Source organism: Castanea sativa, chromosome 12, assembly GCF_040712315.1.
Source record: "Castanea sativa cultivar Marrone di Chiusa Pesio chromosome 12, ASM4071231v1".
NCBI lineage: Eukaryota > Viridiplantae > Streptophyta > Magnoliopsida > Fagales > Fagaceae > Castanea > Castanea sativa.
Genome location: NC_134024.1, coordinates 15571689 through 15715443, shown reverse-complemented (window position 1 = coordinate 15715443; position 143755 = coordinate 15571689). Strand labels below are relative to the sequence as shown.

Sequence of the window (143755 nt, the reverse complement as noted above, 5' to 3'; positions counted from 1 at the left end):
GACCCATTATCAAGAGCTATATTAACTAGGAATTAGGAATTAATAAGAAGAATGACATCGATCGAAAGTTATGCTAAGTAGTAATAAAAAAAAATAAAACAAAAATAAAAAAGATGAGCTGCAAATAGCACTGAAAGTGAGGGTAATGCTTCCTATGGGTCTGACCTTATTTAAGTTGGACTTCTTGGTTTATAGTAAGATATCTGGGCTGTGGATATTAAAGAGCCCAATAAAAGCTGCAGTAAAACTGTAAAAGTACTTTCTTTTTTGGGCTAAGGAAAAACTAAGATAAGATTACAGTTTACTACACAAAGCCCATTTTCCTGGAACATGGGTTTGTTCTTTATGTCCTTTATGGGCCTAGTTTTGAGTGAGCTAGGCCTCATGTAAAACAAAACATTGTAAATTGAAAGAACCTTTTATTTTTGAGAAGAAAATTGCAAGAACTTCACCTATATGATCAACGACTTTCATTCCTTGTGCTAATTGAAACAGTTTTATAGTTGACTCCAACTAATTCCCCGTTTAAAGTGATACCGACGTTAATGAAACTTCATTACTCAGAAAAGTTCAATTTAGGATGTCTAAATCACTTTATAACAAATGAAATAATTAGGGCCCTTTTATAAATGAAGTTAAAACATAATCTTGATGATGACATCTTATAGGAACCTAATCAAAATGGGCCCCAAGGCTAAGTATGCACAGGAAAAGTAAGAAATGCCTACAATAGTGACAACATTGCTCAGAAGGTGCCTGACTGAGAATAATATTATTTATGGATGCAATCTTTGCAAATAGAGAAAAGGAAAACTAAAAATTGAAATGAAGAAAGGCTGCCAAAAGAAAAAAAAAAAAAAAAGCAAGGAAATGGAAATCAAGGTCAGACCTATCCCTATTCCCCACTTCTTTTTCTTCGTCTTGTCACCATGCTTGTCTCTTTTCCCGTAATTCTCTCTCTCTCTCTCTCTCTCTCTCTCTCGCGGAAAAAAAGTTTATCATCTTTCTCTTATATGCAAGAATTTTAAAAAATTAATAGTTAGATGCACGTTTTTGTTATATTCTTTGTAATTGTAAAATTTCAATAAACTCAAAATCAATAGCTATATCACTAAAAAGAATATTTAAATTTTAAATTTTTGTAATTTAAAATTATGTATAAAAAATAAGTTTATAGATTGAATAATCAATAACATTTGATTTAAATGAAATTTGATATGCGTGTTAAACATATAAAGAATATACAATCTAACTTGTATATTTTCAAAATTTATATCTAATAAAAAAACATATAAGAATAGTTTAAAAACTATTTTTTTGAGAGTGAAACTTGTCCCCACGTCTAGAGAAAAATAAAGAGAATCTAGTGTAATTTGAATAATTAAAAGGAGTTGGAATTATTATGAATGGAACGGAAAAGCAAGAGAGTACCCATCAGTGAACACGTGTGCCCATGTCTGTCTTTTTTGGGTGGAAAGAGATGAGAGGCTTGGAGGTGTTTGAATGAGAAATGCTGGTGTGTCAGTGTGTGGTGTGTATCTCTTTGTCTCATGGTTAGGTTTTGTTCACTAAAGAAAGACACAACAATTCCTTTATATTTGGACAAAATATACTAAAAGAGTAAAATCCACTCTTTGTTTTTAGATTTTCAAAAATCTTTCCTACATACAGTGTTATTTCTGAAGGTTTGCTAACATGAATACATGTCTTGTGTGATGCTTCTGCAAGTCCTTTATGGGGGACTCAATTTATTTTTGCAGATATATGGCCTTTAAGTAATTAATCTTTTTTGTTTTAGTTCTGCATGGAATGAAAAATGATTGGGATACAAGGATTTTTTTTTTTTTTTTAAATTCAATAGTTGAGGGAGGCGAGATTTAAATCTTAAACTTTTCAGTTAGAAATATCAATAAATGCTACTTGAACTATAATACTCTTGTCAGATAATAATAAAGTATTAAGTTAATTGTGAAGAATTTATATATAATTAAAACATCATTTTTCATTTCTCAAAAAAACAAAAAAACGATCATTTTCACATGATCTCATCACCATTGACAAAATATTAATTAAGTACTAATCATACCATGCCAATATCAATAATTATAAAAAGAAATTATGAAAAATTGTGTCCTTAATTTAACTCTTTCTAGTTTTACTAGTAGTAGATGACCTATTACACAACGCATGCATGAGATAAATGGGTTTTATATATTACTTATTAGCAGTACATGTTCAAAAGCCCGAGGTGTACCCTTTGAAAGTTTGATGTTCAATAAATCTTTTTCTTTTAATATTTTTTTAAAAAGCAAGCTTTTGAAGGAATTCAAATTAACAAGAATGTAGGTAAAGTATCATTACTGTTAACATAATTTGCACCATCTTTGATTTTTATTTTTTTAACTTAAAAATATAAATATCTGAAAGAATCAAAATCATATTAATATGAAGAGGTATCCATCAAAATTTTCAAAAAATTTATGCTTCGTTTGTTTCGATGTAAAATATTTTCAAATATAATATATTTTACACCGAAAATATTTTACGGAAAATATTTTCCTTTTATAGTGTTTAGGTTTGTACTTGAAAATTCATTTGCAAGTGTAAAATGAAAAAAATCTTCAATTAGAAACAACCAAACTCAAAATTCTCATCATCCTAAGTTGAAATTATCAAATTTTAATAAGAAACACACCCATGAATCAAACCACCCAAACTCATATTAGCTATAAAAAGAAAATACAGATTTGCAACCCAAAAAAAAAAAAAAAAAACCCAAATTTGCATGACACAGGTGGAGATCTACAGAATTTTTGTATGACAGGGCCTAGCTGTAGAGATTTGTACAAAACACACCCGGATCTACAGGGCTTAGGAAAAAAAAAAAAACCAGATCAACAAACAACACGAATTGCAATTTCAGTGCTTGACTTGCAGTGGAGAGACGCGTTGCTAGTGGGTGCTCTCCCTGTCAGGCTTGGGAGAGAGTTAGGAGTGGCTAGTCTGTCAATAAGATCTTTACAGGTGAGAGATTTTAAAATGTAAAATATTTTACCAAAATTTCAAGCGTAAAATATTTTACCTGACCAAAAAAAAAAATGTAAAATATTTAAAATATTTTCTTACTTCAAAAAAACCGGAGATATTCAACACATTTAATTTTATAAATATATATATATATATATATATATATATATTATATTTTCAAAAATTCTCAAACCCTGTTTATTTTGGCGTAAATTTTTTTCTTTTTTGGAAAACATCTTTAAAAATTTCAAATGGTTAGGGCAACTGAAAATACTAGTGAACCTGAAAACAATTTCATTGAACAACAAAAACATGCAATGCAGAGCATAAAACAATTTACACCCGTTAAAAAGGAGTAAAACAATTTCCCCCAAAAGAACACAACATAATCAACCTACATGCCCAATCTATCGCACACAACACCCCCATTGAACCATGACATTGCCATCATGCTGTTCATGAACCTATAGCCATTGCCAATATCTCTCTCTTGTGTGATTCCATTTCTCATTCTCTCTCATTTCTTGTCCAATGTGGCAATGCTTATGTTATTGCTAATGCCTCTTCTATCCACCATTGTCGATCTTACTTCTTCTCTTTATGAACTATAGGATTGATTACTCTCTCTCTCTCTCTCAATTCAATGCCTTTTGGTAAAATATATGTGAATCTCATGTGTAATTATGAAATATTTTTGTGAATTTTCTCACTGCATATGTGTTGTCAACTTGTCATAATTTGTGATTTCAAATGACTACTTGAGCTGTGTTATTGATACCAAATTACCAATTTCCAATTAATTTTTGTGGAAAACATATTAATAGAAACAAATATAAGCCTTAATTAGTTGACAATAAAGGACAAGTCCTCTACACAGCCGTACCCAATGTTGCCTACCTCGTTCTTACATGGTAATGGTAGCTTGTGTTTTTATCAATATCGACATTGTTATGGACATGTGGCTACCTCAAAACGAAGGTCGCACTCACTCACACCTAATATATAGTACCATCCTTCTGTTAATTAATGGTCTGTTGGTGTTGGACAACACTACTCTTGAGTCTTGAGAGAGAAAGAGTCCAACAATGTCTATTGCATTATCTTTCGAAGATGGTTTCCCGCCAGCTGACATGAAAATGATAGAGGTACGGGGGGGTGAGGCCATGGCGTCAGAAATGCATTACCTAACCGGCACCAGGCTTTTGTGTGTGTGGGGTTTCAAATTGTGGTTCTGTGGAGTTAAATGACTCTGCGCCTGTGGACCTGGTGTGGTGCTGCCCCTTACCAGAGTACTTATTAGGAATATCATCATTCAAAAAAATATTTTAAAAAAACTCCAACCATAATTTTTTTTCTTATTTATATATGTTATATATTAGATAAATTACCAAAAAAAAAAATTAACAATTATATAGTTCAGAAAGTTGATCTTTGAACTATGAATATTTCTATTAAAAATATTAAAACGTATCAAGAATTAAATAAATTTAAATTGTATTCAATTCAAGAGAACTTCACCTAGAACAGCTGAATAGCAGATTTTTTTTTTTCTTATGGACAAATATAAACAAATGAATGTTGTGGGGAGTAAAAGGACCCAAGTGGGTATTTGGGCCTTTGGGCACTAGCAAGGAGGGTCGATCTGTTCTTGGGCTAAGAATTTGTTAGTACTGCAGATCGGCCCATACGCCGAGGGTCCGAGGACACATCCGAGGGTAAGTTCCTCCTCGGACAGACCCAAGAAAGGTCGTAGATTCAGTATGAAGGTCAAGGCAGAACTCTGGAAAGACCGTTGGTTAAGAGGGGGAAACCCTAAACCTTCTAGATACACCGATGTTAGAAAAGTATCATGAGCCAAGGCTGCCACCTCCACATTAAAGACTCTGCACCTACCTCCCTGGCCGCATTAATAGGGAAGTGACCCCTGAACAGTAGAGCTGAAGCTTTTGGTCACTATTCAAAGGCACTAAGGGAAGAAATATTTAGGGGGGAAGGGGATAGAGCAACACGTGGATAAAGTGTCAGGAAAGGAAGTATTTAAAAGGGATCATTCTGTAACTAAAAGAGGAGAAAGAATTGTAATCTTTAAAAAAAAAGAGAAATAATACAGAAGTAATTCTCGGCTCACATCCGAGGAGGTCCACCTGCATTTATCATTCATTGTTTACAAGTGTTTGCACCCTATAGCCCGTTATCAAGTTCTCAGTATCTTTAATCTAGATTTCAAGCCCACACTCTACAAATTTCATTGTTTAAGGCTCATTGGGCCTGAGCCCATAATAATCTTTGGGTCCAGGTGCAATTGTGCACTTACAATTGGCACCGTCTGTGGGAATCTAGTCTGAAAGGAGCTGGGATACGATGGCAGGCCTAGGTTCTCACCATGCAGAATCACAAGGATCACAACCGGAGGATCATTTCGAGCGTCTTGAGCGTCAAAGGGATCGTGAGGGAAGTATCCATACAGAATACCCTAGGGCTAGCCATACTCATGGTGGGGGCAGCGCCACCCACGAGGATGGTGCTAAAGCCATGCAGAAGGAGATTAATCGTTTGAAAAGAAAACTGCGCCGCGCCAGACGTAAGCCTTCACCGTCCTCGTCTAATCCTTCCTCAGCGAAAGTCCGGGAAGGTAGTTATAGCTCGAGGTCATGCTCACCCCCCAGCGCAATGTCCTCTTGTGAGAAGGACGACCCGCCAGCTCGCAGACACAAGAAACTTCCTTCTAGGGGCTTGGGGAACGATGCTATGAGTCGGGCGTTGCACCAACTCTCCAAATCTCCATTTTCGCGGAGGATTGAGAAAGGGAGGCTTCCCAGGAGGTTTACCCAGCCCACCTTTACCATCTACAATGGCCGGATTGATCCGGTGGAGCACGTGAGTCACCTTAACCAGAGGATGGCGGTGCACTCTCATAACGAGACCCTGATGCGTAAAGTTGTCCCCTCTAGCTTGGGACCTGTTGCTATGAGGTGGTTCAACGGCCCTTAAATCGGGGTCTGTAGGTTCGTTCGAGGAGCTTACTAAAGCGTTCGCTTCGCGGTTTATCACGTGTAGCAGAGTGCCTCGGCCATTGGACTCGCTGTTATCCATGACCATGAGGGAAGGGGAGACGTTGAAAGCATATTTCGACCGGTACTGGGAGATGTTTAACGAGATAGATGGTGATTTTGATGAGGTGGCGCTCAATACCTTTAAGGTAGGTCTCTCTACTGATCACGATTTGAGGAAGTCCTTGACCAAAAAGCCCATCCGCAGCGTACGTCGCCTCATGGATTGAATTGATGAGTACAAAAGAGTAGAGGAAGACCAGCAGCAAGGAAAGGGTAAGGAGAAGGTTATCCCGCAGGAGAGAAGGGATTTCAGGTCGGACAGATACCACAACAACAAGCCGAGGAGAGATTACATTGGGCAGTCCGGCTCGGCAGTACCTCAGGCCGTGAACACTGTGTTCCAAGAACCAGTACACCAATTATTGGAGAAAGTTCGTAAGGAGCCCTTCTTCAGATGGCCTAGTAAGATGGCAAGAGACCCCGCGAAGAGGAATCATAACCTCTTTTGTCAGTACCATCAGGACGTGGGCCACACTACCGAGAACTGTAGGACACTTTGGAACCACTTGGAGCAGCTTGTCAGTGAAGGAAAATTGAAGCAGCACCTGTGTCAACCTAATGGGCAGGGCAGTCAATTTGGCTCAAACAATCAGAAGAATAATCCATCTCGGCCGGCATTGGGAACAATTAACGTTATCTTTGCTGCACCTGCAGACCGGCTCAGTCCCACTAAGGTGTTTGCGGTTTCCCATTCTCGGGCCGAAGAGGCGGGCTCCGAGGCCGAAGAGGTTGAAGGTGGATTTACCCGTCTTAGGATTTTCGGAGGAGGATAAGGTTGGTACCATTCAACCCCATGACGATGCTCTTGTGGTCACCCTCAGGATAGGGAATTATGATGTAAAGAGAGTGATGATTGATCAGGGCAGCGGTGCAGATATCATGTACCCTGATTTATTTAAGGGGCTAAGGTTGAAGCTGGAAGATCTTACTCCTTATGACTCGCCACTCATAAGCTTTGAAGGAAAGGCCGTTGTACCGAATGGACAGATTCGTTTGCCCGTTCAATCCAGCTCAGAAACGGTTGAGGTGGATTTCATTGTGGTTGACGCGTACTCCCCATATACAGCTATCCTCGCCAGGCCATGACTGCACACTCTGGGAGCCGTCTCCTCTACCTTGCATGTTAAGGTTAAGTTCCCCTCTAGGGAATACGTTGAAGAGATCCTCAGCAGCCAATCGGTGGCCAGGCAATGCATATCGGCCGCAGTGCTTCATCAGACAGAAGCCGAGTCGTCGGCTTTGCTCATCCAAGACTCATAGCAATTAACAGCTCCGGATGCACTTGGAGCGGTGACAGGAGAGGAGGCTGTTTGTGAGGACTTAGAGAGGTTTTTGATAGCGGATGACCCAGAGAGGTTCTTCCAAGTCGGCGTACGTTTGCCGCACCACGAGAAGATGGAGTTGTTGGAATTCCTGAAAGGCAATATTGATGTTTTTGCGTGGGATCCTTATGAGGCTCCGGGCGTAGATCCGAGCTTCATTTGTCATCATTTAAATGTCAACCCCGCCATTGTTCCGAGAAGGCAGCCACCTCGGCGTTCTTCCAAGGAACATTCCGAGGCTGTCAAGGAGGAGGTGCTCAAACTCAAGAGGGCTGGGGCCATTAAAGAAGTTTTTTACCCCGAATGGTTGGCGCATACGGTTGTGGTAAAAAAGAAGAATGGAACGTGGAGAGTATGTGTGGACTTCACGGATTTGAACAAGGCTTGCCCCAAGGATTCATTCCCAATGCCGCGTATTGATCAGCTTGTGGACGCCACTGTCGGACATCCTCATATGAGTTTTTTGGATGCCTTCTAGGGTTATCATCAGATTCCATTGGCATTGGAGGATCAAGAGAAGACTGCTTTTATTACTCCAACAGGGAACTACCACTATAAGGTCATGCCGTTTGGGTTGAAGAATGCTGGGGCTACCTACCAAATAATGATGACCAGGATGTTCGAACAGCAGCTAGGGAAGACCATTGAGGTATACGTGGATGATATGGTGGTGAAGAGTAAAACAATACCTTCACACGTTAAAGATTTGGCTGACACTTTCCAGGTGCTAAGAAAGTACAAGTTGCGCCTTAATGCCTCAAAGTGCTCTTTCGGCGTGGGATCCGGAAAGTTCTTGGGATATATGATTACTCATAGAGGGATAGAGGTAAACCCAGCGCAGGTCAAGGCTATTCATAATTTGCAGCCGCCTCAGAACCCAAAAGAAATCCAGAAATTGATCGGGATGATTGCTGCACTGAGCAGATTTATCTCTCGGTCAGCTGACCGGTGCCGTCCTTTCTTCCAGTTGTTGAATAAATGGAAGGGGTTTCAATGGACCGAGGACTGCATGTTAGCCTTCCAACAGCTTAAGCAATATCTTTCTCGGCCACCCATTTTGTCTCGCCCCAAGGCGGACGAGGTCTTGTTTGCTTATCTGGCAGTGGCCGTCCACGCGGTCAGCCTGATCCTCATAAGGGATGAAAGCGGAGTGCAAAGACCGGTCTACTACGTTAGCAAATCTTTGAAATAGGCTGAAGTGCGCTATCTACTCTTGGAGAAAGCACTTCTGGCCATAGTTCATGCTACGCGGAAACTTCCTCATTATTTCCAGTCTCACACTGTGGTGGTTCTGACCCAATTGCCTCTCAAGGCGGTGTTACGCAGCGCCGATTACTTTGGCAGGGTGGCAAAGTGGGAAACCATTTTGGGAGCCTTTGACGTTAAATACAAGCCTCGCACCTCGGTGAAGGGCTAGGTCCTTGCTGACTTGGTGGCAGAATTTACCGAACCATTGCTAGAATAAACTTTGAAAGAAGCACACATGGATGAAAAATTAGTTGGTGTGATCACAGCCGCAGCACCTCCGACTTGGAAAATGTATGTGGATGGGGCAGCTAATCAGAGAGGATTTGGTGTCTGACTTGTCCTAATATCCCCTAAGGGAATTGTCTTCGAAAAATCTCTAAGGCTGTCATTCTCGGCTACTAATAATGAAGCCGAGTACGAAGCAGTCTTGGTGGGCATGAACATGATACATAGGATGGGTGGAAAGGAAGTCCATGCGTTCTCGGACTCCCAGTTAGTGGTCTGCCAGGTCATGGGGACCATGGAGGCTAGGGACCCAAGAATGCAAGAATACTTGGCCCAGGTCAAGTGTCAGCAAGCTAAATTCGATTCCTTTGTCTTAGCTCACATTTCTAGGAGTGGAAACACCCATGCAGATTCTTTGGCCACTTTGGCAACGTCTTCGACTTAGGGTTTACCCAGGATTATCCTTGTGGAGGATTTGCTAGAGCCAACTCTTATCATTGTCAACGCAGCTCGCATCCATCTGATAAGGCCTGGATCTAGTTGGATTGACCCGGTCGTATCCTTTTTTAAGAACGATATCCTTCCTAAAGACAAGTCTGAAGCAGATAAGATACGCCGAAAGGCGCCACGTTTCTGGTTGTCCGAGGACCAGAAACTGTATAAACGATCCTTCTTAGGACCGTACTTGTTGTGTGTGCACCCTGAATCAACGGAAGCACTTCTGGAAGAGCTGCATGAAGGGATTTGTAGGAGCCACACTAGGGGAAGATCCTTAGCCCACAGAGCTCTGACTCAGGATTATTGGTGGCCCAATATGCAGAGGGAGGCTCAGGATTATGCTCAAAAATGTGATCAATGCCAGAGATTTGCCCCTAATATTCATCAACCTGGAGGGGTTCTAAATCCTCTCTCCAGTCCCTGGCCTTTTGCACAATGGGGATTGGACATCGTGGGGCCATTTTCGAGGGCTGCAGGGAACAAAAGATGGCTCCTCGTGGAGACGGACTACTTCACTAAATGGGTCGAGGCCGAGCCCTTAGCAAATATCAGAGACGTTGATTCCAAGAAGTTTGTCTGGAAAAACATCGTCACTAGATTCAGTATACCACACACACTTATCTCAGACAATGGCGTTCAATTCGACAGCAAGGCTTTTAGGAAATATTGTGGTGATATGGGCATCATAAATAGATACTCCACCCCAGCTTATCCTCAGGGAAATGGGCAAGCCGAGGCCGTTAACAAGGTCATAGTCAGTGGGCTCAAGAAAAGGTTGGACGATGCGAAAGGCAGATGGGTAGAAGAACTCCCACATGTTTTGTGGACGTATCGGACTACACCGCGCAAGTCCATGGGATAAACGCCATTTTCTATGACTTATGGAGCCGAGGCGGTGATACCTCTGGAATCTGGTTTTCCCACCCTGAAGACGAGTTCTTTTAGCCCGGAGAATAGCGATGACCTCCTGGAGAAAGGTCTTGATTTAGTTGAGGAACGGCGCGAGACAGCTATGGTCCAAATGGCTTATTATCAGCAGAAACTTAAACGGGGATATGATGCCCACGTGAAGCTAAGGCCACTCGCACCTGGGGATCTTGTGCTAAGAAAAGTTGTGGGCACTTCTAAGAACCCAGCTTGGGGTAAGCTAGGACCAAACTGGGAATGCCCCTATCGCATTGTTTCAGTAGCAGGCATAGGGTCGTATCGCCTAGCTGACCTAGATGAAAGAATTGTACCACGCCCATGGAATGTAAATAACCTTCGAAAGTATTATTATTAATAAAATGTGCTTTTGTTAGTTAGCAGTTCAAAGTTATAAATGCCTCAGGGGCTTGCAGTTACTATTCTTAAGTGTCAAACAGAAACTTGGTTAAGTATGGTCCTCGGACCACAAACCTTGTGGAAATTGATATCTTGTCATTTGTTAAACAGAACCTTAGTTATGCCAGGTCCTCGGACCTCCTACTTTGGGAAAATTAATATTTGCAGTTACTATTCTTAAGTGTCAAACAGAAACTTGGTTAAGTATGGTCCTCGGACCACAAACCTTGTTGAAATTGATATCTTGTCATTTGTTAAACAGAACCTTAGTTATGCCAGGTCCTCGGACCTCCTACTTTGGAAAAATTAATATTTGCAGTTACTATTCTTAAGTGTCAAACAGAAACTTGGTTAAGTATGGTCCTCGGACCACAAACCTTGTTGAAATTGATATCTTGTCATTTGTTAAACAGAACCTTAGTTATGCCGGGTCCTCGGACCTCCTACTTTGGGAAAATTAATATTTGTAGTTACTATTCTTAAGTGTCAAATAGAAACTTGGTTAAGTATGGTCCTCGGACCATAAACCTTGTGGAAATTGATATCTTGTCATTTGTTAAACAGAACCTTAGTTATGCCGGGTCCTCGGACCTCCTACTTTGGAAAAATTAACATTTGCAGTTACTATTCTTAAGTGTCAAACAGAAACTTGGTGAAGTATGGTCCTCGGACCACAAACCTTGTGGAAATTGATATCTTGTCATTTGTTAAACAGAACATTAGTTATGTCGGGTCCTCGGACCTCCTACTTTGGGAAAATTAACATTTGGAGTTACTATTCTTAAGTATCAAACAAAAACTTGGTTAAGTATGGTTCTCGGACCACAAACCTTGTGAAAATTAATATCTTCTCAGTTGTTAAACAGCACCTTAGTCACTGTCCTTATTCTTATCACACGCTTTGTGGAAATCAGTATCTTACGATTCATTAACTTAGATCTTAAGTTCTATATCTTTAAGTGTCAAACGAATTTTTGTAAGGAATGGCCCTCGGACCTTACATCCTACTGAAAGTAATACCTCAGATTACAAAAGTTTAACCATCATATGAGTTTTTTTTAACTAAGACATTGTTTAATATCCAAACTAAGTTAATCTCTGTCAGGTTCTTAAATATTCTACTTTGCAAAGCAAATATGCGCATGGCTATGTGGAGGTTATAATTGTGCAACTCCTGGAGTTAGATTTGTTTATTATGTTCTTCCTTTAACTAGGTATTAGTGAGCACTTTCATGACAAGCACAAAAAGAATAAAGTAAAACAAATACAACATGAGTGAAAGTTGAATAAAATTGTTCTTCATTAATTAAATACATCATCAAAAAAAGGAGTACATGAAAGTCCTATACTAGGCCCTAAGCTTGCGGAGGAGGGTCTTGGAGGGAGCTGCTGCCAGCCTCAATGCTCTTCAGTTCCAGCTCAAAGGTAGACAAAACTTGCTTCCCTTTGTCTGTTGAAGGAACTAAGGGCTCCACGTTCTGAATTTGCTCCTTCTCGGCACCGCCACGCTCGTCCTTCTCTTTATGGGAACCTTCAGGTTCTGTAGGATCAGGAACGAGTTCTTGCACCACAGGAGGAAGGGCAGGGGAGGCAACAACATGAGGGTCTTCTATCTCCTGTATGTCTAGGGGAAGCCAAATGTTCTCGGGCTTCCTCAGCTCGGAAGCTTGAGGAACCCCTGCTGCATTCATGGCCTCTCCCCAGACCTGTTGACAGTACTCTCGGCACAAGGCCGCAAAGGCTTCTGTCAACTGTTCTTGCGTTGCATTTACGCCCTCCTGATAGCTGGCCTTCTTCGCGGCCTCCAGTGCGTGCTTGTGGGCGCGAGCCTCCTCCTTCGCTCCCGTAAGCTCCTTCTCCAAATCAGAGCGTGCCCGTTCGGCTTGAGAGAGCTCGTCGTCTTTTTGGCGAAGAAGCTTACGTTGCCCCTCCACTTGGTTTTCCATCGTCTTTAAGCTGGCCTCGGCACCATCCTTCTCTCTTTTTAAATCGGCCAGCTGCGATGTGATCTTCCCATTCTCTGCTAGGACCTGGCCTAGGGACCTTTCTGCCTCTTGACGTAGCTCTTGCTCTATCCCAGCGCGCTTCCGAGAATCTTCCACGAACTTCTCGGCCGCGAAAACTTCTTGGATGGCCTGCAAAAAATGTCAGGAGGTTAAATATGGTAAAATGTTTACAAATGAATCTAGAGTACAAGTGTGAGGTGGAACTTACCAGAGCTAAATCCCTTTTTAATGAAAGGAACAACTGAGGCTGGCCCATCCTCTCCAAGGTTTCCATGTCCTTGGGCAGCAGAAGAGGATGCTCCAACGCCTCGGCCAGGTGGTGGGCATGGCCTTGTTGGATTGCCCTAATACTGGAGTAGCAGGGGATTGGTGCGTCGTCCAGTCTTAAGTCTAGAGACCAGGTAGCCGGTGCTCGGCGCACTTCGGCCATGTCTCTGATCTCCCCACTCTCGACTGAGCGAGCCCGACCTTTGCCCTTGTCCAGCTTCTGCTACTGAGCTGGTTGTGGTTGTTGTCATGGCTTCTTTTGTTTTTCGCCACCAGTCTCCTCGGCCTCCCCTTTTCTTTTCTTTTTAAGCTCCTCAGCTGGCAGTTTGGGGTCGGCTGGAGGAGGGGGTGGTGGCAAGGCTGGGGGAACTTGGGACCCCCTCGTTCCCTTTTTGGCCACTCTCGCGCCTCTCGCCGTCATAAGGCCCTTAAGCTCGTCCATGTCTTCCTCAATGGAGCTGTCTTCTGGACGTGCTATCACTAGGCCCGCAATCCCAGAGGCCTCAGCTGGCTCCTCTTCCTCGTCTGAAAGAACGACAAACGGGTTTCCACGAGGTCATAGGGCGTCCTCGAGTTGAAACTTATCTATCTCCTCGTCCAACGTGTTCGACGAAGACACTTGCTCCTCTGGGACAACTGTTCCCTGAGAGTGCGTGGCGAGGGGGATTGCCGCGATGGTCTGAGTGTACAATATAGTGTGGGGGTCGTCGGGAAGGTCGTGGTCGGCTAGGAAGTGTGGTCTGGCTACGTGAATCCTCCTACGTCGCTGGTCACCGGCAATGATGGTGTTCTCGATCTCCTAGAAGTCCGAGGAGATAGGGTTGTACCCTAATATCAAATAAGCCGCCCCAAGTTATAAGTCCGTGCTCACGAACACCTCTGAGCGAAGCACTGGTTCAGATCCGCGACGTTACAATGGCTCAAGCGAGGGCGCACATGTTGTTTATCTGCAAAGAAAGACACCAAAACAAACAAACAAACATGGTCAGATTTGTGGGATGTGTAATAAGCTGAAGTTAGACGCCTAAGTAAATGCAAATGCACATTTTTAGATGTTAGGTGGAGTTATGGGGTGGGAAATTAGATCCTAAGGAGTCGCACCTGGATCTCCCCATTCAACTGGCCAGTGGAGGTCGTCGTACCAGTTGCCTGAGACGATGAGGTAGTCGTCCTTCATGCCTTTATTGGACTTGGGCAGACAGGAGATCAATCTAACTACGCTAGAGCGGGACTTGATATAATAGCCTACCCTAGTGAGTTTATGGCATTCGTACATAAAGGCAACGTCATGCCAGGTAAGGTTCAGACCCATCTGCTCATTTAGAGCATCGACGCTTCCTAAGACTCTAAAGACGTTGGGAGCACACTGGTCAGGACACAACCGGTGGTTGCGGAGGTATTCCCTGGTCACGCTTCTCATAGGGAGGGTCATCCCACCTTCTATGAAGGCAATCATGGGGATGATAACCTCTTCCGTCTTCCTAGACCCAGCCACGGCTTCCACCGGGCATTATCTTAAACCTACGTCGCTGGGTATGTGGTATTTGGCTCTGAAACCTTCCATCCCAGCGGCGGTGTCAACTAAACACTTAAATCTACCCATTAGGAAGGAACGAAAGACTAAGTTTTAAGAGGGAGAACGGTTAAAATGGGAGCTGAGGACAAGATCCGAGGAGAATGGAGTAAAGAAAGAGAATAAGAACTTGCAAGTTTGAAGTTGTGCGAGTTTCCACGGATTTCTGCAGAAAAAAGGTGATTACTGATGTTTTGATGGGATTAGCCTCTGAAGAAATAAATGAAGGCGCAGGTTCCCAAAGCGTCACGACGTGCGGGAAGCAGCCTCGAAATTGTATTCGTCCCGCCCAAATTTTCAGGGGGTAACAAGGGCCGTTGGATGCTCATCTCACCGTTGAACGTGGGGGACAAGGTGTAACTTACGGTAATAAATGCGCGCGCTTTTGAAATTAAAACCGCCAAGTGGCATCGTCTGGAACGCGAAACGATCTCCACACGTATGGTTATTTACAAAACATGTGGGGTAAGTTCTCGGTGGATCAAAACCCTATTTTTCTCCTCGGATGCTGAAAAATAGAGTTTTGAGGGGCTATTGTGGGGAGTAAAAGGTCCCAAGCGGGTATTTGGGCCTTTGTGCTTTAGCAAGGAGGGCCGATATGTTCTTGGGCTAAGAATTTGTTAGTACTGAGGATCGGCCCATACGCCGAGGGTCTGAGGACACATCCGAGGGTGAGTTCCTCCTCGGACAGGCCCAAGAAAGGTCGTAGATTTAGTATGAAGGTCAAGGCAGAACTCTGGAAAGGCCGTTGGTTAAGAAGGGGAAACCCTGAACCTTCTAAATACACCGATGTTAGAAAAGTATCATGAGCCAAGGTTGCCACCTCCACATTAAAGACTCTGCACCTACCTCCCTGGCCGCATTAATGGGGAAGTGACCCCTGAACAGTAGAGCTGAAGCTTTTGGTCACTATTCAAAGGCACTAAGGGAAGAAATATCTAGGGGGGAGGGGGATGGAGCAACACGTGGATAAAGTGTCAGGAAATGAAGTATTTAAAAGGGACCATTCTGTAACTAAAAGAGGAGGAAGAATTGTAATCTTTAAGAAAAAAAGAGAAATAATACAGAAGTAATCCTCGGCTCACATCCGAGGAGGTCCACCTGCATTTATCATTCATTGTTTACAAGTGTTTGCACCCTATAACCCGTTATCAAGTTCTCAGTATCTTTAATCTTGATTTCAAGCCCACACTCTACAAATTTCATTGTTTAAGGCTCATTGGGCCTGAGCCCATAATAATCTTTGGGTCCAGGTGCAATTGTGCACTTACAAATGTCAAAATAAAGAACTTTAAAAAAAATTACACATTTTAATTAAAATTTATTTGGAAGGAGTGAGAGGAGAGTAGAATGTAATGAGAGAAGGAGAAGAGATGAGAGAGGAGCGGTATGGTTACCCATTCCTTTCATTTGAGTGGTCTAAAAATTTAGGGGAAGGGGAATATATATCCCTTAATTTATGTTTCAAAAATTAAATAGAGGAGTAAAGAGAAATGTGGTCATATAAATTGATAATTATGATATTTATTTGTTTTAGAAATATATATAAATTAACATTATAAAGACAAAACTAATATAAATTAATATATATTGTTTTTCAAAATAAATAAATAAATAAAAATGAAACCCTTACTATCTCATCATGTCCAAATTCCTTCAATTTTGAAGAATTAAAAGAGAATAAGATATTCCTACAACCCCTTTTCCGTCGCCTTTCTCTTAAAAAATAATTAAGTTTAATTAAAGCTACTCCTCAGTTTCACTCTACTCTCTTCCATTCTCAATTCAAAGAAGGATATTTTTCTCTTTAATTTATATTTCTTTTTTTGGACTGCTGTACAATTCAATTCTTCAAGTTCGAAAGTGAATGCAGACTACCCTTATCGTCCTTTCTTCTTATGCACTGTTTTGCTTAGGAGATTCAGCTAGCAATCGTAGCATTTAAGCTTCCTCCATGTGCTGCGATGGCAAACCACCCTAGAGTGGTCACACATGCACGTTAGTTGATCTCATTAGAGCTAGGTGTATATTTTGTAATTAATGAAAAATTTTCAGTATAAAGTATAGTATATTGGATTTTGTTAACGAAATATTTTAAAAGAAATACTTTTAAAAAATTTATAAGGGAAAAAAACAAATGATTTTTTTAAAATAAAATTTTCTATTTCCCCTAAAAGATGTATAAAAAATTTCTTAAAATAGTTTATTAACAAATGAGCATTAGTATATTTAATACTCTATTAACTACTATTAATTATCTTTATTGATTTATTTTTTTAAAGAAAAATTACAACTTTAAGACAGGATCCTAAAAAAAAATTAATCGAATTCAGTTATTTACTCTTTCTCCATAAGAATTTAGTATGAATTTGAGTTCTAACTCCTAAATTAAAGGATTTCGATTTTGTCTAGTGCTCCATTAACTGCTCTAATGCATTAGATGGGACATAAACTTGGTATTTAGAGGGAAGAAGCTTCGCCCTAATTATTAGTTAATTTTTTTAGATGAACTAATTATTAGTTAATTATGCATGTGATGTGATGGAAAATTATATAATGCCAAATAAGCAACACCCATTTTTTTTTTCGCTTATGTTTTTTATTATGTTTTTGAAATAAATGACAATTTATCATAAATTATTAGAAAAACATGTCATAAAATGTGGATGCTGCCATTTTAGTTTCAATTATTATTATTGTAGAGGCACTGGGCCCAGTAATTTACCAAATATGGCCCAACAAAGTCTTTTGGGCTAAAAACCCAAATCCGAGGACATCAAATGATCTAGGAGTACATGAATGTACTTCATAAAGGAAATGCCAAGTAAAGATATGATAAACGAGTGATCAATTACGTCCGAGAAATAGAGTTGTCCTCGGGTTTTTAAGCCGAGGTCATAAGAAGAGAGGTTTAGTGTCACCGGGCTATGTTATAAGAAATCATATGATTACGAGAAGACACGGTACACGTGGAGGACAACAGGAAGAGCGGTGGAATATCTAAGGTAAAGCTGCTACCACCGCCCATACATTAAAAGCTCTGTAAATTGATATACTGACTGCATAGATGGAAAGATGGGACCTGAGCATGAGATTTGGAACTTGGTCCCTGACCCCAGCGGACTTTGGGGAAGAATTGATGGGACAAGTATCCCAAATCAGCGTTACAACCATGAGGTGGAAGATAATAAAGAGAAGAAGAGGAAGTATAAATAAAGAGAAAGACCTTCGGAAAAAGGGAGCTTCTTTCTGGATAGGAGAAAGACAATAGTATATGATAATCTACAATTGTAACCAACCTTAGGAAGCAATATTATAAACTATCCTCGGATTGTGTCCGAGGAGGAGCTTTTAGTTATACTCTTACAAATAACTCTTGATTTCGTGTCATTGGGCCCGAAGCCCGTTCTTCTCTATGTTATTTAAAACCATCATTGAGAACTAGATTACAAACCCACTCTCTACAAATTTATTGTAAAAGGGCCTTTCAAGCCCATTTCCAACCTTAAATTGGGAGTTTGAATTGTGTTCTTACAATTATTATTATTATTCACTTTTTTTCCCTTGTCAAGAGTTCACGTAGTATTTGTGTCATTCATATGGCACCAATCATCATTTGAAATTTGATTTTTGCTATTTAAAAAATGGATGCCATAAATGGGTATTTGAGAGAGGAGTTTAAGTTATGTTTTTTGGATGTTTTTAACATACGTGTGTGTGAAAAAATATGTGAAAATTTGATTTTTGCTAATTTACCAAACTCTCACTTAATGACTGGAAATTTTAGCTGATGAGCTTCAAAAGGTGCTTGCATCTTGCATCGGTTATATGAATCCTTTATAGTTTCTTTCATATCCTTCTACTTATATTTGGAGCCTAATTTTAACATGAAAAATTATGACTGAATAAGAGGTTTGGTAAGAAAAGATGTGAGAAAGAGAAACATGATACTGTAGGAAAAGACGTCAAGGAGTACTCTTTTATCTTACTCAAGGACTTGGGACTTTTTTTCCCACTCTCGATTATTGGAAAACATATACTCCATAATGTTCTGAGTAGTACTTATTGTTAAATCAAATGTTTTCATCAGGCACTCTCAAACCAGCCGAAGTGCTGCTAGACCAACATTTTGGCTTCAAGATTGGGTCCGCTTTACAGACAGTACAAATAGTCAAAGTCTCAGTTCTTCCTTAAAAAAAAAAAGTTCACTTTTTATTATAATTTAAAATGGTTTATTTCCTCAACAAAAATTAAAAAAAAAAAATCGTTTATTTCAGGAAAAAAAAAAAAAAAACCCAACTCGTCCCGTCATACTTAAATTTGCAAATGACTTGATTTCGTGAAATTGTTAAAAACTCTTACGAATATTTTGCAGTTTCTCTTGTTTTTTTATTAAAAAGTATTTTCTTAAGAATATATGCTATTTAAAATATATATTTAATCAAAAATTTTATTAAAAAAAAAATGAGGATGCCCAGATCTTATAAACACACGGTTAAGGTTATACTTAATCATAATATACTAAGTCCGGACATAAGTTTGTATGTAAATTTCCTCCCAAAAAAAAAAGTACGTAAATAAAGTGAAATATATAGTGTTTGAAATTTGAAGCTTAATTTATGAATTAACTCATCCAATTCCACAGCAGTTAATTATTTATTAACTTTAGTGGTGAGTCAGCCTTTAGAAAGAATAATTTGTAATAATAGATAATGGGTGCATTTGTTAATAGATTATTATAAGAAAATTTTGATATTACTTTTATGGAAAATATAAAATTTGTCCAAAAAATCAGTTGCTTTTTTATTTTTCCATAAAAAAAATTTTAAAAAGTTTTTTTTTTAACAAAATAGAAATTTTACTCTAACCTAATCAATATGCATATGTGTGTGAAACTCCCTTCTGGATACTTGAATTTCAGTTTTTGCCCCTTATTTCATAAGAATTTTGTACTTGTAAAATGATCATTACAGCAAAAATTGAACGGTAATCAAAAAATAGTTTATAAAATAATGCTCTTATTGCATCCGTTAACTTTTTAGTTTTTACTTCTCTTTTTTAAACCTTTTTAAGTATTGGAAGTGCTCTCCTAGATAAGATAACATTAATGGCTTCACAATAAGTGACCATGATAAATTAAAAGACTTCATACTTTGAGGCAAAGAACGTGAAATGTAATATTGTCGGAAATGGAAGGCACGTTGGCAGCTCCCATAAGTGCCAACAATTTAATTATTCCGAGGTAAAATCCGTGTCCTAAAGTGTGTGGTTATCTCATGCATGCCTAGCTTAGCAGCTCTCTCATATTTTTGTCACTAACTGCATCGCCTGGCTCCAAGCCAGGAAGCCTGTCTATTTTTGTTGCAACCAAGGCTCGTAAAGAGTTCACAAACCTCAGAGGTGACTGTTAGGAAGTACTCGTGGCTTATTCCTTTTGCAAGTTCGAAATTGTGGGTTTGAGTATTTGACAAGCTTCACAATTGTAAAAATCATTCCACACCATTTATTAGTGTGGTTTATATGGCTCCAGACGCCCGGACAATGACCACACTTACAAACTCTTTTTATTTTTTTTTTATTTAAAAAAAAAACCACCTACAATTCTAGGTTTCTAGTACTGTTATTCACTCTTATGGCACGTTAAATGGTAATTGCAAGCCTGCTTCATCTGTCTTGAGTTTGTCTCATATAAATAGTAATTGCAAGCCCCACTATTGTGGGGGTCATCCCAAACATCAATCCTTCGCGACCTGCTTTTTTAGCTTTACTTTTTTTTATTTTGGATGAATTTTTTTTTAGCTTTACTTGAGTTTGGTTTGAAGAATGGTTTCAATTTCTATAATTAATTTTTTAATAAGTAATTCATTAAAGAGAGAGACGAATAAAGTGGCATGATCTTGCTATCCAGAAAGTATATAAGAGTTTTACCAACATGGAAAGGATATCCTGAGTCCTGATGGGCTTTTAGTTGATGATATACGTCTTTGTTCTAGCTTCTTCTTCTTCTTCTTCTTCTTCTTCTTCTTCTTCTTCTTTTTTTTTTTTTTTTTCTTCAGAATTACATTACTCTCATACAAGAAGAGAATGTAATAAGGTAGTTCATAGTCTAGCTCGATATGCTTCACATATCTCAGATTTTGTTGTGTGAATGGAGGATGTTCCACCACAAATTTTTTTTTTTTTTTTCTTTCTGTTTTTCAAGCTGATTTGGCCGACTTTCAATAAAATAAACTAAGCATTGTTGCTTCTCAAAAAAAAAAAAAAAAAGAGGTTTAAGCACATTTTAATTTAATAAAATAAATGAAAAGTTAATGAATACTCTAAGGTCATTGATTTAGGAAGTATTTTTTTTAGAAATTTAATTTTTATGGGAAAAGAAAGTAATTGATTTTTTAGCAACTTTTTATATTTCTCATTGTAAAGTTGTAATTTCCAACTAGTCTTTGTTGGCTTTAATTTCATGCTAAATTTTATTGTAATTTCTTCAATCATTTTCCTGTATTTATGTGGGTTTATTTGTAAAGAATGAGTGTGAGAGATTGATGAAGAATCAAGCGTCAAAAGAAGAATCAGTGCAGTTCACGACTAGCTCGCAAGAAGCTCACGAGTAGAGCAACCCACGAAAGGTCACATGTGAAGCACATGACTAGAAGTTAAAGAGTCATGTCAGGTTGTCAAATTCGCGAGTACTTCGCGAGAAAGGCCATCTCGCGAGATACCCGCGAAACTCTATTTGGAAAAAAGAAAATGTATTTTACTAAATTCTTTACTCACATTATATATACCATCATTACCCATGAAATGTAAGGAGTGCTTTTCAGAGAGAAAACCCTAGCAAAAACACTTGAGAGTTAGAGATTGTTATACCCACAATCATCTACACATTTTCTCTTGGTTTTCCTCTACTCCTACCTGTCCATATTTACATCCTTGAGAGGTTCTTAATCCAAACACTTACCGCACCCAATCTGAGTGTTGAGACAAGTTTTGGTGCCTTTGGGAAGCATTAGAAGAAGCCAATGAGTGGCGGATGCAATTGGGTTGAATTGCGGAATCCAGAAAGCTAATGAAGACAAGGATCCAAGAAGTTCGTTGGTAGCAAGAGCTTGGAGGGCTCAAGTACATGGGGTAGACTAGGCTTGGAGGGTCTTTTGTTATTCGTGTACTCCAACTTATTCACTAGTGGATTGATTTTGACTTGGTGGGTCGTAGAGAGGTTTGACATTGAGTTCTTCGTTTCCTCTTTGATAACACGTCGTGGTGTTATCTTGTGTTTGCATCTCTGTTCCCTACTCTTTAAGCTTTTCTTTTATTGTTCATTGTGGTTGAATATGACTTAGAGTAGTGTTACTGATTTATTACACTTATTTACTTTTGTTCCACACTTTGATAAGTTAGAGTTAAAGCTATCTAGCTATAATTTTAAAATTGGAGTCTAAACAAGCTTTAGTATTTTTCACACTAATTGAGCTTTTACTCATAAAAGTAATATTAAACTTTTTAAAAATTGTCTATTGACAAATACTCTAAAGACGCCCATTAACTAGACCTAGTTCTCTAAAATAAATAGGATTCAAATAATAGAAGGTTTACAAATTCCTAGGCGCTTTTATCATTGTTTATTTGAGAGGAGGGGAGGAGAATGAAATATGATTTTTTTGGTGAAGATTTTATATATATTTACTTGTTTGAGTATTTTTGTAAAAATGAAATAAATAGTTGTATAATGGAATGCTAATTTCATTTTATATGCATTATTTCAAAAGTGGGCAAGTTATTCCACCTCACTAATTTAGAGAAAATTATTGTAAGGACACGTTTTGCACCTAAGCCCAAAATAGGAAGGGGATAGGCCTAAAAAGTGTAATACAATGAATTTGTAGAAAGTGGGTTAGAAATCTAGGTTCTAATGAGTTTAGATAACAATGACAATGGGCCAAGATTATAGTATGATGAAGATGGAATAGTTTGTACAGTGTATATTGTCCTCGAACTCAAGCTGAGGAGATTGATTCTTATATTTCCTTATCTTCGGGACAGATTACAAATATTCTCCTTAAATCTACTGTGTTTCCTTTCCTTTTTTCTCCAATCCCATCATTCTGAGTGTTTCCTCTGCCTTTTATATCATCCTTCCTCCTCTCTAACCTCCACGTATGGATCAGCTTGTTCGTTCGGATACTTGTCCCATCAACCCCTTCCTGAAGCCTTTGGAAAATGCTGTAAGGTTGAGCCATGCTACTCAAACATCACTTCTTCATTAATACGGTCAGAGAGTTAGTTGTAGGGCATTTAATGCGGTGGTAGCAGCTTTCCCTTTAGATATTTCATGGTTTTCTTTTGTCCTATACTCTGGTGGTGCATAGCCTTATCAACAGAGTCCCATGGGATGTTGCCTCTAGATGGCAGACAATCCATTCCGACCTCTGCTTAGCTGAGCCGAGGAAGTATTCCTCCTCAGACCACCTTCTCGGATGATCATGATCAGACTTTACCTCCCTATATACCAACACGGACCCTTAATAAGATATTTATCCATCCTCGGACTGCTTAACATCCTCAAATTGGGCCTTCGGCCCAATATGTATATAAATACGTACTCTTGGACCTATCTCCCCCACAATAGCCCCTCAAGATTCTTCTTTCTAGCTCCTTGGTAAGAAAGGAGGATTTCGATGTCACCATAATTACTCTGTGCTCATTATACATCATCTCTGACCACACGAGTTCCTTTTTAAATGCCCGATTCATGCTCCTGACCCTTTCGCTTACGATACGCTCCATCATTAAATTCCTACGGCTTTATGTCCCCCATGTTCTATGGCGTGATACGGATCCAATGGCTATCAATTTTGTTGAAACCTGGGCAGGAATTTTCCCACTTGTAACTCTTATTTGATATAAATACCATCCAAATTAATTCATTATCTCACTTTTTCACTCATACACTGAACCTGCAATCTTACCTACTCCACTTGTGCCTTCACAATTACCGAGAGCTAGTCCAAGGAGAGTTTTCTTTCTTGTGTAAGTTTTTAAAAATTCTTTCGCTTATTTTCTTTTCATCTACTTCTCTTTCTCTTCTGTGTCTTTTACTCATCGGCCCTTCTTTCATCTCTTTATCTTTCAATACCTCTAACCCTCTCTTGAAAATGGGTAGATTCGCCTCTCTAGTAGATTCCAAGGAGAAAATAGAGGAGTTTGAAACTCTGTATAAGATCTCGCCCGGAGTGTCCATTAGATATTGTAAGTTAGGGGAAAGTAGTAATCCCGATGATTGCCTTTATAGAGGGGGGAATGAGAATCCCCATGGGCACAATCACTAGGGATTACCTTAGGGCTCACCGATTAGCTTCCACCCAGCGTGCCCCAAACATGTTTAGAATATTAGGTTGTGTAGATGTACTTAATGAGAGAATGGGTTTGGGGCTTACCCATCATTATGTTAATTGGATCTACAATCTCCATCACCTAACGGGGCAGGGGTACTACCTAAAGTCTAGGTTTCCTGAGGTTAGACTTATCCAATGCCTCCCTGATTCCAACAAAGGCCTAAATAAGGATTTTTTTTATCGTATTTGAAGAGTGGCACGATGGCCTCCACTGCCCAACAAGAGAGGAGAAACCAGGTGGGGCTCTAGGTTTAGGTCAATTATTTCATAATCACCCCCTTGCTCTTTCTTCTTTTGATTCGTGTCTGTCTATAAACACCCCTTTGATTCATGCTAAATTTTTGTTAAAGATTTTGCAGATAAACACTCTGTTATTCTGAACTTTGGTCTTGTCAACCAGTCGAGCTTAGACAAGATACTAAAAGCCAAAGTGTTCGTTCACAGCGACGGTCAGCTTCGAGTAGCGCATTTGATCCTCGGTTACACTCCCATATCCAAAAGCTTCCAGGTGCCGAAGTGCGTCATAAAGGCCAACGACCCCCACCTGCATTGGATAAGCGTCATCGTTCTGGGTTTTCTCCTTCCCGAGGGCATCCCCATCCCAAAAGGCACCCTCACCACACAACCCATCCTAGAAGGCATTCCTACGATAGCCTTTCCACCCAAACATACAATCGGTGAAGCTACCTCCTCCCAACCCATCATCAGGTTGGAGGTCTCGAAGGTATGTCGGCACTACTGCCTCCAGGTGTGGAATAAGGCACTCACCCAAACTGGGGTTGATGCCTCTTTTGCCCTCTAGAAGGTAGAAAATGTTTACTATCCTCCAGCCATCCGGGCGCCTAGCCCATCTGTCCCTAAGGCTGATGCTACCTCTTAGGGAGCAAATGCTGGAAAGAAAAGCTTAGTCAAAGCCCTTCCTTCCTCTGACCATCCGTCCGAGGAAGCTGAGTAGTCTGAGGTTACCTAGAAACCACTTGAAACAACCAAAGAGGTGACCCATGATGCTGCCTAGCCCCCCATTACACTTGAGGAGCCTACCGAGGGGAAGGGAGCTACCCAAACTATGGAGATTGTCTTGGCGACCCTTCGCATCATCACCAAGGAGGACTCAAAGGGTAAAGGGCTTGCTTCCACCAACACAGCTCCTAACCAACCTCCAAAGACTTCCAAGGATAAGCTTGTGATAAAGATGAAGCCCTAAGTTGTCCTTGTATATTCCTTCTTTTGGATTTAGCAGCACCCCCTTCTTCTTTTTTTTTTTTTGTTGAAATGTAATCTGATCTCCTGTAAGTAAATTGCCTTTTCCTAAGGCTTAGATTAATGAAAATGACAAGTCTTTCTTTCATGTTTATGATGTTTGTATCTTTTCCTTGTATAGTTTCTGTTTTACTTAGTATTTAATTAGCAAGACAATGAGATATGCCCCACTTTGTTATCTGCATAAGTGATAATACCTTTCTAATTAATCAACAGAATAAAAAATTACTAAGTCAACAACATTAGTAAAGCGCACTATTAATTTCAAAATCCATACATCACAACAAAGCAATCATCCACATCATTTCCCATAAACCTAACGATCTTGAGGTAGTAATAAGATCTTGACCAGATAACAAATATGTTAGACATACTCACAAATGCTTTAAGTAATGCTCATGAACTTCTATTTGTTTAGATCATTGTTGTAGGAATCTCCAAGGTATATGATCCGAGGAGCCAAGCGTAACCAAGATTCTGTCTTATACTTAGAAAAATGTTTAAAAAGATCAATTTATTCAAGGTATATGGTCCGAGGAGCCAGACATAGCCAAGGTTCTGTTTGATACTTAATAAGATAACTTGGAGTGTTAATTTACCCAAAGTAGATGGTCCGAGGAACCAGACATAACTAAGATTCTTTTTAACACTTAGAAAAATGTTTAAAAATATCAATTTACCCAAAGTATGTGATTCGAGAAGCCAAACATAACCAAAGTTCTGTTTGATACTTAGTAAGATGTTAAAAAATATCAATTTACCCAAGGTATGTGGTCTGAGGAGCCAAACATAGCCAATGTTCTGTTTGATACTTAGTAAGATATTAAAAAATATCAATTTATCCAAGGTATGTGGTCTAAGGAGCCAAACATAGCCAAGGTTCTGTTTGATACTTAGTAAGATAACTTGGAGTGTTAATTTACCCAAAGCAGATGGTCCGAGGAACCAGATATAACTAAAGTTATATTTAACACTTTGAAAAATGTTTAAAAATATCAATTTACTCAAGGTATATGGTCCGAGAAGCCAGGCATAACCAAGGTTTTTGATACTTAACTATAATGAGAAATGTAACACATAAAGTAATAAGTGATATATAAAAGAAAAGACCTTCATTAATAATAATACATTCGCAAGTTATTTACATTCGAGGGATGTGGTACAACATTTTCATTTAGATCTTCCAGATAATAAGTCCCTATCCCAACTACGGAGGTAATACGATATATCCCTTCCCAGTTGGGCCCTAACTTGCCCAAAGCTGGATTCTTTACAGTACCCAAAACTTTTCTTAATACCAAATCCCCTAATGCCAGTGGCCTTGATTTTACGTTCGAGTCATAGCCTTGTTTGAGTAATAATACGCCAACTGAACCATGGCGTTTTCTCTTCAATCTTCAATCAAATCTAAGCTCCTTTCTAACAACCCATTATTGTTTCTCGGAGTAAAAGAGCTCGTCCATAGTGCTGGGAAATCGGTTTCAAGAGGAATTACAGCCTTAGCCCCATAAGTCATTGAAAATTAGGTCTTCCCTGTGGACCTGCAAGGTGTAGTCCGATAGGTCCAAAGGACGTGTGGCAATTCTTCCACCCATTTTCCCTTAGCATCTTCCAACCTCTTCTTGAGCTTGACAACCTCGGCTTGTCTATTTCCCTGTGGATAAGCCGAGGTGGAATATCTATTCGTAATGCCGAGATCGCAGCAATATCTTCTAAAGGCCTTACTATCAAATTGAAGGCCGTTATTTGAGATAAGGGTATGAGGAATTCCAAACTTTGTGACAATGTTTTTCCAAACAAATCCTTTTGCATCCAAATCCCCGATATTTGACAGTGACTTAACTTCAACCCATTTAGTGAAATAATCTGTGTCGACGAGTAGCCACCTCCTATTCCCTATTGCCTTAGGGAAGGGTCCTACAATATCCAAGCCCCATTGAGCAAAAGGCCAAGGGCTGGATTGAGGATTGAGGACGCCCCCTGGTTGATGAATATTGAGAGCAAAGCTCTGACATTGGTCACACTTCTTCGCATACTCTTATGCTTCCCTCTGCATATTTGGCCACCAGTACCCATGGGTAAGAGCCCTATGAGATAAGGATCTACCTCCCGTGTGACTTCCACAAATCCCTTCATGTAATTCTTCTAGAAGTAGCTCTGTTGCTTCAGTGTGTATACACAGCAGGTATGATCTAGAAAAAGAGCGTTTGTATAGTTTTTGGTCCTTAGATAGCCGGAATCGATGAACCTTTCTACGTACTTTATCCGCCTTGGACTTCTCTTCAGGGAAGATATCTTCCTTAAGGAATAGCACTATGGGATCCATCCAACTAGGTCTCACCCTGATTTGATGAATTCAGGCCACATCACCTTTAGTCTCAGTAGGCTTGTACAGGTCTTTAACAAGGATAACCTAAGGTAAGCCTTGAGTCGAGGATGTTGTGAGGGTGGCTATGGAATCAGCGTAGGTATTCTTGCTTCTGCTGACTTGCAATAAAGTGAAAGATTCAAACTTTGACTACAGATGTCTTACCTAATTCAAATATTCTTGCATTCTTGAATCTCTGGCCTCCAATTCCCCTTATACTTGGCCAACAACCAATCTTGAGTCAGAGAACATTTCTACTACCTTTCCTCCCAACTTCTGGACTATGGTCATCCTAGTCAACAAGGCCTCATACTCAGCTTCATTATTTGTGGCCGAGAAACTTAACCTTAAGGATTTTTCAATAATGATCATCTTGGGACAAGCTATAACTAAACTCACTCTTGATCCTCTTTGATTTGCCGCACCATCAACATACAACTTCCAGGACGTAGGCTCTTGGAGGGCGACCATGCCAACTGATTTTCCATCCATGTTCTGCTTGTCTTCTTTTTTTTCCTACCGAAGGTTCAACAAACTCGGCTACCAGGCCTACAAGAACTTGACCCTTAACTGAGGTACGAGGCATGTACTTAATATCAAAAGACCCTAAGATCGTACCACATTTAGCAATCCTTCCAGTATAATCAGCACTCCGAAGCAACGATTTAGGTGGAAGTTGAGTTAGGACAACAACTGTATGAGATTGGAAGTAGTGGGGGAGTTTACGAGTAGCGTGCACTACTGCCAAAATGGCTTTTTCCAGTGGTAAGTAACGAACCTCGGCCTCATGCAATGATTTGCTCACATAATAGACTGACCTCTACACACCATTATCAAGCCGTACCAACACCAAGCTCACAGCATGAGAAATAACAGCAATGTATGCAAACAAAACTTCATCTATCTCAGGTCTGGACATGATAGATGGCCGAGAAAGGTATTCTTTCAGTTGCTAAAAGGCCAAGACACACTCCTCGATCCACTCAAATCACTTCCATTTGTTCAACAATTGGAAGAAAGGTCTACATCTGTCTGTTGACCGAGAAATGAATCGGTTTAGGGCAGAAGTCATCCTCGTCAGCTTCTGGACCTCTTTAGGATTCTAAGGTGTCCATAAGTTGTTGATTGCTTTAATTTGGTTAGGATTGACTTCAATTCCACGGTGAGTAACCATATATCCTAAGAACTTTCCTGAATCAACGCCAAAAGAGCACTTAGAAGCATTAAGGCGAAGATTGTGCTTCCTCAATATCCCAAAGATATTCCCGAGATCACCAACATGCTCGGACTTTATCTTACTCTTGACCACCATATCATCTATATAAACCTCAATGTTCTTTTCTAGCTGTGGTCAAACATCCTAGTCATTATCCTCTGATAGGTAGCCCTTGTATTTTTTAAACCAAAATGCATCACTTTGTAGTGGTAATTTCCTGTAGGAGTGACGAATGTTGTTTTCTCTTGATCATCTAAAGCCAAAGGTATCTGATGATATTTTTGAAACGCGTCTAGAAAACTCATCTGAGGATGCCCAACAGTGGCATCCACCAATTAATCTATACGAGGCATTGGAAAGGGGTCCTTGGGGCAAGCTTTGTTCAAATCTGTGAAGTCTACACATACTCTCCATTTCCCATTCTTCTTTTTCACTACCATTATATTAACCAACCATTCAGGATAAAATACCTCCTTGATAGCTCCTGCTTGTTTGAGTTTGATTACCTCCTCTTTAATAGCCTCGGAATGCTCTTTTGATGATTGCCGAGGTGGTTGCTTCCTCGGTATGACAGTTAGGTTGACGTTCAAATGATGACAAATGAAGCTCGGATCCACCCCGAGACCTCGTAAGCACTCCAAGCAAACACATCAATGTTTTCCCTCAAAAACATTATCAACTCGTCCTTCTCCTAAGGAGGCAGTTGAGCTCCGACCTGGAAGTACTTCTCCTTATTGTTACCTATAATAACCTTTTCTAACCCTTCACACTCTACCATCTCCACTATATTCTCAGATAACATCGGCTCCTTTGATTGCTACAAACTTTGCTCATTTGATGCCGAGGACTCTCCCTCAGCTTGATGCCTAATTACGGCCACCAAGCACTGCCTAGCCATAGATTGGCTCCCGATCAGCTCCTCAACCTGGTCGCTAGATAGATGCTTCACCTTCAAATACAAGGTGGAAGAGACAGCCCCCATGGCATGAAGCCAGGGCCTTGCCACTATGGCTGTGTAGGGAGAATATGCATCCACCACTATGAAGTTGACCTCTACCACCTCTAACCTAGTTTGCACTGGTAATTTAACTTGCCCCATTGGTATAACCATCTTTCCATCAAAACCTACTAGGGGTGAATCATAACTAGTTAAATCTCCTGGTTTCAACCCCAACACTTTATACAAGTTGGGGTACATAATCTCTGCCCCACTGCCTTAGTCAACCAACACACGCCTCACATCATACCCCCTATTTTGTGTGTGACCACCAAAGTATCATCATGTGGCTGTATAGTTCCAAACTTATCCTTTTTCAAAAAACTTAATATCGGTTGGATTCCAACTTTAGCCTTCTTTGGCTCAGGATTAGAGTCCTCGAATGGCAGCCGAGCTACAGTCATTACTCTGGAGGGACACGAACCAGTCCTCCCAAGAGCAGCAAAAATAACATTAATTATGCCTAAAGGAGGCCTTGAAGAAGCGTTCCCTTGAATCCCTGAGCCTGCATGGTCTCCTTACCCATTAGGCTAATACAAAAACTGTTTTAACCTCCCATCTCTGACCAATTGCTCCAAATGGTTCCACAGAGTCCTACAATCCTCGATGGTGTGTCCTCCTTCCTGATGATACTGACAATGAAGATTCTGATTGCGTCTCATGGGGTCTCCTGCCATCTTATTAGGCCATTTAAAGTATGGCTCATATTTTATCTTCTCTAGAATCTGATGCACTGGCTCTCAGAATAACGTGTTGACTACTTGTGGCATAGCAGCAGCCCCAGTTTGCCTAGCAAAATCTCGCCGAGGACGATTATCGTTGTACTTATCCAACCTGAAGTCCCTCTTATCCTAAGAAACCACCTTCGTCTTTCCTTTACCTAACTACTAGTCCTCTTCGACCTGTTTATACTTATCGATGCAGTCCATGAGCTAATGTACGTTATTAACTGGTTTCCCTGTTAATGACTTCCTTAGACCATGCTCGACAGGTAAGCCGACCTTGAAAGTTCTTATGGCCACATCATTAAAGTCCTCATCAATTTCATTGAACATCTCCCAGTACCTATCTGAATATATTTTTATGATTTCTCCCTCTCGCATAGTCATAGACAACAAATAATCCAAGGGCCGAGGGACCCTACTACATGTAATAAAGCAATTTGAACACCCGAGTGAGTTCCTTAAAGGAATCAATGGATCCTGATCCCAAGCTGTCAAACCACCTCATTACAACAGGCCCTAAACTGGATGGGAATACTTTACACATCAAAGCCTCATTCTTGGAGTGTACAGCCATCCTCTAGTTGAAATGGCTTACATGCTCCACAGGGTCTATTTGGCCATTGTACATGGTGAATGTTGGCTAAGTGAAACATCGAGGAAGTTTTCCTCCTTCAATTCTGCACGTGAAGGGTGATTTAGAAATCTGGTTCAATACTTTGCTCATAGAATCATTCCCCAGGCCACTACAGGACGAATTCCTATTCTTGCGGCCATGAGGGTTGCTCTCTTCATACGAGAAAGACTTACTAGAGGGAGTTCTTGACCTGAGCCTATATCTGCCATCCCTATCATCCTTAGAAGAAGAGTCAGAAATGGAAGGAGTTCGCTTCCGTCGTTCGTGACGCAACTTTCTCCTCAAATGATTAATCTCCAATTGCATGGCTCTAGCATTTTCCTTATGGGAGACTCTGCTCCCACTTCGTGACTGACTCCTACTAGTATAGGTGGTGTGTACACTTCCCTCCCGATCTCTACCTCGTTCAAGATTGAGAAAGTGATCTTGACACTGAGACCCCATAGACTTTGCCTGGCATGGACCTGAATTTACCATAACTAGACGTTAAACTCACTGAAACACAAGAGATTCCCACAGACGGCGCCAATTGTAAGGACACGTTTTGCACCTAAGCCCAAAATAGGAAGGGGATAGGCCCAAAAAGCCCAATACAATGAATTTGTAGAGAGTGGGTTAGAATTCTAGGTTCTAATGAGTTTAGATAACAATGACAATGGGCCAAGATTACAATATGATGAAGATGGAATAGTTTGTATAGTGTATATTGTCCTCGGACTTAAGCTGAGGAGACTAATTCTTATATTTCCTTCTCTTCGGGACAGATTACAGATATTCTCCTTAAATCTACTGTGTTTCCTTTCCTTTTTTCTTCGATCCCATCATTCTGAGTGTTTCTTTGCCTTTTATATCATTCTTCCTCCTCTCTCTAACCTCTACGTATGGATTAGCTTGTTCGTTTGAATACTTGTCTCATCAACCCTTTCCTGAAGCCTTTGGAAATAGCTGTAAGACTGAGCCATGCTACTCAGACATCATTTCTTCATTAATGTGACCAGAGAGTTAGCTGTAGGGCATTTAATGCGGTAGTAGCAGCTTTCCCTTTAAATATTTCATGGTTTTCTTTTGTCCTATACTCTGGTAGTGCATATCCTTATCAATAGAGTCTCATGGGATGTTGCCTCTAGACAGCAGACAATCCATTCCGACCTCCATTTAGCTGAGCCGAGGAAGTATTCCTCCTTGGACCACCTTCTCAGATGATCATGATCAGACTTTACCTCGCTATATACCAACACAAACCCTTAGTAAGATATTTATCCATCCTCGAACTGCTTAACATCCTCAGATTGGGCCTCCGGCCCAATATGTATATAAATACGTACTCTTGGACCTATCTCCCCCACAATTATAATCATATCTATTCATTTCTTTATAATATTTTTTAATGGTTAAGATTAAAAGTTAAAAAAAATTAACTTTTAATTTTAACCAAAAAAAAAAGTTATAAGTTGAAATTTTGGAAGAAAAAATTGAGTGATTTAGAGTAATTGTATAGTGAAATAACCCTAATTATTGCATCGGTTCTCAATTCAAAATCTTGTTATATTATCAATTTCAGGAAGAGGGGGTAAGTGGTGTAAAAGGGAACAATTGCCCTTCGACCCTTCCCCCTTTAGATTTTTTTTATTGTGGCCATAATTGAAGAAGGTCACCAAGAGGCATTGCCCTCCACCCAAATTGTTTCACTAGAGTACTACAATGAATGCATCATACATGTCTCATTAAATACAAAGTAAAATATAAGGTTTGTTTGAATACTTTTTAGGACAAATGAGTGAATACATTTTTTTATTTTGCTGAATAAATGAGGGAATACATTTATTATGCCGAAAGGAGTCTCTATCATTTTTTTTAATAAATAATTTTGGTAAGATATCAAAGAATAAACCAAATACAGCTTTAATAATATTCTAAAATCATATAAAAAAATTATATTCTAGAAATTCTTTTTCAAATTTCTAATCAAATTAGATATGAATATTATACTATATTATGGCATTGCTAAACGTTTACATCTCCCTACATCACATCACATTCATAGAGATTTGAATGTCAAGATGTGTATTTGATTTCTTTAACCAAAACACCATGTTAGAAATGTGTTTGAATGAAGCAATAGACAAAGAAAGAAGAGGGAGCTAAAGGTTTTCACAGGGTGGGGTTATCCAGGAATGGAAAAGTGCTTGAGTGTAGTAGAGGCACCAATATTCATATCCCCTCTTCACATTAGAAGAATTTACACGGACATGCATCAAGTTTAATAAAAACAAATTATATATTTTATTTTTCCCCTATAATTTTTTTAGAAATTCAAAATTTCTATTAAAAAAAGGCATTATTATATATCATACTATAATGTTAATTTACATATTTATGTACTGTTTTCAATATTACACACTAAATCAAATAAGGTCATCCACATATAATATTATTATTTTACACTTTCATTTTCTATAAACCATTTACCGTTTTATCCAAAACTTATTAACCGAATCTTCACTTTCTATTCTTTACCGTTTTATCCAAAACTTATTAACCGAATCTTCACTTCCTATTATTTACCACCCAATCACCACTCTCACTAACGCTCTCGGTTTGTGGTGGCCAACCACCATTGCCAGTCCCTAATCGTGATTTTTTTTAATCTTAAATTTCTCTCTTCTTATTTTTAGTTGTCTGTGTGGGGTTTCCAAAGTTTCTCTAACGCAAGGCAAGGGCCTCAAAACCCTAGCCGCTTAACGGTCAAACTACAGAAGCAATTGGGGGAAAGATTATTGCGGCCAAGTTTTATACTCAACGAGTTCTTAATATGGAGGCCATTGTGTGAAACTTTAAGCAACTATGGTCAACAAAGAAGGGTTTTGAAGTTAAGGATATGGGCAATCACGTAGTTCTCTTTGTGTTCTCTGATAAAACGGATGCAGATAGGGTACTGCTCAGTGAGCCGTGGAGTTATGACAAATATCTAGTGTCTTTGTGCAGGTGGGAGAAGAATGGTGCGGTCAAAGATCTAGTTTTTAACAGAACAGCCTTCTGGGTTTAAATTCACGATATTCTCGTCTGCGATATGAATTCGGAAGCTGCCACTGAGATTGGTAAGGTTTATGGGGAAGTCCTACCGGGTATCCGAGACTGGGGTAACCAAGACGGTAGCACATTCTTGAGGATCAGGGTACGGGTTGATACCACAAAACCATTATGTTGTGGACGAAAACTCCGCTGCGAGGATGGGGAGATTGGATGGATATGATTCAAATACGAAAGACTGCTGATAATATGCTACTGGTGCGGCAAAATGTCTCACAGTGACAAAGACTATGAACCCTGGATAAAGAGTAATGGGTGGCTGACTGAGAAGGACAAACAATTTGGCGCGTGGCTTCATGCCCCACTATTCAATACTAGGAGATGTTCTACAATTCGGGTTGGAGGTGAAGAAGAAGCTAGGAGTGGTGGTATCGATCTGGAGATGGACGTGGAGGAGTTTGAAGTGTTAGGAAGTCACAGTGGGACCGGTAAAAGCTCAGAGCCTGAAGGGAACCGCCGACATGAGGAGGAGGCTCGCGAACTGACAATGTCAAGAAAGGAAAGTAACGTAAATCTTGTAACCGTAACTGCAAGAGCTGAACTTAATGAAGGGCGTGATTCTCGCAGAGAGATGGATTTCCAGGATACGTTATGCGAAATAAACACTGCCATTTCAAAATATGATAAGTCTGATATGGACCCTGAGTCAAGCGGACTAGTATGCACTTTGGGCCAAGCCGAGGTCCATAATTTACCAAACAATCAAGGAGTTGCGGGCTATACTTGTAATGTTGAAGATGAAATGCTCCCAACGTCCAGCCCACAAGGAAATGTTTATAAGCCTCGTGGTTGGAAGAGACTTGTGACTGAAAGGCCCTATGCTGAAGTCCAGTTATTACCCATGCAAAGAAAACGCTATGTACGTGACGAAGTAAGCGAAACTGAAGTCGAGGTTATGGGAAAGAAACATTGTGCCATTGGTACAACACAAAAGCAAACGGCGGAGGCTGCAGGATAGCTTTACTTTCATGGCACAATCATGGAGTAAGAAGTTGCTTAAATCATGGAGTAAGGACCACTTTGGTAATGTAAAGAGACAGATTGCCACAAAAAAGGAGCTGCTATGGAAAATTGAAGAGGATGCAGCCATGGGTGGGAATTATGGGACTGTTGTTCAACTTTGGAGGGAGCTTAATGTGTTGCTTGAGAAGGAGAGCAGAATGTGGCGGCAACGAGCTAGAACTTAGTGGGTGGCAAAGGGAGATAAAAATACTAGATATTTCCATGGTGTGGCTACTTAAGGGAAGAGAAGGAATTTTATTAAAGGAATTAGAGATGCTGAAGGAGCTTGGCGTACTGAAGACGGTGCTGTTTCGGGCATCTTTGTGGAGTTCTTTACCAGATTATTTACTCAATCACAACCCCATGATCTTGGCCGAGTCCTTGAAGGAGTAAAAAGGGTAGTTACAGCAGATATGAATGATGAGCTGGTGAAACCGTACACTATGGAGGAAATTGATATAGCTATCAAGCAAATGGCTCCTTTGAAAGCACCAAGTCTAGATGGAATGCCTCCTCTCTTTTATCAATCCTTTTGGTGACACATAGGTCCAGAAGTGTCAAAAGCTATCTTATCATGCCTTAATTCTGGTACTCTCCTTAAATCTATAAATCACACTTTCATTACTTTGATTCCAAAAGTGAGTAATCCTGAAAATGTTTCGAAGTTTAGACCTATCAGTCTATGCAATGTGATTTATAAAATTATTAGTAAAGCTATTGCCAACCGTCTTAAACCCCTCCTAAATTCTATAGTTTCAGAAGCTCAGAGTGCTTTCATTGCTGATAGACTTATCACTGACAACATTCTGATTGCTTTTGAATCCTTACATTACATGAAAACCCAAAGCTCGGGTAGGGAGGGCTTTATGGCTTTGAAACTTGATATGAGCAAGGCCTATGATAGAGTGGAATGGAACTTTCTGGAAAAAATCATGTTGAAGATGGGGTTTCAGGATTCTTGGGTGGCTATGATCATGCAGTGTGTATCCACAGTGACTTATTCCATACGTTTAAATGGAGAACCAAAAGGATTTATTCGACCATCTAGAGGTCTGAGACAAGGTGATCCTCTTTCCCCCTTTCTCTTCTTGTTTTGTGCAGAAGGACTAAACGCTCTTCTTAACAAAATAGTAGATAATGGGGAGATTAGGGGTTTATCCTTATGTTGCCAAGGACCAAAGATTACTCATCTATTTTTTGCAGATGATTGCCTTTTGTTTTGCAGGGCCAACAAAGCTGAATGTCAAAAAATCCAGCAACTTCTTGACTGGTATGAGGGTGCATCTGGTCAGTTGGTAAATAAGAACAAAACCACTCTCTTCTTTAGCCGAAATACACCGAGGGAGGTCCAACAAGAGATTAAGGTCTTGCTAGGAGTGCCGGCTATCAAGCATTATGAAAAATATTTGGGCTTGCCATCATTTGTGGGAAGACAGAAAAAAGCTTGCTTCAACCAGATTAAAGAGCGGGTGTGGGCAAAAATGCAAGGATGGAAGGAAAAGCTACTTTCTCAAGCAGGAAAGGAAGTCATGATTAAGGTGGTGATTCAATCTATTCCTACTTATTCGATGAGTGTGTTTCGTTTACCTATTGGTTTAATAAAGGATATCGAGACGATGATCCGCAAATTTTGGTGGGGTAACCAAGATAATACAAGGAGAATGCAATGGGTAAAGTGGAGTACTTTATGCTCTCCCAAGTCTATAGGGGGCATGGGGTTTCGGGATCTCAGACAATTTAATGATGCACTTCTTGGCAAACAAGTGTGGAGACTCTACCATGAGAAGAATATGATGTTGTACAGAGTGTTTAAGCCAAAATATTTCCCATCCTGCAGCATCTTGGACGCTAATTTCAATCCGCAAAGTTACTTTGCATGACAAAGTATTTTACATGCAAGGGAAGTAATTTGCAAGGGAGCAAGGTGGAGAATAGGAGATGGTTCATCCATTAACATATCGAAACATCGATGGCTAGATTCTTCAGGGGGTGGTTTGATAATATCTCCCCAACGTGACTCATCACTGACCTCAGTAAAGGACCTCTTCATTCCTGGCACAAAAGTATGGAATAAGGAGCTTATTGATCAGAACTTTCTCCCATGGGAAGCTGAGAGCATTCAAAGTATCCCAGTTAGTTACTATCCGATGGAGGATTTGCTTGTTTGGCCATTTACCACGGATGGAAGTTACTCAGTTAAGAGTGCATACCAGCTGCTGTCCACCGAGAGCAGAGCTGCCCAGCCCAATTCGTCAACTACAGAGGGGAGCAAGTCTTTTTGGAATAGAATCTGAAAGCTGCGAATTCCTAATAAAGTCAAGCATTTCTTGTGGAGAGCTTCAAATGAGTCGCTACCTACCAAACTGAATTTGTTCACACGGCATATACTTCATGATAACGTATGCAGTCTTTGTGAAGAGCACCCTGAAGACACTATCCACTATTTATGGATGGCTCTTGGACCCTCTCTTTAGTCTCCCACGAAAAAAAAAAATTAGAAGCTTTGGTGATTTAGCTGCATTAATGCTGGCCGATGCAAGCCCGGCCACTGCTGCTCTGTTTTCAATGGTCGCCTGGTGCATTTGGATTAGAAGTAATAAACTAAGGGAGAAGCAACATGTGTGGGACGTAGGGGAGACGGTGCAGCGGGCTCGTGAATTATTACAGGAATTTTGGGACGTGTAGGACTGCCCATCTCAACCTCCTATTCGACACATGCGGCAGAAATGGTCGCCACCAGTAGTAGGAGTTTATAAGATTAATTTCGATGGTGCTATCTTTGAAAGTGCAGCGAAAGCTGGTCTAGGGGTGGTAATGAGGGATGCTGAAGGTATGGTTATTGCTGCACTTAGCCAAAATATTCAACTCCCTAGCTCTATGGATTTGGTAGAAGCCTTGGCTACTTAACGTGCTATTATATTTGCTCAGGAAATAAGTCTTACTCATGTGGTGGTGGAGGGGGATTCACTTAAGGTCATTACAACCATTAATAATCCAAAGCAGAATAGGACTCGGTGGGGCCATGTTATAGAAGACATTAAGAAAGCCAGTTCCTTTTTACAAGTATGTAGTTTCTGTCATGTTAGTAGGGGGTAACAATTTAGCCCACTCCCTTGCTAGAAGAGCAGTTTTAACTGCTGATATAGATATGTGGTTAGAAGATCTACCATCGGATTTGAATGATGTTTTCCAGTCTAATTTGCCTAATTAAATAAAAATGACTTACCTGTTCCTCAAAAAAAAAAAAATTTCTCTCTTCTTTTATATTATATTATATATATATATATATATATATATATATATATGTTTGAGAGAAGATAAAATAGGATAAAGTGGTAGAAAATATTTTTTTTCCATATTATTCTAAAAAACGCAGCCTATTTTTTTTTTTTTCTAAATATTTTCAATAACTCAAACAAACACTTGAATTTTTTTTTTTTTTTTTTTTTGAATCAAACGCAGCTTTATGGGGGTAAAAAAACAGGCAAAAACAAAATGAAGAAGAAGAAGAAGAAGAAGAAGAAGAATTAATTCCCTCTATTTATCTCCTCCCTCTTGCTCCAAACTCCTGAGTCACAATAGTGTTACGTCATTTCCTTGACAGCTCACGCTACACTCTCCCTTCCCATTTGTTTTCCGTATTACTGACACGTAATTTCAAGATTCTTACTGCTAGGAAAAAAAGAAAAAAATTCGATCACAAAAGGGGAAAAAGGAAGATATAGACAACAGTGAGTCAGTGATTGCATCATCTACAACACGACAAAAAAACCAAACCCCCAGTACATATATAAATAAACACAAAATTACACTTGTAATTAATCAAAGCTCAAACCGTAAAACCCATCTCTATAAAACCGCAACAAAAACATAAAAAACAAAAACAAAAACAAAGCAAAACAAAACCTCTCGAGTAAAAAGACATACCCTCTTTTTTTCCTGCAGGAAAAATTGATGTCCACACTCTCCTATCCCAACCTAGACTCTTAGTCTTATCTCCTCCTTAGCTCTTCCTCTTCTTTCTTTGCTTAGACAAATAATCCCATAATTATTTCTGTTAGTTATTTTATGTAAAACACAAACACAAACACAGACACAGACACAAAACACAAGCTCTTTTTTTGGTTACAATTATTGGTTATTACTATTACAATCTTGGGGTTTTCTCAGCTGAAACTTGATCCATTGGAAATAGAGAATAAAGAAATGGAATTCGAGGAGGAAGAGGAGGAGGAGCATGAAGAAGAAGAAGAAGAAGAAGAAGAAGACATGGAAATTCCAACACCACCAGCACCTGCGTACGAATTACCGGTTACCAACTCAGGCAGTGGTAAGCCCAAAGTACTGGTGGGTCCCAACAACAACAACAGCAACAGCAACAACAACAGCAACCCCACCACTTCTTCTGCTACCACGATGATGATGACCAGATACAGAGAATGCTTGAAGAACCACGCGGTGGGTATGGGAGGCCACGCGGTGGACGGTTGCGGCGAGTTCATGGCAGCCGGAGAGGAAGGTACCCTCGACGCGCTGAAATGCGCCGCCTGTAACTGCCACCGTAACTTCCACCGCAAGGAAGTTAACGATCATCACCATCGGCCATCATCAGAAGTCTACCACCACTATCAACAGCAATTCACACCTTATTATCCTCATAGATCTCCACATCATAGTGGGTACTTGCACATAACCACCACGTCGTCTCAGCATCATCAAAGACCGCCTTTGGCTTTGCCAGCTGCTTCAGGTGGTGGTGGTGGTCAAGATTTGGAGGACATGTCAAACCCTAGTAGCAGTGGTGGCGGTGGTGGTGGTGGTGGTGGCGGTGGTGGTGGGTACAAGAAGAGGTTTAGAACAAAGTTTAGCCAGGAACAGAAGGAGAAGATGCTTCAATTTGCGGAGAGCTTAGGGTGGAGGATTCAGAAGCACGATGAAGCTGCGGTGGATCAGTTCTGTGCAGACACAGGTGTGAGAAGGCAAGTACTCAAGGTCTGGATGCACAACAACAAGCACACCCTAGGTAAGAAACCCTAAAAATAAAAAAACATTTTTCTTTTGTTTGAGAAAATTGGTGCCACGTTCATGGAAGAAAATTGTAATGTAAATTTTGCTACGAGATCTAATTAACTAGCTAGGGTTCTTTATCATTATTCATGTTTTTTTTTTTTTTGTCCTACTTGTTGTGTCATGGTACATTGTTAATTGCTAGTAATGACTGATGAGCTATTACTCTTTACTAGGCTTTACAGTTTACTTTCAACAATTCTTTTTCCTTTTTATTTTTGCTGAAATTAACTAAGCTACAATTCTAACTCGATCTCTTTGAGTAATAGAGCCTAATTAAACATGTTTGCATAGTTGAGTGGAGCTAAAAAGATCCAAAAAATGCACCACTCAATTGGGTTGGGTTGAAGTATTAATTGTCAGTTAAGTACTTATAATTAGTGGGAAGAGATTTAAAGTATCAAACCCAAATTCTTTTTATCAGAAAAATTGGAATTTATCATTGAGCTGAAGTACTGTCAGATCAGTTTGCTTTGCTTGCCTCTTAAGTTCTAAACAGTGTAAAATCTGAGAAGATGGAAGAGGGGCTGTATTGCACTGAATTGTATGTTTGTAGCATGTGATCATCGTCATCATCGTGATTGTGATCAAAAATGGGGAGGATTCCAAAGCGTGGGTTGCATGCAAATGGGGCAAAATTTAAGCTTCAAATTTTTTTTTTGTATTTTGTGAGTGTCCCATTCACATTTGTCATGTTCTCCTTCTTTTTCTCTCCATCCCACACCGTTTCAGCAATTACTTTTCTCTGATCTCTTTCTCTCTCATATTAATGGTCTTTTTCAGTTTTCAACCTCTATTTGCATTCTAGAGATTTCCCCATTGAAAATCACCGATTGAGATTTGAGAAAGTTAGTGGACATGTGTGTGAATAGCAGAGGGTTAAGCTTAAGCTAAAGGTTGAAATGGGTAAGAAAAATAAGAAAATGCCACCAGTGTATGTGATTGTGTAGTAATGTTGTGGGGATTGTCTTTACTTTTCTTTTTGGTGGGTAATGGTTGCAGTGGTACATCCTTCTCCATTAATTGCTATGTTGTCTCTCTATCAAGTATTTTTTCTCATATGTCTTAATCACACCTCTGATTTCCTGTCCTTACTTCAAGTTTTATGCCTCCTTTTCTTTCTTATTGGTTGTTTTATTTTTCTTTAGTTTTTGCTAATTTTTGTTAGTTTTAAGGTTTCTTTGTTTAATTTTTATTTTGATTGTTACAAGAAGAAGAATTTAAACTCTAAACTTTTCTCCATTGAGTAAGAAGTGTTGGTTGATTACAAGCTGCTGACGAGAGTTTGAGTTTTGTGCTAGATAAAACAATGAAATGGGGAACTAAGGTTTGACCTTTCAATTCAAGTGGTTAATAATGTATGTATAGCCTAACTTTTTTTACTAGCATTGCAGTGTAGAGCCTTTGGGTAATAAGTTCATTCTTTTAGTACAAAATGAAAAACTAGCATGTCCTTTTCTCTAAATTTTTTTCCTAGCAATTTAGAAAAGATAAATTTTAAATTATTGTTAATTTTACTATAGAAATCTTATAAACAGACAATAAATAAATAAATAAATTTATTATTTTTTGTGTTGTTTTTAAAAGTTAACACAACAATTTATAAATTTTAAAATATAATTTTAATATATTGTTGTAAATTTAAAATATATAATTTTAATATCTTTAGTATCACTTAGAAGAACATGATTCTCTTTATTTTACGAGTAAAATTTCATTTCCTGAATTTTATAGCGTACATACTACACAATACCACAGAGTCAAAATAGTCAATGCCATTTCAATTTGGTACGAGTGGAACAAATTATTTCAGCATTTATTAATAGTGGGGTATTGTTTTCAGGTTACCGATTTAAATTTATAATATTTGATCTGAAATATAAAATGCATTCATTTCAAATGAAAAAAATATTAACACAACATAATTAGCTCAAAACTTCTAAATGAACTAAGTTGTTTATAAACAATTTGAGTTGGCTCGATAAAAAGTTTATACATGTTTATTTGTTTATAAATTAGTCAAGCTCAAGTCTTAGTTTTTGACTTATTTAATAAACAAGCTGCGATCAAGCAAATTAAATTGGTCATGAATAGGGTCATGAACAATATTTGCTCAAAAACAAGCTAAGTTTAGGCTAGTTCATGAGTTGGTAATAAACTTGATATGAACTTGACAAATAAACTCATATCTTATTAAACATTTAATTATTTGGCAATTAGAACTACTCTCAAAACCAAATAGGCTTAATTATAAATTTAAAGGTAAATTATAAATTACACCCCTAAAATTTGGGGGTGATTGGAGTTTACACCTTCAAATTTTAGAATTTGAATTTTATCCCCTGAAGTTTGGTGATGTTTGGATTTTATATCCTGTCGTTTTAGAGTTTAGATTTTACCTCCTATATTTTAAAAGTGTTTGAATTTTACTACCTAAAGTTTTGGGGTATATGGATTTTACACCTTAAAGTTTCAAAATTTGGGAGTGTAAAATCTAACAACCCTAAACTTTAGGGGATAAAGTCCAAATTCTGAAAGGCTATGATGTAACATCTAAACACCCTCAAACTTTAGACGGTAAAATCTAAATTTTGAAATTTTAAAGTATAAAATCCAATCATTCCCAAACTTTAAGGGTATAATTTCCAATTTATCCTAAATTTAATATTAAGTGAGCTTGACTTGACTAATGAATCAAGCTAAGCCAAATTGAGTTGAAGCTTTTACACTTTTTGACAAGCTAAGTTTGAACATTGTTAATAGATTTGATTCAAATTCAAGCTAAACTTGTGCATTTTACTTTTATTGTCGAGCCAAGTTTAAACGTTTACTACTCGACAAAACTTGGCTCGTTAACTACCCTACTTCAATTTTTTTTTTTTTTTTAATTTTATTTGAACATGAAAGTGGAGACTGTAGAGATGATTTGCTGATGACTCTCGCAGAGACTGTGTAATGTATTTAACAAATTGCTAATTGTGTTTTACTTAACCGTGTGTTTTCAATTCCTTCCTTTGAAGTAAACTGACAGTAGTTTTATGACTTTTTAAATAAATAAAAAAATAGATAGTAGTTTTAGCAATTTTTTTTTTTAATTAAGAACTTGGAAAAAGATATGCTGAGAAGTGAGAACGTGAGAGAAGTGTAGGCGGTAGCTGAAACAGAACACCTGGACGTGTTGATGTTGGAGAAAGTCAAGTAACGAATAAATAGTGTAACCAAGAGAGTTTTTGAAGTTGTCGGGAAAATGATCTCATAGCTAGATCCGATGTTGCTGCTTTATTCTATTGCACTAAAGACATGTGGGCTCTCTGTTGAATGATCTGACATTACAACTTATGTGTGTAAAACTGGTGGTTGTGTGTAACTGGCTGAAGAAGAAGCTGTGGTGGTTAGATTCATTAACACTGTGTTTTCATATAATAACTTTTTGGAGTACAAATGTTCTTTCTTCCTTTTCTTTTTCATAAATGAACCCCTTTTATTCTTTCATACTTTGCTACTTTTTTTTTTTAGGATGTGCTATATTTCAAAATACCATGGAAAAATGCAGCAATAGGATGCTCTTCTGCTCTCTCTCTCTCTCTCTCTAAAATATAATTATTAGATTTATTTCTTCTTATTGTTGGAAAATTTGGCTTCCGCAAGTAATAACTTAAATAATTATTGAATTGGACATTTTGACTTCAAAGTTTCAATTTGCATATCTTGGTCTATAATACATTCCATATTAGTTTTCCTAAAGTCTTACTGTTTGGCCTTCTCCACCTAATCATTTTGGGTTGGAAAATTTAGATAAATTAGAAGGAACCCAAAGCTTTTTTCAAGGGTTTAATAAATTTCATCCTTGAACTTTAAAGTGAGTGTCAATTTGATGATTCGGCCTTCAATTTGAACAATTAACCATGCATTTCAATTTTTTTAACAAATTGGACAATTTTAATATTTCATTAAAAACTAATACGTTCAATCCCGTGATGTATACAAACTTTTCTACATTATCAATAATTTTGAAAATCATTATTATCTTGTACACACTTTATGATCAAACCTGTTAATTTTTATAGAAAATATTAACATAAGGTTTGATTTTTATTTTTTTTGTTAAGGTGTAATTTGTACCAAACTAAAGTGCCTAGTTTAATTGTTTGAGTAAAATATCTAAGGACTAAATTGACACAATGAAATCCAAAGGTAATATTTGTAATAAAAAAAAATCATATATATAAAACCTAAAAGAAGACAGTAGTAAATTTCTAGTAAGAGAATACAAATTGACCCAATTACATCTTCACTACTTTTCTTAAGACCAACTTACAAAGCAGTGGTTGTTAAAGTGTTGATGAAGAATATAGAACCAATTTAAAAAGATTAGTTCTTACCTAAGAGTTGCTTTCTTATTGTCCATTCATACCTAGCTAGCCCCTACAATCTCTCTCTTAATTCAGTAAGATGTCTCCTAGAATTTGCTCAACTGGGAAATGCCCACCTATACTCTCACAAATGGCTTAAGGCAGCATCACCCACCTCAAACCTGGACTCATTTGGAAATTTGAGCTTTCAAACTGTTACCTCACAAAAAAGCTCGGCAATGCCTGAGCAAGCCCAGCCCAATTCAGCCTTTTGGCTTTATTTTACACCACTAAAGCCTAGAGTAAGAAATAGTAAATATCCTATGATTACTTTATAAACTAAATTAATTGACCTTCCTATAAATTTTGTGGTGATTTTGTCATTTTGTGTGTGTTCTCTCCTTCGGCTTATTTAGTTTCGTTGATTATTTTTGTTCATTTATTTTACTATTCAGTTTATTTTTATTACTATTCATGAGTTTTATTGTATTTTTTGATATTATTTATAGGTCATGTACTATTTTAAATTAACATTTACATTTACCTACAGTATTTTCAGCAAAAAAATTTCAATTTCTATAAAATAAGTGGATGTCAAACGGTATCTTAGTATTTACTATGCTAGTTTGGATAAAGACAGGCAAGCTCACTTGATTGGTTTTCACTGGGCCATTTTTGGGCCCTGCATTCATTACTTTCTCTTTTGCTCAGAATTACGGGCCCTACTTAATATTTCAGTGTGTCTTCATTTCCGACAGAAATATGGGCCAGTCCCAAGATCAAGCTTCTCACCTTTCGTATCATTCGCCAGGTGTGGTTGGGCCCAGAAATATTACTGTTTAAACTTTAAATTCTGTCCCTCTCAATAACCAAAAGTGGTCCCAGGACTATTAACTATTTACTTCTTTTTTTTTCTTTTTCTTTTTTTTGCTAAAGACTATTAACTATTTACTTATTAGTAAAGCGTTGGTAATGCAAAAAAATATATGCATTTTGTCCCTCAAAAAACCATTTTATTTATTTTACATTATCCCTTAATAATATACTCTACATCCCCTTCTTTATTTTACAATGCATCCCATTAAAATAATGTATTAAAACCACATCCAAATCTAGCCACAATAATCACCAAAATCCATAGCTGAAACCCAGCCACAATAACCACCACAACCCAAAACTAAATCCAGCCATGACCTAACGTCGTGACCCACTCCACCGTAGATAGATGTGATACAAGGAACGTTGGTCTTGCTGGCAGGGGGGGCGTCCTTCGTGATGACCAAGGGAGCTGGGTGCTTGGATATTCTAGGAAAATTAGGAGAACAACCAGCTTCTCGGTAGAGTTGTGGGCATTAAGAGACAGACCTCATCTCTGCCTGTCAAAGAACCATCTTGATGTGGAAGTGGAACTTGATGCGAAGATCATTGTGGATGCACTGACTGCCACTCAGCAATCAAACCAACCAGTATCTCCCCTCATGGATGATTGTAGGTTATTGGCTACTAGATTCAACCACATTCAGTTCAAGCACTGTTACCGCGAAGCAAACAAGTGCGCTGATAGACTTGCTAGAAAGGGTGTCACGTAGATTGATGATTTTATTTATCTTTGATAACCCCCTCTGTGGAGCTAGAAAATAGTTTAATGCTTGATTTAAATGGCTTGTATTCCTTAAGACACTGCTTCGGTGTTGGATTTGAAGTTTAATGAAATTCCTTTTCTACCAAAAAAAAAAAGTAGATAGATGTGATACAGTGCGTGACCCAATGTCATGACTCGCTCCACCATAGATCACACAGAGAGAGAGAGATTAAAAAATAAAAGGGCTTATTGCAATTTACCCACTTTTGATTTGACTGAAATTTAAGTTGTTTATATATGGTTTAAAATTTGACACTTTACCTACCCTCAGTTAGCTCAGTTAGAATTTCATAACCCACTTCTGTTAAAAATGAGGCTAAATATATAATTTTGCTCTCATTTTATGTCACTCTCATCCCAAAACATAACAGAACAAGGAAAAATAAGACCAAAAAGTGAGGGTTTTGTAAAAATTAAGAACAAACATTAGCCTCATTTGAGCAAAGGAGAAAATGAATACATGGGCTTGAAAGAATTGCTCGAGTTCATCATAGAAAAAGTTAACGAACGAACTAAGGATATTTGTTAGTAAACCATCTTAGGAAAGTTTTTATAAAAAAAAAAATTAAAAAAAAATTTTGATTTTTTTTTTTCAATTTTTTATAAAAAATTTTCTAAAATAATTTATCAATAATTATCTTAAAAACATTCGTTACCCTTTAAACATTAATTATATTTATAAAGAAAAGTAATTAAACTATAAAACTTCTTATATGTGAGATTTTTTTTTTTTTCCTGAGATTTTATATGTGGGATTTTTTTTTTTATGGGATTTTATATGTGAGATCTACTTCTTTTAGAAGAGAAATACTGAATGTGTCCCATGATGCACGACACGTCTTGTCCTAATGGGGTTGCTATTCCGTAGGACATTTGCTCCTTCTAGGGGCTTGTGCTAGGCTTTATTTCTGTCTCTATCCGTGACTCTTTTATCTGTCAATGCGTGCATAAAACATATCTCATTGTGCTCTCATATTGGATGATATTAAATTGGGTTTTTGAGTTTTTTTTTTTTCCTTGTACAAAATAAGGAAATTTAGCGAATACTCTTTCAAATTTTTTTTTTTAGGCCCTTTATTGCAATGATCATAGACACTAATCTGCCTTCTAATTAAGTTCTCAAGGCTAGGCATAGCCTTCAAACCTTCAAATAGTCGAAGTGTCAATTGACAAGATATGTGTATAATAGGGAGGTTAGCAGCTAATTACGTAATAGGTTTCGAAAAAAATTCAAGCTCCAAACCAATTTCAAGCTACCTTCTTTTAACTCATTGTGTGACAATTGAAAATACCATTTATATATAATTTTAGTCCCATACTTTTTTCTAATAAATCATATAATTTCTTTAAAAACTACACATAAATAATTGTATAAATTAAATTGGAAAATATAGCTTCAAACTAATTTAGAACTAAGTTTTGTTCGTAAATTTTGAAAAATCTTTAGGTACTCTCGGAGCACAAATAAATTATAGGCGTAAATGCACTTTTAATCCCTACATTTTGGCACTATTTTTAATTTGGTCCCCTACATTTTCATTTTACCATTTTTAGTCCCTAAACCAATTAACGCATGTTATTTTAGTCCTTACCGTCACCCAACTAACAGAAAATGCTGACGTGACTGACGGCACAGTAAAATAATAATTAAAAAATCTATTTTGGTATTAAAAAATTGCCACATCACCTGACACATCACTTATGTTAATTTATCAATTTTAGCAAAATTAAAAAACATGTATAAACAAGATCATGTTGAAGAACATGTATAAACAAGATCTTAAACCCAGATTACAAAAACACAACCCCAGATCACAAGAACAAAGAACATAGTACTCAAAGATTTTCTTTTCCAACATTTCTCATAACACAAATTCAACTAAATACATAGAATTTCATCCCAAACATATCTCCAAAACCAGTAAAATCAAAACCCAACCAAATCAACAACAAAACATCTAAATCATCCAACAAAACAAAACTCAATCATCAAACCAAAATCCATAAATTCCAGACCACAAATCCTCAACAAACCCCAGAGAAAACCCAATCATCAACGCCGATTCGTGCAGCGCCAGAGCCTCCGCCAGGCCGCGCCGTTCCTCATCCATCATCCTCACTAATTCATCATCCTCCTCACCGCCGCCACCGAAGCTCACACACCATTGCCGACCCACACACCATTACCGACCCGCTTCATCATCCTCCTCACCCATCTTCGAAGCCCCAGCTCCGTTCATCCTTCATCCTTCGCCGATCTATTGATTTTGCATTTGGGTTTGTGTGTGTTTGCATATGGGTCTACTCGTGATCCTTGACATGCTTTGGAATCTCGCCCGCGGCGGAGCAGCTTTTTTTTTGTGATGGGGATTTGGAGCTTGGATTCTTGGTTATTTTGGCCTTTGAGATTTGATGATTGATGAGTTTTTTGGTTTGTTTTTCTTGTGGGTATTTTAGATCTTTTGGGTTTGCTGGATTCTTGGTTATTTGTGATGTGGGTAATGGAAAATGTTAAGTTTTTGTGAGGTTGATGTTAGAGCTGGGTAATGGTTGATGTTAAGTTTTTGAAAATTGGAATGTTAGAGCTGGGTTTTTAGTTATTGTGATGTGGGTGCTTTTGATTTTGTTTTATCTTCTTACTTATGTGTTCTTCATTTATATTAAGAAATAATTAATTAAGATCAAAGGATTCAAAAGTCCACCGAGATGTGAATTTTTTTGGTTTTGAAATTTTCTGGGCTTGAGCATGTAGGTTCTTATGGAAAAAAAAATGAAAAGTAAAAAAATAATAATTAGATTAATGTTTATTTTAAAATTTTTATATATTTTCTGACCTAGTTTTTTTATTTTTTGGGCTTTTTATTTTTTTAATTTTTTATTAATTAATATGTTGACATGCTGATGTGTCATGGGTGATGTGGCATTTTTTATAATATTTTAATCCCTCCATTAGCCACATCAGCATTTTCTATTAGTTGGGTGACGGTAAGAACTAAAATAATACGCGTTAATTGATTTAGAGACTAAAAGTGGTAAAATGAAAATGTAGGGACCAAAATAGAAATAGCGCTAAAATGTAGGGACTAAAAGTGCATTTACGCCTAAATTATACTCACTCCCCTCATATTTATGGTGAATCCCATCATGAATTTAATGAATAGACCCCACCATAAATGTAAGATGAAATATTATTTTTCGTAGTCTGAAAGTACTCAAAAATTACTTGTAAAATTCACATGCAACTTCAATACATGCTCTATTGCCATAGGCCCATAGCTAAAATATGGTTTAAGAAAATGCATAATTCTTGCTTGGTATTTGTAAACTAGACAAATTATCATTAAGACTATTTATTAAAAAACACTGATGCTATTCTCATCCGGATGATATCCTTATTTTTTTAAAAAAGTAAAATAAAATCTTCTGAATGATATCCTGGACCCCTGGTAAAAGATACTATTTGGATTTGTGATGCTCCTTTTATATGACATATCTTGTTTCAATTGTTCGCACAACATACCTTTAACAAAACATGAGCCCTGCCACTTTAGTGGGTGAGAAGTCTTCTTCAAAGATCTGCTAGACAGATTTAAAATGGGTAAACTTTATTTGACAGACCCCGTGTAGAAGGTAAGAGCATTCACAGCTGAAATTCTAATTCTACTCTATTTTACCATCTCAAAAAGCCACTTTTATCATTATACCATATCATTTTACAATACTTCCAGCATCCCAACTTTTATTTTCTTATTTTACTCATTAAAATAATATATCTACACAATAATATATATTTTTCACTTTTTATTTTTTTTTCCAATTTTCTCCTCCACCTTCCCTCAACCTCTATCACCGCGCCTCCACTGCCCAGTCACCACCACCGCGCCTCCACCATGCCCACCACGCCACCACTGCCCACTGCCCACCAAAATCCCACCGGAAAAAAAACCCATATTAAAAAATTTTATAAAAAAAACCCACATCGTGACCCATGCCTACAATAACGCATAACCCAGACCTCGCTGACCAAGCACGACACAACAACCCACCCTCTTCGATTCAAACCTTTGTCAAACCCATCGGAGCCATCTCCAGCAAACCCAGCCCGCCAATCCACGCCGATCCAAATATCCACCCACCCAGACCAGCGAAATAGAAAAAGAAAAAAAAAACATCAAACCCATGATCTCCACCATATCAAATCCACATCAAACCGATTTCCACCACGCCGGACAGTAAGCTCCACACCGTCACCCTCAATCACCCATCCCCACCACATCAAACCCATATCAAACCCATCTGCCACCACATCAAACCCTTGATTCAAGGGAAAATAGAGAGGAAAAAAAATGAAAGGGAAGAGAGGGACGAGAGAGGGGAGGGGATTGAACGAATGAACTGAAAAAGAAGAAAAAAAAAAAAAGCTAGAGAGTGGAGATGAGAGTCTGACCGGAGAGAGGAATTGATTTTTTTTTACAATTGTGCTACAGGGCAATTCTAAAGGTAGAATTGCACCGTAGCAGTATTGCAAAAAATTTTGCAATACTTGCTTTTTACAAGCCCAGCTGTGGAGGGTTTTTGGGCTAATATTGCTAAACCTACCTTGCATTTGACATATGCATGCCCAGCTATGAATGCTCTAAGAGGGGCTACCATGGTTGCCAAATTATTGATCAGAAATAATTCTTACCAAAAATGGTGGTTTTTATCGAGCCAGGCCAAAGTGAATAGTAAATGTAAAAGTGCAGGATTGATTTAACTTTGTATTTGAATTTTGAAATCCTACACAACCTTAGTTCCTAGAATTTTCATGCAAATCCGAGATTGTTCTTTTTTTTTCTTTCTTTTTTGCTCTATTAACTTTATTTTCCTTTCATTGAAAAATAAAAAATAAAAATCCTACTACACGAGTAAATATTATATCTAAACTTCTACCTTCAACCAAATCCGTCCTCACCCATTAGCGCTTGAGTTAGGAACTAAAGTGATTTTATTTTAGTTTTTATTTACAGTGTGCTATCATATTACTTGGTTACAATCACAAATTTAAGGTGTTTTTTTCTTATTTACGAAGAATAAAGATTAAACACTGATCTCAAACGTTGCACTTGTATTGCATATGAAACTACACCTCTAGTTCATAAGCTTGCTTCTAAAAAACAATTCCAAGTTTGAACTATATGTGATTATATATTAGCTAGATTGTCAAACAGATAGACTTTCTATCGATGGCCAAACTTAAACCTTTTACATACGGCTTTCATGTATCAGTCACTCTAGGAATCTAATGACTACGATATCCTAAAAATGATCTAACAAGAAAAATCAACCAGGGAAGTCAAAACCCAAGGCAACTACAAGATTTTGTATAATTGTGTGTGTGTGTGTGTGTGTGTGTATATATATATATATATATATATATATATATATATGGGACTAGACTGTTGTGTGATAGAATATTGAGTCTATTAATTGTAAAATAGATTGTAATATTGTTTGAAGTTTGTAGCCTATACAATGCTTGTAAGTTGAAGAATCTTTATTTCACGCATTGTTTACATAAGAATTGGTATTGAAAAAATCTAATACCACAGCTTATCTCATTACTTTTTGCCATAACTGTTATGTGGTGAGTAATGAAGAAAAAATTGTAGGTTCATGTGTAAGTAATAGACAACCAGTCACAGTATGCTATATCATGATTGTAGCAAAAAATTGTGAAATAGTGTAGTTCTGAAACTACTCTTTGGTATTAGAGCCTGGAATCTTATCTCACCATCTTGATTAGTACGATCTACTTGTTATCTTGATTAGCTTGTTATTTTGATTAGTATGCTCTGTAATTCAATAGTTGTCACTTTTGTGAATCCTCTATAGTAATCACATCAAAAAATGAGATTAGACAACCAGACAACATTAAAAGGAGGTTCTTGAACTCTGCATAAGATGTTTGTTAACTTAAAGTTGCCTTGTGGACTGTTGCCTCGGTTGGTGATGTTGTCGTGCTTGGCTTAAGCTTTAGTCTTGAGAGAACTCAATTAATCATGTCCAACTACCTCTTCTTCAACTACATTAGGGGCCATTTGAATTGAGGGGGAAATGATAGAGTGGAGAGAAGTAAAGTAAAATTGACTTAAAATAAGCTAATTTTAGGTTAAAGCTATTTTACTCTACTCTACTCTATTCCCCTCAATTCAAACAAATCATAGATTTCTTTCTCAAACCAACCACCAAAGTTTCTCTCTGTACTATATATATAAGCAAATAACTTCAAAGGTTGAACCTTAATATGATGATATACTCTATATCCCAGTGATTGTGATGTGTCATGGATTCGAATCCGGAGATCAACCCCTTCAAAATTAAAGGCAAGACAACCAATAAACCCTCTCTCCCAAACCCCACCAAAACGGAAGTCGAATCGGACGCACGGCCTTTATTATAGAATAAACAATTTCAGAAAAAAAAAAAAAAAAAAACAGAAAAACATAACAAAGAGTAAAACGGTAAAACCCTAGGACTCCAAGGGAAGTATAGAGATGAGACAAACAATTATATAGATAAAATAAAGAACACAATTATAAGAATAGTTGGGGGAGGAGGAAGACTAAGAATTGTTGGAGAGAGAGAGAGAGAGAGCATTGTAACCAGGTTTTTAGGGTTCGTTTGGATAGAACTTATTGCTAAAAACTGAAAATACTGTAACAAAATAATTTTTAAATATGTGAATAGTATTGCAGAACCCATTTTTAATGAAAAAGTTGCTGAAAAGTGAAATTTGTAGGACTCATAAACAGTACACTAGTACACTATTCATAGAAGAATAGTCAAAAGTTGGGCTCAACAGTGCTTAACAGAGCTCAACAGTGAATTTTGTCCCTCTAAAACACGTGCAGAAAAAAAAAAAAAAAAAAAAAAAAAAAAAAAACTTGAAAACGCAAAACGCAGCAAACATAAACGTAAAAAGCTGTATCCAAACAGGCAATTAATCTCTGTTACTGAACCTGATAAATACAAATTGAATCTCATTACAAAAACTACATAAAAAGGCCAAAAGGGTAATGAAATAATAGACATACATGTTCAAAATCATCATCAACAAACATAATGATAATAATAACTGAAATGAAAAATGTTGGATATGTGAATCAAATGATATTACAATAATAGAGTCACCTTTACCAGAACTTTAATCATTTATAACTTTCAAAAGAAAAATGTACGATAACATAGAAAAACTTAACAGTCACTATACCATCAAGCCAAATATGTCACAAAGCTATGATCAGAACACCCAACAGCATACAAAATACATTCCATATTCAGATTTCAGAGCACAATATTTTATCTACATCAACTTGTTGGCAATATGAGTACGATGCTCCTTCTGTGACATGGTAAAAACCTTGGCCTTGAACATCATCATAAGCTGTGAGGTGGCACCACCCCTTGAAGATTTTTCACTGCACTATCATAGTTTACAAAGCCCATAAACCAAAATTCGTGGTTGTCAACAGAGATAACCTGTATGTATTTTTCCCCTGGCTTGACTTTGCTTGTTGACGGATTCACTGCCCTCAGCTGATGTAATGGAATAACCACCTAAGCATGCACACCAATATTATTCATCCATTAAAGAGAACATAATTGTATAAAAACCAGAAAACTTAGTAAACAAAAAACTAAACTAAACTAAACCAAATAAAAATGACTACTTACAACCAGAGTAAATAAAGGTTGTAAACTTCATCCTAAATCTAATCGTTGGCAGATTTACCAAACATAAGGAAAACAGATGGCAACCGATTTACTTACTACTCAAGGACAAAGGTTGCAAGAGAACGTATTTTAGCAAGATTAACTAACTAGAGTCTTAATAAACTCATCTTTGACAACCTGCTATGCCGTTTGACCCTCAGGATATTAAATAAAAAGGCGAGTGCATTATATGCAGAAGTAAAAAACTACAGGGTGGGTAATTTGAGGCCCAATGTACCTACCTACTGGGCCTACTCAGAAACAGGATCCATTACACGAGTATCATCAATGTCCTGGGTAACCCTCATATATTCAATTAACAAATGCATCTCCTCCCTCCATCACTCTCTTATTTTCTCTTTAAAAAGCATTGCAAGCCAATGGGTAATGTGTAATGCAAATTCAAATTACAATTTGAAGTAACTACTGTAATTTGATTTCTAAGTTTCACTTCCGTGATGATAGACACATTGTTTTAGTTAATTCGGTACACATGAGAAGCTTTCCTGGCATTTCTGAATCAACTAAAGCAGGTCTTCTGTGGCATTTTGCATTGTTGTAAAATATAGCTGTCCCGTTATTAGATTCTACTTTTTCTCAGCTAAACTTAATTGTTATCCTAAAACCTCTACAGGGTTGCAGGTTTGGGGTTTTCACATCTCTCACAGGCTAGTCATCCTTTCGCATATTCAAGCAGCCTTCGCCTCTGTTTGGTATAACTTAAGGCAAGTCATCCTGTATCTGGAAATTTTTGGGGTGAACCTTGGTTGCTCCCTTCCTCTCAACAAGGATATATCTCTAGAGATACTATCAAAGGAAAAGCACTTCTTTTATGAAAATTATCCCCTGACATCAATCCACCATCAAATCTCAAAACTGCCATTTAAACCATTCAGATTTTCTTTCCCAAAAAAACGTGTACACGCTTCTGAGGTAAAAATTATCACCTTTGCCAGCAGAACCACAAAATATAAAATTAACATTCAGTGTACAATGAAGTATATATATCTCCACTTGAACATAAGGAATGATTTGATCAACAAACCTATCCCAAAATACAATTCTAGTTTTTCAATCACTACCTTTCTCCAAATAACCAAAGCTTTTATATTATATTATTGCTCATGAACCTACCTCGTTAATCCCCTCACAGCTCAGTAGGTCACAATGACAAAACAAAAGCACCCTTTCTACCAAGAATCCATGTTCCGTAGCAATATAACAAGTATAGCTTTTAAAGTACCATTCTTAGCCAAAGGAAAAAGGCCAGAAATGAGAAGGGGAAAAGGGACAAAGTAATCACTATCAACAAAACTTAAAAGTCAGGTACTCAATGTTACATTGACCATCAATTCAATGATTTGGTAATTTGAATTGTGACTCGTGTAACTAAAGTAAACCTAAGTAAGCAAATAGCAGTTGAAAATTCTTGAGAACTTGAAAGGGCTTACTCAAATCACATCAATTATCAAGAATTACTAAAGTGCTTACTTCTTCATATTTTGATTAAAAATCTGTGTGCGCACAATTAGGTAACATCACCCTAGCACCACAGTTCATGGAAGCTCATAAATCAAGATACTAACTCATATGTCCCTCCTAAAATATCATGTGATAGATATTTATCATTAATGATAAGAATGATGATACTGACTTCATTATCAAGCACCATGCACTAAAGGCTCCTAGAATGAACAAAAGTTGCAATTAATCATATTCTGACAAGTATAATGACTGGTATACCTTGTAATAGCTCCATTCAGTCTGATCACCAGTTTTGTAAGAAAGTGGATTGTCACTACAAAATGCAAGTTTTGCTGTGGACAGATATAAAGTTCCCATTACCGGTCCAGCAGATGTGGATAGATAGGCAGCATATGTCTTTTGAAGCTTCTCCTCTGGCACAGTCTCAAAAGTTGATCGAAAGATCTTCTCATAACCACCTTCTGCAAGAACTTTTGTTCCTTGAGCAATTCTTCCCACAGCAGCATCAGCAAAACTAGGACCCGTTTTCACTGATTCAAGAAAGGTCAATATATGCATCACATTGTATAAAAATATATATATGCATCACACACTACAAAGGAACTTGATTGAATTTTAACAGTTATTTCAAACCTAATATTACTATGATCACTGATAGAAAAATAAACTTAAAAGCATTTCAAACATAATGAGTCATGAGGAAAGAACATTCAACGTATCGGTCTTAGCATTCAAACTCTATCCTTTTTTTTTGGGGGGGGGGGGGAGGAGGAGGATGGTAAGTTACACTAGGAAGCACGGACACCCCAAAATGGGCTGCGTGTCCATGTTGAACATGGACACACCTCCAACACGGCTGCCTGCACGTCCCCAACGTGTCCAGCCAAAAAATAAAATTCGAAAATTATTTTAATAACTTTTAACTTTAATTATTTGTTTAATAATTTCTAATTGTTAAAAAAAAAAAAGATTTGGTTATTAATAACTGATTGTCCAGTTAGTATTTGATGGGTTAGACCTTTTTTAAACTTAATTGTATTCTAAACATCAATTAATAGCCATGGATTCACTTTATTATCCATTATTACTCTTAAATTAATATATGTTTTAACAATATAAGAAATAAATGCTTTAAAATATAAATAAAAAAATATTTAATAATTAATTAATATACAATCCCCTCTGTGTCCTATTCTAATTTATCAGAAATTGTCGTATGTATCACCATGTCGCACCCATGTCTGTGCTTCCTAGGTTACACATGCACCCGTGAATCTTGAACCCACAACATTTCAATCCATCCAATCATTAGGAAAGAAGAAGTGTCATTTAAGCTAGAGCTCATTGGAAAAGGTCACAATTCAAATTCAAAACAATCCATTGAAATGAAAAGTATTATATGCACTCACAACTGACGAAAACTATTAAACTATAAACCTTTCAATGCTAAGTCCAAAAGAACAGTATATGTATATATATAAAAAAAAGATTACACTTGGACCAGCACAACTCAAAACAAGGTTTTGTGAAAATGTAGTGAGATTTTGTTGCATCCATAGATTTTCTATTTATAAATGTATGATGAAAATTGTGAACGAACCATATACCACCTTTGCAATGTAAAACCCTCATACTCCAAAAATAGCAACACTTAGGGGCCGTTTGGTAACGTTGTTCTAGTAACATTATTTGAATTTTTTGAAAATACGTGTGGGTGAAAAAATATGTAAAAATGCATATAATGTTGTTTAAAAACTGAAAATATGTGTTTAGACACAGGTACCAAACAGCCCCTTAATAATTACCATCAAGTCCAAAAACAAAGGCATAAATTAACCATTCTCTTTGTCCCTAGTGACTGATGCTTAGTCTGGGCCTTAGGGTACTACAAATTTTACAATGTAAACCTTACAAGCTCATGTGTCATCTTTTAATTAAGACATTTATTTACTATCTTGTCAATGTTGTCATGTCACTTTGTAGGCCTTTTGTTGTCAAATTGATAATACCTTCACATTTTCCATCCCGAATTACGAGAACGCGTGAATATTTGATGAGTAGTGCTAGGGACATTACAATTTTACTATATAGAACTTACAAGCTGATATCAAGATGCACAGACAACACGGGTACAGGTATGATATAACAACATGAATAATTTTTGAAAAATTATAACATAATACAGACACTACTACAATAGTGATATGACATAGATACTTCATCCAAAATGAAATTTCCGTACATGTCACCAATCATGAAAACACAATTCGAATACTGATTATATTTATTGTCACACCAATTGCCACGTCAATTTGTAAGCTTTTTGTAGAAAAATTATTTGCATTTTCCTTATTTGATATGTCCTTTGCTTTGTATTATAGGCGCTACCTCCCGCTTTCAATTTTCTTATTCTTTTCCCTCTAAAATAGGAGGGAAATACAAGAACTTGTACTACCTTTGAAACGTTACAATTATTTTGTGAAAGCCAAAAATAGTTCAAAATTTTGTTATAATAACAATACTCACAGTGTTGCCACATGTTCCCAGCGAGATCCTCAGCCTTCTTGGTTGCCTCCGCCGCCTTCTTCCCCCATTTCCCAAGCACATCTTTCACCGATTCCACCGTATCTGATCAACCGAATCAAATTCCACAAATTTCCAAACAAACAAACCCTAAAAAAAAAAATAATTCAAATCACTCACTCTTGACGGAGGAAGGAGGAGCCGGCGCCGGAGCAGGAGATATGTAGGGATTGGATTTGGCCTCGGCCGGCATGGTGGTGGCGGCGTCGTCGGAGATCGGAGCCCTAGCTTCGCTGTGCACTGGATTCTCCGTCGGAACTGACGGTTGCGATTTCGGCTGCGATTGCGATTGCGATTGCATGGGAACGTTGCTCCACGTGTCGACTTGAGGAGGAGGCGGAGGAGCGACGTCGTTTGGATCGAGCTTAGGGTAAGGAGCATAGTCGGTGGAGTTAGGAGAATTAGCGCTATTTTTATCGTTGTGTAATTTGGGATCAGACTCAACAGTTGGCTTCGTTGTTGTGTGCTTTTGATCAGATTCTCCACTCATTTTTGCTTAGCTTTTGGTTTCGATTTTTTTCTTCCTTTTTTTTTTTTGTGTTTGGATCTGTAATCTGCAATCTGTAATCTGAAATGGGAGTTTCGAGAAATGTAGAGAGAGAGAGAGAGAGAGAGAGATAGGAATAGAGGGAAAGGGGTCTTTGAATCGTTGAATGGTTGGACGGAGTTGGATATTTGATCATTCGATTGAGGTCAAAACGGTCAAATCGCCTGGACCCCAGCCGTTGTTTTGGATTTATTGCCGACGCCGTTACTGGTTTCAAATTTTTTTTAAGTGGACCTTACTGGACTTGGAGGGAAGCCCAATACGAGCCCATTTGTATTGGGCCTTTGTCACTGGGTCCTATGTATTAATTATTTTTCCACTTTTCTTTGTCTTCGAAAATGAGAAATAAGCAATCATGATGAGTGTTACAAGAGAGGGAAAAAAAATTCAAAGTGTTTTGGGTAAGACGTGAGGTGGGAAAAACTCAAATCTGTTTTGTCAACTCTTTTGGGATAGAGAAAATCTGTCATCGGCAAAAATGATATGACAGGTTAAGTTTGCAGCAAATTATTGCCTTTTTAAATATTGGTCACCTTCATGTTAACCTCAACATAATGAATTAAAATAGAATCTTCAAGCCTTTTTAAATCTGTTGTTTTTTTTCTTTGATTGGTGTCAACTCTTACAAGCACATTTCCTAATGACCTCAATGACCCTTTCTCCCCATGCCGACCACCCCACCAACCGAGTAAGATGGTGGTGCAAATGAGAGGTCAACTTCACAATTTGACAATATCAACGCAAGGCACAAAATGGTTTGACTATTTTCATGCCTATATCCATGAATAATGCTTATAAAAATCTACTAATAACGATATGGGTTGCAATCATACTCAATAAAATATCACAAACAAATTGAATTATTAAATTAGTATTCAAAATAATATTCGCGATCTTCTAAAAGTTTTTATCCTCTCCCAAATGAGAAGACCTTTTCCATTAAATTTACATAACTTTTACAATATTGTCTACACATAAGATTCTAACAAATACATATTTATTGTTAAACAATGATAAAGAAAATCACTTTTTTTTTTATAAGAAATTAACTTTTTTTTAATACATCAAAGTAAATCAAATGGTAAAAATAACTCAAAATAGTAAAGATAAAGTTTAGTTCCAAATTAGTTTAGAGTTATCTCCTCCAACTCATCGTGTGGTGAATTATAAAACTATTTGCGTGTATTGTTTCAATAAATTACACAATCCATTTTAAAAAAATTGTGACTAAAATTACATATATACAATCTCTTTAATAACCAATAATAAATTGAAAGAAGATAACTCCAAACCTATTTGTACTAAACTTTTTTCAAATAGCAATGTGAGATCATTTCTAACAAAGAACCAATGAATTCACTTGCTCACCAAAAACCAGAGAAAAAAAAGAAAGAAAGAAAGTCCAGATGCTATTCAAACCTTGGCTTCTAGCATTCTACTTGCAATAAAAAGTTTTGCGACAGTGACATGATAAAATGATTGGGCCCTCAAAATGTCAATATTAAATAATGGCAGACGTACCAAAACGGTTTTTCCAATTGTATAGTTAGACCCACTTTCCATTAGCTTTATGCACCTTTCACAGCCTTTTACTAAGGATGTCTTTAATGGAGCTGCAATGGCCATAGACTATGTAGTCTATGAAATGGAAACCCCCAAAGACAAACAAAAAAAATGGAAGCTGTGTGTGTGTGTGGTATTAAATGCAGGCCAACCTATATATCATAATTCTAATAGATCACTGTCATGTGTGCCTGTGCCACCAATTATTATCTTTGAGAGCTTTTTTTATCCAACAAATATCTAGAGCTAAGGCATAGGTTTCATTCATAATTCAACAAGATTTCACTATTATACTCACTAAAGGAAATGAGCTTTAAATTCATTGAAAACTCATACATTTTCATATTAAGTCAAGGAAGTTTCTTCCAAAGCTTTCCCCCATTTGGGAACATAAATAGCAATTAATATGTCATGCCCATTGTCCCATTGCTCGTAGCTTGTGTCTTTTACTTGCATAGCTAAAAAGGCTATGCCCAAAAAGGATGCCTTAAAGCAATTCCGTGTTTGTTCGACTTTCACCACTTTTTTTTTTTTTTTTTAAACCTTTGTGGAGTAAACTCAAGGATTCGCAAAGCAGCTACGTAGCTTTCTCACATTATCTTTGTCTCAAATGTATTATCAATTAATCTATAATCTTGTGTTCACAAATCACAGGTGAAAGGATAAAGTTGTTTGGGAATACATGCGAATCACCAGATCTACGATAGGAGAAAAAGGCAGATAGAAAAACAATATATACCCAAGACAATCACACCACACAAGTAATGATGTGATTTGACAATTTGTTTATGAATAGTAGAATATTTATATCGAGTCAAATCATAATTTGGATCAAACATAAATTAGACTTCACATAAACCAACACAACTAAATAATTTTATATTTTTTAAGGTAAGTAAAAAGTTGTGTTTTGTTAGTGAAGAGAATCAAAAATAGGTGCTTGAGTGAACATTTGGCACACAAGAAACGCAATAAAAATTGATTATAATTGCTTGAGCTATTTTATCCAAGGAAGTTAATACCGTACCGGAGGCTGTACCGGTTTGGCTACCGGTACGATATATTTCGGATACCGGTCAATACCGGTATACCGTTTCGGGTTTACCGCTATTTTATAAATATATATATATATATATATACACACACACCAAAATCTTTAGAACTATGTTTATAAACATATAATATTTCACTTATATTATAGTAAATATAAAAGTTTATCATAAAACATTACCTCAATTCAGAACAAATTATTCATAGTTTTAGACTTTAGTATCAATTAAAAGAAAAAGAAAAAGAAAAAAAACACAATATAAAAAATAGAAAGCTTAGTTGTTCATTGCATACTAAAAAAAAAAATAATACTAATAAGTTAATGTAAATAAGTTACCATTATGCCTTTACAAAAATTCAAAAATTACAAAACTTAAAAAAAAAAATAAAAAAAAGCTGTTTTCTGTACCGGCCGGTATTGCCCGAAATTGGCCGGTATGGCCGGTACGCGGTTGGTACGGCCGGTATTTTTTCCGGTACAATATAGAAGTGTACCGGTACCGGTACGGTATCGACCACCTTGATTTTATCTATAGGTTATGCTAACGAGTGCCCTTAAAATAATGGTTAATAATCTATTTTAGAAAAGTTTTAACACCATTTTTATGAGAAATGAAAAAAATTGTTAAAATATTAATTATTTTTTTTCCTCATAAAAACTTTATTTAAAATAATTGTTAATCATTGCGCTAAGAGCATCCATTAGCATTTTCCTTTATCTATAAGGATGTTCACTGGTCAAGTTGAATCAAGCTTGAGCTCAACTTTATGGAGAGCTCTCTCGTGCTATTACGAACGTTTATAGATAATACTCCTTTTACTTTTTAGATATATTTCAAGTTAAATCCAATTTAGAAATCCTATAAGTGAAGGCATGACAGAATAAGAAAAAGTGAAAAACTTAAAAGAAAGCAAAATAATTACTACCCACAAATTTGTCAATTGCATTCACCAAATAAATTATTCTAGTAATCCAAAATAATGCATTCACGTTGGTCTATCATTCTCCACAAAAGATAAAACGTACAAGTGTATCAGCTATGGGACCTATATTGATCGGTTTGATATCTGTTTCTGATTTCTTTTTTTAATATATATTTTTTAGCATAGTTTCTGATGCAATTTTATATATAGAGTGCTTTTGTCCCATAATTTTTTCCCCCTTTGAAAATTACTTTATTATTTATCATAGAATACGTAGTAATGTTAGTTAGAAAGAAATTCTCGCTTACTTAAAAAGGTTCAACAAGAATCATTGAGGAAAAGAAAAGAATCAAGAATCTTTCGTTTACTAACTTTATTTTTATTGATATTATTACCCCTTTGCATACCATGTTTTCCTATCAAAGCTTTGGGATAGTACATATACATATTTGCTAGTCAATAAGTTTTGTCTCCTAGGTTTCAGTTAGTTCAACTAATAAAGTTTTTAATGATTAAATAAGAAATTTGAAGCTCAATCCCGGTCTATATAAAAAACTAATCAGTGTCTTAGTCTGATGATAAAAAGTTATCATTTGGAGCGGACACTATAGATTGAAACCCTTTAAAAAAAAATTGTCTTTTCTCAACAAAAAAAAAATCTTAAAGGATAGTACAATAAATATTTTGAAATCAAAGGATAGTATATTAATATTTGTTGATACTTGATCAACGTGTAACAAGGATATATTTGTCTTAACTATAAATCTAAACTATTTTCAAGGTAGTTTATGTACTTTTTTTTTCAATCTTGTTTTTGTGTAAGTACAGTTTACTGATACGATATTTATTTTAACAAACTTTTTAAACCTTTATTTCTCCTAGATGCAGCTTTTTATTTTGCATTACTTATTTTTTAAAGAAAATGAATCGATTAAATTTCATTAACTCATCTAAACACACTCCCTCTCTCTTAATCCCATATTTTAATTGAGCAGCACCTTTGGTTGCAATGATAAGAGAGAAATCACGTTAATGATGCTGACCAAACAATATACTAATGGATTCACCAAGTAAGAACCAAGAAACTAATGGATGAACGACCATTCCCAAGGTAAGAATCTGTAAAAATTAAACAACCTACTTCTTAAACTCCGCACTAACCAATGTGGGTTGAAGGCACTCTGAAAGTTAAGCCAGTGAAATAAATCCCATGATAAGCTTCAAAGTAAAAGGGTTTCTAAGTGCAACCCTTTGGCTGCTTGATTTAATACTAGCCTCGAGGGCTTGTCGATCATGGGCCTTGAGGCTTTTGCCCCCTCCATATATGGAGTGAATTTTAGGTAGCACATCATCACCAACTTAAGCATATTGAAATTGAAAAGACTCAAAAAAGAAAAACTTGGACCACTACCATCAACATGATTGTGTTTTGTATTTTTAGAGTTTTTTAAGTTTTAACATCCAAAATTTCCTTTGTCGTGAGATCAATATACCGAGCTAGTATTGAGAGTGCTAATATAAGTCAGACCTCTAGTGACCACACTCATTATTAAATTAGGACCAATAACTATAATCAATGATTAAATGATCTATGTGTTTCCAATTCAAACATATTACATATAGTAGGAAATTTTTAGGCTTAAAATTGTGTTGAAAATTTGAATGATAGTTGTAGAAGCTTTTCTTGCTAAATGAACGGATATTGGAGGGTCTGCACTCTGCATGTAATAATTTTCTCGTTTGTGTATAAATTAGAGTATATTACTTTAATAAAATGGCTTTCCATGTACTTAATATTATTCTTTTTGGTGTTCAAACTCATAACCACTTGTTTTTATACTATGATAAATTACTAATTGTCCTAAAAATTTTAGTTTTAGGGTTTTTTTTGGGGGGGGCAACGAAGCTTAAGTTATTAGAATATAAAAAATTTAATCATTTGTGGATTTCAGTTAGTTTAATTGGTAAAATCTCTGATAGTTGATAAAATATTTGGATTCAATCTCCGCTTACACAAAAAATCGACTGGTGTCTTGGTATGATAATAGAGAGCTATTATCAGGAGTAAACGTCATAGGTTGAAACATTAAAAAAAAAAATTAAGGCTCTTTCTCAAAAAAAAATCATTTTTTTAATAATAATGCAGTCCCAAGTACTGTGAAAATCTACTAATTGCACTTCTAATATCATCATAAACGGGAAGAAATGTTGTTAATCCAAATAAAAATAACATCTTCTATTCAGCAGTATTTTTTTTTTTTTAAATTAACTTAGCCATTGGATTACTGGACTAAATTAGTATAATGAATGATAATCTATATTATATAGAAGATGATTTCCTCTTCAACTGGACTTTTATATGGTTCAAAAATAACCTCATTAATGAAGGTTAACTTCATTTAGAAATAGGAGCATAAATGTCAAAATACAAATTTCATTTTGAATTCAAAAAGAAAATTCCGAAAATTTAGAATTTTATTCCCTTCACGTTCAAAAAAAAAATTATAGTTATTGTTTATCTCTAAAGTTTATCCTTTTTATTTGTTTGAAAAATAAAAATATATATTTCTCTTTTTTTTTAGGGTGAAAAAAAATATATTTCTAAATTATAATAGATGCTGTAAGGACACAATTTGCACCTAAGCCCAAAAATAGAAAAGAATAGGCCCAAAAAGCCCAATATAATAAATTTGTAGAGAGTGAGAAATCTAGATTTTAGTGAGTTTAGATAATAAAGACAATGGACTAGATCACAATATGACACAGATGAGATAGTTTGTGTAACAAAAGTTGTCCTCAAACTCAAGCCAAGGAGACTGGATCTTATATTTCTCTTTCTCAGAGACAGATTACAAATATTGTTCTTATGTCTACAGTCTTTCCTTTCTTGCTTTCTCGATCCACTTATCCTGGGGCTTTCCTCTTCCTTTTATACTTCCCTTTCTCCTCTCTCTACCCTCCACGCATGGATCAGATTGTCGGGCAGGATACTTGTCCCATCAGCCCCTTCCTGAAGCTTTTGAAGACAGCTATAAGGCTGAACCCTGCTACTCAAGCATCACTTCCTCATTAATGCGGCCAGAGAATTAGCTACAGAGCATTCAATGCGGTGGCAGCAACTTTTTCTTTAGATATTTCATGGCTTTCCTTTGTCCTATACCCCTGTGATGCACATCCTTATCAACAGAATCTCATGGGACGTTGCCTGTAGATGACAAATAATACATTCCAACCTCTGCTTAGCTGATCCGAAAATATATTCCTCCTTGGACCAACTCCTTGGATGATCACAATCAGACTTCGCTTCTCTATAAACTAACATGGACCCTTAGTAAGATGTTTACCTATCCTTGAACTGCTTAATTTCCTCGGATTGGGTCTCTGGCCCAATATGCATATAAATATGTACTCCTGGACCCACCTTCCCCACAGATGCAAATTATTAACTTTTATCCAAAAAAAATAGAAGAGCCTCTAAGCACGCGGAACCTCTAAAGTTTATTATTTTTATTTGTTTGAAAAATTAAAAATATATTTCTAAATTATAATAGATCCAAATTATTAACATTTTACCCAAAAAAATAGAAGAGCCTTTAAGTACACGTGTGAGTACGTGCTCAGAGACTAGTAACTTAATAAGATCCTGTTGTAGCTACGAGATCCGATTAATTGTCATATGTCCAAAGCTTTGTTCTTTTTAATTATTTGAAATATAACCCATCTAACATTTCTCAAATATAGCATAATGCTACATATTATGGTCATTAAAGATTTTCATTTTCTTAAATATAGCATAATGCTACATATTATGGTCATTAAAGATTCTCATTTTATTATATATGTAACAAGTTATGTCCTTAAATTTTTTTTGCGTATCTTAAAGTATACAATATCTCACCAAACTTGTAATTTAATTGGCACCTTATAACTAGGAGTGGAGTCAGAAATTTTTGTTCGGGGAGCCAAGTTACATCACTAATATATTTATCAAGATAACTCCGCACACACACACACATATATATACATACACGCTTTTTTTATTATATATACACACATTTTTTTATTTCATAAGTTATATCTATATATATATACACACACACCTAACAACAACAAAAAATTTAGTATTTTCAATCAAAATTATATTTGATGGCGATCTTTCATAAAATAAAATTCATTTTTACAATTTTCATAGTGAAATTCTTAAACAGTATTATTTTCGATACAAATTATCAATTTTATACTAAAGTTAGTAATAAAATCTTTCCATTGAACTAATACAATTTTCAAAAACTGATCCAAAACTTGGAGGAATAAGTTTAGCCACGAACAACATATTTGAAGTTATCTTACCCTAACCCATTATGTGGCTACTAAAGAGACATTTCATGTATTGTTTTAGTGATTTTTTCAATGAGTCAGTAACTTGTTAATCGCCATATAATGAGTTAAAAGAGATAGATTCAAACATGTTTGGTGCCAAATTTTATTAAATATTTCACAGATATAAGAGCATATTTTACAATAAAAAATAGAAATGAGAAAAATAAAGTTATATCTCTATAACTATTAAACCAATTATTTTTTTTAAAAATGTCATTAGACTAATTCAATTATATGGGGTCAACTCTTATTTTTGTATACTAAATTTTAAAAATATAAAAATAATTATATATATTAAAAAAAAATTCAAAATTTTGGGGTGCCAACCTATTACTTACCTCTGCCCCTTATTATAACATTTCTAATAGACACATTCAGATCCAAATCCTCCTAGTAGTTGGCAACTCAGCAAATTGGCTTTGCAGTTTGCATTGAACATAAAAGTCGGAAACATCGGTCGCCAAGTGCGCTAGAGCTTGTATTAATGGAATCCATAGCTTGGAGCCCCCCTAGCCCTATTTTGTAGATGCTAAAACCAGCACCAAAAACAAAACATTTTGATTCTTTGATCTTTTTCTTGTCTATTTTCCTTTTTCAACGCGTTCCTAATAGTTGGCTAGAAGCCAAAAAAGGTTGAAAATTGATAAGGTATCTTTGCTACATGCCTACATCTCATGGGGCAGTTCACACTCTCACTCTGGTCTGGTCATGGCCTTGGGTGATAGAAATAGAATCCTTTGTATTACGTAATCATTCTTTCTTATAGATTTCCTAACAGCTACTAAATAGATTCTTATCATCAGTTTAATATTGAAGCAATTGTGTATCTCAATCTATTATAAGTTTATAACTTGGAGATTGTGACCAATCACAAGTTTTGAATTGATGGGCGGGCCATGTTTCACATTGAATTCGAATTATACACAAAATTTCAAGAAAATCATTTATCTTTTGCACAATGTTATTGTTGCAGTATAGAATAATAATAATAACTAGCCTTGGAGCACAAGCGTTCTATTTTTTAAGTAAGAGTTAATTTAGAGCATCTATTATAATTTGGGACTACTATATTTTTCAATCACAAAAAAAAAAAATTAGGGATGTGATGAGTATTATGTGCGGTGAAATAATTTTTCATCACATCCCTAGTTTTTTTTTATTTATTAAAAATGTAATAATCTCAAATTATAATAAATACTCTAAAGTAACCTTACCCAAAAAATAGAAGAGTCTCTATACTCAGAAGCTAGTTTTAATAATTAATACCTATGTTTCCTGTTTAAAAGTTTATCAAAAAAAAAAAAAAACTACACGTTTAAATAAATCTCATGTTCTATCCATGTACTATTTTTTAAAAATCCCACTTTCTATCCCATGTTTAAAAACTACCCGTCCACCTTTTTTTTTTCAAATTCAAAGTTTAAAAACTACATGTACTGTTTTAATCTTAAAAGTTAGTCACTTACTACACATCCATAACAAAAGTGAAAAAGAGTTTAAACTTCAAATATATTTATTTTGCGGTAAAATGATCAATAATGGTTAGCCACTTACTACACATCCATAACAAAAGTAAAAAAGAGTTTAAATTTCAAAGATATTAATTACCCTTAAAACTAAGAAAATATACGTAACATTTTTTATGGAGTAGTAAATTAATAATTATGTAAAAAAAATTTTAAATTGAATTTCACATAGTATTATACAAATGATAAATATAATTTATGTTACAAAAGAAATTTGTTTAGAACAATTTCTTAGATAACAACCACTTCATGTGAGGTTTAAATTGGGTAATTATTAACATGATACATCAAATATATAATAATACCCTCTAAAAAAAAGTGGCATAAATTACATTTAAAAAAATATCGTAAATTAAATGGAAAAACTTGTTTACATAATACCCTCTAAAAAAAAGTAGCGTAAATTACATTAGGAAAAAAGTAGCGTAAATTACCACTTCAAGCGGCTTAATTCCCTTAAAACCCAACGCCAAATTGACCAATCATGAACACATTTGCTCCACCCTGCCAAATCTATAACCCAAAAACCATAAAAAGTGTTAGCAATCTAAAATTATATTAAATATTAAGTTATTGGACTAAAATAGAGAAGAATAATATTTAAGTACCTACACACATAAATAGAGAGAGTCTTGTTGAATCGAATCTTATCCAATACCTACACACATAAACTCAAAACCAATCAATCTTAATTCTCATCCAAGTAGCTTAGTTCCCTTAATAAAATACCGTAAATTCCAACCAAAAAAAAAAACTCAAAAAAGGAGTTTACCAATATTCTTTTTCAAGCAGCCAGTTCAAGCACAAACCCTCCTATTTAAAATCTCAAAGTCAACTACGATAATAAGCCACCGTGAAAAGATAGAACCTAAAAAGTTGTTGGAGTCTCTGACAATAAATGTTTTCAATCTGAAGAAAAATAAATGAGGATGTAGAGCTAAATTAAATGCCTTTAATCTGAAGAAGAATGAGAGATAGAAAGTGAGATAGAAACCGACAGTGTACGTAAGTTTGTAGGTCTTAAAGTGTAGGATTTTTAATTTACATATTTATCCCTATTAGTTGAAAACTTGTAGGGGGTATGATGAGGGTATTTTGGGCAATGTCTTAGTGAGAGTTAGAGTTATATTTTTACCGGATTGTCCTTTAATTTTGTTTCTACTTAAACATAGAGGTGTAGGGGCATTTTTGAACTAAAAAATGAAGAATCTAAATAGAGGAAGCCCCTTAAATAGTAGTATAGGTAATAATAATAATATTATTATTATTGTTTGGCTTGAAAAATAAATTTTGTTACATGATACCATAAAGCATAAACAAAAATACAACTGTACGTGGTGTGAGCTCACGCCCATTGAGCTCTAGGCCCTGGTCTTAAGGCACGATGCATGATCACATGCCCGTTGGGCCTTAGGTCTTAATTCGAGCTCTCTTTCAGGCCCAATATGAGCCCAAATACGAAAATAGGTCCCTCTCCTCTTGAATATCAGTAAAAGCTTGCGCCGATCAATTGTGTGTTGATCAAGAAATGCGCGTGCCGAGAACATCCTATGTTCTCGGCTGCCCAGTATTGCCTTGGAGAATATCATTGCTGAGCAATCTTTTGGAGGCTGGAACCAGTTCCAATGCCACTACCACTGTTCCTAACAGAGCATCTTCTTACCAAAAACGATGATACCAAACCCCACCCACATAAGTGAGGTCTGGAAGCAATCATAATCCCTCCACACCTGAGGCTATAAAATAGGAGAATAGAATGAGAGGTGGGGGTTGGCAAGTGGAGAGAGAAAATAGAAAGGAAGAGAGTGATAGTATCAGTGGGGGAGAGAGCAACCTGAAGAGAAAAATGAGAGTTCACAAAAACGATGGGGTGTTATTGGGTCGCCTGGCAAATGACTACCCATAATAGGAAACATTTAAGCCCACAATACAAATAAGTTGCGACCCAAATATCGACCCATCTTGATTAAAGCCTGATTAGGCACACACAACAACTAAAGTATTTATTGTAGGATTTATTACAAGACAAGCCCAAGGACCCAAACCCATTCTATTTTACGTGTGGCCCACCTTTATTTACTTATACATTAGGCGGAAATTATTTTGTACTCTCCCCTGTGAGAGAGAGAAAGAGGTAATATATTCCTAAAGTATACAATAAAAGTCCCAATCTATCATTTGTACAGTTTTGCACATAACTCAATCCATTGAACATTTAGTCTTTTCTTAATAGGGAAAAGTTAAGGGATAAATGCAATAATTTAGGAAATATTCTTAGAAAATTTGTACGGGAAAAGAAAAAGTAAATTAATTGTTTTACATTTTTTTATATTTCAAATGAAAGTGGTGACAATTTTTTTTAAATAATATATTAACGATTGCTCTAAAATTACTTGTGGTTGTGGACCCTTCATAATATCAAAGCACTAAAAAAAAAAAAAATAAAAATTCCTACGTCTTTCAGGAATTCTACTGCTTTAAATGGTGCAATCACGGGTGAAAGACTGCCACCGTCATTCTATTTTATCAAGATCTAGGTCAATATGTGCATATATTCAAGCAACAAACCATTCTAATAGCAATATCAAAGAACAATGAAGCCAACTACACTAGAAACACACCATAAATAGGTTCCCATCACTCTTGTTGTGTGACTAAACACCTCTTGATCAGTTGTTTGGCAAACCCTTTTAACTAGAGTCATTCATGGTTTTTTTTTATTTTTTATTGTGCTTGCTTTGTTCACCTTCAACCACATAAATGCACCAAACTTCAACCACACTTACAATTGTAATATTTTTAATTTTTTTATAAGTTATGGCATTGTGCAAAAAGGATAAATATGTTATGATCACATTTTTAAACGACTTTGGATCTCTTGCCAGTCATATGCTAGGAAATAGGAATAAAAGATGTTCGACTCCTAATCCCACTTTATCAACCATGTTTCCCTTACCAAGTTGATCATCTTCCGGATATCTTTCTTGAGTGTCCACTCTCTTAGTCCACCCATATAAAGACAATTGGTTACATCTCCTACGAGCCCCCTTCCTTTATCCCCCAATTGAGGATCTATAGACAATTTTCATAATACTAGTTTATTATGACAATCCAAGTGTCATTCGAATTGCCTTATAATGACGTGTTTCATGAACCTACCAAATATATAGAAATTGATTGTCATTTCGTTCTTTGTCATCTACTTAAGGTACATTGCAATTATATTATGTCTCCCATAAGATCAGTTAACTGATATATTCACCAAAATTACTCCTCCTCCAAGCCGCTTATGTGATATTGCCTCCAAACTCAAGTTGATCTCACACAACCCGACTTGAGTTTAAAGGATGCTCTTAAAATACAAATCCATAATGGCCCAAGCCCACTGCACTCTACTTGTACTATACCCCTATTAATTTACCCGTACTTCACTTAAATGTCTACCTATATAAAGACAACATCTTCTATAGTTTTATTCATAATTCAATCCACACGCATTTAGTTTTAGCAATTTCAATAAGTAGTTAATGGGTAGAATTTAATAAATTATTACATGTTCATTTAATATGTGACTTTAGGGTCTTAGAGCTTTCTCATTAAGAATGCTAAATGTTAAATTTTAACATCAAGTTTGTGAAAAGTACCAAAAAACAAGCTACAACAAACATGCTAAACTTAAAAAAAAAAAAAAAAAAACAACAACATTTGATGTTGGGTATATTGTAAAATGAGTTGTTAAAATTGATAAAGTAACTTTTTGAGATGCTAAATGCTAAAATTTTAAAAAACTTTGATGGGAATGCTCTTAGGCTTCTTTCCTACACTTTCAAATAGTATACGCATAAGAATTCTTCTAAGTTCTCTCCACTCAAAAGTAAGGTTCTTCCAAAACTTCTATCCATAGTCACCTTCTCTTTTACTTCTAACAAAGAATAAAAATAAATAAATAAATTTTTTTTTTTTTAGGTACAAGAGGTGTTACATTCTATAAAGCTTTGACTAAGTTGAGTTGATTTGTAAGGTTTATAATTGATGGTTTGGCTTGTTGTATCAAGGAAACAACATATTAATAACCCTTTTGCACCAATAATATTATTGATAATGCGTGAATGAATCATATCATAAGAGCGACCTTGTTTGCACCTTACCCAAGGATTTTTGAAACAACGATTGGTATCTTTATTACATCAAAACCTACTTGTTGAGATGTATTGTTCAAAAAAAAAAAAAAAAGAAGACCAAAAGGGTCATCCTCTCGTTGAGACGTATTGTTCAGAAAATAACCACTAGGAATAAAAAGAGAAAAAAAAGAAAGAAAGGAAACTGTAAAGATTAGATCCAAGTGAGATGAACAAAAGGTCTCATTATTGGTCAGTTCAATTACATCCACTCTCTTTTCTTTTCCTTTTCTCTATATTCTTTATCTTATCTTTATGTCATTTTTCTTCCTCCGCTACACAACAAGAAGTGATTCAGATTTCAGAAGAGAGGGGCTGCACGTAGCAGTAAAATATATAGTAAAGTTGTTCTCCCACAATTTATACAGCGCGTGAATGTGACGTTTTTATAAGACAGTACTATATACAGACCTCGGTCACCCTTTGTCCAATGTCAAACAACAGTTTACTACTTTCTCATTGGATCGTGTCTCCCACTTCCGTCAGAAAATGCGTAGAGATAAAGCTCCATTTATGCATAAAATCAAGAAGGGATCTTTGTAAAATGCCCCTTTTTTGTTTTTAGCATATTTGTGAAAATATCCACTTGTTTTTCGCTAATTGACATTTTCACCCATTGACCGCAAAAGAAAAATAAAAGAAATAAAGAACCCCTCAATTCAGATTCCTTTTTCAAAATAATATATGGCCGGCCTTCAAATGTCAGACTAAAATAACAAAAAAGAACTATTTCATATAATTTAGAGCCCTTAGTATATGAAGTTTTAGTTGTATTGTAAACTATGAAGCAAATATATTTTTTTGGGGTGCCGTATATGTGTTGGACATGTGACGCATTTAAGATATATTTACATATATGTCTCAGCAGTGTTTTTTAAAGAAAAATTTGTGGAACAAGACTAGGAAATGAGAACAAGAAGAATCAAATACCTTTTTACAAAACAAAATAAGCATTCATGCTCTAATAATAACAATGCATTTAAAAATTAAGAAATATTCTTATTCTTGGGGTATATTCTAATTTTTAAACATACTGTAATAGTCATGAATTCATTTTTATTACTCATTATTGCTCTTAAATTGATAAATTTAACATTATAACTTTATAAGAAAAATAAATACTTAAAAATATAAATAAAATATACTTTATAATTATTTTTGGTGTTTTCAAACAAGACATTCAGAATTCAAATACCTCTTCCCCAACAGTCAAATTACTACCGTGCACTCTTAGTGTAATAGTTATTCCACAAGTATAACTACTTATAGGGTGCAGGAAACAAGAACTGGAGTTCAAGTTTCTATAAATTATTTTGAAGTAACATTCTATATCAGATAAAAAAATTTATATAAAAAAATACACGAAACCTTCTCAAATCCCTTAATTATATAGATTAATTAATTCCATCATAAGTTAGAAATATTTTCCACTTAAATGGGCAATATAACTCATTAATTTCTTTATTCTAACATAGTAAATGATAGTCTTCCTATTTATTTATACAATGAAAGCTATAAAAAAAATCTTGACTGAATTGAACCTTAATTACATACTCTAAGCTTGCTTTTGAACCAGCTGACTTCTCTATATACAACTAGTTCAAACCCCCTTTTTTAAGCCAAAAAAGAAAGTGGGAAAGTTCAAAGTTGAGTGGGTATGTAGTAGATATATTGAAAACTCACTAGACAAGGCTATAAATAGCTCAAAAAATAAGGGCTTCATCCACAACTTACAACACGGAGAGAGAGAGAGAAAAAATTTCCCTTTCGATATTAGTTTATATATTTTCCTCAATTATCTTACATATAAAACTGAATCAAGAATAACCTCACTGTTGCGACGCCTTTGGTAGTAGTACCAGTCTCTACTAGTTAAGCATCTCTCAACTCTCTCTCTCTCTAAAAAATTTCAACACCTCAGCTTCACGATCTAAATTAAAAGCTCTTTCTTTATCAAAACCTAGATCAGAAATATAGAGAGAGAGAAAGAGATTTAAAGAGAGAGAGAGAGAGAGAGAGAGAGAGAGAGAGTGAGAATTAGGTGTCACATGAGAGAGGAGAGGACTGAAATGTCCAAAGACGACGATCGATCTCCACCGTTGGATCTTCGGGGAGCGGACATCGCCGAGTCGTCAAGCAAGACCCGGAACTGCGTGACCGGGTCGGGTCATGTAACGGGTATGAATCCCATGGAGTTCCAGGCTCCGTACCCGGACCAAGTGCTTGAGAACGTGCTGGAGAACGTGCTCCAGTTCCTCACCTCCCGGCGGGACCGCAACGCCGCCTCATTGGTCTGCAAGTCGTGGTGTCGGGTCGAGGCCCTGACCCGATCCGAGCTCTTCATCGGGAACTGTTACTCCGTCTCGCCCAAACGGGCCACGGCCCGGTTCTCCCGGGTCCGGGCCGTGGCCATCAAGGGCAGGCCGAGGTTCGCCGACTTCAACCTCATGCCGCCGGAATGGGGGGCGCACTTCAAGCCGTGGGTCGCCGCCTTGGGCTCCGCCTATCCTTGGCTCGAAAAAGTCTACCTGAAACGCATGTCGGTCACCGACGAAGATCTGAAACATCTCGCAGAGTATTTCCCTTACTTCAAAGAACTCGTCCTTGTTTGTTGCGACGGTTTTGGTACACGTGGCCTCGCTGTAATAGCCAAGAAGTGCAGGTACTAGAATAGTACTAGATCTATCTGACTCTATATTTTTTTAATTTCTTATTAGGGTTTCTATTTGTGTTATCAATTTGAATGCAGATCTGTTATTATCGTTGTTTGTCAAATTTAGGTATACTTGTTTATTAATTTTAGTAATCGAACCCTAAGTTGTAAATGTTGAGAATAGTACTATATAATTATAGAATTTTAGGTGTGTGAATAAAGCTTTAGAGTGGTAATAAAGCTATAGTTGGTACTAATCTATGTTGATGGTTTTTTTTTTTTTTTTTTTTTAAATTTATTTTATTTTAAATTTGTGGAATTTCAGACAACTGAGAGTGCTTGATCTGATTGAATCCGAGGTTGCGGACTCTGATATGGATTGGATAGGGGAGTTTCCGGAGAGTGGAATAACCTGTTTGGAATCTTTGATATTTGATTGTGTTGAGAGCCCAATAAATTTTGAGGCATTGGAGAGGTTGGTGGTTAGGTCTCCATCTTTGAAGAAGCTGAGGTTGAACCGCTTTGTTTCGATTGGGCAGCTATATCGATTGATGGTACGAGCTCCACAACTTACTCATCTTGGAACCGGGTCGTTCAGTCTGGCTGAGGGTGTAGCTCACGGTGACCAGGAGCCTGATTATGAGTCTGCTTTTGCTGCGTGCAAGTCATTGGTTTGTTTATCGGGTTTTAGGGAAATTGCGACGGATTACTTGTCGGCTATCTATGCTGTTTGTGCTAATCTGACTTCCCTCAATTTGAGCTATGCGAATATTAATGCCGAGCAACTCAAGACAGTCATTTTTCACTGCCACAAACTGCAGACTTTTTGGGTGAGTTTTTGCTTGTTGGATTTTTGTGTGGCGAAATTGTGATCAAGTTATGGATTTTGAAAGCTTACTTTTGGTTTTGTAATGCAGGTGCTTGATACAATTTGTGATGAAGGGCTTCAAGCTGCAGCTGCAACTTGCAAGGACTTGCGCGAGCTTCGGGTTTTTCCTATTGATGCACGGGAGGATAGTGAGGGCCCTGTTTCTGAAGTGGGACTCCAAGCGATTTCTGAGGGTTGTAGGAAACTACAATCGATTTTGTACTTCTGTCAGCACATGACAAATGCAGCTGTGATAGCCATGTCAAACAACTGCCCTGATCTTGAAGTGTTCCGTCTCTGTATAATGGGGAGACACCGTCCTGACCATTTGACTGGTCAACCAATGGATGAAGGTTTTGGAGCCATTGTTAAGAACTGTAAGAAGCTCACTCGTCTCGCTGTGTCTGGTTTACTGACCGATCAAGCTTTCAGTTATATTGGAAGATATGGGAAATTGGTTCGAACATTGTCAGTAGCTTTTGCTGGAAATAGTGACAGGGGGCTTAAATATGTGCTTGAGGGCTGTCCTAGACTGCAAAAGCTTGAGATCAGGGATAGCCCATTTGGGGATGAAGCTTTGCGTTCTGGTTTGCATCACTACTACAATATGAGGTTCCTCTGGATGTCTTCATGTAGTTTATCTCCCCAAGGTTGTCGGGAGATTGCTCGAGCATTGCCCCGTCTGGTGGTGGAAGTGATCAAGGATGAAGCAGAAGTGAACAGGGGAGAATGTGAGGAGCACATTGATGATGCTTTTGACATATTATACATGTATCGGTCTCTCGAAGGGCCAAGGGATGATGCCCCACACTTTGTAACCATCTTGCATTAAAAGAAGTCAATTGGCTGTTTGGTGGCTACCGAGCAAGTTGAAAACATTTTTATGGGAAAATTGAAGATGGCGGGTGACTTTTACATGACCCGCTTGAAGGTCCCTGTAATCCCTGTATGTCAAACAAATAAGGATTGAACAAGTCCTGTTCCTGGCTTGAGCAGATGCAAGAGCATTCAAAGCAGAAGCAAGGTATTGGATTGTCCAATATCGTTCTATTGGTACGCTTCTAAATTTTATGTTTCTTTTGCTTTCATATTCGTTTTTTATCATAAACAAAGGTTGCCAGAAGAGAAGGGGGGAGCGATTGTCAAAGCTGCATTGAGAATTTAAATTATGAGTTTAACCTGGATCAGATTATTTATCCTTCAATGAAGAGATGGAGATTCGGTCTTGAAGAATTGGAGGTTCAGAATGGTGAATTTTCGAAGTTCTCTTCCATGCCACCAGTAGAGAAGCAGGAGCTAGCGTTCACTCGGAAAAAAAAAAAAAAAACTTAAGTCTGTTTATTTTGATTCAAATGGTAGTTAGTTTAAGCTGTAGCTGCTGAGAACTAAATGCCCAGGTTGATGCATCTCTTTCTCTCTCTTTCTAAGTGTTTGTTCTTTTCAGATGTGTTGTAGCACCTGACTGTTGAATTTATTATTGTTATTGTTAGCAAATGTGAGATGAGTAATAAATGCCAAAATATGCATGGACCATATGCCATATATTTACTTAGTGGGACTGTGTCTTTGCCTCTTTTTTCTGGATGTGGAATGATCAAATTGACTGTGAGGCCCATTAATGATGTATGGGAAGTGTTGCACAAGTACACGTTGCAGGACCCCCTTTTCATCTTCTCAACCATATGTGTGATTCCATTTCACATATCATCAGAGAATCCCAAATTCACTTTGGGCATTGGATCATGGTCCTGATCTTCTCTCAAATCCTTGGAGGAGACTTCAAATTTTTTTAAAAAAATTCAAACTGGAATGCCAAAGCTCACACCAGTGTCAGTCTAACTCTTTGTTTGGGGGTTTAACTTGGTTGAATTTTGAGTATTTGAGTTGGTTTCTGACTTCTTCAATAGGTTGGGAGGTGGGTCCTATAAGTTTGATGATTTGTCACAACCCCTGCGTTTGCGTTATAAAGCAGCCAAGTCCACAATGGACTCTCTCGCTCTCTCTCATAATTAAGATGGAAATCTATCTGCCTTCTTTGTTGTTATTCTCTCTGGCAGGGTTGTAAAAAGCAAGCTTATCATGAAAGTGGGATCTGACTGTGCAATTGAATAAGTGATGGGAAGCAAAGCTTCGGCTTTCTTTCCTGTCGATGATCCATTCGTAGCTCTGTACCCAAGTGGACCAAACCCAATATGTTTTTTTTTTTTCCTTCTTCTTGTTGCCACTGGTCTAATGGCAATTGGGGGCATCTCTTCTATCTATCTGTCATAAGGGTCAAATTGGGTCGGTTTACTTGCAAAGAGAAGGACAGTTAAGGATAAGAAGGGTGTGGGATTGAACAGAAGCCATAAAAAGAACATTGGAGTTTCAGAACTTATTATAGAGCTTAGCTTATCCATAGTGCTTACGGTGGGAATAGTACCTTGGGTGACCATTGCCAATGAATGATAGCCTCTGCTTTTTACTTATATCTTCTCAGTTTGCCTTTTATTTTTCTTTTTGAGCAACCATCCCTGTCCCCTTGAGAAAAAGTGAAATTACAAAAAATAAAAAATAAAAAAAATATATGATAATGACATTACACAAGGACGATAATCTGAATCACTCTCAATCTTAGCCGTTTGATGAGTTAAACGACCCATTTTGATGGACCTATCTTACCTACTAGACATATATCAAAATCCATCATTTCGTAGATAAATATTCACCAAATTATGTGGTCCTGAGTGAATAAGCACATCAACCCCATTTGGTTAGCACATGCATTATACTGTTTACTAAGCACATATACATAATAATATGTTGCGATGACAAAAGTTAAGCTTCTTTGGGCTTGATTGGTTAAGACCCATCTCAAGCTCTGACCCACCACCTGATCATTGAGTGTGTGGGCCACGTGTACCGTATGGGTGGTGGAATACATTAATGCCCCTTGTACACATTAAAATATTCAATGTACAAAATCATGCATTTTATTAATAATAATATCATTGATGTTTAAATATTAGTGGAGAGGCAGGGATCACAAGCTATAGCAATAGCATACATATACATACAAGGAAACAAACAACGAAACCCAACTAATTGTCAGGTAGGTGCTAGTCCAGTGGGTAAAGTGGAGGGATGAGAGAGAAAATAAATATAAAAGTCGGTGAAGCCACACAAAAGGGTTTTTGGGTTTTTTGATTTTTTTTCTCTCACTACTTTTTTGTCTGTTAAGCACATTCATGGCTGAACTAAGCACGAGGTCAACCACTAAAGTATGCTCTCTCTGCTTCACCACTTTTATTAATAAATTTCCACTATTCTTTTCAAGTTTTCTTTCTCAAAATATATTGCACTTTTTCTCTCTATAAAGTTTCATTTTTGTGTCATATATGTCGTTTCATGTTATAATTTTGTAAAATTTGTTTATGTTACTGTGTCATACCTGCACATTTATATCTGTGCATCCTGCAGTAAGCAATATGAAGCTTAATTTAGCATGTAAATTTACTTGGAAATATAATCCCATAAATTCAAATTTGATAGTAAGCAAATGGAACTCTGTACATATAAATCCGATCGGATCACGGAAGTGATTGTATTAAACTATCAATATAATCTTTTTATTATATTAGAAGCTACTTGTCATATTGCATAGACATAGATTAACACTAACGTTATTTAATGACAACTGAATTAGATTAAAAATGTAATAAATATGTGTTTCGAAGAAACACGCCAAAACTCGTGGAGGAAAACTTTGTTGAGCTATATATGCATGTGAAGGGCACGAGACACTGTTGTGTTGCTAAACATGACATGTTAAGAGGTTATATAATTTTAATTCATGTCAAAAGTGAAGATAAAGATGTGTACCTAAAGTGTTTGGAAATTGTGGGCACAACACTTACGTAAAAACAAAAGCCTTTTTGTTTTGACACAAACCTAATATTTGACTTCACTTGGATGGAGTGCTAGAATCTCTCTCTCCCTCCTCTTTGATTCAAAAATTGTGAGGAACATGACAAATGAGTACAACATTGTCGGAATTTTCCAAGTGAAAGCTCTTGTTACTTGCAGCAGTTGCATGTATGCTTTTTATAATAGTGTGTCAAATGTCAAAGAAAGATGTTCGATGTAGATTATTTGACATTAGAAGTTCTCAAGGTATTAACGTATTGTTACAAAATTGCTAAAAATGAGAGTGATTGTTTGACCTAGTAAAGAAAGGCTTTAAGAATTTGTAAGATTTCCAAAAAGGCTTTTGATTTATTACTTGAAAACTAATAAATTAAAGAGTTCGAAAAATGAGTATATGATTCTGATATCCTCGATTCAATGCCCACTAGCATCCTTGTTGGACTAGGATAATAATTATAGATCACCATTTTTGTCTCTTGTAAATTTGGACTCGGTAGAATGTTAACAGGGTAGAAGTCAAAAATTTGTGTTTGGAGGGCTGATGTAAAGTGGAGCTACAAAGAGGCAAACATTCACGTGTTGGAGGTGGGGAGGCAAATGCTTTGTTCTTGGAGGGGTCAGCTCTTTAAAAAATTGAATGGGTTCTATTTTTACCTATTGTTGGAGTGTTTTTAAAAATTTTTGGGGGGCCAACTCTCTACGTGGCACCGTCCTTGGATGTTAGTATGTTATTATGGTAACGTTCAAATAGGAAAGTCACTTTAGTGTCCCTCTTACTTTTTTTTCTTCTATAAAAAGAAGAAGAAAAGGAGCATATGATTTTGTCGCAGTAAGTGCTACTCCAATCCTCTATGTGAACAACAATAGCCTATGCCCCTCGATATCAAGGATGTAACCATAGCACTCGCTATTGAAATTTCTCCAAAGTTCTAAATAAACTTGATTTCCATACAACAGCCACCATTTGGCGTGCCTCATCCAAGGAGATTTCTCTCATCAAGTAAGGATAAAAAGAAGTGTCAAATCTGTAATCAGAAAATGATAAAAGGCATTTGCCGCAATCGACCAGTATGTTGTAGATTTAATTACAACTGGATGGAAGAGAAATACTTGGCCTTTGGCACATTCTTTGAAAACAAAGTGGACACAACTTTTGTATAATAATTTTTGTAATTTTTAACACAAATTTTGTGTAATAATTTTTGTCATAATCTTGATTTGTGTGACTGTAACTGTGAGTGATAAATAAAAAGTGATGTTTCATAAATAGCAATCATACATATTATCAAGTTGAGGCAAATAATTGTGACAAATTTTATGGTCTCAGAAGAATTGCATTTTGATTTTTTTTTTTTTTGGAATGTAAATCAACTTTCTTTAAAATAATTGATTTTCTATTTAATGAAGCGGTGCCTTGATGCTTGCCAAAGCTAGAAAAACCTACCATGCATTTCTTCTTCTTATGTGTATGTGTGTTTTTTTCTAAAAAATTCTAGGGTCCATTTAGTAGAGGAGTTTGAATAATGTTGTTTATATTTTTTTGAAAAAGTGTGTGAAAATACGTGTAATGTTGTTTAAAAACTGAAAATATGTATTTAAAATGCTCTATCAACTAGGGCCTTAAATAGTTTTTTTTGGGTGTGTGTTGGAGATGGGTGCCGAACGGACAACCCCAACATTTAAAAGAAAAACAAAATTCAAGTTTTTATCTTTATTTATTTTATTTTTATATTAATTTGTGTTCATGGAAAGTTATTCAAGATTTTCATGTGTAACTTCTTTCACTATTTCACATATATACTTAGTGGAAACGAAACGGATGGTAATATATGTAGGAAAAGAATTATCTTCCTTTAAAATGGATACATTAATAATTTAAAATTTAAATTATATAACATTAGATATATTTTTAGATTAGTGATATAATATGTCACTTTGTAGTTTGTAAATTGTCAAATCTAGTAAATGAAATCTAAACCATGAAATAAAACTTTTTTCATTTACTTCGAATGGAGAGGATCCCATTTCATATTTGTAACTCTTTCGAAAGTTGTCGAATGTAATAATCTAAAATGTACCTCATATATTTAGAGATGGTAATCGAATATTTATATAAAAAAATAATTTAAAATATGATATATATATATATATACACACACCCATATATACATACACTCAAGATCCGCCAAACTTAATTATTCATCTTCTCTTGAGGGTGGAAAAAATTCATACGTGGTAGAATGAGACAAGACATTTTGCCATATCCTATAGCTATAATAATGCCAACGACCATATGGCTTGGCCGCGTCCTCCTTCCTTTTGTTAGATTTATGTCAATGGTCCAATATCTTTCATCTAAACTTAGCCCCCCAAAAAAACAAGCATTAAATATTTTTTTTCTTGTGTCAAATCACATTATTTTCAAAGAAAGTCAAATTTTTACACCAACTATCAAGGAAAAAGTATCTAAGTCTAATCCACTGTCAAGCTCCCTTAATCAGTCTAATTAAATAATAAACTTTGTCCTATCAAAAAAATAAATAAATAAACTTTTGTCTTCTAAAAAAAAAGAAGAAATAATAATAATAACAATAATGAGCTTTTGTTTAATTTCCCTTCAAAAATATGAAAAAAACTATTTAGTCAAAGAACAATAAATTTTACTTAAGCCTGGTCCTATGGCACTCGATAGTTGAAACTTCAAAAAAATAATAAGGGGCCGTTTGGTACGTGATTTTGAACAATAATTTTTAGTTTTTAAATAACATTACACGTATTTCTACACACTATTTTACCCACACATATTTTTAAAAAATATAAACAACATTATTAGAACAACATTACTAAACACCCCTAAATCATTTGAAATATTATTTATTTATTTTACTCTTTATTTTGAGCTCATCCTCCTAAGGTTTTAAAACAGTGAACTATCTCTATCAGAAATGTGGCTTTGAAAAACTTATAGGTAGATGTTTTTGCGTGCCCAATTGTTATCGTAGATATGTGGGGGTCCTCAAACTTTCTTCAATTTTTTCTTCTCTGTTTATGAGGGACACCATTATTTCCCCTCTAGAAGATCTGAATTGAACCCACTTTAATTGTTATTGCACATTCAAAAAGGCACTGAAAGGTTCTATCAACTCCAATCCTTCATCATTCTCAACAAAAAAAAAAAAAAACTCCAATCCTTCATAGCTCAAGAATTGTACCAATTGCCAATCATGATTTGAAGAGCATTGCCACTTCCTTTCAAATTCAATCCCAACCATCCGATTTTCAAAAAAATAATAATAATAATTTTAAATTGAAATCCCAACCATCCATACATAAACTGCTATTAATACTTAATGGCCCTTTTTTTTGCTAAAGCTAATAGCAATTCTTATGCGCAAACTTTGATGCCAAGTGTTAATTAATGTATTATTCCTTTTGACCTGGAGAGTTCATATTGGCAACAAAGTGGACATAGCTTCTATCTAGGAGTACGTGTCACTTGTATCAAAAGTAACAAATATTAAGGTATATACTATATTTTTACTATAGATGTAATAATAGGACTTGAAATCTATAGCCATAAAAGGAATTGAAAGAATATTTGGATTTGATTGTAAAAAAACAAAATTGTCATACCTAAAATACTATGTTTTTTTCCAAATGATTTTTTGTTAGATAATAATTTCATGAATAATTATTTACATATACAAATTCACCATATATATATATATATATATATAATACTAATAGAGAGTTTTAATATTTCATTACTATAAATGTATATCAGATTTTTTACGCCAACAAAGTGTAGCGGACCCTTATGTAAAAGCAAAGTGTCAACTTATGTTTATACAAAAGCAATTTTAACAAATTATGATAATTAACTATTTCACGCTAACTCTTGTTTATTTGTTATATGAACCAAAAATAATGTAAAATGAATTTTATTTTGGTATAATCCAACGAGGGATTTGATCAAATTTAGTTAACTAAATCGCAAAAAAATGGTAATCTAATTGGCATACATGAAAACTACAAGAAGAAGAGAAAAAAAAAATTGAAAAAAATGAAAATGGAATAAAGGATAAGATTGTTAATAAGATCCTTAGCTTTTGGTATTGCTAAAATCAGTATAAAATATATATTCGTGAAAGTGATTTCATGCATAATAATACAAACGCATTTTAGCAAATAGAACAATCGCTCGTTTAGGGACGTGGCCACTTGAACACCAAATTGGGAAGTTGGGTCAACATCCAACAATGGTTGTTCATAGAGACACTTGGAAGAGTAATACTTTCTAGGGTCAATGATCTTTTTAATCTCTTAAAATTCAATATGCTTTCATACCTGAGAGTTTGATCAAATAGCTATGCCCACTTGACACTTGTGGAATATATTAAAAATCATATAAAAAAACAAAAAATAGAGGGTGAGGCTTCAATGCTATGAGAAAGGATCGTAGGCCTTTTTAGATCCATGATTTGAAAGAGAGAGCTTGAAGGAATCTACTAATCATTTCTCCTTTAGAACTATAAAAATTCCGCCACATCTAGTCCTTGGATCTTTTTCTTCTTCTCTTTTTTTTTTTAAATTTTTTTTTTTTTATGAGTGATGCATAGTACAAATAGTGACTTTGAATTTTCACACTTATATGCATCTAAAAATTCTTTGATATTCTACTCATTGAGGAGGAAAACCCACCCTTTCAAGAGAAAGTGGGGTGGTCACCTTGCATCAAATTTGCCTTTCAGATAAAGAAAAGAAAAAAAAAATTTTAAAGTAGTGTTTCAGGTTTCAGCCTCAGCACTGGTCAAAGAAGCTTGAAAAGAATTTCCTGATTTTTTTTTTCTTGTGGAGCCCATTTTAGTCATGATTGACATACGCTCTTTCTACATAACCAAACATTAATATCAAGAAGCATCCACATAAAAGAAAGAAAACTCCAAGCTTGAAGACAAGCCTCCACCAAACTTCAAAGAGAAAGAAAGTAAAGTTAATCCTGATAAGGGAGATCATCCCCTCAATCTGTCTCTTTCAACCCCACCACGAAAAAAAAAAAAAAGGAGAGAGAAGACCTTTTTACATATATCCATTCAAATTAGTAGTCAAATATATATGCACTACAATCACACAAAGTGTCAATCATAATTTTATAGTTTATCAGCAAATAACTATATAAATATGAAGTAAAACAATGATTTTTTTTATGAATGTTATAAGACTTAAAATCTATGACATGTTTCATGATAATTACTCTTTCTTATTAGGCGTTAATGGATTTCTTATTTAAGTCTCTTGCCCAAGCCCAACTGAGGAGGAATTGCAGGGAGTAAAACAATATATATACACACACTGATTCTCGTCCACAACCGACCAAAAAGGGAAGGGCCTTTATCCCTGGGGTAGAAAATTCTACATTTCCAGTCATTCTAGATACAATTTTAAACTTTTAGATTTTCCGTTATTTAAGTCAGTTGGATTTGAACCCAAGTCCGTTGATCAAGAGCAAAAAACTTGTATTAGTTAAGCTAACTAAAACAGAGAACAAGAAAAGTTTTGATCCATTAAAGCAACCTACCATTAGTAGATAGCTCGTATGAAAGCTTTTGTCTTTAATAAAACTACTACCAACCAATGGCTGTGTTCAACGGATTGACTGCAACAGGACTGAGGCAGGGCTCATAATACTCAAATCTTCAAGAAGCGGATTTTGAAAAAGTTTATCTTACAACCGTACAAAACAAATAGTGGAATTGCTTTACAAGTAAAGACATGCCAAGTTGAAATACGTTTGAATTGAGCTATAATAATTGTCATATACAGAGACAAGACTTGGGGGAACAGATGTAGAAGGAAAAAAAAAACAACAGGAATATGATGATACAAGTATTGACGCAATACGGAGTAGAATTATTAAAAAGACTTGTCATGTAGTGCTTCAGAGTTGATTCTACCAGCACAAATTATTAAAAAGTGAGTCTTCCAGCACATATGATTCCCTATACAAAAAACCATTTAGGAGATATTACTCCCAAGCATAGATTATAAGACAACTAGAACAGTGGCAACAGCTACAGCCTTGAGTAACCAAATATCTGGCAGTATTTCAAAACATTGATCCTCAGATCCATTTTATTACCCAGAAGCAGTCCCACAATAAAGTAGACCTTACACAATAAAGATTTGTAGACCCTGCATAGAAGATTGATGGCATTACAATGAAGGTAATTATACATTAAAGATGACAAGATATGTAAGAATCCATCTGTGTGATTTTTTCAAAAACTTTCCTCTACAGATTATGCATTAGTCTAATCACTCTTGGATATACATGTACGCTCACAAAGTCGTGATTCTTCACCTACAGTTGCTTTGAATGAAGATTGAACTTATAGTCAAGGAGCCAACCGCTCAATTTTCCACACTTGTTGTCCATTGATTTCATGAGGAGAATACTGCAACCTGTCAAGAAGACATAACAATAATAAGGATGAGACATGTTAAAGAATCCATTTAAGTTTCTAAGGAATCATTCATTGAAAAAAAAGTTTCAATGGACTCTTTGAGATATATTTTGAAATATATGAAATATATCTCTCTTGTACAATTTGTGCTTGAACTACCGCAAGCATGAGTTCCATTTATCAATGGTAAAAGAAGCAGCAAGTAAATAGGGCATGACACAGATATTTTGAGTGGAATCCACGAAGCTCAAATCGAAAACTTTATGCAGAAATTTGGAATCCATCATGTTCATTGGCCCCTTAGTTGGATTTGCAAGACTATAGGAAACATATACTTGACCCTATGTTACCTAAGACATGGATTGTATGGGCACATGAAACGTGGTACACATTATTGCAATTTTTTAACGATGGGTTTGCTTATATACGACTTATATATTTATAAATATACATAACATTAGAAATTAAAATTGATAAGAAAGTTACTTATCAAAAAAAAAAATTTGATAAGAAAGTCCTCTCAAGCTATTATATTTGTAATTTTAGCTTGATTCCATCCAAGGACCTTATAACAAACGTAGAATATTAATGTCACATTAACTATTGTCTTTCAAACGTGGGAAGAATGAAAGAAAATAAACTTTTGGATAATGAAAGATTATTGGAACAGATCTCAACTGAGTGATTTGGAATGCAGTTTATGAGGGTAGCAGTGTATTACGATAACTCTGACATCACATTAAGTTTGATCACCACTAGACCCAGAATCACATCTACCCTTAAGGTCTGAGGCTCTATGATCAAACCATGAAATGATATCAATCAGCAAAATTCACTGACAGGTTATGGATCCAAGACAAACCCAATTTGGATTTTAGAATTTATACCACAGATCCAGTGTAATTCTACTCAAACCTCTATAAAAGGTGCAGTCTTAGGATATGTGAACCCAAATTAAACCACATTTGGCCCAAATCAGCTCCATTCATGGGTTGCAGGCCCATCACAGAAATTGTTGCAAGAAAATGGAATAAAAACCACCTTTCATAAATGGGATGAAAACCACCTGTCATGCAAGCGAGACTTCTGTCCTTGCCAAAACTCAAACAGCTCTGGTTTAAGCCTATATCCTCCCCAGTGTTTAGGTTTTGGAATCAAACTTCTGCAGTGTCAAAAAAAAAAAAAAAAGATTCTTATTTCAAATTTCTCTTAACAAAAACAAGAAGATTTTTATTTCAAATTTCTCCCATGGTATTTTAATATTTAGGACAGTTCTCTCCTGGGTAGTGGTGGGTGGGGAAAGTACTTAATATTCTGACATTTGTGATGAACTCCCAAAGGTTTAATCCAATGAAGGTTGGAAAGTTATTGCAAAAATTTTCACTTTTGGTACATGGCATGCACTTCTATTCAGAACCAGACAAGGGACCACCATCTGAAGTTAATTCAATGACATAGCATACATTTGTGATCAAGTGTCTCTAACAGAATGCTTGCACAAGCCAAATTGTCAAAAATTAAAATTAACATCCAACAACTTACCCTCCCTCAACGCCGCCTCCTCCCCACACCCCCCCACGCTCAGTGTGCGGCAAAAATTAAAGTGGGGAAAAAAAACAAAGAAACTTACCCATCAGAAAAAGTTTCCTCTAGTTCTTTATATTGTTGGTGTAGAACATGCCTTCCAGGCACTACGGTGCTCTGAAGAAAGCAAGATGATGATCTCATAAGTTAAAGCAAACATGTTATTAATATCCCTGGGAGAAAAATAAATCTTGCAGCCAACTAAATTCAGAAGGAAGACAAATAAAATGCTCTTATTCTTAAAGAATTTCAATCTCAAATAACTCTCCATCCAAATTTAATTACTTTGAAACTCTTACAGCATTACCATCTTAAGTCAATAAGATACCCACTAATCTTTTTTTCTTTTTCTTTCTTTCTTCTTAGCAAATTCTCATGCACCCAATGGGTCTTGAATCCATAACCTCACCTTTGATCCTATTATAGAAGGGAAGGAGGTGATATTAGAAATTCTTAGAACATTACCTCCTTGACCCACTTTTTTTTCCCTCTTCATATATGTTTGAGTTTTAATTCTTTTATGATACCTACTTTATACAGTTTTACAACAACACTTTATACCATTACAACAACCATCTTCTGTAACTTTGTAATAACTCTAGATCTTAAGTAATGTAAAAAGGAAATTAAAGAAACATATTAATATAATAAAGAATAACAGAAGAAGAAGAAGAATTATGCTACAACTTGTTGATTTTCTCTGTTCCACATAAAAGGTTGTTTGAAGTTTTGTTTTGATTGTTTGTTTGTTTTTTTACCACACATTATAATTATTGTACATAGTTGAAATGTTTAAAGTCACCTATCAAAAAAACATAGTTGAAATGTTTAAAGTCTCTACAATTACTGCAAAATATCTGCAACAATCTTTTTCCAAGAAAAAATGAATTCGCACAAGCTTCATGTGTACAGTAAGGCTAGTATTCAATATCAATAATGATAAAAATATAGTGAGATAAACCTGCTTGCTAACTATTGCTCCAATCTGACTTCCTCGAGGACGGCTATGAAAGTACTGCTCAGATTCCTCATCCGAAACTTTCTGCACAGATCCTTCCACTCTTACCTAGAAATTAAACTTTATTAAATCTGGTCTTCATCCAGGAATACTAATAAGGAATTGTCTTCATAGGGCAAATTTTACACATTGAGACATGGCAGCTTGGTAAAGGTTAAGTTACATTGTCTAAAGATCTAGTATAAATGTCCCATACTGATCCGCAATGTTCTTTCAGAATTCCCAAAGAGATGTACTTCCCCGTAAGCATTCACTATGAAAACTTCAAATATTAACCAATTGCAAAAGTGCAGTGATCATAATTCATATAATTAGGGTGATGCAAGGCACTAGGCAGCACACCCAAATGCCTCAGATGGTGAGACACATTCCTGTAAACTAACCCTCAGCCCCACTCTACTATTACAAGAGTTAGGCCATTTTTTAGTGGTACTTAATGTGTTTGAGATTAGTAAGAGACTGCAATTTAGTGTGTGCGTGTGTGTTTAACAGTTTGTTTGTTTCTAAAAAAAAAACCTCAGGTCTGTAGTTTTGCTTGTGACTGAGCATAATGCTCTAATTATCGGTCATTTGCCAATTAAGTAAGCTATTTTTATAAATATGTATATCTTAACAATCGAGTTTTCTCACCTTTTCAGGTGTATATACATATATTAATCATGGGGAACATTTACAATCCATCTAGTCTAGAAACACTCGTGCAGTTGCTGCAATGCCTGTTAGAATGATGTGACACTGGCACCATATTTTGGATGCTTAAAATATCTCTCTCTCTCTCTCTCTCTCTCTCTCAGTAAGTCACTCTGTTTGATACAAATCCACCATTTGAGGTTAATAATAAAAAAATAAATAATAAAATACTCAACAATCAGAGCAACAAATTGAATCAATGCCCAATTGTTTAGGCTTTGAATTACCCAAGAAAAACCAGCCAGAGTGCTGGAAGCCATTACTATCCCATGCAGACTCCTGCATTGCTCTTTGGCACTGATCCAACTTCTTGCCCCAAAATAACAAGGTAAGTTCACAGTACATGATACTCCACAAATAAAGACTATAATATTTTCTATAATCAAGGAGCATCCTAGGAACTCTACGGATCGTTAAGTGGATAATGTGTGCAGGAGAGTTAACCGAATTGCATCAAAGTAAACTAAATGTCAACAATAACCATTATGGTAAAAAGAAGCCTGTGAAGGATAAGTAAATTGCTACAAGAATCATGAGACATTCTCTAGCTAACGAATCATGAAAAATTAACATGATATAGGGAAGGAATAAAGCTACTACCAATTTTAAGATGAAAGTCTTACAAATTGACATGACAGTTAATGTCCAAAAAATAAAAAATCTGATCAGTGTCACATCAACTATATGATAAATAAATTTCTTTATTTCTTATTTTCACGTTGTGGCTAAAAGTTAACACATCAGCTTTAAGGCATATGTGATAAAATTTGCAGTGGCCCTAGTAACCTAGCATCACTCTATAGGGAATTGGTTGATGGGTAAACTGTGAAAGCTTGAGCCTGTATTCCATTCATAGACTTTTGACAATACATTCCAAAATAGGGCCATATTTCAAGAATTGACTAGACTTTGCTTCAAGTCCCATTTGTCTATTTCCAAGTGGCTCAAGAAGATTATATGATATATTAATCCAGGTCAATTCAGGCTGAAGTCACTCTACTGGTGTTCAGCATCATGAAATATCATACGACTTTGCATGAGTCATGTGAAAATATAATAATCTGCCTCATCAAATTTCTGAGTAATAACAGTTTTATTTTTTATTTTTTCATAGTTTAATAGTTGGGGTTGGGGGGATTTGAACCTGAATGTCTTCATTGGAAACACTAGGAGATACTATTTGAGCTACAAGGCTCATGGTGAGTAAAAACAAATTCTACAGATTGTTTTAACTAATGATTAATTATCACATGTCCTTAGCTAACGGTAAGTGGTAAATTTAAACATTTTATTTTTTATTCTAAACACTGAGTAGCACAATTACCTGACGATTAAGACCATCCCAATAGAAAAGCAGTGATGCGTGGGGATTATCAGATAAGTCATGTGCCTTTCGACTGTCATAATTGGTGTACCTGCATATAGTGACAGCAGAAGATAAGAAAAGAACATCAATTTAAGGAAAATGTTGTCAACTGTATGAACTACTATAACAGTAACAGATACAAACCAGACAAAACCATCCTTATCAACTCCTTTTAGCAATACCATTCGTGATGACCTAAAGCAGAAAGTAAGATGAAGTGGAGTTATTAGAAAAGGTCAAAAAGTTCCATACATATAATTTCAAACATTCATATAAATATTAAAAAGGATAAACAGGCTGGTAACATGCTGACAATCATCAAATCACCATATCAACTAGTATAGAGAAATCCAAGGACACTGGTGATATTATGTATATAGGGGCGGTGTATTAATGAGTTCAAGTCATACCTAGTGTAAATTTTATCAATATTTTATAACTAAATAACTTTATATTGGATACATTTTTTTGACAAATCCACTAGTAGATTAAATGCCTTTCTATACCCTCCATGGTTGCAAAATACCAAGATGGTCAAAGACCAATAACTATCTAATTTATATAAAAATTTAAATATGTAGTTTTTTGTTTTTCAAGCTATACTAACTCTGCATGTGTCTATGCTTATTGTCATATATTTTGTTCCCAACCAGTCCTAAACTCGGGAAAAGGGGTTGCTATAGATTGATGCCCACCTTAAAATTTAGTTACTCTATTATAAATGGACCAGTGGGGCATCCTCTATTAGCACTGCATTGGATATGACTTTAGATATAATAGAATGGAGAAAAAGAATACATATGGCTGACCCTAATTAATTTATTAAGGAACCATAACCAAGCCCAAAAAATTTGGGACTAAGACTTTATTGTTGTTGTTGTATTTTAAATAATACTCAAAACATGAATTTATGGATCTAAAAGTAAATAGCATCCAATTAATATGAAATTTGGAGTGTTCATTAAAAACAAAGAGAACATATAACCAATAATTAGATTAACAAAATATTGATCTAATTAAAATTTATTTAAGTGGTGTAACATTAACAAAAAGTTACACATAACAAAATAAAAAATGATAAGGCAAGAAGACCTATAATATAGCAGCACACAAATTGAGCTTTTCCTTCACTAAAGGGGGAGGGGATAAATTTTTGAAGGTTCAGAACCAAAGTCCCCCATTTCAAAGGCCTAGAAAGCAATTCCAAAGTGAAAAATTAACTGGTTGTTATGCATAAATGCATATCTGAGCTTCCCCTGTTAAGAAGGGTGCTGCTTTTATCATCTTCAAAATACAGGAAACTATTATGGACAACATAGAAAAAAATGATGAACAAAGGAATTATGGGGGCTGAATCAACCAAATCACACATTAACACAACATAATAACATATTTCTTAATATCTGTGCAAGCATGTTGAAATATGATGGAAACCAGTGTTGAGTATGACACATTTCATAACTTAAAAATATTAAGATTTAGGTTCCCATGTAAATCAAATAGTCACTTTTCAACAGGAAGCAGAAAAAAAAAAAAAAAAAAAAAAAAAAGAGTGAATATTACGGTTTTCCATCCTTCCCAGCAGTTGACAATGCCATAGCATTTGGTTCCTTCAAGCTAGCAGCCACTGCATCATCAAACCATTTGCAAAACTGCAAGATAACTAACAGCGTGTTTATGATATGATAGATGGCCATTGGTTGATGTTGCTTTCTGAAACAAGGATTTTGCTATTGATTGTGACAAATCACAGCCAATAAAAAAGGTCTCGTGTATGAACCTTAAAATTCACTATTCAGCTCAAAAGCATGAAGATAAAATTAGATTATGATATATATATATATATATGGTCAGTGATACAGTCTTGATTTAATTAATACCTGATCAATTGGATCTGCCTCCACTTGTTCCTCAAGGAGTTCTGGGGATATATAATTCTCTCTAAGAGCTGATATATCAATTTTTGGAGGCTTTCCAATTCGGACACACATGGAAGTGCCAAGATATGGTGGAAGACAAAGCTTATACTTATCTGCAATAGATGGTGGGACAAATCTACCACCTAGAAAGTGGTGTGGACCACAAAACTTCTTCGCACACAACTTTGGAGCAGTCAAAGAAACCTAGAAAATACCAAAGTCGCATCGCTCAGTATATTCAATGTGTACGTGCGTGCACGCATGTTCATGTAACATATTTCACTTTTTTTTTTCACAACTTGCTAAGGTGATGAGTGGTGAGTGATGGACAATCACTTATTGGAAAATCAAATTGTGAATAAGTTTTGTCACCAGACTTTCTCATACACACACACACACACACAATTGAGATTTCCGTTAGAAACATACCAGCATGTCAGGTTTAATGCCTTCACCACCAATGTCTCCTTCTTCAACATGCCACCCAGACGGAATGTCTATAGAGACAATAACAGGGGATTTTTGGTGTGTTTGATCATGATCTCGTAAAGAAACCAATCTTTGGATAAGATCATCAAAAGGTGGCCTTGGGGTGCCTAAAGGAATTAAAAACTACTTGAGTTCGATAACACACAATATTAGACGAGAAGTTTCCAATCAAACACCATTACCATCATCAGCCCTCAATCATTTACCAACGAAACCTAAAATATCAGAGATATATTATGCAACAATAACTTCTTGAGTTGGGCTTTTCCAAATAAGTATTATACTATTATTAACTTGTCAAAGACATAGGAAAGTGAAATTCAATATGATTGCCTAGTCCTAAACGATAAAATAGCATCCAATGCTGAGTACCTGTATAAGCATAAAAGTTAGAAAACACTTAAAAAAGAAAACGAGCTAATTACCATGGAATGAGAATCCAAACATTGCATCAACTAGAATGTCAAAGTCCTTTGATAAGTCCAAAGGAAGATCTTCAACTGACAAGAAAGGGACTGATAGTGATTCAAGCTACAAATTGACAACATCAAATAAGATAGTTTCCAACAAAATATATAATCAATTTTCCATGAGAAAGAAAAGGTAGAGCCATCTATACCTGAGTGACCAAACCAGAATAAAGAGGCTTGGGAGTACGCTTCGGATAACAAACAGACGGTTTGTAACCAAAGTGATAAAGATGACGGGCAGCCACGAGCCCATCACCACCATTGTTCCCAGGACCGCAAATTGCGAGCACACGCTTATACTCACTCGGTTTGTAAACCTAAAATCGAAAACAAAACAAAATTGGGTTTTCACGTTTCTAAAGAAGAGCCCTTTGGACTCGCCTCTAACTAGCAAACAAAACAAAAACACAAAATGGATTTTCTCAGAGACATATCATCAAACAATTTGAATGCAATTGCAAGCCTTAATAATATTCCGAACACAAACACATTACCTCTGCTATGGATTCAGCTACGCTTAAGCCAGCCAATTCCTAAACATAATAAACAAACAAAATTCAATTGAAAAATGCGAAAACGACAAAAAGGCAAAGAAGAATTGAATTATGAATGAGTGAGTGATTGAGCTTAACCATTAGCTGATCGACGCTAAACCCGAGAGGACCCATGAGGATCTCATCGATCTCAGCGGCTTCTCGTTGCTTAAGATAAGATACAGAGTCTGAGTTTTGGATTTGAACCGCTCTGTCTGCCATTTTTGCACTGGGATTTGAACAAAATGCACGAATTGAGAGACTCGGAATTGGAGTGAGAAATGCCTAGACAGAGAGAAAGAAATAGAGTGAGTTAGTTGGTAGTTAAAATGTTAGTTATAGAGAGAGAAAGTGTAGAGAGAGAGAGAGAGAGAGAGAGAGGATTACCGGGGAGAGTTTATTATTGGAGAGAGTGTTGTGGTGGAAAGAGCGAGAAGGTTTGTGAACGTTGGAATTGGAGGGATTAAAAATGAGAGGGAGTGAGGATTGGTGAGTAGCGAGGAATAGGCATGTCATGGTTCGGCTTTTGCGTGCCAACGATGACCACATGGTTTTTCATGTATGTGTAATATGTACGATAGTAGTAGATTTTGTTTTATGAGTTCGGTTAGTGTTATATAAACTTTTCTCGAATGGCAGAGTAGGGTGAGATGTCAGAAATGGTTGTTGCTCTTCTTTTTTCTTTTTTTTTTTTCTTTTTTTAATTCAGTATTGGATACTCAGGGCAGTCCAAAATACAAATGGGTTATTTTAATGTGGCTCCTGCTTTTGTTGCCTGCCTCTATCACCACCAGCTACAAAGTTTGCAGTTTTGCAGAGATAGAATGGGGGTCCGATCTTAAGTCAAAAAAATAAAATTAAGCGTGACTAAAGAGAGAATGCTTGTAGCTCAATAATTGATTATGTTTTCTACATAAATATTCATAATTTAAAATTTTTTTTTATACAAAATAGAATTCTACTTTAGCCTAATCTAAGTGTATATGTATGTGAAGCTTCCTTCTGGAAACTTGAACCCTAGCTCTTGCCTCCTACACCCCACGAGCACTTATACTTATGAAGTGATCATCGCACGAAGGGTGTGCGGTAATGGACCCTCAATATTTCTAACAACTTAAGTCATTTATCAAATATTTAATGTGTTGTTAAGAATCTTTTCTTCGTAAAGTTCAAATTATTATCTTCCATTTATTGTAACAATTGACCTCTCTCTCTCTCTCTCTCTCTCTCTCTCTACTAAAAATAATTTTTTTTATATAAGATATAATATCTACTCTAACCTAATCTAAGTGTATATGTGTGTGAAGCTCCCTCCTGAAGACTTGAACCCCGGCCCTTGCCTCCCACACCTCACAAGCACTTATACTTGTGGAGTGACCACCGCACCAAGGGTGCGCGGTGGTTACTAAAAATAATTTTTAAGAGGATAGAAACATGAAATATTTTGCCTTAAGAGATGATTTATTAATCAAGAAGAAACTTTGTGAGCAAACAATGGACAATCATCTATATGATACATCTTTCTCTCAAAATAATATTAATAATAATAAAGAAAGATTTCTCTATTTTAAAGCATAGGGCGTGGATTAGTCATGGGACTTAACAAATATTCTAAGTGCATCGATTAACCATTAATAAATGCCCTAAGTGCTCTCGTTAACCATTAGCGTAAAATAACTTATTTGTTCAACTTATTTAATCTACACAATTTTTCAAACTTTTATTTTTTTTAGATGCAACTTCACACTACGATAACACCCCGATTATATATATATATATATATATATATATATATATAGAATAAATGACACCCCGAAGTTGAAATGGAGACTTTGTAGCAAGGTAGTCAATACCATATCGGTACCGCCCAGTATGTACCATACCAGTATATATACCGGTATTGAAATGCCAATGTTTCGTACCGCTTTAAATACCGGTCATATTGCTTTAAAAAGCTTCTTTTTTTTTGTAATTTTTGAATTTTTTTTAAAACAAAATAGTAATTTATTTGCATTAACTTATTAGTATTATTTGTTTCTTAGTATGCAATGAACAATTAAACTTTCTATTTTTTATATTGTGTTTTTTTTTTCTTTTAATTGATGCTAAAGTCTAAAACCATGAATAATTTGTTTTGAATTAAGATAATATTCTATAGTAAACTTTAATATTTATTATAATACACACACACACACATATATATTGTAGGGATAAAATGCCCAAGAGTATATATTGTTAGGATGTATGCCATTAAATCCTATTGTATGATACTATGTATGACATTATGTATGACTTAATGTTATGATTAATAATTTTGTTTTATTATTATCTAAAATAATGGTAACATGAATATTTAGACATTATTATATAGTCCATGAGATGCATAGTATGTGATTTATGTGAAAAATTACAGAATATATAAATCACAAGTTCTTTATAAACTCAGAATTATAGTTCGTGAGCAAACAATGGACAATCATCTATATGATACATCTTTCTCTCAAAATAATAATAATATTAATAAAGAAAGATTTCTCTATTTTAAAGCATAGGGCATGGATTAGTCATGGGACTTAACAAATATTCTAAGTGCATCGATTAACCATTAATAAATGCCCTAAGTGCTCTCGTTAACCATTAGCGTAAAATAACTTATTTGTTCAACTTATTTAATCTACACAATTTTTCAAACTTTTATTTTTTTTAGATGCAACTTCACACTACGATAACACCCCAATTTTTTTTATATATATATAGAATAAATAACACCCTGAAGTTGAAGTGGATACTTTGTAACAAGGTAGTCAATACCATATCAGTACCGCTCAGTATGTACCGTACCGGTATATATACCGGTATTAAAATGTCAATGTTTCGTACCGCTTTAAATACCGGTCATACTGCTTTAAAAAAAGCTTTTTTTTTTTTAGTTTTGTAATTTTTGAATTTTTTTAAAGACAAAATAGTAACTTATTTGCATTAACTTATTGGTATTATTTGTTTCTTAGTATGCAATGAACAATTAAACTTTCTATTTTTTATATTGTGTTTTTTTTTTCTTTTAATTGATGCTAAAGTCTAAAACCATGAATAATTTGTTTTGAATTAAGGTAATGTTTTATGGTAAATTTTAATATTTATTATAATACACACACACATATATATATTGTAGGAATAAAATGCCCAAGAGTATATATTGTTAGGATATATGCCATTAAATCCTATTGTATGATGCTATATATGACATTATGTATGACTTAATGTTATGATTAATAAAGTTATTTTATTATTATCTAAAATAATGGTAATATGAATATTTGGACATTATTATATAGTTCATGAGATGCATAGTATGTGATTTATATGAAAAGTCACAGAATATATAAATCACAAGTTCTTTATAAATCAAAATTATAGTTCGTAATCGGTGATGAAATTGAGCATTTCATCTGTGAAGACTATAACGTATCAACTAAGATGATTTATCTTGATCATGGAAGTGGAGCATTCTAGTTGGTATGTTGATATGTTGATATGTTTTAAGAGTTAAGACATATTGAACTAGACCGCTGTGAAATTTATTATTCTCCTAACGACTGTCAAATGAATAATAAATTTCACGACTTCTATTTGCATGAACTTTTAATCCTGAGAGAATAATGGACCTGAATATAAGATGTAAACTGCTTTGATATATTAGGAGTGAGATCTAAAGTTATGCTCAAAACCTTAGTATGTTGGGTAGTCATATTTAATGTTAATGGAATATATATTCTCAAAATAGAATTCAAAATCTCTTAACAGAGATATAAAATATTCTATTGAGATAAGTTTAATGGGTTTGCTTATTCAGAGTTTTAGGCATAACCATTTTAGTAAGGAGTTACTAAAGTATATATTTATGAAATTGGATTTCAAAAATATATAATGAATAACTTAAAGGATTAAACCGGGTACTCAAGGATTAAGACGTAGTAATTTTCAAAGTGACAGTCTACATTCATGACTTTGCATTACTACAAATATTTTATGAAGGGTTGCATGTATAATAAAGTATTGGGATATAATTTATTAATAAGGCCTAGAGTGCAATTATATTTATATAGTGGTATTAAATATAATTAATGGTAATTTTGGACTTGTCGAGAGTTGACAGAAAAGCCCAAGGTCCATTGGAGCTAGTATCTTATTGGTCCCTTTTGGTCCCACTCCAAGCCACACACTAAAGCCCAATTGAAAATGCCCAATAAACCAGCCCAATTTGATAATCAGTTAATTATAAAGGGAAAAACATACATAATTTTTTATAAGAGAAAAAGAGAAACATCATTGTGAAATGGTGTGTATGTGTGAGTGAAGTCACTCGATTATTCTCCCTTAGAAACTGATTGAGAGACCACACTTCTTGGGCGTAAAGTGGAATTAGAGTGAAGATTAAAAGTGTTTCCAAGTACTTCTAATCTTTTGTTTTAAATTTCTCTACACTAAGGTACGCTATCTTGTTCTTAAATTTTGGAATTTACATAGTGCATGCTGTTAATCATAAATGAAATAAATCCATATTTGTTGCTTCCGCTGTGTATTTTGTATGAGATACAAAACCAGTTTTTCCAACATATATTGGGTCGTGAGCCTTGTCCGAGGACACTTAATGGTTAGAGGACAGATAGACGATAGGGAAAACGTAAGAATCAGGGCGTCACAGACAAACTATGACTGCGAAGGTTTAGGAAAATAGTCCGAGGAAGAATACTTCCTTGGCTAAGCAAAGCAAAGGTCAAAATGATTGGTCTGCCCTTAAGAGCGACACTTCGACAGATTCTACTGATAAAGATAAACATCAAAGAACCATCGGACAAAGGGGAGCTAAGAAATATCTAAAGAAAAGTTGCTACTACCACATTGAATGTTCTGCAACTAACTCTCTAGCCGCATTAATGTGGAGGTGATACTGTAAAGATTTTAAGAATGTGCTGATGGGACAAGAATCAAAGCCCACAACTTGACCTACATGTGGACGATGGAGATGATGAAGAGGGGTATATAATAGAGAAAGAAGCCCTACAATGGAGGGATCGAAGAATTGAGAGAAGAAACATTGTAGCAACAAGAACTAGACTTGTAACCAAATTTTAAAGAAATATATACAAGAACTAACCTCCTCGGATTATGCGGAGAACGATTTTCCTTGAGTAAAACCAGTTAATTCTAGTTTTCTTGTCATACTGGCCCATTATAATCGTTGTCTAACTCATTAGAGCCTAGTTTTCTAGCTCACTCTTGACAAATTCATTGTATTAGCTATTTGGGCCTAGATCCTTTTACCTTTTGGGTTTAGGAATCAAACCGTGTCCTTACATATATATAACGGTAAACCCAAAACAGTACACCGGTGTTAACTGGTACAGAAATATATCGTTCCACTAGTCAAACCGGTATTGCCTCCAATATGAGATTGATTCCCTTACTTTACAATTTGCATATTAAGTTTATATAAGCAATGGGAATTTTGTAATTTTATTACCAAAAAAAACGAGAAAAAAAAAAAGTTCAATGGATTGTGCTATATATGTCAAGAATCTATCTATAACAAGCACTTAATGGTAATATAAAATAGGACAATCTGATTATCCCCGAAGATACTAAAAGAGAACAGGGAATTTGCATAACACGATGAGTCGATGACTAATAAAGCACAATTATTTTGCCATGCCCAGCTACCAAAGCATATTATTATTCACTATTCTTTGATTTCTTTCTCATCTACCATCTTTTGAATCCTCTCAATGAAGCTCTCCATAATCTGCAAACCCTTTTCATCTAAAATATAAAAAGAGAAATTTTTCTATCAATAACTCGTCGCAAAGCATAATTGTAGAGAGAGAGAGAGTGTGAGAATGCAGCAATCTTTTATCAAATTTACCAAGTCTGGGTATTGTATGGCCCTTAGGATGATGAATCACAACAGGGTCTACACAATTTTCCAAGAGTTCCTTTCCATATTCCTTCAAGAAGTCAGTCTCCCCTGCAACACAGCCACATAGGTCTTTATTTTATTTTTTAAAAGATAATTATAGTATGCTGCTATTCTCATAGCTCGAACATTTTTCTCCCTAAACCCTCAAGTACTTTATACATGAGAAGGTGTCAATTCAGTTACAAAACTCTTGGCACATAGATGTTTATTAATTACAAGGGATGTGATTCATGTGAAGCTTGGATAAATGTGGATTGTGGAATGTGGACCACCCAAAAGAAAAGGCTCTTAATTGATAGTTTGGTTTCATAAATTTTTTTTTTTAAAGATAGTTTGGTATGCGCCTAATTTGGAACTAGTCCGCTAAATAATAAAAAAGATGGTTTGGCATGTGCCTAATTTGGAACCAGTCGGCTAAATTTGGTAAGCGCATCTTATTTTATAGGAAAAGTTAACAAATGTAGTGATTTAAGAAATATTTTTAGAAATGTTTTATGGGAAGAGAAAAATTAATTGATTTTTTAAACACTTTTTTTTATATATATTTATCATAAAAGTGGTATCAAAACTTTGCTAAAATTGTCCATTAATAAACATAAGTTAATAGGGCCCTTATTTTATGGTAAGGTTGGCAAGCCCATCTATGTTCAAGATGTTGACAATGCCAACCTAGATTATACATACTAAATGTTAGGGGCAGAATAGTCCAAGTTGTGAGCTTAGAGCAATTGCATCAGTTCTCCTATAATAAAAAAATGTGTCATTTTACAAATTTTTGCTCAAAATCTACCCACATCAGTCCTTCTATAACATTGTGCATTTCCTAAATTAATACAGTAACCGTGCATATTTACACGGTTACCATAACTTTGTATTTTATTATTGAAATATTTTTTCTCTCTCCTCTCTCACCCTCGTCAACTCTCTCTCTCTTCCCCTGAATCTCTCTCTTCAATACAATATCTCTCTCTTCCCCTCACTCTCTTCAATCCAAAAAAAGGAGGAAGATGAAGAAATCAACCCAATCCAACTCTCTTTCTCTTCTTCTCCATCGCACTCTCTCCCTCTCTACAATTGATCAATCCATCCACCTACCACTGCAACCCACCACCACCCAACCACTACCACCACCACAAGATTACAATACATAATAACCCAACCACAAACTCAAAGGAAAATCAAATACACCCACTTATGGACACACAATAGAGACATATAGAGGATTGTTAAGAAGATGTGGTTGTGGGTAGGTGCTTGGGGGTTGACTGGAACGCATTTGTAGCGGAGATCTATCATTGTGGGTCAACTGGAACAAGTCTCTGTGCTTGTGGATTGGTGCTTGTCGAAGATGGATGCTTGAGGCAGCTTAAGGGTTTGAAGTTTGAACAGAGGTAAAGGAGATCTCACCGAGAGGGAGAGGAGATCTAAGTAAAGGATTGTCTATGGAGGCAACCAAAAATCTGTCTGTTTAGAGAGAGAGAGAGAGAGAGTATTTGTGTATATGTGTTAAGAAATGTAACGGCTAGTTGAGAGAAAAAAAAAAGTGAGTAAATTGATTATTTAAATAAAATATATTGTAGGATAGATAAGCTAATGTGGATAATTTTGAGAAGTGTGTGTGTAAAATAGAAAAAGTAGGATTTTAGTCTAAAATAAACATAAAATTTTAGCTAAACTGATGCAAATGCTCTTAGCCCTAAGGAATAGTAGGACATATACAAGATCTCACTATTTTTTTTTAAGTTTTTCGACTTAATGAGAAATTTTTATTAATATAATTATTTTTTAAGTAAAATTGTATTTTTATTTTTTTTATTTGATTTAGAGTAATCAAGCAAATAAAGTATCCTTCTTAAAAAAAAAAAAAAAAAAAAAGAAGCAAATAAAGCCAAACATAGATTTTTTTTTTTTTTTTTTTTTTTTTAATGTTTAATGATGGGTGAGTAGCCGTAATAGCCGTAACCATCACAAAACATCAAAAGGAAAATAACAAAATATTGTATTTTTAAAATGCTATAAGTAGAAGAAACCAAGGAAGTACCTAAAAAGTGAAGGGAAGGGCATTGAATTGGAGTAGAATATGCTTTGTCAATCAGAGATGCTGCCCTAAACTTGGCTCCCCCAACTATTATTAGGAATTTAATTTTAGGAACCTTCGTGAACGTCACGCCCTGCAAATAAAACCAAATCATAAAGTGAGATTAAAACCAAATCATAAACCTCATTTACATCGTCAAATTTACTAAACAAAGGACCTACACTGTTAAGAAGAAAAAAAAAAAAGTTAACAAATGACATTAGTTTAAGGAATAATTTTTAGGTACTCCCGAAACACAAAAAAATTAAATTTCCTCCTTTTACATTCAAGAGCGCTTGGTTCGCCATAATGTTACATTACGCTGCAACATTTTTATTGTAATTTTACATTAATATAATCTCAATACAAGAATACAATATTAGATTGTTTAGTAAGGTAATAAGATTGATTCTTAAAAAAAGGAAGGTGAAAAGATTAAAATGGTATAATATATTTTAAATTATAAATTATCATAATGTTAGAAAAAATAAAATAAACCAAAAATTTTAATGTCACATTATCATAGTATACATCATTGCGAACCAAACGCTTCAGAAGTTATAATGAAGTTTAATTATTAAATTCATTGTAGGATTCACCACGAATGTTAAAAAAAGTAGCAAAATTTCTCCCAAAATACCTAAAATTTTTCCTAATTTAATATATATCTTTAGAAAAAAAAAACAATTAATCTTTTTGATAACTTTTTATATTTATTATAAAAATAAAGTCAAAACTTTTCTAAAAGATTATTAACAATTGTTAAAACAATTTCACTATAAACATAATCCAACATGACTCATAGTGGAGTTCTCGTTAAATTTATAATAAGATTCACCACAAATATAAATATATATATATATATAGCAAAATTTCTCTATACTCAAACAGCACTTAAGAATTTTCTTAATTTAAGATATATTTAAAAAAAATTAATTTTTTTCAACGACTTTTTATATTTCAAAATAAAGTCAAAACTTTCCTAAAAAATTATTAAGAATTGTTTTAACTTCGCCCTAAACATGACCCATGATAGAAAAGGACATCCAGCGTGGAAAATCCCACAAAAAAGAAAAAACTAATGCATTACAAATGAACACGTACCTGAGCTTGCAGACCAGGTAACCCAGCTGACAATATTGCCCCCTGAAAATCATTGCTTGTTTAAGATTCCATGACTCAAAAAACCACGAAATGAATATGAAAAGAAAACAAAATTTGACTGGAAAACAATTTCTCGACGTAAAATACAAATACTACTAAAACTATTCTTTTAAGAATTATATATTTCCAATGTCTTGATTCATTGAACAAGACCCACGATTCATAATTCCCAAAATTTCACACAAAACGTAAAGGAAAATCAAATCAGTGAATCAATTGTTCACAAAATTTTTTTTCCCAATTCAATGAAAATGAAATCAAGTTAAATTTTACACTCACTCACCTGAGAGAAACCAAGGAGACCATCAAATGGGCCATTCTTAATCATGTAATCCTCGATATATGCAAGACATTCATCAAAGTTCGTGTACTCCGTAAATTCCTAAGAAAAATACAAAACATTTTCAACCATATATTCTTACCAAACACAAAAAAATCAAGGAATGTTATTTATAAATAAAAATAAAATTTAACAAATACCTTGTTGAATTGGAACCACTCGTAATAAGGAGGATCAAAAATTCCTTCGACCTCGGATTTGCCTTGGCATGGAAAAGGAGCATCGAGGTAAACGAGGTCGAGTTTCTGTGTCACAGATTCGGGCCACTTCATCGTCACCTGTGTCTTTAGAATCTCTCCACTCGTTCTGAACCCATGAAGGCATAGAAACCTGGGCTTTCTCAAAGTCACAGTCTCGCCTTCGCTTCCCATGTTTTTTTTTTCTAGTTTGCTTTTGTTCCTTTGTTCTTCTTTCTGAGAATTTAATAAGGAACAAAACGAAAATATAAAAGAGTATTTCTTAGGCGTATATAGAGTGGACAATCTTTTACCGTTTACTTTGTTTTTATTTTCCGCAATTCTGGGATGGAGCTTGATGCGTGGGCTGTCGCTTAATTTAAAGGCAAATATAAATAGGGACACATTTCCGCCTTTATGGACCACGGCGAGATGGGTCAATGGATGTGAAGGCTTCGAATCGGACGCGTTTAAAAAAATTACTGTGTGCTTTGAGGTCATCGATTATGTAAGTGGAGTCATTTGAGGGGAAAATCAAATTAGGAAAGTGGCCAACGTGCATATATATTTTCAGCTATTCCAGCGCATTAATGCACTCGACACACGCTAAGATACGGACGCGTGGTGCTGCTTACTAAATTTGATGGTTAATAAAATTTGTAAATCGTGGTTGAAGAAGAATCAACATAATGGGTTTGGCTTACCTTTAGTATATTTTTAAAATAAATCTCTTTTTGTTTTAATGAGAGACTGTCATATTACCCACTAACTAAATAAATTGTGGATATTAAAACTCACTTATCATTGTATATTTAAAACAAAGGCATATGTTCAATTAAAAAAGTACTAAAAGTAAGTCAAACTCCAACGGCATAACTAATAACTAAAAACATATTCCAGTAATGTACAACACGCCGCTCACTAAATTCAGTGGTTAATAAAATTTGTAAATCAGTGGTTTCTGTTTGAAGAATAATCAACTAAATAGCTAATAGCTTAAAAACAAATCAAAGTAACATATGACACGTGTATTAATGCATTTGACACAAGCCGTGTCCGGTATTTTTATATTTAGGATTTATAATTTTATTTAGAGTAGTGCTACAATTACTATGTATTGATATTAAAAATTAATGTGTCATTACCAATTATAGAGAAACAATTTAAAATTTAGTTTTGAGTGGTCAAAGTTCACAAATCACATTCGTTACCACATCATTTTATATGTTTAAATAGTAAAAAAAAAGTTTGATGAACTTTTTTTCTATGAACGTTTTAAGTAGTAAAACTTATAGTACATTTAGTATTCTCCATTTATAATTATAATTTAAATAAATTGGAAGGTATTTAGCTTTTAGTTGACCTCATAATATTTTGTTACATAGGTTTTTGTGTTCTCAATTCTCACAATTTTATATGTTAATATTCTAATTTATGATTATATTTATTTATTGAATTTTAATTAAAATGATAAAACAGATAATTCAATGTATAAATTAAGTCATAATAAATATCTCTTAATAATTACTGTAGGGATAAAGGGCCTAAGAGTATATATTGGGCCATGGGCCTTGTTCGAGGATGCTTAGTAGTCCAATGACAGATAAGCGATAGGGAAGATGTAAGAGTCAGAGCGCCACGAACAAACTATGACTGCAAAGGTTTGGGAATGTAGTTTGAGGAGGAATGCCTCATCGGCGAAGTAAAGTAGAGGTCAGAAGGATTTGTCTGCCCTTAAGGGCAACACTTCAAAAGGTTCTACTGATAAGGATAAATATCAGGGAAACATAGGACAAAGGGAAGCTAAAGAATATCTAAAGAAAAGCTGCTACCACCGCATTGAATGCTCTACAGCTAACCCTCTGGCCGCATAAATTTAGAGATGATGCTTGAACAGTGGCAAGCAGCCTTACAGCTACTCCTAATGACTTCAGGAAGGTACTTATGGGATAAGAATCAAAGCCAACAACTTGACCTACACGTTGACGATGGAGATGAAAAAGAGAGGGGTATATAATAGAGAAAGAAGCCCTTTACAAGGGGATACATCTGAAAATTAAGAGAAAAACACTGTAGCAACAAGAACTGGACTTGTAACTAAATTCAAAAGAAATATATACAAGAACTGATCTCCTCAGATTGTGCTGAGGACGATTTTCTTTAGGTAGAACCAGTTTATTCTTGTTTTCTTGTCATCTTTTTTTTTTTTTTTGAGAATCAAGACTTTGCGTATTATTAATGAAGGCCCTTTAAATCAGCCTGGAATACATCAAAAACGTCTGGTGGAACATCTTCCATCCAAACTAACAAATGAGGATATGTAAGTGCTCTTCTAGCTAGAGAGTGAGCGACTTTGTTACAATGCCTACGTACATGAGAAAACATACATCTTGGGAAACATGAGGCAAGGTATTTGACATCCTCTGCTAGATGACCAAAGTGAGCCAAGGAGTGGTTATTACTTTGAAGTGCATTGATGAGAATGGTGGAATCCCCCTTAAGAATCACACTGTGTACTCCTATCTCAACTGCAAACTCAAGGGCATGTCTGGCAGCAAGGGTCTCCACTTCCATTACTGTTGTAGGTAGCAGAATTTGCTGCGAAAGTGAAGCTAAGACTAAGCCTTCTTCATTGCGTACCACTACTCCAATCCCAGCCCGATTCTCCTTACTAAAAAGCGCGCCATCAAAATTAATTTTGAAAAAACCTTGGTCTGGAGGTCTCCAACAAGTTGCAGGTGTAGCTGCCGATGCTGATATAGGATTGTGCAGATTGGAGAACTCATACAATCTGTCTCGCGCCTACTCCAGTATTTGTGGAATTGAGATCGTTGGTTTACCAAGGCGAGAATTATTCCGTTGGTTCCAAATGGTCCAGACAACCATTGAGAAAAGAGCTGGATTTATGTTCTCGGCCAAGATAGAACTCATGATGTCAATGAAGCTCGAACTCTGTTGGAATTGTGGTGACTCCATTGTGGGCATTTACACCATAAATCCTGAAGGTTTGGGCAGGAATAAAAAGCATGAACCACATCTTCCCTAAGGATTTTGCAGTAATCACAGGTATCCTCTATGAGGATTTTTCTCCTTACCAAATTGGTTTTTGTTGGTAGTGAGTCTCTACATGCTCTCCACATTAAGTTCTTCACTTTTGAGGGGACATTTAATTTCCAAATTGCTTGCCAAAGTGACTTTGAAGCTTCTGGATTTGAGGTGCCCGGTTGCTGACTTTGGAATTCCTTCTGGAGAATTTTATACCCGGATTTCATTGTGTAGTCGCCATTTGGGTTATGAGGCCATATCAAAGTGTCATGCAGCTGCGTTTTTGATAAGGGGATGGCTTTGATTTTTTCTGCCTCAAAATCCATCAAATAATAGTCTAGCAAGTCTTCTTTCCACTTGCAGTTGATCTGATCTATAAATAAGCTTACTGTGAAATCTTCTGTTCCCCTCCAACATGGCGATACAACCCGATTCATCTCAGTTCCTGGCAGCCAATTGTCACCCCATACATGGACAGATTCGCCCCTTCCTATTCGCCAGACCGCACATTTCTTGATAACTTCTCTGCCTTTAATGATACTCTTCCAAGCGTATGATGCAGAACTTGGAGTTGCAGCTTCCATGATTGAGCTGTTTGGGAAGTATTTAGACTTGAAAACTTTATAGAACAATGAGTCCTGCTCATGAAGAAGTCGCCAAGTTTGCTTTGCTAATAAAGCATCGTTGAAACGTGGTAGCTCCTTGAAACCAAGTCCTCCTTCAGCTTTCGGTCTGCATAATTCCTGCCACTTAATCTAGTTAATTTTTCTGTTGTTTCCCCTCTGTCTCCAGAAAAAACGACGAATAAGAGCCTCAATATCATGGCATAACCTAATTGGTAGCTTAAAACAAGACATGGTGTAAATGGGAAGCGCTTGGGCAACTGCTTTAATTAAGATTTCTCGTCCTGCTTGTGAGAGCAAATTTCCTTCCCATCCTTGGAGCTTTTTCCAAACCCGCTGCTTGATGTTATCAAAACTCGCCTTCTTGTTTCGGCCAACAAAGGAGGGCAAGCCTGGGTATTTATCATACTGTTGCACCACTTCCACTCTAAGTGCTTCCTTGATATGACCCTGCATCTCATGAGAAGTAGATTTACTGAAGAACAAGTTAGTTTTTGCTCGGTTTACTTGTTGGCCTGATGCTCTCTCGTAGGCAGAAAGTATATGAAGTAAATGATGACATTCGGCCTCAGTTGATCTGCAAAAAACAAGGCTATCATCAGCAAATAAAAGGTGCGTCAGTTTAGGTCCAATTTTACATATGGAAACGCCTCGGATGTCTCCATTATTGGCTGCCTTAGTGATTAAACCATGCAACCCTTCCGTACAAAAAAGAAATAGGTAGGGCGAGAGGGGGTCGCCTTGCCTAAGCCCTCTAGAAGGCACAATATTACCATAAGGGTCTCCATTGATCAAAATGGAATAGGTGGCTGTTGTAATGCATTCCATCATGAGGTTGATCCATTTATCACAAAAACCCATCCTATACAACACCTTCTCCATGAACCTCCATTCCACCCGATCATAGGCTTTACTCATGTCGAGTTTTAAAGCCATAAATCCCGTCTTCCCGGTACAATGATTACGCATATAATGGAGAGTTTCAAAAGCTACTAAGATATTATCCGATATTAATCTATCTGAAATAAAAGCACTTTGATGCTGTGACACTAGCTGTGGTAAAAAGGGTTTTAGTCTATTTGCCAACACCTTTGAAAAAACCCTATACAATACATTACTCAAACTAATAAGGCGATATTGAGAGATGTATTCCGGATTTTTTACCTTTGGGATAAGGGTAATAAAAGAGTGCCCAAGGGATTTAGGGAGCATACCAGAATTTAGATACCTCAAGATAGCTTCTTTAACATCTTTTCCCACCAAAGACCAATAACTTTGAAAAAATAGGGGGGGGCATGCCATCAGGCCCAGGAGACTTAAGAGGTTCCATTTGTTTAAGAGCCTTCTCAACCTCTTCTTCAGTAAAAGTTGCTGTCAAAACGTTATTCATCTCGTCAGTCACCTTTTGCGGTATCTCAACCAAGACCTCATCAATATGTTCTGGATTACTCGACATGAAGAGCTGCTGGTAGTAATTCACTACTGCATCTGCTATCTGATTTTGCTGGGTACACCACTTCCCGGTTTCATCAAAGATTCCTTTAATATAGTTCCTTCTTCTCCTTTGTGTTGCCTTAGTATGAAAAAATCTGGTATTCTTATCCCCATCTTTTAACCAGGCCACCCTTGATCTTTGTTTCCACATCTTGGCTTCCTTATCCATTAATGCATTTATTTCAGACTCAAGTTGCCTCAATCTGCCTGTATCCCCTGTCCTTGCAGCTTGCTTTTCAACTTTTGCCAACAACTTTCTTTTTCCTTCCAATTCTTTACGTACACAACCAAAATTTTTCTTACTCCACCTAGTCAACTCAAAGCCGCACCTGTCAATTTTCTTTAGAAGTATTTCAGTTCGTGGCTCCTCAAAATTTTCCTTCCACACTCCCTCAATTGTTGCGCCGCATCCCTTATCCGTCATCCACATTTGTTCAAAGCGGAATGGCCGTTGTTGATTACATTCCATAACGTCAGGGCAGATCCATAAAGGTTTATGGTCAGATGTGGTGACATCCAAGTGATAAACCTTTGTATCTGGAAATTTAAGTAGCCACTCCGTTGATGCCACAGCTCTATCAAGTCTTTCCCATACTGTGTATATAGGGTAGTGTTTATGCCAAGTAAAGTTTGAGCCCACAAAGCCCAAGTCAATGAGTCTACATTCATCCAAAACTTCCCTAAAAGGCTGCATCTAATTGTGTGGTCGAACCCTCCCTCCAATTTTCTCAGATTGTCTCGTAATCTCGTTAAAATCACCCGCACAAATCCATGTACTTGATCCCCTGTTTTTTAGCCTCCTCAATCTGTCCCAAGCTTCATGTCTACGGCTAGTGTCAGGTTCTCCATAAAACCCTGTGAAGCGCCACTCTTCATTGTCATCTGGAGCCACTATAATTGTTATTTAACTCATTAAAGCATAGTTTTCTAGCTCACTCTCTACAAATTCATTGTATTGGGCTCTTTGGGCCTAGATCATTTCACCTTTTGGGCTTAGGAACCAAAATGTATCCTTACAATTACCATACTAATTTATTTAATAGTTTCATACAAAAATAAAACCAAAATAAATTCATATTAATAAATATCATAATTAATAAATTTCAAATTTAATGTTTCATATGCAAATATAATCAAAATAGATGTCTATTTAATAACTATCATAATTATCAGGTTTCATATTTTCTATATAAAATAAAAGTAAGATAAAATATACTTTCTAAGGAAGAACAACTTGCAAGCTCAATCAAACATTATGACTACCAGAATAGATACATATTAATAAATATCATAATTATTAAATTTCGTATTTAATGTTTCATATACAAACACAATAAAAAATAAATTTCTATTAATAATTATCATGATTATCAAATCTCATATTTCATATTTTATATTCAAAATAAAAGTGAGATAAAATCAAACCTTCGAAAGAAGGACAACTTGCAAACTCAATCAAACAACCAATGTAGTTAGCTTGAGACACTATAAAACTGAAGTTAGAAAGAAAGTGGCTTTTGCGTGCAAGATAAATTGCATACTAACAGTTTTATTTACCAAAAAAAAAAAAAGAAGAATGGATGCTCTGAGCACATTGGTTTAGGAAATATTTTTAAAAACTTTTTTTGAAAAAAGAAAAAAATAATTAATTTTTTTGACGATTTTTTATATTTTCTATAAAAGTTGTGTCAAAATTTTCCTAGATATTTTATTAATAATTGCCCTAAGGGCTAAGAGTATCCGTTAATAAAATCATTTAATTTCGAGATTGTGTAAGTTAGGGTCAATGCAATTTTCCCCCCCACCCAAAAAGAAAAAAGAAGAAGAGAGAGACAGAAGCCTAACAACACACAACTCTTTTAGTTTAACTAGGGAGCTAGTTATGTGTATAGCTCATAGGACAACATAATGATGCCGCATATCCTATTGCATTTAATGTACAAGTGATAGTAGGGGGAAATTAATGTAGATGTGGGGTGTCGCTGAGTTTCAAGTGGATACGAGACTTGCTTAGCTCTATCAACCATTTTTATGCTATGAGATGTCATAGAAGCTATAAGTCCAAGGATGCAACTTTTTAATTACAATTTTAATGAGATCAATTATGAGTGGTAAGTCTATATGAAAGTGAATTAAGTGATTATTCTTCGCTCACAATTTACAACTTCAACAAGTTGTGACAAATTAAATGCTTGTGGAGTGTGAGGGGCAAGAGCTGGGGTTCAAGTCTCCAAGAGGGAGCTTCACACACATATACACTTAGATTAAGTTAGAGTAGAAATTCTATCTTGTATCAAAAAAAGAAAGAAGAAAGAGAGACAGAAGCCTAACAACACACAACCCTTTTAATTTAGTTGGGGGGCTAGTTATGGGTATAGCTCATAGGACAACATCATGATGCCACCTATCTTATTGCATTTGATGTACAAGTGATACTACAGTGAAATTAATATAGATGTAATGGGGTGTCGCTGAGTTTTAAGTGGACATGAGACTTGCTTAGCTTTATCAACCCTTTTTATGCTACGAGATGTCATAGAAGCTATAAGTCTTAAGGATGCAACTCTTTAACTACAATTTTAATGAGATCAATTATGAGTGCTAGGTCTATATAAAAGTAATGATTCTTCGCTCACAATTGAAATCTTCACCCACAGATACCAAGATCTTGAGCTCTAGTCAACTTGGTTGGGTTTGGGCCCAACGGATAGTTACCAACTTACCACCCTTTCCGTGTGCGTGCGCTAAACTTGTTCAAAAATTCCCACACGTGCCGACAAAATCCTTCAAAACCGTGTGATCATAAAAACAAACCAACGGTGGATTTAATCTCCTACAACATCATCATCATCATCATTGTATTTTCCTTAGTCTAGAAATTTTCAAAATCGTACAAACAATCGAAGCGGAGCTAGTCAAATTCAAATTCAAATTCGTTGTTGTACCGTTCTTCTCCGATCTAGGGTTTTCCTTCTTCTTCAATTCTTCAATGGCGTCTAGTTCGTATGGAGGTTCCTCGTATGGCGGTGCTGCTTCTTATCGATCAAGGTGTTTGATTGCGAAAATTTGATTCCGGTTAATCCATAAGGATCGGATTTTCATATTGCATAATTTTCAAACAAAAAAAAATGTCTGTTTCACTTTGAATTTTGATGAAAATTGTGGTGGGTGTTTGATATTTTGGGTTATGCAGAGAGGGTCTAAGCACGAGAGCAGTGGGTGGTTCTGATGAAATTCAATTGCGAATCGATCCTATGCACGCCGATTTCGACGACGAGATCACCGGTCTCCGAACCCAAGTTAAAAAACTCAGACACGTATGTCCTCTTTTACTTTGTCTCGTTTTCAATTTTTGTGTTTTTTTTTGAAGTTTAATTGATTGAATTGGGGAGATTATTATTTTTGATAGTATAGAATGTCGGAGAAGAATACATATCATATGTGAATGAATGACCCTGATTAGTCTGATAGGGATTCATAGCCAACCCCATAGTTTTGGGGGTTAAGGCTCTGTTGTTTAATTTATTGAATTGGGGACCCAAAAAAAAAAATTGATTAAGCTTGCGAGTCCGTTTGGTTAAGTGATTTCGGAGCCTAAAAGTGCATTTTAAAAACCCAAAACGGTGTTTCGCAACAACTTATACAAACGCACCCTGTAATATGAAACAAAAAAATATACATCTTCCCCAAAAAGAAAAGAATGGTTATTATTAATGTTATGTGGGTTTTGCTCTTGGGCATGAGCATAAACTGCTTAGCCCGTCAAGGGTAAATGTCCCTAGATCACACACGACAACTGGTTATGGCTGGTGGTAGGTTAGTTGCCTGTAGGTTTTAGTGGATAGAGGTGAATCTAAAGGGCTCTTCTTTACGTTAGATGTGTGTCTATATATTATTTGAGAGGTACAGAGGGCATTCATTACTAACATACATATGTCTTGAATGGAAAAAAATTATTTGCAGTGCCATATGGAAGAATACTACTTCAAAGAAACATTAATTTTAGGGTTGCATCCATCTCTGATAAGAAAGGTTGCGTCCATATTAGAAAAGCAGAAATGTTTGTGGGTCTCAAATGTTGCTCTTTTTGCTTATTTATTTTATAGATAGCTGTTGGCACTAAGAAAGCCGAGATTGACTATATGTTGGTGTTGTTTTTTGCATCACCAACATATAATTTAGCTGTTGTATACTAATTTCTCTGAATAGAGAAGGGAGAATTTAAAGGATTATATTTGAGATACACAAGAGGCTTTATGCTACTTTTTACATCTTTATGATTTTTACAACTTAAAAATTTAGCTGTTGTATACTAATTTCTCTGAATAGAGAAGGGAGAATTTAAAGGATTATATTTGAGATACATGAAGCTTTATGCTACTTTTGCATCTTTAATTACTTGCATCTTCTTTTCTCTGATGGGTAATAATTAGGCAGGTTTCAAACCCAAGGTGCAAAGCTCACTATAGTGATATTGATGTGATTATATTTCTCTTACTTAGTCTAGTAACATAGCTCCTTGCAAACTGTTTTTTATTCTCTAAATAACTCCGTTTTGAAGGTTAATTTTGGTGGCACTAATTCTTTATACTTATAGTTGTAGCCAGGAGAACCATATGACCCTAAATTCTTAAACCAAGGACCTTTTTTATGAACCAATGCAAAGCTATTTGAAATATTAAGAGCATAAAAGTTATTCGAAAATAGATATGCACATTTTTCAAAATTATTGCTATAGAAATCTAGTTTTAAAGGTTGAACCATGCTAATATCCATTCACGAGGTTTATTTTATTTTATTTTTATATTTTGAAAAGAAAGTTCCTGAAATTCTTCCCTCTAATTCATTTTTTCGATAATTATTTGTATCTAAATGTTGCAGATTCGTTCCAATGTTTTCTTGATCAATATTAATTTCTCAATGTTGTATTATCTCCATTTGTCACTATAAAAACAATATTTTCTTCAGGTGTAACTTGGATACCCAAGCAACTTACATCTTTCCTCATTTCATAATGCATTAAGTGTGTATTTTGATGCCTTGAGCAACATTTTTATTATTACTAACTTGGTAAGCATTATTTTATCAGGTTTCTAAGTATTTGGTTGTACCACTTACTTTTTCTTAGAACTTTGAAGTTTTAACTACATCTTGGAAAATTTGTTGTCTGTAATTGTTTTTCTTCTCTAGTCCTCACACTTGACCTCCCATATTTATCAAAGACTAGTGAGAACAAGTGAATGGTGGTGTGAACTAGTGCGAAGTGAGTTAAGTCTCACATGTAGCTCAGGCTGTTTTGTTTTATCATCATTACTCATTATTATTCTCAAGACTTTAGGCTGAGCTATATTTTTACCTTCTAATTTCACCTATCAAAAAAACTATATATTTTTACCTTCTAATTTCACCTATCAAAAAAACTATATATTTTTACCTTCTAATTTCACCATATTTTCAATTACAAAAATAACTGGTTGGTAATTTATGCATCATGGATGTACACTAAACAAATTCTCTCACACTAATGTTAGTTCTGGTATGATATGATGTATTGAAGTGGTAAGTTCTATAATAAATAAAATATAACATATGAAGAGAGAGAAGTTGCTGGCTTTACACATAATAATAGTTCATGTGATGCTTACATTAAATAAATAACCAAATAATAAAAGAGGAGGATTTTGTCTTTTGTTGGCTACTTCCCATGCAGATACATAGACATCACACAATAAGTTGTTTTCCATATAGCACATGTACAAAACCACAAACACGTTGCAATGTCTTTTTATTTTCTTATCTCTTTGCTCCCATAGTTTGTGGGGTTGCTTTGAAAATGATAAATTTTATTCTTAATTGTTATAGAGATGTTCTGTTATGATATTGAATGATCTTGACATTTGCTTGAGAAAAATGTTTGGAGCTTCCTGGAGGATACTAGATGTATTCAATATGTAGTTCTGTGTGTTTTCTAATAGACATGCCATGGTTTTGATCACATATCTTTTCATATGGTGCTTGTTCAGTGATTCAACCTTAAATTATTGTTTTGTCTAGCTAAGCTGTTAACATGGTGTGAGTTTCATTGCCATATATCACTATTATTTTCAAATTTGCATGTTCTTCCTCAATCAATTGAACTGTTTGTCTGCAATGTGTTGCTCTTTTATGCTTTTTACCTGATTAATGCTGTCAATCTAATTGCTCAGATTTCTATTTTATTTATTAAATATTCTCCTCCAGTTTTCTTAGTGTTTCAAGTTCTCTGATGCAGGTTGCTGAAGAGATAGGGACAGAAGCAAGATTTCAGAAAGATTTTCTTAATCAGCTGGTAAACCATTTACATTTACATACCCAGATGTATATTTCTTATGATTTGTGGCCAGCTCTTGGTTCTTACTGTCAAGATATACTGAATTTTATTGGAGGAACTACCATATTATTTAAATTAAATTTGGAATTGAGCATGATGAATCTACTGGTTAAAATTTCTTTGAGGAAAAGTTCTTAACTTATATTTTATGTCTGATACATCTTTGGAATTGCTTGTTTGTTTTTAGTCAGAAGTAGAAAAATTTTGCGTTCCTTTCCTCGTGAAGGAAAATGTTGAACAGCTTTCTTACATTTAATTCTATTATCTGGTTCATTACAGCAAATGACAGTACTCAAAGCTCAAGCAGGGGTGAAGAATAATGTAAGGCGATTGAACAAGAGCATAATCCAGCATGGCTCCAACCATATCGTTCAAGTGGTTGTTTTTGCTCTAATTTGTTTCTTCGTGGTTTACTTTTGGGCCAAGATGTCCAGAAAGTGAGGATCAGCAGCCCTGCTGTGAGAGGTCCACTCCATGGAGCGGACACTGGAGACACCCTTCCTGCTGCTGACCTGTTACTTCAAAGAAGTTCAATTGAAGGGTTTTATTCTGGACCACACAAATTTACAATGGTTCTGTCGTAATTTGTAAAGTCTTGTCATGTTCTTGTGACTTGAAAGAGGACATCTTTGACTAGGTTTTAGAACAATAGTGTTATTAGATGTGGAGAAGGAAAGGATATTACTGCTTATTGAATGTTACAACTTACAATAGTATGCCTAACTTTTGTGAAATGACCTTTGTATAAAAGAAAGCATTCTTTTATCCATATTAAAGCTTCGCTTATTGGGTGGTGTACATTTGCTCGCCCTATAGTAACTGATAACAAATATCTTTTACTAGCAAAGTTACAGTGCTTTTGAGCTAGCTTTTGAAATGGCTTAAAACTATGCCACAAGTATCCAAGCCCTACCAGCAGCAAAATTGGTACTCCCAAGAACGTACCAGAAACATTACTCAATATTGTTTGAATTTAATACAATATCATTCAATCAAAAAGAAAAAAAGTGAGCTCTTAATTGGGATTTTGGATGTCATGGATATACTAACAGATGTCAACTAGTTGAGTCAAGGCTTTGGGCTTGTCAAACATTTTAGTACTAGCTACTCTTAACAAATGAAACGATTTTTGTATTTTGTATCAAAGAGAACTGTCGTCCCATCCATTTATTACCTCTACTCGTGCACTTCTAGTGAAGTAAAAACTAAAATGAACAACTAGGATTAGCATATACAAGCGCTTGATTTCAGAGGTATACTCTTGTTGGCTTGTTCCAGCTTGCTTATCCTTACTTGCTTGAGGACGCGTCTTGCCCACTCTGCAAAGAAGGTTACATTATGACCAACCTTGCCATCTTTATAGAAGGTAAAGCATTCAGGATCTTCTTTGGGAAATGGGCATTCCCTTTCGCCATTTGGATCCCACCAAGCACCTTGGTGTTTCATCCCCGATAGGTCTGCCATCCAATGATGTGCATACTGGCCTAAGCCTGCGAGCTCCAACCATCCTTTGGGGAAGAATTCCATTATGCTACTATTTCTATCCATGAAAAGCATGTTTGTTAGCTGAGCCCCATGAGGAGATGCTACAATGTCGGTGTTAGACATAACTTTGACCTGAACAAACACCAATTTTAGTCACACTCCATAGACGATGGTTAGTGTTTGCACTACTTTTTAACTGCTAACATTGTTTCTAAGTCAACCTGAGCATTAATCACCATCACCAATATGGGCACCTTCACATTTTATCTTACAATTCTTTCTTCTTTTTTTGTTAGGATGAAATTCAAGAATGTTGTTTCAATGTGTTTAAATTCTCTGGAAGTAGTGGGGACCAAATAAAAACAATAGATCTAGATAATAATTTTTCTGACATGATCTATTTTGATTGATGCATAATAAAAGTTGTATCAATGTTAAGCCTATGTAAAAGTGATGTTCTTCCAATGAAAAATTGAATGTTCCTAGCATTACTCAGTGAAAAATGTAAGAGCCAAGATAAAGAGATCACAAACCTGGTCACAGAAGGTAAGATCCTCTGACTGAATTACCTGCAACAAGCAAACCCCCACTCTTGCACACTCCCTTGCAAATATGTCAGTCACAGCACTTGCATTTCTGAAAGATCTTGAACCTCTCCTCATTAGCAAAGTTAGCCTTATGATTGGCTCCCCTCCTTCATTGACTTCTCTCCCTCTACCTGCTTGGTTAATGCCACAAAAACCTCTTGCTTTACATCTCAACAAATCAAAAACCTCAAGCTTCTTCTCCTTCCCCATGTTCCCCAAATTATGCCTCATCACTATTGCCTTTTCAAAACAGTAAGGCCCAACATCTCCTTTTTCAAATCCCTCAACCAAAACTTCCCCATAGGTTGCTTGCATTAGGTTCTGAAGCCATTTTCCCATGCTATTCCTAAGCTCACCCCAATGGTATAGCACCCATCTTGTTGGTCTTAAGCACTCATTCTTCGTGGACCAACCAACAAATGGAGCCATAGCACAGACCCCATGCCACAAATTCACATAGTCATAGTAACTGTCTGACACAAAAGTCAATCCCTTCATGAACAAAGTTTTGTCTGGAAGACTTTCTGGCCAAGCCAAAGCATATGAGTTTTTTGTGCCATCTCTTACATCACGACCCTTGATGCACAAAAGCCTTCCCTTTGATGCTTTTGAAGGGAAATATAGGTACTCAGCTTCATTTTCCTCATAAGTGTCATTCAAGGAGCTCATAAACCAAGTGTTCCCTGACATGGCAGTCTCAGAAAACCTGAGGTCTTTTAAGGGAAGGAAAGTCACGGATTCTCGGAGCTTTGAGATTATAGTACTGTCTGTAATATCTGAGTGACTTGGACCATGGTTGGCTTTCAATGCCAAACCTTTCCATTTCTTGAAAAATGCCCATGAAGACGCAGTGGGTGATAAGGAATAAGAATCAAAAGAAGAGGTTTCTGCTTGGAAAAGAATGACAAATAAAAACAGTACAAAGACACATATTATGAGTTTGATTGAGTAGAATGAACTCTTTCTTTTGGTAGGAGCTTTGCGGCCAGTTTCCACCTCCATCAGCCTAGTCAAGTTGAGTATTGCCCAAGTGAACTTGTATTTATGATTTTTAATACTCATTTTCTTGAGGAAAAGACAAAAATTGTAGAAAACTTGAAAAAGGTTTTTGTTAATGGATTAGAAAAAGTGAATTAAACTATACACAAAATGTCAATGAGTATCACAATCATTTTGAACCTGCTCTCATTCTTCTCAAAAAAAAAAAAAAAATTTTGAACCTGCTCATGTAAAATCGTGACCAATAAATTATTGATAAATGTTTTCATAAAACGTGTATTTTAACTATGATTGACTCTCTCTCTCTCTCTCTCTCTTGGATAAGTGTCTCGAGATTGATATGGCTGTTCAATTAATTAAAAAAAAAGCATGAATTCTGATCATGAATTCTGATCTCAATTTTATTTTCTGTGTAAAAGGCATGAACGTGCAATCTCACAGGATATCACCCTTCATGAGCGAAGTAGGGTGGATGGAAGAGAGTGGTGAGGACAAAAATTTATTTAGTGCTGTAAAATGCTGTTGTGTGTTGACCATCATAATATTACTACCATTGGCCGGGGCCAAAAATTGAAGTCCATGAGTTTCCACTAGTCACCAAACATTTTCAATCAATATTTTAGCAAGTGGATGCAGAATCTTCCTCGTTGCAGCATCGTGTGTGTGACTTGCGAATGCAATAAGTCGTGCTATTAAATTTTAAGGAGTGCCTAAAAAATAATAAATGGTTCCGTTGGCGAGTGTCTAAAGGCAACAGTTAAGGTTGAGTTTTCTATTATAATCGATCAGCTTTTTGAGAATAGTCTTTGCTTTTATTATTTTCCAATACAGTAAGACCCATTAAATTTTTCCTTAACAAAAGTGTGATGCATCCATTAATAAAAAAGCCTTTAAAATATACATTTGTCAATAATTTTAGTACTTTGCATAGGCAAATTTATTATGGTTGTATGTGTATGCATTTTTTGCATATTTATGCACAATTTAAATTAATTTTTTTAAAAAAATGTGTGTGTGTTTGTATGTGTGTGTGTATATATATATATATATATTCTTTTTGATGGGTATAAAATATTATTTAATGTAATTTTTTTTTTTTGGATGTTGATTTAATGTAAATATTAAAGGCATCCTAATGTGTGCCCTTAAAGGGCCCCTTATGATACTCAGTTGACAAAAGCTTATAAGTAGTTGCTTTTGATATTTTAGGATTAATGTTCCATGTACTTGGCAGTTGGCACAGTCACCGGCAAAGATAAATAAGTACATCTACATTTGTGAAATTTCAAACTATAGCCTGGTCAAGCGGTTCTAATTAAGAAGATAGATCGGAGAAAACATTGTTTATAGAACTTTGTTTTAGATCCACCATTCACGCTCGAAATAAATTCAAGTGGGAAGGAGACGCAGAAAACAGTTGCTGCAACAATTCCAAGTTCCAAGAGCCATTTCACAGTGAACAAGAGTAGGCATTTTATAATCAGCAAGAAACGATAACTCCAGAATTTTTTAGAAAAATAGAAGAAGAAACATTGTAGTGTTTGGTTCGTATTCATTAGAAGTAGATTTTTTTATTTTTTTTTATTTTTCCCAATTCACACATAAAACAGTGAAAAAAACAAAAACCATCCAATGTGTTTTTTAAAATGGTTTTCAGAGTCCCTTCGGGAACATCCGATAAAGAAAAATGGTTTTCAGAGAATTATAGTGTACTAGAAATCAGACTATTTATTTTCAGAAAGTATCAAAATGAAGTTGACTAAATTTTTTTCTACATAAAAAAATATATAATATCATGTTTGCATGCTTCTTGTTCTCTTTGGGCAGTTCTAAAAACTTAAAAAATTAAAATAACCCACAGTAAGTCCGAACAATGTAACTAATCTGTGAACAACCGCTAGCTAAAGATCCTTGCCCCATAAATCCCAAGCTGCCTTTTCTTCAAAGAAGACTGCAACTTTATTTAAACCACTAACAAAGACAAAGTCTTTTCTTCAGAGACAACTGCAACTTTTTTTGAACAAATAACTAAATTAACAAAAAAAAAGGTATTTGCCCATGCTGTAGGTAAAGGGGAATCAATTCATAGTATACTAGCATTCTATTTACATATACTGTACATTAATTCCGTCAGTTGATCAGGATTAGCACATTATTATGTTAAAACAGCACACATAAAAACATAGAACAATTGCAACCAGAGCTCAAGCTACAAGCATTGATATAGATCGTTACCATTTTGATCTACAAACATCAACTTGTAATCATCATTTGCACCGAGTCGGTTAATTTTAATCCCCCAAATAAAAAACAGCGGAGATAGTGATATTGGTAGAGTCAGTCTGTCAGTAGGGTCAAAATGCTTTGCAGAGATTGTTAGCCTGCATGTTAGATGAACCCTGCTGCTCTATTGGGCCTGTAGAACCACACAGTTTGCTCCTCTTTGGTCCTGAAATTCTAACATGTGAGATCGCAGTGGCAAGGGCATCCACCAAACAGAAATCATCTGGATCCTCTGACTTGCAACTTTCAGATGATGGAGGATTCAAGACCTCATTGGGAGAGCCAATAAGCATCCCGTTTCCATCTGACTTTAATCGAGGTGCTCCTCTATGGTTCTTCAAATTTGATTTCAGGGGAAGAGTCTTGGGTGTGCGCTCTGTGTAGAACAATAACCATGGATGTCCTGAAACAAGACCAATTTGTGTGTCAATTGACTATGAACAAATCCAGAGGTCAGCTATCATTCAGTCTTAGAACCAAATCCCAAACTACTAGATTAATAATTAAAACACTCACACACAACCCACTCATATATTTAAAGAAGTTATAAGCAATCAAGCAAATAAAAGAATAGGGTTATTAACAACTATCAACACTTTTTTTTATAAGTCAGCTATCCACCCTAAATTATGGAGGCATTTACCATGTGCATCCCAAACTTCAGAATTCTGCAATCAATACCCTAATTCAAGATTAGTTTGCAATTGTCACCCCATCAACCAAATCAGTGTCTAAATCATATAGTTTACAGCTATACACCGTAAAGTCTAGGAGCTTCCCAATATGCATCCTCAGCTAAATGTGAGATAATCTTCCACTAATCTGATAATCTAGACACTAATTTGGATGGTGGATGGACGACCAAATCAGTGTCTAAAGCATATAGTTTACAGCTATACACCATGAAGTATAAGAGCTTCCCAATATGCATTCTCAGTTAAAGGTGAGATAATCTTCCACTAATCTGATAATCTAGACACCAATTTGGATGGTGGATGGACTTTGCAAATTAATCTTATACTTGCCATTAAAGTGTTGAGTGCAAAATTTTGTAATTTAGGATGCTATATTACAAATGCCACTTTATAGTTGTGTGGATAGCTGCAATCAGACAAAAAGATAAAATGGGCCAAGGTAAGCAGATCGACCTTTAGTGATAGATGGACCAGCCAATGCATGTTGGAAGAAAGGCACAAGAAAAAGGAATACGCAACACTTGAAAACATTTCAATGTAACAGACACAGCATCTGAACACAAAATTTGCAACACTGGTTGATATTTCAAAGATGATTCAAGTATGCAGGGTAACAAGGGGACAGATAGAGCAGTTAGCAAAGGAAATAATTAGAAGTTCTCTATAATTAAAATCTCAATCAATAGCATCATAAACTTACTTAATACTTCATCTGCAGTTATCCTAGCTGAAAAATCCCTTGTTAGCATTCTACCAATAAGATCTCGAGCAGGTTTAGATATTGACTCCCATACTCCTGTGTGGAAATCAAGCTTCACGTTCTTAATTGACTCAAAAATTGCTTCTTTGGAATCTCCACGAAATGGAAGAACACCAACCAAGAGAGCATGGAGGAGGATACCAGCACTCCAAATATCAACCTTCTCAGAATAATTTCCTAACAAGACTTCTGGGGCAACATAGGCTGGACTTCCAGCCAATCCAGTCAAGTTCTGACCTGCAGTGTAGTAATTGTGTCATTTTATGAGCAACCAGGCAAAGCTTTCACCAACAACCAACCAATGTATGAGACAACAAGAAATCCGACAGAAGCTTACAAAGGACACATGCCAATCACTTGTAGTTGTGTTTAAGGAAGAAAAAAAAAATAGCAGGAACTGGACAAATAATATATATGGTATTAAGGGAGAAAAAAAAAGATTTTTATAAATAGTATTTAACACGAGAGAGAGACAGAGGAGATATACAATGTCATTTATAAGGGCAATGAAAATAATTTAAGGGAAAAATATCTAGTAAATGATGGGATGTGATAGATAACGATTTCACTAGAGGCATGATGATTACTGCTGATTAAAGATCCCTCTAGAAATTGTTATCGCTTTGTAAGGTATACAATAAGAAAACCCTTCAATATGCACATACAGGAGCCTAGTCAAAGGATTTTATCCACTATACAAGTTTCACACACACTCAATAGGTCTTGAACCAAAAATCCATTACATTATTGACGGAGGAGGAAATACCATTTGAGCCAGATTCATTAGCAAAAGTTTCACAATAATATAGCCAACTACATGGTAGTGTGTCACCTAGTAGAAACAAACATAATCATCCAAAAAGACCCAAAAAATCATCTTTACAAGATAGAAGCATTAGGCTATAGAGTCAACAATGATTTGTTTGTACAATGCTATTTAAAAGCTGCACATCTATTGTATTATATTGTATTTACTATATTATATCTGTGGATGCGCACAAACACACAGGTATAAGATTTGGTCATTTCTCTATAATAGAGATAATATCCATATGTTTTGACAAGCAATATGTATTTAGATTTGTATTAGCAGGGGGTTATGCATTACAAGATATGGAACAAAGTCAATTTCTCATAGTTTGCGTTCAAAGGTCTTGTCAAGTTGAAATTGAATTTCGCACTCAATATTTTCCGCTTCAAATAGGGTCCAACTGACTGGTGAGTGATTTTTGCATGGTCATTCTTCATGTGTAGGATTTGACCTTGAAACCTTGACTGGGTCAGCCAATCCCGTGTTTAATGCCCATTCTAACATAGAGAAGCTATTCACCTGTGACCTTGATTGTTTAGCTCCTTTTGTATTCGTACTGTATCTACTTTTCATTGACTAAACCACTAAGTGACTGTAATACTTTCTAGCTCTAAACACCTGCCCTAAAGCTATAAAATCTCCAATGGGAGCAAATGTTCAGTAAGTCATCAATCTTGATAGTTGTTGTGTACACTAATTGTGGGGCAAAGTAAGTTATTCTGCTACATAGAATCTTAATCACTAACAGATTTGCATTGACCTCAACATTTTATGAACCTGGTCTATCTATTTGTACGTCTTCGCTAAACCATCAAAGCAAGTCGATCCGATGGACATTTAAACACATGCATCATTGAACAATTCCTTATCAATTCAATTCTTTCAAGGCCTACTTGCTTTCTTTACCGCATAAGGGAATAAATTTCCATTTGCTTCTATCTTAGTGGCTGAGAATGATGTCATTTGGCCTAAAGAATTCCAGGGTGCCTTACCAACAAGCGGAAGTCTGATTCAGGATATTTGGTCATTGCCTTAGTCAGCCTTGGGATTGGTACAAAATCATATGGCTGTGGATATAAAGGAGGCCACAAGGAATGGAATCTTAGACTAAGGAATGAAACTGCACTAAGGAACAAAGGATGAGAGTTATACAAACTGCAGTCACCTCTTGGGTTCTTTGCAATTGGATAGGTGCCTCAGCCCTTGTGGCTTCTTCTTGCTGCAAGGTCATTGCACAAAATCAAACCAGAGTCCAAAAGGATAGGCAAAATGAAAATGAAAAAGGATGCACAATGGACAACTAGGAGGCATCTACCACAACTTGATTGCAACTGGATGGCTTCGTTTGGAGTATGAACAAAATTCCATTTAGTAGAATACCTTTTTTTTTGGGGGGGGGGGGGGGAGTAAAATTCTCTCTCCAACTTGATTCTTCTAATGTGTCCAACTCACTCACCTTTTGTGGACTCTAAATAACCTCCCATTTTGGACTAGCATGTGTCTCTAATGATTTTCCTCCCTTTAGCTACTCATATGATTCAACAAATATAGGCTAATGCACTCTTCTTTTCATTCTATAGCCTCGATTTCCCAAAAAAGGAACGCGCACATACTAGACCTACTAACTAAAATGAAAAAGAGATCAGAAATATAATGGTAATACATAAATTATGAAATATTACAAATTACTAAAACTTAGAATATATCAGGGAACCTAATGTCTCAAAAGAGTATGGACATCAAAGAAAAAATGGGTAGAATGATCCTTTTGTGAAGCTCAAATTGAAACCATCTACTTTGCTTTAAAAAAAATGATCTTGTTCTCACCACAATTAACAGATAAAGACACCCATAATCAGAGCCAAACAGAGGCATTAAACTTCATTTGATCAAACAGAAAGCTACAACATGGAGGAGGACACATTAAATAATTTATCAATCATAATGATCTATCCATCACCTCACTCCCACTCTCTGTGTTTTCTGGTCATGCATTAACAACATACTACCATTTAAACTCAAAACACAAGGCGCTACAAAGTCAGGAGGAAAAGTTACGAAGGAAATAAAATAAACAACTTAATAAGTATCAACACTCTCCATAGCATGTATCGCTTACCATTAGAGATTCTTGTGGCAAGGCCAAAATCTGCAAGCTTTATCTTCCCTGATGTCGTGAGAAGAATATTCTCAGGCTTTATATCTCTATGCACAACTCCCATATCATGACAATACTTAATAACCAACATCACTTCCTTGAATATATTAGCAGCACGATGTTCCGAATATTGATCTTCTTTGTTCATCTGATCGATCAAACATCCCCCGGAGCACAACTCCATCACAAGATGAAAACACTCAGTCTCCTCGTACACAGCCCGCAATGTCACCACCCCAGGATGACCAGACAAATGCTGCATTATCTCTACCTCCCTATGAACCGTTTCCTCCCCCTTCTGCAAAGTCTTGCACGCATATTCCACTCCACTATCTCTAGACCGACATGAACAAACCGACCCAAATTTCCCTTTCCCAATAGCTGCACCCAAAATATAATCATCCTCCACCTTATTCTTCCTACCCATTTGGGTTGCAACTTCTATACACCCTATCTTCCTCTTGAGGCCTCTCCCCGGTGGGACCGAAGACAAAGTCCCACACGGCGGAGCAGTGGCAACCCCAGCTAGCCTATTTTTACAGGTAACAACAGATTCAGTATCAACATGTTCTTTGCACCTCTTCTTCAACCTTGTATAGTCTTCTAGTGAATAGTGTGAGGTGAAACTCAATGATGGGGATGTTAAAGTGTCTGGTAAATTTGGAGACCCATTAGTATCACTTCCTTTCCTCTTCTTCCTCATCAAAACTGAGTTACTTAACACTATTTATCTCAAACTATTCCCACATTACATTGCAAACATCACCCACAAATTTTTTTAAAAAAATCAAACTTTTGTACACAACTATCCCTGTTCTCGATCCAAAATTACAAAACACAAAAAACCCATCAGTAAATTTCATATCTTTATGAAATTAGAAATAAATAAAAAATTGAATAACTTAATAGTTTCCATAAATCCCTAATACACAATATTTGTGAAACTAATTTCCACTAAAATCAAAGAGGTTAAGGAAAAAGAATGAACCTTTGAGCAGAGCCAAAATGTTCCTCAGATTTCGGAGATCGAGAAAGCTATGAACTTGTCTGATTGTTAGAGAGTAAAATCGGAAACGAGAATTTGGAGAAAATGGGTGTGAGATTTGATGAGGGATCGGAATAGAGGAAACCCTAAAAAGTTTCAGAGATTAAATTATTTTGGGGGAAAAGATAATAGCGTGATTGATAATTAAATGGAATAGTTGAGAGAGAGACAGAGAGAGAGAGAGAGTTTGGGTGAGCCAGGTGGGGTTTTGAGTCGTTAATAGCCGAAACCACGTGTTGTTTGTGTATTTGTAAGGCCAAGGATATTCCACCATTAGTCTGTTTTCTCATTCGGTTTGGTGGGAAGGAAAAGGATACAATGTGGGTGCACGACATGGCGGTAAGTGAGGGCTCGGAATCTACGCGATACATTCCTACTCAGCAACAAATTCATTATGAGAGGAAAAGTTGCATTCGTAACGTTGTTTGTATTTTTTAAAAATATTTATAAGTGAATAAATATGTAAAAATGCATGTATTGTTGTTTAAGTATTGAAAACTGTTGTTCAAAATACCTTATCAAACATTGTATAAAGATTACTTTTGTTACTAAGTCAAGACATCCTAAATTTTTTATTCGATGATGAAAAGAATACTTTTATCAATTAAGTTGAGTGAAACTCACAAATAACAATTGTGTATATAGAGAAAATGTAATCAATCATGTAATTTTTTATTTTTCAAATTATTAATACAAAAAAAATTAATTTAAGCATGAAACCTTAAGAATGAGTTACACTTGGTATCACTCGCCTCGTTTAAAATTTAGAGTTAATTGACTCCACTCCTTTGATTAAGATAGTGTTGTTTTCCTAAATTATAAAACTAGGCAATATGTTTATTAAAAAAAAAGTAAGCAATATTATACTTAATTAGCATTTATTACCTCCATGCCATTAAAGATTTATTATGTCAAATTTAATTTAAAATTTATTTAAAAGTTTATAAATTTTAATGATAAAGTAAACATGATATTCATTTTTAAATTAAATAGGAAGAGTTTAATATTTTAACATTAATGACAAGAGTTTTATAGTTGAATTGTCACTTCTTTATATACAAAGTATCTGAAAGTTAAAGAAAAAAACTGGATTAACAATATATTATAATTATTTTTAAAAAATAAACTTTAAAATCAAATTTTAAATTAATTATATATTAGTACTATTTAAAAATAGAACTAACATTTCTTTTTTTACGAGAAGAGAGTAGTAGCGAAAAATGATACAATGGCACCCTCCAAGTTGCTTTCTTAAATGATTATAATATGATTTTTTTTTAGTTAAGAATTTTCATTTGTAGGTTTATATATAAATTATTTCTGGCTCGCTATTTTTTAATAGTTTGTCTCTTACGACTATACTGTTTTATATCGTTTTCGTATGTAATTCCCCTTTTTTTTAATCAATTAGTCAATTCCAAGTATCTATCAAACTACGTAGTACGTACACATTTGATGTGATCTGATGATGGGACATTGGGAAATATCAGTGGCCACACGTGGGTGATGATGACCTGTATTCTCGTGTTTTGTGTTTTCATTGTTTTTCTATTTTGTGGTTACCAGATATAACCTATTTTGTGGTTACCATACTAGTAGATTTTTGTTTGGAATATTTGGTAGAGAAAGTATCTTATATATTGTCTGCTGGCTGAATCTATGGGCTGGCTAAATTGGCCATTGGTTGTACAGTACATACTTGTTAATTTACTATATACTTTCCGATTCTAATTGTAAAGTTCTGATGGGATAAGATGGATTGATGTTGATACGGTTGCAACCCAATTCCAATCGTAAAGTTAACCTTGTATTTTTTCACATTCTCTCTTTGGATTCACATCCTCCAGATTTTTTTATAATACTTTATCAATAGATTATTTTTTAATCCTAATCACTTTTTCTGTCATATCACTATTTCATTAACAATACTATTAAAATAATAAAAGCTTAAATGCATTTTTAGTCCCTACATTTTGATCCGATTTCTATTTTGATCCTTATATTTTATTTTTACCACTTTTAGTCCTTAAATCAATTAACGTGTGACATTTAAGTCCGTGTCGTCATCCAACTAACAGAAAATGCTGACGTGGCTAACGGAGGAATTAAAATATTATAAAAAATGTCACATCACCCATGCCACGTCAGCATACAAATTTTAAAAATTAATTTATTAATTTTAACTAAATAAAAGATTAAAAACTAAATTAAAAACTAAAATTCATATGAATTAAAATCTAAAAGTTTATTGAACAAGATTACCAAGAACCCCAACCCAGATCTAAAAGTTTCTTTCTCTCTCAATTTGGACTCACAGGTAAGCAAAAAATACAAATTCATAAGTCCCACTCTCTCGTGCAAACTACTCTCAATCTCAATCTCACTCCTCATCACCATTCTTCCTTTGTTTAACCTCACAAACTGCCTGTCTTCCTTCACCAGCATCTCATTCACGTCTTCACTTCCGGCGAACGATACAGAAGGGCATCGCCGAACGACATCGTTCTATGCCTTGATCCGAACCAGACCATCGACGACAACTTCCTCGGTGCCAAGGTAACCTGGACCAATTCCAATGGCGTCGTTTCTGGGTTTGGAGCAGATTTGGGTTTGGGTCTCAGTCCCTTTTCTCAATCTCTCCTCCATAGTCAAGCACACCGACTCCGCCTTGCCGAAAATCCAGACTGAATGAGCAGATTTGGGTAATTTAGGGACTAAATTGCTGGGTTTTTCTAGGTAATTTGATTAGCGAAGATTGTGTTTTTCTGGGTTTGAATCTACTGTGATAATTTGTTTTTTTGCTGGTTTGAATTTTTGTGTTTGATTTTTCCAACGAAATCGAACAGCTAAAGCCTCGAGATTTGAAGATGTACATGAACATCAAAGACCAGCACGGCAACGGACAGTGGAGATCTATTCCTTTGTATTTGAGCTAAATTTTTTGGGTTTTTTTTTGTGTGTGTTTGTTTCCTAAGAAAATATAGGTCTATGGGTTTGTTGGAGATTGGTTTTTTTACTGGGTTTATGGGTTTGATTTGCTGGCTAATTAGTTATTCAATTATGGACTTTGTGAAAATCATGTGGGTTAGTGATTTGTTGGAGAATTTGGTGTTGAATGGATGTTTGTTGTTGTTGTTTTTTGTTTTTTGTTTTTTAAATTTATGGGTTGGAGTTCTTGGTGTTCTTGTTCAATAAACTTTTAGATCTTAATTCATGTGAATTTTAGTTTTTAATTCTGTTTTTAATTTTTTATTTAGTTAAAATTAATAAATTAATTTTTTAAATTTGTATGCTAACATGACATGGGTGATGTGGCATTTTTTATAATATTTTAATTCCTCTGTCAGCCACATTAACATTTACTGTTAGTTGGGTGCCGGCAAAGACTTCAATGTCAAGCGTTAATTGGTTTAGGGACTAAAAGTGGTAAAAATAAAATATAGGGACCAAAATAGAAATTGGGTTAAAATGTAGGGACTAAAAGTGCATTTACGCCAATAATAAAATAATGTTGCAAACATAACAATTAATATTATTGTTAGTAGAATGCTGACATAGTAAAATCTAGACCATTAAATCATTAAAGAGTGGTTAAGATTTTAATGGTCTAGATTTAAAAAATCTATTTAATAAAGCACTCTAGAAAATCTAAATGACCTAGATCCTGCACTATATCTAACGTTTATGTTTCTATCTTTCTGCTTTCACTTTCCTTTTTTATAATTGGCCTATCACAAATTCATTTTCTTTGTTGACAAATCCATTAGGGACCATTACAAGGCCTTTAATGATTTTATGTGGATACACACATATATATACTTCACATATTAATTACAAACTTTATATCAAATAAATATATATTATTTAAATAATATCAAAACTTTAGTGAGTCACTTAAAATTTTAAGGATGACATATATTGTATAAAATATATTATATTAAAATGTAAAATTATGACAGATGTCCAAAATAATTGTTTTAGAATTCTATATTACAAATCTTAAAATTTTTTGAAATCTAATTTTAGTTGAATTATGATTTCAAATTTCTTGAAATTTAGCTAATAGGTTTTTACCTAAGGTGAACTTATTATAATTAATGAGAATTTAACCATTTTGGTAGATAGGAGATAGCTATTTAACACAATCACGACTTCTAGGCTAAACTTTTTTGTATAAGTGAGATTCAACTCAAGTCCCCTTATTCAATGATGAGAGATTTTACAAATTAAACACTTATATTAATCAAATATCACAAATTATAAGAAACTAACAAAAGTTTGGGAAAGCATCTCATATGATCGGCATATAAACCACCCAATGAACATAGAAGGCAAGATGCATAAGTGTGGTCTATGACTACCTTGAGATTGCATATATTTCACCATACAGTTTATTAAAAAAATAAATAAACAAACCATGCCCTGCAATCTAAAGGGGGGGAGGGGAAAGATTTGCACGAGAACAATAATAATAATTAAAGAAGAAAATGTAAAATATACATACAATTGGAAAAAATGTAGAAATCTCTATAAAACCTGAGGTAGTTTGGAAAGTTGTCAAATGTGGCTTTTCTTTCTCGATTGTATTGTTTGGAGTAACAAAGATAAAGGTCTTCGAATTGTTTTCCGCACATGTGCTCACGGTTTGTCTCGAAGCCAAACCAAGTCTCATTCTCACTTCCACCTCTTCATAGCCAAACGCGACTACCTTTAATGTCGGTCGGTGTTGGCACATAGGGTAATTAGGTTTGGTTTTTTGGAATAAATCTACAATAAATTGTTGGATCCTACATGAATTCCAATCGATGAAGGGTTTTTGGTGGTGGCAATGGCGACTTGAAGGTGACAACGGCATGTTGGGGATGTTTGCTTGTAGGGTTTTATCAAAGGAAAGGATAAAAAAAGGGTTGTATTTTTATTATTTGTTATACAATAGTAAATTAATAATGCGGTAATATAAGTGTTAAATTAATGACGCGACATTCTCCATGCAAGATGCTACATTAGTTTATAAAAAGGTATTTAACCAAAAAAAAATAAAGTAGTAATCCTGGCACTACCATAAAAATGAAATACACAAAAGGAACAAAAGCACGTAACAAATTTTGATGGCTTTAATTCCTTCCTACCAAATAAGGCGTTTACAACAATTAGCGAGTAACACATATATGAAGTTGTAGGGGTGTGCATTGGTCAGATTGAGAAGTTTTTCTAATCTGATCCACCATGGTTGAGTAGAAAAAAAAAATCCAACCTAATCCAACCCACTTGGATCAAGTTGGACCCATGGGTTGGAATTTTGTTTTAATTGAGCATTAGAACAAAACTAATACAAACAAAAGCAAATTAATAATCTAATAAACTTGAGCATAGCACCGAACCAACACAAACTATTTTATTAATGCTTCAAAATTAGTAGGATATCATATAGTTTTATCTCAATTCCCAACTCAGTTGATAAACAAAAGAGTAAACAATTATATTATATAATATTATATTTAAATATATATTAAATATAGATGGGTCGGGTTGGGTAAGTGGATCTGTGAATCTGCTAACACGCACTTGATCCAACCTACTATAAAAATTATTTTGACAATCCAATCAACCTACCAATCCAATCCAATTTACTAATCGGTGGGTTAGCTACACACCCTTATATGTAATGACCGGGAGGGGGGGGGGGAGGATTTATGTGTGTCTATATATATAATTTTTTTTATATCACATATAAAGGTGAGTTTTTTTTTTTTTTTTCTTCCTTTTTAGAAAAGGTGAGTTTCATCTATGTAATCCTTAGGACAGACTTGTTCAACAAAATTTGGTAAACACAAATGAAAATCAAAGTCGCAACTTTGTTAGGTAATCACTGATGCAATTTTTTGTTTTAATTGTCAATGTGGTAATATGGTGTTTCTTATTTATTTTTTGAATTTGAGATAGAATTATACTCTAGCCTAATTTAGGGTCCGTTTGATAGGAGATTTCTAGTAACATTGTTTAAGTGTTGTGAAAAACGTGAGTGAAAAAGTGTTGTGAAAATACGAGTACACTGTTGTTTAAACAACGCAAATTGTTGTTTAAACAACAGTACCAAATAACCCCTTAAGTTTATGCGTGAGAAAGTGAAAGTGAAACTCCCTCCTAGAGACTTGAATTTTGAAATTTACTCTTTCACATCTCACAAACACTTATACTTTTGGAGTAATCATCATGCCAAGGATGCGCGGTGACAAGGTGGTAGTATATTATGACTGATGCATAATAAAATAGCATTTATTAATTATAAATTTTAAGTGAAGGAGGAGAATTCAAAAATTAAAATGTCTCTATAAAAAGAAAAGTGCCTGTTGCTCTTAATTAGGGGTGTCCAACTTAATCGGTGGCCCGACCCACTTGGTAAATCTGACCAGACCCGCGTCGACCACCGGCCAATCCGACTACTCCTGCGGTCGGCGGCGGGTCTTTCTCTCCAAAATTCGATCTTCACAGTTTGGTCTCGGATCTTCTCCCTAAAATCGAAGAAACCCGAACCGACCAAGATACATAGCATTTTCCAACGAGATTGCTTAGATCCAGCGAGATCTCGTCGTTTTCGCTTAGATCCAACTACAATCTAGTGGGTTTTGCTTAAATATGACTCAGATCCGATGGAAATTTCATGGGTTTTGCTCAAATCTAGCGAAACTTCGATGGATTTTACACAAATCAAGTGATGATATGGTTTTTTTTTTTGCTCAAATCTCGTGAGTTTTGCGCAAATCTGGCGACGATTTGGTGTTTTTTGCTCAGATCTAGTCACTTTTGCACAAATCCGACTAAAAATACAGATCTCCGCCAAAAGGAAACTCTGGCAGCATCTTCGCTAGCTTCGACCAATCCGACCACCGATCAAACAAATCCGACCCGACCTGACTTGTTGGTTTTTGTGGTCAGCGGCGAGTTTTCTTGCTAGAAATCTGGTGTCATCGGGTCGGTTGCGGGTTGGGCACAAACCTGACCCGGACCGACCCGTGGACACCCCTGTTGTTAATACCCCCTTGGCACATAGTAAAGTAATAATGTGTCTGGAAGGTTGGAATGACAGTTTATTAGAATCGAACTCAGCCTCATCACACTTAAAAATGGTATCAAAACATCAATTTTAGAGAAAATTATTGTGTACTCCCGGAGTACCATAAATGCATACTCATTTCTCTCACATTAATGGTAGTACTCACTATTTAGTGTGAAAAAGGACTACGCATTTATAGTTCTCCGGAAGGACCTAATAATTTTCCAGATTTTAGATAACATATAAAGAAAAAAAGAAGAAGAGAGTTTATTAGCTATATTTTCACTTTTTTAAGGATTGGGCATCTCTCTCTCTCTTCAAAAAATTTAGCCACCTCCGGCCTCCCCTACCAGCCCAGCCGACCAGACCAACCCAAAAATTTTAAAAACCCAATTAACCCACCCCACAGTTTTACAACCCAAATCAAATTCAAGAAAAAAAGAAAGAAAAAAGATAGAGAGACAAAGACCGCCCAGGCTCGCCGCGCTGACCCACTTTGCGACGAAGAGGAACTTCACGACAGCTGTGAAGGCGGTGGCCGGAAGCGAAAACTTCCATCAGCGACGGCGACGGAGGCGGTTGTCCTGATCTGATTTTCGCTCTTGAAAAGTAACAAACACTGAAGGAGAGAGAGAGAGAGAGAGAGAGAGAGAGAAAAAATGTCTCAGTGTATGTCTAGTTTAAACCCACCCAAAACCCTCATCAACCCCAAAATCTCAATCAAAAACCCATCTCTCCCTTCAATCTTTACCTTCAAAACAAAACCCAGATTCCAAAAACTCACAACAATCTCTGCCTCAGTGATATCAAGCCAAAACCAAGACCAAGACCAAGACCACCCACCACTCTCATTGGACTCTCTCATCAGTAGTAGTCGCAAAGATGAGCTTTTTGGGTCAATCAAAAGCTCCTTGTCTAATTGTCTCTCTGAAACCAATCTCCACCTCACTGTCCCTGGCCTCAAATCCAAAACCAGAGGCAAGGTAAACCCTTTTCAACTCTAACACCAAAACTTCATTCTATTGTATTATAATCCAGAATTCACTCACTGTACTATTTGTTATGTGTGTGTGTGTGTGTGTGTTTAGGTTAGAGATATTTATGATAGTGGGGACTATCTTGTTCTTGTCACTACTGATCGGCAAAGCGCTTTTGACAGAATTCTTGCTTCCATTCCCTTCAAAGGCCAGGTTTTTATTTTTATTCAATGGTTTTAGTTGGATTTTTACTTATGGAAAAAGAAAATTGAGGTTAGCAAGAGTGTTAGTAAAAGACGTTCTTATATTTTTTTTAGGTCCTAAACGAGACGAGTTTGTGGTGGTTTGACAAAACTCGACACATAACTTCGAATGCAGTTGTGTCTTCACCGGATAAAAATGTTACAATTGCAAAGAAATGTTCTGTTTTTCCTGTTGAATTTGTTGGTGAGTTATTGGAAGCATACTGGTTTATATTTTATCTTGGCTTGCTAACATTTTATTTTTTGGGTGTAAACTACACAAAAGCAATTGAGGTTTCATGAAATATTATCTCCAAAATTCTTGAAGGTGACACTCCTTGAGGTTTGTATAAATGTAACTGATAATTGTATTCTCTCTCACACTATGGCTTTCCTAACGGAATATTTCAGTTTTAAAAATTATTCAGCGTACCCAAACAATGGACGAGATGACATTCCTCGAGGTTTTTAGATGAACAACACTCCCCCTTTGAGGTTTATATGAATGAATAGAAAATTATATATATATATATATATATATATATATATATATATATATATATATATATAAAATTCCGTTAGGGAAGTCACAGCGTGAGAGGGTGCACTTATCTGTCACACTATAAAAAACCTAGGAGTGTCATTTTCGTCTGTAATTTGATGGGAGTATCATTTCGTAAAACCTCAAGAGAGGCGGGTATAATCCACACCACTCCCCCCTACAGTGAATATTAAACAATAACTATGGCCTATAATTTGTTGTAATGAGGTCCTAAATGACCAATCTAGTCTCAATTGGTCTTATTTCAGAAAACTATCTATTAAACTTGATCTTCTTGATTGTTGGTTGGTTTTATTTTTTTAATAAATCATTTTGCCAATCCTGGTTGCATGGGAAGTATATTGTTTTTCAGATTTATACATGTCATGGTCTATTAATACTTTTATTTTATGATTTATTATCCTGTATAATTGTTGCATATAACAGCCCTCTCACATGGACATGGACTCACAAGCATGGGACCCATCCTATGTGAGACGAGCGTTGTATCCAACTGTTACACAAGATACCACCTCCTTTTTTCAGAATGGCATACTTTTAAAGACACAGTTTCTTGTAGCCAACTAGCCATCCTTTTCCCGTTTGTTTGTTAGACCATCAACTCTTCAATTGACACCAAATATGCTTCTAATTTGCAGTTAGAGGCTATGTGACTGGAAGTACTGACACATCATTATGGACAGTCTACAAGAAAGGTGTCCGAAATTACTGTGGCAATGTTCTCTCAGATGGTGTGATATCAATCTATGTTTTGCTAGCTTTTTTATCTGATTATTTTCATTCCCTATCTGATGGTCTCTTAATATGTGTTAAGGCTTGGTAAAAAGCCAAAAGCTTCCTGAAAATATACTCACACCAACAACTAAGGCAGCTGATCATGATGTCCCTGTAACTCCAGATGAGGTTTGATCTCTTTGATATCATCAGTCTCTTCTGTTTCTGTTATTATGTACAATTTATAGTCACAACTACCATACTTTTGAAGGAAAACAAAGAAAGAATTAAGTGAAATAGTTCATGAAAGGCAAAAAGAGCTATTAGCTGTCAGGCTGATAAGTAAGTAAACTTTGAAAGTCAAAACTCAAAAGATCAAGATTTGGACCAAAAATTTATAGTGAACTGTTTTCTGATTCATTCAGTTGTATAACTAATGATTTATGATTATTAATCCTGTTGGTAGTGAAACAAATTGGAAAGCACATCACAGCATTCTTATGGCTAAATGTAGGTGGTTTTTGTTATTTTGTCGATTTTTTGGTATCTTGTGATGGAATGACCTTGGTATCATATCTTTCAGAAAGCTTCAGTAATTTGCTTAAAGTGATTTTTCTAGCCAGCTTGGGTGGCTCATGTGATGCATATGTCTCACAGATAGTTAAATGTGGACTGATGACTCAAGCTGATTATGATGAAGCAAGTAGGAAAGCTTTGAGCTTGTTTGAATATGGACAGGTAAATAAGCTTTGTTGGTTAGCTTTTATTGCTAATTTTTGTGTTCATGATCTCATTGAGATGTAATGGTTCATATCATGGGATTGCATTAGTCACACTATAAATCATATTTATTTGCATGTGGCCATTTTATAATTGCAAAATTATCCTGCTTGATCATTTGGTTAATATTGCAGCACATTGCTTTGGAACATGGCTTGATACTGGTAGACACTAAATATGAATTTGGAAAGGCGAATGATGGTTCAGTTGTTCTAATTGATGAGGTTTGTCATCTTCTTTGAAGCACTGATCTCTCTTTCTCTCTTACACATACACCCTCATACTCACACAAAGTAATATTATCGTGATTGGATTACATTTCTTGTTTTGAAATTTTAGGTGCATACTCCCGATTCAAGCAGATATTGGATTGCCAATTCTTATGATGAACGCTTTCAGAATGGTCTTGAACCTGAAAATGTTGATAAGGTTTGTTATTTGTTATGTGATGTTTGCTAATTACCTCTGTTGCATAATAACTTGTGTGTGTGTGTTAATTAAAGGTTTCACGGATGTGTACATGTGTCATGTACAACATGTGACCTTTTCAGTCTGGTAGGACTTGGTATGTCTCGTAGACTACTAATGGTGGATTAAAATTTAATATAGGAGTTCCTGCGGTTGTGGTTCAAAGATCATTGCAATCCATATGAAGATGAGGTATTTCATATTCTCAAGTCCTATTGAATTTGCTTCTTCAGTTTTGTGAATATGCATAAGCATCTAATGTCACTGTGGTGATACAATATTTAGGTCCTCCCTGATGCTCCTGCAGATCTTGTTTGTGAACTAGCTTGGCGGTACGTCTTTTCTGTTATTTCCCCGGGCTTCAAGTGTTATGCTTTTACGAATAAATAAATAATGATAAAATTAGCCAATAATATATGGTTAATGTCCGTAGGAATGAAGCCATTGTGGCCATTAATAACAGCAGTTATACTGTCATTCTCCAGTATTTATATTCTATAATGTCTTTCTCTCTCTCTATGTTTTTTTCTTATATTTAATTTATTGTTGTAATTATATCCTGGTCCATATAGTCTCTCTCCACTCTCCCACTTAATTTTAGGGGATCTGTTTTGATTTGTTTGATCCGTAAGAATTAGGCATTTAATTCCTTGTCTGACTGCCCTAGTGACCATGAGCTACTGATGCCTTGGATGCTAGCTGTGTGTAAATGTAAAATGATATGTTATGTGGTGTTAAATAAGCAATCATGTCGCCCGTGAGGGAAACCTGAGCTGAACATAATCTCTGTGCTCATTGCTCATAACCCTCTTTCTATCATGCACTCTGGTTTTTTTTTTTTTTTTTGGGGGGGTGGGGGGACTGGGGAGGGTAAGTAGCTCATAACCTTCTTGTTCAGCCCATGATAGAGGCTTTTGAAGCTCTTAAAGAGATTCAAGTAAACTCACAAATATACTCATAAAATGTTCTACATGGAGAACCTTTGTTATGATATGCAATGGAACCAATGAAATCAAGGTAATATTCGTTTTCTCGCCTAAATAAATGATTTTCTTAGGTGATTTTAGTTGAACAAGACCTGTTTAAGGAAACTTATGAGGTGGTGACTAGCACATCTTGTATATTTTTCTGGCCTATAAGGAAGCTCACCTTTGTCTTTATTGCACATGTGGGGCAGCTGTGCGTACTGCCTAGTCTTTTATTGGTAATGAATATGTTACACCATCAAATAGGAAGTCAATTTTGTTATAAAAAAGCTGATCATGATGTTTATAATTGAGACTTATTTTCAATAATGCATTTGTAGATTCACTCTTTAAGATTGTGTACTAACTTTCAAACTTTTTTGTATTCAAATGTTGTGTATCTCTCATTCATTTATGTTGGGAACACTTTATGTTGACAGATACATTTTCTTGTACGAGACAATAACAAAATCAAAATTCGAGATGCCATTGATGGAGGTAAATCAATGACATATATTATTATTGTTATATGTCATAAATAGGAGCATTTAAAAAAAAATATTTGTCATAAATAAAACCATAATTTTGCTTTTTTCATGCAGGAGCCAATACATGATCGAATTTCTCAAAATGTTGCACGTGCGCTGGCCTCTTTACAGTAATTTAGGCTTAAAATATTGCATTGGTTCCATTCCATGTACGTCATGTGGAATAACCAGGAGAAGAAAGCACAAATTTTGTTCTTATAAAATGATGAGAATTTGATCTTGGGAAGCACTGTGAGTTGCTGATATTGCATGTACAATTTTGTTGTCAAGAAGGCAGCATTTTCAGTCTCCCAAGGCTTTGTCATCTGACTATGAGGTGGGCACAACCAAGTCAAATTATCAGTTAACTGACTCACTAATTGTTGTAAACTTCTTTTATATGTTACTTTACAGTTTACAGTTTACAGGAATGTTGTTTTTTGCTTATATTCAATAATAGAATAGGAGATCTTTTTTGTCCTCTTTGCAATTTAGTTTTGACCCACAGGAAGTAATTGTTTTCGGCATTTGGTGTATTTTTGTGCTTTTGTTTTGTGATTTGGTATTGGGGTGAGGGATTGGATGGATCTTTTCGATTTTTTAGTATGTTCAATTCCATGGCAATATATGTGATATATGGCTTGTCCCTTGATTATCTAATTTAAGGTTCAATTAGTAAAGCAATGTGCAGAGGTGGGTACGTTGGGTTCACCACCCATAGCCATGGGAATCTATGGAAGTGGATATTCCAAGAATAGCTCTGATTCATCCTTATTTTGCTACATGGGATTCATCTATGGAGATTTGGATAAAACTTATTAGAGCATCTCTAAGAGCATCCACAGCAGTGGAGCTAAAAATTTAGCTTTTTAGCTCCACCAAAAGTTACTTTATCTATTTTACCTACACACTTTATAAAACATTCTGCAGCAGTGGATCTATTAACATAATAAAATAATATAAACCTCATAATAAAATAATATATTCATTACAATAAAATAATATATCCACTATAATAAAATAATATATTCATTACAATAAACAACAATCACAACCAACCGCAATAGCTATCACTGTCACTACCGCTGCCACCACCGACTCTTCCACCGCCACCGCAATTGCTACCGCCGCCCACCGTCACCGCCACCACTGATTCTTTCACCACCGCCGCCGCCACCTCTTCCATCGCCACTGACTCTTCCACCGCACAACAAATTCCTGCAAACAGAAAAATCCCAATACATTCCAATTACATTATGTCCATTGATGGATGGACTGAATCAAAAGCCAAAAAAAAAAAAATGTAAAGTTCCCTCTGCACACAGAAAATTCCCAAATTCCTGCAAACAGAAAAATTCCAATACATTCCAATACAAATACATTCTGTCCATTCATGGATGGACTGAATCAAAAGCCACAAAAAAATACAAATTTCCCTGCACACAGAAAAGTTCCAAACTGCCAATAACAACAATTGTACTTCCAAATCTCCAATTACACTTCTATCTCTAGTCTCTACAACAAACTAAACCAAGGTTCTACCTTGTATTAACCATAATCTTCGCCTCATTCTCCATCACCATAGCCGATTATCACCATCTAAACTAAACTCATAACACACTCATCTTTACTGTATTTGTCAAAACCCTGTTCATAAGCTCACAATCAAAACCATATCACCATTAAAAACTAGAAAATCAGAAATGCGATTAACCACCATCAATCTCAACCCATCATGCACCACCTCACAACACAAACAAGATGAACAGAAAAAAAATTATTGCATCTAAAATAATAAACTGAAAGAACAACTGACTTGAAGTGAAAGGGTTGAGCTGATCGGCAGTGGATCTGAGCTGATCGACGGTGAAAGGGTTGATCGGTGATGGGTCTCAGCTGAGAGGGTCGGTGACAGCGTGGGTTTGAGAGCTTGGGACGGAGTGGGTCTGAGGCTGAGAGGGTTGATCGGCGGTGGGTCTCAACTGGTGGGTCGGGGACGGTGGGTCTCAGCTGGTGGGTCGGTGACGGTGGGTCTCAGCTGGTGGGTCGGGGATGGTGGGTCTCAGCTAGTGGGTCTCGGCGGCGATGAGCTTGAGAGAGTTGAGAGCTTCGGACGGCGTGGGTCTCAGCTAGTGGGTCGGTGACAGGCCGGCGACGGTGAGCTTGAGAGAGTGAGCTTGAGTGATTGAGAGAGTTGAAAGAGAAGAGATGAGAGTTGAACGAGTTGAGAGCTTCGGTGGTGAAGAGATGAGAGTGATTGAGAGAGAGAGGCGTTTTGTTTAAATTATTTTAATCGGGAGATGAATAAAAAACTATTTTTTTTTATAGCTTTGAGCTACAGTGCTCATGTATTGATACATGAGCATTGTAGCAGTTAAGCAAAAAATTTTACCTATACCTCCACTGTTGCAAGGGTATTTTTTATGTTTTGGTGGAGCTAAAATAGCTATATAGCTATTTAGCTCCACTGCTGCAAGTGCTCTAACAGCTTATCTAAAATTTTGTACTGTTTCGAGGGTGAACAATGATATTTGCCTTTTACATACATATTTTTTGAAATACACTTTCCAACAGATTCTTTATCTTTTCTCGATCTCAATTTAAATATTATTTCTTTATTTTTTTTAATATTTCTTTAATCTTTTTTAATCTTTCTTTGTTCATTCCCAACAACTATATTTTTCAAATTTCTAATAGCTACTCCTTTCAATGTTTAGACCTAACGACTGCTGCAGAAATCAAGTCAACCAACACCTCTAATATGGAAGGTTTAAATAGAGCAAATCACTCTAAGAAGCATACCCCACGTGTAAGCAGATATCTCAAGAAACCAGAATTCAAAGTTACAACCACTTTGTATTAAAATCATCAACAAATGCCAAAGTTAAACATAGGATGTCTAGATTATCAATACAATCGATCAAGAAGAATGCAGCTTATGTAGTAATCTATCAACGTATCCAATAGTCCAATACTAAAATATAAATGTTTCAAAGACAATTCTATATCTCAAATTTGACAGTATTCAATAACAAATAAAAAGGTGCTCTGATAAGCAATGCAAATGTACAAATATAAGCCTCTATATAAGCAATGCAAATATACAAATACAATTGAAATGAAACGCAATGAAATTTAATAAAAACAAAGCATTAGAAAAATACTTTGTTGCTTGTGCTCCACCCATTAAGTATATTAGAAAAAAAAAATTCATGTTTTATAAAAAATGCCTTTCATTTCAGTTCTTAAACATACTCTTGTCTTCTCTATTGAACAGTTGGTGTGCAATAGAGATGAGACCAAAATTTTTATTAGAAAATAAGAAACTCTAAGGGAATCAGATTAGTTTATTGACTCTAATAATATTAATTAAATAGAAAAATAGAGATAAGATCAAAAAACAGAGTGAAAGAGAGACAAAGAGAAAGACCCAAAAACCTAAAACCTAAACCCAGATAGTGGTGAAGAACAATAAAAAATCATTCAAAACCACCAAATCATCAATTCGTACAATAAACAAATAAATTCAAACATGACAAAAACCCTATGAAATCAAAATTTTGGGTACCAATATTCAAGGTTGAGCCAATGTTTTCAGAACTCCATTCTTCATTACAGGTGGTTGAGCGAACTTCGACTGAAAGCCATGGTGCAGGTCGTTTTGTGAGAGAGAATCGTTTTGTGAGAGAAAGCAACGATAATGGGTTGATTTTGTGAGAGAAGAGTTTCTAAAGAGAGAGAGTTGCGTTGATGTATTCTGAAGAGAAACCAGGAGCACAATGGAGAGAAGGAAAAGAGTTTTGATGGGAGAGAGAATAGTTATTTAATATGGCTGGGTAATTTTTTAAGATAAAATAAGTTTATGGAGTTGCCACAATGTTTTCTATATCTAGAGAATCACTGTATTAACTTTAAAAAATATTTGGAAAAGTTTTACATTTAGAGAATTTGTTGGAGCTGATTTTTGGGGTTTGCTCTCCAAACAATAGATTTAGCTAATTTATTGGAGATGCTCTTATGCATTGATTTTTAAGGTGTATGTACATCTTAGGTTCATGTAGTTTTCTTGTCAATATAGCAATATTGCATGACCATGTGGCTTATTGATCAATGTACTTAAAGTGCAAATTCTATTAAGATGGGATATAAAACCTATGTTTTACCTCCTTCAATTATATTGTGCCATATCAGCTTAATAAAAATTAAAGAATAAATCTTACCACAGATAATCATTTATTTTCCTCACATGATTAATTAACCTATCCATAAACTTATCTTCCTCCAGTTGTATTAGTTCGCACTGGTAGAATCTCTGACGCTAGCGCCCGTGGTGGCTGGAGCATTTTGTTTTTTTAATCGTGGAGCTGAAAAATGGGTTTTTTTTTTTTTTTTAATAAAATTTTTATGAAATGGAGTTTTAAGGAGTAATTGTGTGCGGCAAGTGCAATTCTTTGTTTAGTAAAATGTTGATGTGGAGTGTTTCTATTGGAGGGCTTTACATCCCATCTGGATTGTTAGGTGTTAACCTATATATATAAAACTGAAGCCTTTGAAACTTCCATAATTTTTCACGTCACCACTATTTTTTTTTTTTTTTTACTTTAGATTTTATATCTTATATATTTATTATTTTCTTCAACATGTAATTATCTTATCAAGTGTTACAATAGTTTAGTGTACATGATGTTACTTCTCTTTGAGCCCATTGTCCATGAAACCCATCATGATAATGCCACGTGTACAAGGCCCTAAACTTGTTGGGCCTTAAGACTGGGGAACACCATGCGCGAATACACACTCTGTTGGGCCTACGAACTTGGTCCAAGCAAGCTTCGTCACCCATCCAGAGGTCCAGAAACCGCAGCAAAGCCATTACGACGTGTACGGCGAATGTGAGACCCTGACTGGTCGCGGAATTCAACTTCCCGAGAAGGTAAGTCCAAAGATGCTCGGAATCGCTTGGGGAGTATCGCTACCGGGCGAATCTTCTAACGTGGGAACCATTTCCAATGCCACTCTTACTGCCTCCTACTCCCAACTAAAGACCCACTTAAAGGTAATAACATTGGACCCCCTCTC

The 143755-nt window shown here is 35.7% G+C and overlaps 11 protein-coding genes across 17 annotated transcripts; 4 read left to right on the top strand and 7 right to left on the bottom strand.

Moving 5' to 3' along the window:
• Window positions 1–39149: 39149 nt before the first annotated feature.
• LOC142618695 (zinc-finger homeodomain protein 2-like) lies at window positions 39150–40525 on the top strand. The gene has a single exon (XM_075791685.1). It carries the CDS (start codon window positions 39493–39495, stop codon window positions 40321–40323), a length of 831 nt encoding a protein of 276 aa, XP_075647800.1. The 5' UTR covers window positions 39150–39492; the 3' UTR covers window positions 40324–40525.
• A 12996-nt stretch (window positions 40526–53521) lies between these two features.
• LOC142619739 (GEM-like protein 1) lies at window positions 53522–58821 on the bottom strand. Of its 2 annotated transcripts, none has more exons than XM_075792993.1 (4): window positions 58291–58821; window positions 58114–58215; window positions 55846–56117; window positions 53522–53946 (listed from the first exon to the last, which is right to left on the bottom strand). In XM_075792993.1, the coding sequence occupies exons 1-4, from the start codon at window positions 58658–58660 to the stop codon at window positions 53767–53769; spliced, it is 924 nt and encodes a 307-aa protein (XP_075649108.1). In that variant the 5' UTR covers window positions 58661–58821; the 3' UTR covers window positions 53522–53766. The 2 variants fall into 2 exon arrangements, with proteins under 2 accessions (XP_075649108.1, XP_075649109.1); XM_075792994.1 differs by having other exon boundaries at window positions 58114–58194; window positions 58291–58813.
• A 15242-nt stretch (window positions 58822–74063) lies between these two features.
• On the top strand, window positions 74064–77411 carry LOC142619253 (transport inhibitor response 1-like protein). 2 transcript variants are annotated; one of them, XR_012841471.1, is made up of 4 exons: window positions 74064–75000; window positions 75317–75821; window positions 75909–76912; window positions 77048–77411. XR_012841471.1 is itself a non-coding variant. In XM_075792316.1 (3 exons), exons 1-3 carry the CDS (start codon window positions 74387–74389, stop codon window positions 76689–76691), a joined length of 1902 nt encoding a protein of 633 aa, XP_075648431.1. In that variant the 5' UTR covers window positions 74064–74386; the 3' UTR covers window positions 76692–77411. The 2 variants fall into 2 exon arrangements, 1 of the variants encoding a protein (XP_075648431.1); XM_075792316.1 differs by having other exon boundaries at window positions 75909–77411.
• Window positions 77412–85867: 8456 nt separating this feature from the next.
• LOC142620929 (pyridoxine/pyridoxamine 5'-phosphate oxidase 1, chloroplastic) lies at window positions 85868–94905 on the bottom strand. Of its 4 annotated transcripts, none has more exons than XM_075794242.1 (14): window positions 94686–94905; window positions 94398–94583; window positions 94260–94298; window positions 93915–94082; window positions 93721–93826; window positions 93236–93402; window positions 92768–93010; window positions 92451–92539; window positions 91032–91082; window positions 90846–90936; window positions 88775–88879; window positions 87860–87930; window positions 86127–86227; window positions 85868–85957 (listed from the first exon to the last, which is right to left on the bottom strand). In XM_075794242.1, the coding sequence occupies exons 1-13, from the start codon at window positions 94845–94847 to the stop codon at window positions 86161–86163; spliced, it is 1545 nt and encodes a 514-aa protein (XP_075650357.1). In that variant the 5' UTR covers window positions 94848–94905; the 3' UTR covers window positions 85868–85957; window positions 86127–86160. The 4 variants fall into 4 exon arrangements, with proteins under 4 accessions (XP_075650357.1, XP_075650355.1, XP_075650354.1 ...); XM_075794240.1 differs by having other exon boundaries at window positions 86131–86227; window positions 94686–94904; XM_075794239.1 differs by adding an exon at window positions 87271–87391 and having other exon boundaries at window positions 85868–86227; window positions 94686–94902.
• A 4892-nt stretch (window positions 94906–99797) lies between these two features.
• Window positions 99798–104414, bottom strand: LOC142618548 (uncharacterized). The gene is made up of 6 exons (XM_075791496.1): window positions 103997–104414; window positions 103800–103898; window positions 103457–103498; window positions 102317–102446; window positions 100222–100323; window positions 99798–100118 (listed from the first exon to the last, which is right to left on the bottom strand). Exons 1-6 carry the CDS (start codon window positions 104225–104227, stop codon window positions 100039–100041), a joined length of 684 nt encoding a protein of 227 aa, XP_075647611.1. The 5' UTR covers window positions 104228–104414; the 3' UTR covers window positions 99798–100038.
• A 1853-nt stretch (window positions 104415–106267) lies between these two features.
• Window positions 106268–107661, bottom strand: LOC142620244 (uncharacterized). The gene is made up of 2 exons (XM_075793644.1): window positions 107128–107661; window positions 106268–106834 (listed from the first exon to the last, which is right to left on the bottom strand). The coding sequence occupies exons 1-2, from the start codon at window positions 107659–107661 to the stop codon at window positions 106268–106270; spliced, it is 1101 nt and encodes a 366-aa protein (XP_075649759.1).
• A 171-nt stretch (window positions 107662–107832) lies between these two features.
• On the bottom strand, window positions 107833–109888 carry LOC142620243 (uncharacterized). The gene is made up of 2 exons (XM_075793643.1): window positions 109000–109888; window positions 107833–108719 (listed from the first exon to the last, which is right to left on the bottom strand). The coding sequence occupies exons 1-2, from the start codon at window positions 109886–109888 to the stop codon at window positions 107833–107835; spliced, it is 1776 nt and encodes a 591-aa protein (XP_075649758.1).
• A 2083-nt stretch (window positions 109889–111971) lies between these two features.
• On the top strand, window positions 111972–116333 carry LOC142621082 (bet1-like protein At4g14600). The gene is made up of 4 exons (XM_075794397.1): window positions 111972–112242; window positions 112388–112511; window positions 115466–115522; window positions 115844–116333. The coding sequence occupies exons 1-4, from the start codon at window positions 112184–112186 to the stop codon at window positions 116003–116005; spliced, it is 402 nt and encodes a 133-aa protein (XP_075650512.1). The 5' UTR covers window positions 111972–112183; the 3' UTR covers window positions 116006–116333.
• A 244-nt stretch (window positions 116334–116577) lies between these two features.
• LOC142621081 (uncharacterized) lies at window positions 116578–118617 on the bottom strand. The gene is made up of 2 exons (XM_075794396.1): window positions 117583–118617; window positions 116578–117181 (listed from the first exon to the last, which is right to left on the bottom strand). The coding sequence occupies exons 1-2, from the start codon at window positions 118324–118326 to the stop codon at window positions 116789–116791; spliced, it is 1137 nt and encodes a 378-aa protein (XP_075650511.1). The 5' UTR covers window positions 118327–118617; the 3' UTR covers window positions 116578–116788.
• Window positions 118618–120697: 2080 nt separating this feature from the next.
• LOC142619987 (serine/threonine-protein kinase PEPKR2) lies at window positions 120698–126715 on the bottom strand. 2 transcript variants are annotated; one of them, XM_075793411.1, is made up of 5 exons: window positions 126331–126566; window positions 125304–126153; window positions 122314–122610; window positions 122067–122166; window positions 120698–121321 (listed from the first exon to the last, which is right to left on the bottom strand). In XM_075793411.1, exons 2-4 carry the CDS (start codon window positions 126043–126045, stop codon window positions 122069–122071), a joined length of 1137 nt encoding a protein of 378 aa, XP_075649526.1. In that variant the 5' UTR covers window positions 126046–126153; window positions 126331–126566; the 3' UTR covers window positions 120698–121321; window positions 122067–122068. The 2 variants fall into 2 exon arrangements, with proteins under 2 accessions (XP_075649526.1, XP_075649525.1); XM_075793410.1 differs by lacking the exon at window positions 122067–122166 and having other exon boundaries at window positions 126331–126715.
• A 7141-nt stretch (window positions 126716–133856) lies between these two features.
• On the top strand, window positions 133857–139203 carry LOC142618272 (phosphoribosylaminoimidazole-succinocarboxamide synthase, chloroplastic). The gene is made up of 12 exons (XM_075791179.1): window positions 133857–134424; window positions 134530–134631; window positions 134736–134865; window positions 135861–135953; window positions 136037–136125; window positions 136594–136674; window positions 136851–136940; window positions 137056–137145; window positions 137326–137376; window positions 137470–137516; window positions 138590–138647; window positions 138752–139203. Exons 1-12 carry the CDS (start codon window positions 134101–134103, stop codon window positions 138809–138811), a joined length of 1215 nt encoding a protein of 404 aa, XP_075647294.1. The 5' UTR covers window positions 133857–134100; the 3' UTR covers window positions 138812–139203.
• The last annotated feature ends 4552 nt before the right edge of the window (window positions 139204–143755 follow it).

Excerpts from the sequence above, each read along its gene's own strand:
- LOC142618695 (XM_075791685.1), top strand. The coding sequence starts at position 39,493 with ATGGAATTCGAGGAGGAAGAGGAGGAGGAGCATGAAGAAGAAGAAGAA.
- LOC142619739 (XM_075792993.1), bottom strand. The coding sequence starts at position 58,660 with ATGAGTGGAGAATCTGATCAAAAGCACACAACAACGAAGCCAACTGTT. Across the intron at positions 58,216-58,290 it reads TCCTCCTTCCTCCGTCAAGA|ATACGGTGGAATCGGTGAAA; the intron begins GTGAGTGATTTG and ends TCGGTTGATCAG. Across the intron at positions 53,947-55,845 it reads CTGAATGGAGCTATTACAAG|GTGGTTATTCCATTACATCA; the intron begins GTATACCAGTCA and ends GTGCATGCTTAG.
- LOC142619253 (XM_075792316.1), top strand. The coding sequence starts at position 74,387 with ATGAGAGAGGAGAGGACTGAAATGTCCAAAGACGACGATCGATCTCCA. Across the intron at positions 75,001-75,316 it reads GTAATAGCCAAGAAGTGCAG|ACAACTGAGAGTGCTTGATC; the intron begins GTACTAGAATAG and ends GTGGAATTTCAG. Across the intron at positions 75,822-75,908 it reads ACAAACTGCAGACTTTTTGG|GTGCTTGATACAATTTGTGA; the intron begins GTGAGTTTTTGC and ends TTTGTAATGCAG.
- LOC142620929 (XM_075794238.1), bottom strand. The coding sequence starts at position 94,847 with ATGTGGTCATCGTTGGCACGCAAAAGCCGAACCATGACATGCCTATTC. Across the intron at positions 91,083-92,450 it reads GCTGGGAAGGATGGAAAACC|GTCATCACGAATGGTATTGC; the intron begins GTAATATTCACT and ends TTTCTGCTTTAG. Across the intron at positions 88,880-90,845 it reads GGGATGGTCTTAATCGTCAG|GTAAGAGTGGAAGGATCTGT; the intron begins GTAATTGTGCTA and ends TTTAATTTCTAG.
- LOC142618548 (XM_075791496.1), bottom strand. The coding sequence starts at position 104,227 with ATGGGAAGCGAAGGCGAGACTGTGACTTTGAGAAAGCCCAGGTTTCTA. Across the intron at positions 103,499-103,799 it reads GTCTCCTTGGTTTCTCTCAG|GGGGCAATATTGTCAGCTGG; the intron begins GTGAGTGAGTGT and ends AATGATTTTCAG. Across the intron at positions 100,119-100,221 it reads CCATACAATACCCAGACTTG|ATGAAAAGGGTTTGCAGATT; the intron begins GTAAATTTGATA and ends TTTATATTTTAG.
- LOC142620244 (XM_075793644.1), bottom strand. The coding sequence starts at position 107,661 with ATGGAAGCTGCAACTCCAAGTTCTGCATCATACGCTTGGAAGAGTATC. Across the intron at positions 106,835-107,127 it reads TACCAACAAAAACCAATTTG|GCGCGAGACAGATTGTATGA; the intron begins GTAAGGAGAAAA and ends ATACTGGAGTAG.
- LOC142620243 (XM_075793643.1), bottom strand. The coding sequence starts at position 109,888 with ATGCAGCCTTTTAGGGAAGTTTTGGATGAATGTAGACTCATTGACTTG. Across the intron at positions 108,720-108,999 it reads TAAGTCTCCTGGGCCTGATG|ATAGATTAATATCGGATAAT; the intron begins GCATGCCCCCCC and ends CTTTTATTTCAG.
- LOC142621082 (XM_075794397.1), top strand. The coding sequence starts at position 112,184 with ATGGCGTCTAGTTCGTATGGAGGTTCCTCGTATGGCGGTGCTGCTTCT. Across the intron at positions 112,243-112,387 it reads GCTGCTTCTTATCGATCAAG|AGAGGGTCTAAGCACGAGAG; the intron begins GTGTTTGATTGC and ends TGGGTTATGCAG. Across the intron at positions 112,512-115,465 it reads AAGTTAAAAAACTCAGACAC|GTTGCTGAAGAGATAGGGAC; the intron begins GTATGTCCTCTT and ends TCTCTGATGCAG.
- LOC142621081 (XM_075794396.1), bottom strand. The coding sequence starts at position 118,326 with ATGTCAGGGAACACTTGGTTTATGAGCTCCTTGAATGACACTTATGAG. Across the intron at positions 117,182-117,582 it reads ATCTTACCTTCTGTGACCAG|GTCAAAGTTATGTCTAACAC; the intron begins GTTTGTGATCTC and ends GTGTTTGTTCAG.
- LOC142619987 (XM_075793410.1), bottom strand. The coding sequence starts at position 126,045 with ATGAGGAAGAAGAGGAAAGGAAGTGATACTAATGGGTCTCCAAATTTA. Across the intron at positions 122,611-125,303 it reads TGCCACAAGAATCTCTAATG|GTCAGAACTTGACTGGATTG; the intron begins GTAAGCGATACA and ends ACTACACTGCAG. Across the intron at positions 121,322-122,313 it reads AACTGCAGATGAAGTATTAA|GACATCCATGGTTATTGTTC; the intron begins GTAAGTTTATGA and ends GTCTTGTTTCAG.
- LOC142618272 (XM_075791179.1), top strand. The coding sequence starts at position 134,101 with ATGTCTCAGTGTATGTCTAGTTTAAACCCACCCAAAACCCTCATCAAC. Across the intron at positions 136,126-136,593 it reads TCCCTGTAACTCCAGATGAG|ATAGTTAAATGTGGACTGAT; the intron begins GTTTGATCTCTT and ends TATGTCTCACAG. Across the intron at positions 138,648-138,751 it reads TCGAGATGCCATTGATGGAG|GAGCCAATACATGATCGAAT; the intron begins GTAAATCAATGA and ends TTTTTCATGCAG.